The sequence below is a fragment of the Grammomys surdaster genome, unplaced genomic scaffold, assembly GCF_004785775.1.
Source record: "Grammomys surdaster isolate TR1022 unplaced genomic scaffold, NIH_TR_1.0 242, whole genome shotgun sequence".
NCBI lineage: Eukaryota > Metazoa > Chordata > Mammalia > Rodentia > Muridae > Grammomys > Grammomys surdaster.
Genome location: NW_021604687.1, coordinates 8,694,528 through 8,820,596, shown reverse-complemented (window position 1 = coordinate 8,820,596; position 126,069 = coordinate 8,694,528). Strand labels below are relative to the sequence as shown.

At 42.6% G+C, this 126,069-nt stretch overlaps 1 protein-coding gene across 5 annotated transcripts; it reads right to left on the bottom strand.

Annotated features, from left to right (window-relative positions):
- Positions 1-6,221: 6,221 nt before the first annotated feature.
- On the bottom strand, positions 6,222-108,192 carry Rbm33 (RNA binding motif protein 33). 5 transcript variants are annotated; one of them, XM_028774640.1, is made up of 19 exons: positions 108,091-108,192; positions 97,852-97,930; positions 92,840-92,888; positions 84,900-84,976; positions 82,646-82,958; positions 79,416-79,535; positions 72,714-72,885; positions 66,805-67,013; positions 63,322-63,607; positions 56,987-57,045; positions 44,258-44,390; positions 42,908-43,251; positions 40,988-41,302; positions 39,527-39,814; positions 36,270-36,959; positions 22,777-22,986; positions 20,584-20,772; positions 12,086-12,174; positions 6,222-11,849 (listed from the first exon to the last, which is right to left on the bottom strand). In XM_028774640.1, the coding sequence occupies exons 1-19, from the start codon at positions 108,131-108,133 to the stop codon at positions 11,801-11,803; spliced, it is 3,714 nt and encodes a 1,237-aa protein (XP_028630473.1). In that variant the 5' UTR covers positions 108,134-108,192; the 3' UTR covers positions 6,222-11,800. The 5 variants fall into 5 exon arrangements, with proteins under 5 accessions (XP_028630473.1, XP_028630474.1, XP_028630476.1 ...); XM_028774641.1 differs by having other exon boundaries at positions 22,777-22,983; XM_028774643.1 differs by lacking the exon at positions 22,777-22,986.
- Positions 108,193-126,069: the final 17,877 nt, after the last annotated feature.

The window sequence follows — 126,069 nt, the reverse complement described above, 5'->3', positions numbered from 1 at the left end:
GAAGAAGAAGAAGAAGAAGAAGAAGAAGAAGAAGAAGAAGAAGAAGAAGAAGAAGAAGAAGAAGAAGAGGAGGAGGAAGTTGTCTACTTTAAAGTGCACAGAGTTCAGCACCCATCCAAACCATGTCATTATGATAGTTCTGAGTCCTGCCCACAGCCTCACTTTGAAGCCTCAAGACTCCTTGAAAGTCCATGCACTATGAAGCGTGTCTTGGATACACCTTTGGGCTTGCTCAAAAGAATGCCAGTTCCTAAAGACCCAGCCCCATCTCCCTCTGCCCAGGCCTGAAGTATGATATGGAGCTCTATCCAGGACATGTGCCTACAGGGTGCATCAGGGTTGACATCTTACCATGTTCATACTGAGATTATATAGTCAGTCCTCCAAGACAAAGTATTCAAACAAAAAAAGACCCTTTTTAGGTGAGGGAATGAGTTTTTAAAACTTTAACCTTGTTCGTGAATGTGTTAGATGGAGTGGGGGAAATGGAAAGTTTCTGTCAGGAGACGCTCTGGAGGCTTCCTCTAGGGTAGGCTTGCCAGAGCCAGCCCCTGGCCCGAGCAGACAACCCTGGACTTTCCTCCCTACCACAGTGTATCCACTAGCTGGACACTGTTGTCACAAACACTACAGCTCCTGTAGGCCCTGGCAGAGTCCCCACAAATCTTTTGGTCCTGTGGCCTATGACCTGTATACTCAAGAGGGCCAGCAGGCCCTGGGAGATTCTCTAGTACTGAGCTCAACTCGGAAACTTTCTCCCTTTCACAGAGACACAGACCTACTGGGGATCACACGGACTCTGGGTGATGTGAGAAAGGAGGGCTCTGTGGACGTATGTACACAGCTATCACCTGTGCGTGACTCTGTGTGCCATTGAGTAGATGCTGTTTGTATATGTGTGTGTATCATGTGGTACTGTGAACCCATGTCCACATAGCAGACAGAGGTGGAGCAAGGGATGAGGGCGCCAGCAGAAGCCACCACTGATTATCACATCCTCGTTAGGGTGTAGGCATAGTGTTTTTATACACTGTAGAGTTTACCCTTGTGTTATCCAAATGTTGATTTTTCTGCTCTCATATCTTGTTTTAATCCAGACACAGTATTGTAATGCTTATACCAAGAATCTCCTGCCTCAAATTTATATGAACAGTTCTTACTTCTCTGCCTTGTCAATAAATGCTGATCACCCAATGGCTGGGCAGAATAGAGAATAGGGTGGGACATCCACCAACCAGAGGAAGGAGAGAATGACAGAGTAAGATTCAGATAGCAAGGTGGATGGAGGATTTGGAGCCATGAGGAGGTGGTAGGGAGAGAGATTACAGAAACACACCTGAAGTTCAAAGAGCCAGACTAATAGTCATAGGCAAGTATCGTGGGACAGGACTAAGAGGTAGCCAGATTAACACAGGCAGATCATGTAACTGCTTATCTTTTGAGGTGCAGCTTTAAATAAATAGTTTTTTTTTCTGTGTGATTATTGATTAATAGTGTAAAGCAAAGAAATGCAGCCCTAGGATTAATTTACTGCTACATTTATATTCATGACATCTCATTTACACTGGAGAATGAGTCTGACTGGTGTTGGCCATAGAGGGTCCCTGTCCCAAGTAGCACTGTGAGCACCAGCGTGCAGAGCTTCCCAAGTCAGCCTAGTGGGTCGATAACACCGCAGATCAGCTCCAGTGAGCATCCCTGCTCCACTCCCAGAAGGACCCCTTGGCAGTTCACGCTCTCCCCTCCAGCTTCTTAATGTTTCGCAGATGGTCACACAGTGAGCAAGAGAGAGGCCATTTCCCCTTTGGCTCTGTCCTCCCTAGCGCTACAACAGCTGCTCCACGAGCGAGCTCCAGAGCCTTTGGCCAGAGTGAGACCAGGAGTGGGCACGGGCAGAAAGGAGCCTGGATGTGAATGTTCTAGAGCAGCAGCTCTCCACCTGTGGGTCATGACCCTTTGGGAGGGTCAAAAACCCTTTCACAGGGGTTGTCTAAGAGCATTGGAAGACACCAATATTTATATTATGATTCATAACAGTTGCAAAATTACAGCTATGAAGTAGCAACAAAACTAATTTTATGGTTGGAAGGTCAATATGAGAAACTGTACTAAAAGGTTGAAACACTAAGAAGGCTGAGAACTGCTGGTCTAGAGCATCATGCTCTGAATATAACGTGTCTCCCCTCAGTGTTGAAGGCATGATGGTCAGTGGGTGTTGATGTTTAGAGGTGATTGGATGGGGAGCCACTATGCTCTGACTTTGAAAGCCCCCTCATCTGAGGTCCATATGTCAAGTGTACAGCTGCCACCTGATACCTCTGGAGGGAGCTGCCTTTCACAGTGGATTATTCATGGGAAGATTCACAATCTGATAGCAGGATTGGGGGAGTGGTAGAAACGAAGATATGGGGCCTAGATGAAGAGAAGAGGTTGTTGGGTGCTGTCCTTGGAGCTACATATTATCCAGAACTCCTCTCTGCCTCTCTGTTTCCTGGCTGCCAGCCATGAACCAAAACCCTGAAACCATGAGCCAAAATAAATCTTACTTCTTTTAAATGGCTTCTTTCAGAAACCCATCACAGCAGAAGGGACAGCTACTAGCCACAAACACTGAGTTTGTTAATGAGTTATGCCAGTAGTGAGTTGATACTCAACAGGAGGTGGGACCTGGTTTCAGAAAGGGTGTCATCAAGGAATTGCCCTGGAAGGGTATTTTCTGCAACTGCTATCTCTGTCTCTTCTTTCTCTCTCCCTCCCCAAATATCTGTAAGCAGTAAGGATGGCTGACTCAGACACTGTCCAACCTATTGAGCTGCCTGCAGGCTGTGCAGTAAACCCCATGTTCCTAGCTTCACCCAGGAAAGGGTGGCCTTTTGATGATGCAGCTGTGTTTGACACATTTCTGTCCCTGTATGTAACCCCTCACTCACTCGAAGTCCAGTAAGTAAACCCAGTAAAACTCACTAGTTTGTCAACTGGACTTTGTCAGTGTCTAGGTGGATTTTCATTGCTTTGACAAAGCACCATAACCAAAAGCAACTTGAAAAAGGAAGTGGTTATTTGATTTACAAGTTACAGTCCATTAGGGGAGGCCAGGTCTGGAACCTGGAGGCAGGGGTGGAAGCAGAGACCATGGAAGGGTAGCTTCCTCAGCTTGATTTCTTATATAATCCATGGCCCACAGGTAGCACCCTCCTCACTGGCTGGCCTTTCCTCCATCAATCATTAATCAAGAAAACGCCCCACAGACTTGCTACAGGCAATCTGATAAAGGCATTTTCTCAACTGAGGTTCCTCTTCCCAGATTAACTCTAGCTTGAGTCCGATTGACAACTAGGCTGGACAGATGGAATCTGTACTTTGATCTGTTTTCAGTAACCTGTCTGAGGTGAGTAGAGACACTTGTTCTTATCTCCCTGGGACAATGTCACACAACGCCCTCTCACAGACCTAAGAGCTAACCCCAATGACATCTTGATCTCAGATGTCCAGCCTTCAGGATTAGATGACAATTAGTTTCTCATTAAGGCCCAGGCTATAGTGGTTCATTCTAACAAGTCTAGGATGCTGTGGTGATTCATGTGTATTAGTAACTTGACTGGGTGGAGACACATCTAGTCTGTGAGAATATCTCACTGAGAAGACCCATCCTACAGGTGGGCAGCAATGTCCCCGGGGCACCAACCCTAGACAGGAAAGGCAGAAGCTTCTTTCTTCTTCCTGACTGCAGGCGACCAGTGGGCAATCCCATGCTTTACAGCTCACGTTACACCACCACCTGGTGTTCAACACAGCATTAGTGCTTGAATGTTTGGTTTATTCAGGTTTGCTCAGGTCTAATTGTCCCTTGCTGTGTCTCCTAATCTTGTATGTTGGGAGTATGGATTTCCCCCGGCCCCTTATTTTTTAAGGGTTCACAGATGATTTCTGCCTTGGGTCTCAGAAGAGACTTTGAATTTGGGCTATCAATAAACATGTTGGGGACTCAAATCGATGGACTGAATGAACACATTTGGTTCATCTCTCAAGGTGGAAGGTTATAGTTAGAATGTGTTTGAAAATCTAATTGGCAGGGCATAAGGCACACTGGGGGAGTGTGTCCGTGTTTCAGATCATTGCTTTGTTTGCACACTGACCCAATCTATAGATTCCTGCTGGATTTCTGACATGATGGCACAACTGTGAGGGGGTAACAAGCAGGAGGAACAAACTGACAGGAACCAGGCCACTGGAGGCATGCCCATGAAGCTGTCCATTCCTGGTGCCTCTCTGTAACCCTTTCTCTGCCTCTTGACTGCCACGAGATGAGCTAAGACACTTTGACTCCCTGCCATGATGACATCACAGGGCAAGAGAAACAGTTCCTGATTTTAAGTTGCTTCCGTTATGTATTGTGACCACATGTCTACAGGAGAGAATGCATCTGTCCGGCATCAAGCCCCATCTTTGGATAGTTATGACATGTTTAACTCATATGCTGGCTTGAAAACTATTTATTATTGCTATTTCTTAGGAACACTAACCAGGGACATGAAGCACCCACCTACTCATTTGCCCTCACCTCTTTCAGGTCTTGATAATTTCATATTAACTTTATTCTTTTGTTGTGGCAATTTTCTCTTTTGTGCTACCATTATCAGCCTGCAATTTATACAGGTGAGGGCTATAGACTTTTTTTTCCATATTAATTTGATCTGTAGCTACTTTGGATTTTTTTTCAAAACAAATTCAATTTCTCAATATACAGCCAAAATTGCTGAATCCAGGGTTTAAAGACATTTAAATCCTCATGTTCGTATCTTCAAAGTAACAAGGTATAAGCTACTCAGATGCTCAACACACAGACGGAGAAGCAAAGTGCAGCCCACCAGCAGACTAAAAAGGGATTTCTTAAACAAGCTGCATGAACGGACATTGAGGACAGAAAAGCCACAACATCCTGTATGATTCCTTACCCATGAAACCCATTCTGAGTAGAAGGGCAGCTGCGGGGAGAATGGTGTTTAGCGGGGACAGAGCCTAGATCTGTCTGTTGAGATTGCTGTCAACACACAGCCTCAGTCTGATGAACAGGATGAAAAGGGTTCCTGTGCCATGCAGGGGCTCAGAGAACAGGACAGGGACTCTTCACTGGTCCATCAGTAAACCTCCTCCTACGTGCTTCCTCAGCTTATGGTGTGAGAACCAGGACTTTAATTTTATTTTATTCAAACACTTTCTTCTTGACTAAGTCCACAGGTTTCCGTACTTGTTAGCAGAATAAACCATGGCGAGCTCTCGTTCCTTAGCCGTGACTCCAAGCTGAAGGACACGCAGGCCCTCACCAGAGCAGGGTGGGTGTCCACTCACAGCGGTCCACCCTGCAGGCAAAAGGACCCGTATTTTTACTACTGGCTAGTCAGAAGGACTGGAATGGCCACACTCCAGAACACATCTTAGGATCTGTGGCTGGACAAGGTCTTCTTCCTGTTCAAGCAATGGGAGCTTCCCCAAGTCTCTTCCTGTTGTCAACACACAGCCTTAGCCTGATGGACAAGGCACGGGACCAGCAGGGCAAGGCTGCATGTGCACCTGCCTTGGCCACACTGACAGCCGCTGGCTGCTGAAGGTCGGGACCAGGTGTGACAAGCACTCCCTTCTCAAGAAAGTCAAGGGGCAGGCAAGACCACTACTGTACAGAACAGTAGTTGGCCCAGGCAAGGGGAGAGATACACAGGGAGGGGGAAGGGAGAAGACGCAGCCTAGGATGAAACCTTCGGCCCAACAGGCACAACAGTCTGGTTTCTCTCTTTGAACAGTATCCAGAAGCAGGACAACTTTATGATGCCTCAATCTCCAGACAGCAAGATCTGCATGAAAGCGAGCTAGCAGCTCTGGGGGGTGTTACGGCCACTGCCTCCATGTCCATTCGGGCTCTGAGCAGTGGCATGACATTCATCTCTTGCCAGTTGTAACCATTCCCTGTAAATGGGCTAATAGCTCTAAGGAGAGACAAACTCCCCGACCACAGCAACACCCTGTCATCAGCCGGTCGCTTCCAGGTCTCTGGAACTCAAGAGTGTTGTCCAGTTTCCTGATTTCATGGTTCCATCAAGAGCCACTGTGCCACAGCTTTGGGCTGTGCTGAGTGCCGTTCTCCCCAGTTCCATTCATCCAGGGTCAATCACTGCCCAGAGCACTGTGTGGGGCGGAGAGACGCAAAAGGAAGTGAACTCTCCAGAGCCAGGAAAGCCTCTAATATTTTATTGACAGAATTTGTGGTTACAGTACAGCGGAAACACATGTTCTGCTCTGAAAGCACACAAATGATACACACAACAGTACATTTCTTTTCCTCTACATCACAACTACTCTTCACATACACAGCCTGCAAGAGCTCCCACGTGGGTAATGCAAAGGGTAACCGGAGTAAAGCACGGCAGTGTCACTCTCACGGGAAGAGCACGGGGCTGGCAGAAACAGGGAGGCCAGAGGAAAGCAAGGTGGTGTCTCGTGGTTGCTAAGCAGCCAGCGCACTCCCAGCAACACAGCCTGCACTCCAAGCTGCCTGCACAGCAGGGAGGCGCACATACATTACAGGTCGATGAGGGCCACATCAGCAAGGGCAGTATAACGGCCACACGGCCACCAATTCCAAGCGAATGAGAGCACGCTACCACTAACACTGACCCATGCCCCGGGTCCTGCAAAGGTAGAGGGGTAAAAACAGAGAGGGGTGGTTAATGACATGCAGACCACAGCTGAAAGGCACTGGCATCTTTAACCCAGAATCAAACTGCAAAATAACAAGCAAAAGGTCAAGCTCTCCAATTCAGGTTCTGGAGGAGCAAATCCCAAGGAAAGACCTGTCAAGGCAAAAGTGTTAGAGAAGCTGCACATGTGGCCCTGGGGCAGACGTCCACAATGTCCCTCCTGCCAGAGGGGGCCTGACTCAAGCCACCGAAGGGGTGGAAGCCATACAAGTAGAGGGAAAGAACATGCAAACAGGGACTCACTGGTGTGTGTGTGTGTGTGTGTGTGTGTGTGTGTGTGTGTGTGTGTGTGTGGTGGGGGAACAGTGACAACACCTCAGGTGTCAACAAGACAGAAGAGAAGCAGAAGGCAAGGAGGGAGTCAGAGTCCCAGCCAGGGCAGGGGAATGGGCCACATAGTGAGATAAGAGAACAGAACGTCAGACACTCTTAAAGGGAAAGGAAAGCATGGGGCTCTGCTGCTGCACCTGAAAATTAAACACCAGGATTAAAGTCTGGGAGGGAAGTCCTCACAGAGGACACAGCTCAGCATCCGGATTCCGCACCTGAAAGTAAAGAACAAGTGGTTATCTGCTCCTCAGCGGCCAGTCAGCGTGGGCTGGGTGCAACCCGCTGTGTACAATGTGTGTGCTCTAAGACATCAATGCAGAATGCGTTAGTCCCCAAACCAGCCTCTGCTGTGCATGTCCTTGAAATAAAAAGTAGTTTAGCAGAAAGTCATGTAAGAAAGGCAAGAGGCCTACTGCCTAGAGCATATTAAACTTTCCAACACAGAACACAGCAACATGCACCTGTCTGTCCATCCAACCTGTGACTCTTAAGAAAAACGACAGGAGGTTCTCTCTAAATCACCTACAATTTCCCACAAACCTTTCAAATATCATTAAATAGAAGCAAGGAGCACACTTAACAGCCTCGTCTACTGTCCGTCTAAGGGGAAAGGAGAGTCCTTTCAGTGCAAGGACCTGTCTTCTCAGTTGTCCTACCACGTCGTGTTCTAAACGACAGACAGAGGTCTCTGGTCAGCAGCTTCTAGGAAAATGAGGTAAGGTACCTCACAAGTGTCCCTTCTGACACCTGACACCAGCAGGAGGTATACCTGGGATCCAATATGAATCAGTGGGTTGCTCTGGTCCTAGTACACAAAGCCATGGGTTTGTGTACCTAAGAAGTGAGGCATTTTAAATGACAAAAACTAAATAGGTTACAAAAAAACCTTACAGGAAATCCTTAGGATTTAATAAATCAAGGCTAAATGCCTTTCCAAGTTTATATTTAAAAATATAAAAAGAAGACTTCATCATAAACTTTAAAATACCGCAGCCATCATTGCAGAATCATTAAACTTGGTGAAGTATCTAAGGCTCTCCCATAACTGAGCTAAGCTCCTAGCGGCTTCCTCTGTGTGTGTGTGTGGGGGGGGGGGGAGGTCTTGCTCTTGTCTACCCTGTGCCCCGTTATCTCCTCCGCACATCGAGGTATACAACCCCCTGACCTCTTCTCCCTCTCTGAGTAACGAAGCGACTGGGCATGAGAGTAAGGATGCAAAGCCAGAGCTGGGGCCAACAAGCAGGGGGTCAAAGTTAAAGCTAACTCTCAGGAAGGGGAACACCAAGCCACAGAGCTCCCCCAGTGTGGCCCACAGCTCTAGCACAAAGAAGTGCTTCCTGACTCGTGCATTTTGTCTCAGGTCAGAGGACACAGAGAAGACCCTCAGAGCACCTAATGATGACCAAAACCAATACTTAACTACTGCATGGGCCTCTCGGGCTACTGCTCTTAGGTCGTCACTAGGACCTATCTCTGACTGGTGTCAGTCAGTGGCCTGCATCGAGCTTACCTTCCTAATAATGCCACAGGGAAATAAAAGACGAACAAACGAAAAACAAAAGACAGAAGACAGGGATAGTCTTTAAGCTTAGTTCTCCTTCACCTAGCTTATGTCACCCCAAGAATTCCCTCACATGCCCATCTGTGGGCCTCTACACCTGAGTGAAGGATCATCCTCTGGGGGTCCCATCAGAGGTATGCATCACTGACATTCCATCCTGTAAGTCTCTCCTCATCCACTGGACCACTGCCCAGTCCTCCCTCCCATGCCTTCCCTACCAGCCTCCATGAGCAGCAAAGCCTTCTACCTGCTTCAGGCAGAATGCTGCTTGGTGGGGGAAAAAAAATGACCAATGGGTGCAGGACCTAAGCTCCATCCTGATTCAGACAACCATCTCAGATTGTTGCATATCACATGAGAACTACCCAGATGAAAATGGAAAGCCCACCTCCCACCCCCGATCCAGCCACACTCCTCCACAGCAAGCCATGGGCACAGGACCTGCACAAGAAGCTGCCTGTTTGGATTGGGTGGGGGTCATGGTGGGAGGGTTGCCTCAGAATCTTTTTTGAAAAAGAAAAGGTGAGATTTCCCCCTCAAGAAGAGTATCAATAAGGATTTAACAAATGTGGCCAAGCCAAGGGCAGCATAAGGTTACGTTCAGGTAAGCAGCCGAGTGACTCACATTCATTACAGCACAAAATAAACATGGCAGAGAAAGGGAAGTACCTTGTCCCTGCCCCTACTATCTACCTCAGGACAGATGTGAGAGTCAGTCCTTCAACCTTCTGGAACTTGTGAACAAATAATACACAGATGAGGGTTAATGCATTGACTTACTACCATCTTTATGAAAATCAAATGTACACACAACAACAATTATGAAAGTGTCTCCATTAAACTTTGATAAGACAACAAAAAAGAACTAACAAATAGCTAAGATGTTGCTGCTTGAGTTGAAAGCATTTCCATTAACGTTTTAATCTGAAAAGGTCCATATTTACACAGTATACTAATGCTTTTCCATCTCATTTTAAATGCATGATACACAAAGAACAGAGATAATGGTTGCAGCAGATCTTCCACGGTCTGACTTCACTGTGAGAAGGGCACTGCAAGTGGGGGCGCTCTTTCTAATAATTCTGCTTCTTTCACTTTCAGGGGTTTCCGTCACAGAAGCCACGCCTTTAGGACTGGCTTGCCTGGTCTGACAGCCCACTCCAAGTCAACGTGTAGCAAGGTGTTCTAAGCAGTGCTTGGAGCCGCTCTCACAGGACACTGCTCATGTGCGCACAGTTAAGAGACACACATGCTCTTGGGGATCTCATCACACTCTAAGTGGCCCTGAGACCCTCGGTGAACAGTGGTGCTGATGAGGATGTTTCCTTACCTGACTTCAATGCTTCAGTGCCTACTTTTCAGACAAAAATGCATAATTGGGTTTTAAAGGCCCAGCACTCAAAACTATTTGAAAAAGCAGTGAAATTGTTAAATTCATTTTACTGTGTCCTAACCCTCAACCTCCTACATAGCGTCTATCTTGTCCCATGAGAGCTAACATTACCAAGCTCACGAATCTGACAAAGTATCTATCAACATTTCCTGCATCCAAGTGAAATGAGTGGGACTGAGAGTGGGGCGACCAGTTGAAAGCACTTGGATGGATGGGCTAGGGCCGACTCAGCTGGGTACAACCCCTGCAGGGCTGGCCCTTAGTGCACCAAGCAGGGGTGAGGCAGAGGCTTTGTGGTCAGAGGTGGCACCATACCACAAGGTCTTCTAAGACACAGCTCAACTGCCTGGAACCCAGACAACAACTGTGTCCCCGGTGCTCCTCACCGGCACATCGTGTCAGCTCAGAATCACCCTATGCAAAGGTCCTTGGGGCCTGGAATACCATCCTTCAGCTGTCACAACACTGGCAACCTAATTGAAAACGTAATGTAAAACTTCAGCTGTGGAAGCCAGCTGCTTCCAGTCCTGCGCTTAACTCCTTCCTTATTACCCAGCGACAGTAGATGACAACAGACTTCTGTCTCCCTCCATCCTACTCAAATACGTGAGATAAAACCACAGGTATAAAATACAACTAAAAAGTCCTGAGTGTGTCCTAGTGTCAGTTCATTCTAAAGTCTGACCCAAACACTGAAGCTTTCTTTCATGGGAGAAACATAATAAGGCACTGTGTTCAATGTCTGCCCCGCATGGACTCCAAGGGATGCTTTGTAGAAAGCAAGTCTCACCTGTTGGGATCAACCAAAATGACTAATGTGGACAGATACACTTATCTTGGGCAGCATCAACCCTGCTGAGAAATCCATCCCTCACACATGTGATAGAAGGGCAACCCAAAAGAAACTCAAGAGCCCTGAAGGACAGTGAGGCAATCAAAGCAGTGACAGACAGCACACGCCACAGAGCTAGGGCATTTAAAGCAGAGAAGCTCAAGCAGGTCTGACCACCCTTCAAGCTGTGCCTCAATCTATGCCAGGAAACTAGGCCAAGAGGGCTGCCTGTAGGGTGGCAGAGCCACTGGCTCTGGAGTGCCCTGTGCTTGCCTAGCTAGCACTGTGCCCATCTGAGAGTTTCTACTGAAACAGGTGGCACTTTGGAGGTATTTACAAGAAGCAGAATTGCCACTTCCATGGCACCATTCCCAGACACCCATCTCACACCCTGGCTTTCCAGGGCAGGTGAGTGTCAATCATAATCACCCATTTTTACCTATGTTTTACCAGAGCCTGTGAGGGCTTTCTGAAACCACTCCAGTTAAGCCTGGTTGAGAACTCTTTCCTAGCCTGTACTGAAGATAAGTGCAACCATTATCAAATATTCTTTGCTGTGGAAAAAGATCCTTGGAATTTGAGCTGGTAACGTTCTTTTCTGAATCTAAAACTCTGTGACCAATCACACAGCAGGATCACGAAGAACAAGGTCTACATGCATTATAAGCACTTGGAAACAAAAGAACACGAGAACAGAGTTCTTGTGGACAACAGAATTCAAAACAATCTAACACCAGACTCCAATCCCATGTCCACCAGTTTAAACAGCTCTCTTCTGGAATCACCCTGTGGCTGGCTGGTGCGTGCGCAGACAAGTTGGCAAACTGCAGACCCGAGAGACCTGCACTGCTGGGGATCCTGCACCGACCTACAGCTTCCTTCAAGAAATTCCACAGTGTGTGCAGCATGAGGTCAGATGTTTCCATTCAAGATCACTCCACAATCAGGGCCACATTTATGTGGGACAGATCAATCATATGCCTGTGGGGATTGGAAGAGACAAGTTACCACACACTCTAGGACAGCAATCCACTAAGGTGCATGGAAGGGAGGGCCTGATGAGCAAGACCTAAGGGGTATGGAAGTAGAAGGGGCCTCTCCAAACAAGGAAACAGTTTACAGAAAGGCTATGGAACCTGATCTTGTTCTGCACCTTTGTACAGCACTGCACTGCACCCTCCTCTTCCCCAGTCACCATTAAAGAACACGGAGGATACCTGTGGAATTTCTGCTGAAATGCTAGTGCGTGGGCCGGCTCCTTGAACTTCGCTATGGCTTTCCGTTGCTGAGGAAGCATCTGTAAACTCTAGAGGAAGAAAACAAAGACAATTAACTAATGCCAACTGTGACATAAAATAAAACACGTCATAAGTTTCTATATAGAATAGGAGTCCAGGCTGTTGGCTCAAACATGAAAATAAGTCACCAGTCCTCCTTGGTCTCCCTGGGCACCTGTACAAAGCAGTGTTCCTCAATCAGCTGGGGAGCAACATGTCCACCCTCTAGTACGATACAGGTAACTACAGGTGCAAACATTTCTTTCCCTGTGCCTTTTTGGAAGGCAACTTTTGATGGTGCTCTCACCCATCTAAAGAATGGCACTCTGCCCTATTTTACCACAGAGGATATGGGTTCTGGGCATGCACTGGGGTGAGCTGGGGGCCCTGTAAAAGAATGGCATATTGAGCTCCAGAGCCTCGGCTCACTCTCTGTTCTACAGACATAGCAGAACTGTCTCCCAAGTCAAAAGCTGCACACTGAGGAATGGTGAAGCAGGGATCTTAACTCAAGACAGGCTCCACAGACTGCTATCTCACAGCTCTGGCCAGCTGCCTTTCTGACGGTTAGTGTGCACTGAGAAACAAACTCACAATTGCTAGGCATTTCAATCTAGTCTACAGAACTACTAGAACAAACAACTAAGCTAATACAGAAAATGAAAAAGAGCAGTATCTGGCCAGAGGCAGCAATTAGATGCCAGGTATCACTACATGATGGCTCACACCCAGTGCTGGCTATAAGTCATGGTCACTAACCCACATGAGGAGTCACTTTTTGTTCTTGGATACTGGAGGCTCATGGGGTAAAAATTTTCTTCTGAACATAATTTCAGGCAGAGCCTAGCAAACAGATTTGTTCTAACAGAGGGGCTTCAAAATTACAATGAACTTATCTCCTTGGCTCTAAGCTTTAACTTAGCTCTGCTCTCTCTCAGAACGAGGCCCACATGTGTCTCTTGCTCTATCTTTCACTAGTCTCCTTTGGTCTTCTGGAACTTATAGAGCATTAGCAAGTAGCACGCTAACTGAAACCAGTAGTGTCTGTGGGGTCACTGCCCCACCAAACACAATTTTCAGGTCTGTTGGGTACTAAAACATAGTTTACCATCACTCTCTCTTGAGTAAAAGGCTTGAACGACCAGGTGTCCCCTTGGCTCACACTCAGACTAAGTCAGTGAGCACTGGATACATTACTGTACATTAGCATATTAACTGCTCAGCCGTCTCTCCAGCCCTGAGTCACAGCTCTGCTCATCACATACTGCCAGACTTTGTTTTGTCTTGTTAGTACACACTCTGAATCCCAGCATTTGGGAGACAGAGGCAGCTGGATCTCTGAATTTGAGGCCAACGTAGTTTACAGAGCCAGTTCCAGGACAGCCAGGGCTACCCAGAGAAACTCTGTCTTGGGAAAAAACCCAATCAACCAATCAACCAAATAAATAAATATTCAAGTAATCCTACTCAAAGTCATTACCCTGACCTAAGACCAGTAGTAATATGCTTCCAGAATGAACAGGCCTTGGTTCAGCAGTCCCTAAGGGACTCCCAGGGTGGCACACAGCACTTAAACTTCTATTTCATCTAAAGGGCAGGCATGTGACTGGTATAACCTAGATACAAATAACATGCCATTTATCAATAACAGCATTCTTTCTGCTGGGGATTTTAGGTGAACACAATAAACTTTATTTAAAACACAATTACTATTTTCAGAACACACACACACCACACACTGCAAATAAAAGGGAGATGGGGAGATGGGGATGAGCCACTTAAGAGATCTATATTAACCCCAAAGTCCCACTCAACATGTCTGCTGGGGATCACCAAAGTCAAGAGAATACCCAGGATTGCTTATGCTGAAGTCAGAGCCCATGGCATCAGTACTAAAGCTGTCCTCGAATGCAGTGCAGAAAGCCCAGAAAGTGAGAATCTCACAAGACCCAATTATAAATGTCACTTCTTCAGCAAGCACCTGGGGCCACAGTGTACAACACTGTTAAAATCTGGATGGCAGGGCCATTGTGCAACCCAGAGTCTTCAACTAGTTCTTATTTTGACTCTCTGGTTACAATAACTACATGTTAACATATCTATAACCTCCTATAATTAACTTTGTTCCTACAAATAATCTATACTACAACCGACTACTCAGAAAGCATCTTTTTAGACAGTTTCAATATATACCCCTTTTCAGAGAGTCTCAATATATATCCCAGCTAGCCTCACCTTGTGTTCCTCTGTGTGAGAGCCTCTCAGTGTTGGGATTACAGGTGTGTACCATTACAGTAGCTAAAATCACTTACCCTTAAAGACAGAGTGTCCAAACAGCTAGCAAAAGTAGTAGTCAAAGTCTAAAGATTAACCTCTCAATAAAAAAGACGAAAATAAGTTCAGCAACCTGTCTTAAGAATCCCATAATAAAAGGTGGCTATAATTAAACTCAAACACCTAAACACCAGGCCCAGTTTTGGAAAGCTTTCTCTTCTCACTTTTAGACCTCTTAAAAATAAGCAGACATATGTCTGTTTGAGGAAGGGTCCTTCCTTCTGAACTATATAACCCTGGCTGGCCCATAACTAGGCCAGAATAGGCTGGCCTCATTCTCAGGGGTCCTCCTGTCTTGGCCTCCCAAATGCTAGGGTTAAAGGCGTGAGCCACCACACCCAGCTGTAAATGGGAATCTGAAACATCTTAGTGAAGCACTAACATTAAAAGAATTGCCTTTGTTCTGCTCAGAAACGTGACATTCCCTGTATAGCCTGCATTTTCCACTGGCCATGCACAACTCTGAAGACCACTTGCTCATAGCAGACATGAAATAGTGTCTGTCTCCATCCTTCATATGACTGGTAACAAGCTCAGATCTGCCATTTTCAAAGGATATGACCACAAAGTGTAAGTTACTGCTCCATCTGTATTCCAAATGCTAAGATAAGCACCAGAACTGTGAGTGTGTGATACGGCTTCAGAAAGTAACACAAAGAGGCTAATTACTTGAAAATTTGAGAAATTATCACAAGTAAAATCTGTTAATACAAAAACATATAGGTACGTGTACACGTGAATTTTAGGATAGACTTTGTAGGACCCCAAAGGGCTGCTATACCCTGACTGAGACTTTCCGTGTGCTGCTGTCCACTAACTAACATTCTGTGGTTCCTCTAAGATCAAAACATCCTAAGGCATGGTGCCCCAGGAAGGGAATTTACACTTGACATCCTATTGCCCCCCAGTTGAGTTCCTGTTTTTTCCCAAGTTTGTGTGTTTCCTTCCCTGGCTTGGTGTATATATTGAACCTGCCCAGTAAAGGCACTAGCATTGTCTCATAACGGATGACCCGAGTCTGAGTCTTTCTTTAATCCCCCAGACCTACACCCGAGTTCCGCACCCCGCAGGCAGTGCCAGAGCTGTCAAGTGGAGGTTCCACCGAGATCAGGAAATAGAGGAGAACCTGATGGGATCGTTCCTAGAAGCCGCCAGCCAACGGAATGAATTGGAGAAGCGGCAAGCAGCGCTACGTGAGTGTGAGCTTTGATGGCACCATGGGGATTTTAAGTTCCTTCCTAGGAGTAATGGCACAGGATGATGCAGGTAAGAAATCCTTGTATGAGGTGGAGAATAGCTCCAGCTCTGAGGATGAGGAAGAAACTTTAGAAAAGGAAATAGCTTATTTAAAAGAAAGATTAAAGAAACGCAAGGTCAGAAAGGGAGCAGATTGGAAAGGGGAGCGACCACCTAGTAACAACCCTTTTGTGGACTCTACGGAGGCCACTGCTCCATGATGGATGCTCTCTGAGGGATTGGTGGACAGCAGAGCCCAACCCTAAGAAAGGGGTGATTTTTTCTAAAACAGGTTCCAATCATGCTTATCCTGTAATGGAAGTCCCTCACCCTAATAACCCTGGGCAAATGCTTAGGCAGCATGTGCCTTTGTCTTTTAAGGAATTAAAGAGCCTTAAAGAAGCAGTTTCCTCCTATGGGGCTTTGGCACCCTTTACTTTGGCAATTTTTGAGACCTACAGCGCCTTTAATTTAACACCAGGAGATTGGCAGCAACTATGCCTTGCGACGTTGAGTGGGGGAGACTATTTACTGTGGAGGGGAGACTATCAGGAGCAATGTGTTAGCTTAGCAAGATTAAATGCACAGGCAGGGCAGCCCCAGAGAAATCTGGAAATATTAACTGGATCAGGACAATATGCTGCTCTCCGTCAGCAGATTCATTATGATCCTGCTGTTTACGCCCAAATTGCCGCTGCAGCCGTTAGAGCCTGGAAAGCCTTGCCTAAATTGATCTCCTAGCAGCTGGAGATCAACTATCTAGGGTGGTCCAAGGACTGTCTGAGCTCTTCCAAGATTTTTGTGAACAGACTACTCCAGCTAGCAGAAAAATTGTTTTGGGACACTGATACTGGCAGGCCCAGAGTAAAACAGTTAGCCTTCGAAAATGCTAATAAATGGTGCAAGGAAGCCATTAGACCACACAGATCAAAAACCTTAGATGATTACATTAGAGTTTGCAAGGAAATTGATGGAAATTTTGTTATGGGACAAGTACTTGCAGCTGCCATGCAAAAAGCAAGAATAAAACTTGCTTTGAATGTGGCCAAGCTGGGCATTTTAAGACGGACTGTCCAAGGAACAAGGGGATTACGGGTCCTGGCCTGTGCCCTCGATGTCAAAAAGGCCATCATTGGAGTAATGAATGCAGGTCAAAATCAGATGCTGATGGCTCCCCTCTCCCAGCTTTGGGAAATGGTCAGCGGGGCCGCTCCGGGGCCCACAAACCAAAGTGTACGGAGCCATGAACACCAGTGTTACCCCTACTCCAGTTCAGTTTGTGCCTCAAACCAACACCTTTGTGTCAAAGACCTTGTCAGAGGTACCCCAGGAAGCACAGGATTGGACCTCCATTCCTCCGCCAGAGCAGTACTGACACCTCAGATGGGCCCTCAGGCATTAGGTAGTGTATGGCCCCATCCCTTCAGGGAGCGTAGGCCTGCTCCTAGGACGCAGCAGTGCATTGTTGAAGGGAATTAGGATCCTTTCGGGAGTGACAGACTCAGATTTTACTGGGGAAATTAAAATTATGGTTACTGTGGATAGGGGAGTTGTAGTTATTCCCCAGGGAGATAGAATTGCTCAGCTAGTTCTCTTGCTGCAGTTACCCACTAAACATGCTGCAATCAAGGATGCTAGAGGTGACGAAGGATTTGGATTCACAGGGACTGCTGCCTTCTGGGTTTCTACCCTAGAGGACTGCCCTACCTTTACCCTTTGGGTGGATGGAAAGCCTATGAAAGAAATTCTGGATACTGGTGCAGATACTACTGTGATATCTAAAACATCTTGGCCTAGTAGCTGGTCCCTGGATAGGTCCTCTTCAACCCTACAAGGAGTGGGGACAGCTGCTGCACCCCTCAAGAGCAGTAAGATCTTAAAATGGCTAGATGAGGAAGGATATGAATTATTACAAAAGGGAATTCGTTCTCAGAAGTTACAGATTAGAACAGATACTCTGAGAACTTTAAATGATTATCAAACATTTTTAGGAGACATAAATTGGTTGAGACCTTCCTTACAAATAAGCACAGGACAGTTAAAACCTCTCTTTGATATTCTTAAGGAGATGCATCACCCACTTCCCCCAGACAATTAAATGAAGAGGCCAGAGAATGCCTGAAAATGGTACAGGAAGCTCTGGAACAAGCTCATTTAAATTATGTAGACTACTCAAGGAAGCTGTTATTTGTGTTTTTTGCATCAAAACATTCTCGAACAGGTGCCTTTTAGCAGGAGGACCCTATTTTATGGGTTCATTTGCAAGCTTCACCCTCAAGATTGTTCTATCTTACCCACAGGCAGTAGTTTCCTTGTTGTTTAAAGCCCATGAAGTAAGCCTACAAACATTTGGTAAAGAACCAGACATGCTTATTACTCCTTATAATAAGGATCAGATCCATATTTTATCTCAAAATTATGTTGATTGGGCCTTGTTTGTTTGTACCATTAACAGCCAATTCGAAAATCATTATCCTGATAATAAGTTGTGTCAGTTTTTTAAGCTCCACTGGGTGGTTCTTCCAAAAATTATTTCCAATCAGCCCTTGAATCAGGCTCGTCTAGTATTTACTGATGGATCCTCCAATGGTAGGGCTGCAGTTGTTTCCCAAGGTGGAGTTGAACCTTACAGATGACCAATTGCTCTGCACAATTAGCATAGCGAAAGGCTGTACAATTGGCACTATCTTTGTTCCCAAATGAAGCTTGCGATGTACATACTGATAGTGTATATGATTCTCAAATTATGGACCCCTTGGAGACTGCATCTTATGTGGCACCTGTGTCTTCGATTTGTTCTTGCCTATTGCAGGTGCAAGCTCTTTTATGGCAGTGAACTTTGCCTCTGTTTGTGGGTCATATTCGGGGACATTCATTGTTGCCAGGCCCCATGGCCCAAGGTAATAGTGAGGCTGATTTTCACACCAAACAAATTTTGCTTGCCTTAAATTTAGTCACTAATTATGATAAGGCTGTTGCTATGCATAATAAATTTCATCTTAATGCAAATTCCTTGAAATTTCATTGTGACATTACCAGAAAACAGGCTGTTCAAATCGTTACTCACTGCCCTCACTGTGCGCAGTTTATCTCCTCCCCTAATTTGGGAGTGAATCCCCGAGGTCTTGCACCCAATGATATTTAGCAAATGGATGTTACACATGTTCCCTTGTTTGGGAAATTACACTTCGTTCATGTTACCATTGACACCTTTTCTGGTATGATTTTTGCCTCGGCTCACAGTGGGGAAAAAATAAAAGATGTTAAGAACCACTGCCTACAGACATTTGCCTATTTGGGGGTTTCCTGTCAAATAAAGACTGATAATGGCCCAGCCTATGGTAGTGTGTCCTTTAATAAATTTTGTGATGAATATAATATTACCCATAAGACCGGGATTCCTTATAATCCACAAGGCCAGGCTATAAGTGGAAAGAGCACATTTAACTTTGAAAAATTATCTTGAAAAAACAAAACAAGGGGAGTTTACCACACCTCATGCAAGATTATCCTTTATTTTATGTATTTTAAATTTTTTATTAGTGGATAGTGATGCACTGTCTGCGGCAGACAGACACTGGAAATGAGCCCAAAAGGCACTGGGCTTAGTGAAATGGAAAGAATTGTCATCAGGTGTATGGAAAGGCCCTGACCCTGTGTTAGTCAGGGTGAGAGGTTCTGTTTGTGTTTCTCCTAAAGATGCTGAAGGTCCTGTTTGGATTCCTGAGTGTTGTGTGTGCCCTGACACTACGCAGCCTCGCCCAAGTGGAGACCTACTGGAGCCTTGTGAAGAACCCCCCAGCTCTGATGTCAATGGGGATAAGAAGCTTGACCTCGTCAGTCATAGTTCCCACCAGCCAGACCACTAGAAAAGCTGATGCTAATTTTGAGAAACCAACAATTTCTTCATGTTACTCATCAGTTATTAATGTTACTTGTGTACAGCCTCTCTATGGAGAGAAGTTTCAAGCAGGACTCAAACTGGCCAGAAGGCTCCTTAAAGGATGGGCTAGTTGTCCTTGTCTCTGGGAGTCCTAGTCTTTGGGGCAGCCACAGCAGGATTGATATTTCTTTGCTGCTTTCACAGACAGCAGATCCAGTCCCAGGCAGTTACTAAGCAGGTGCTCATGTTGCTGGCAGGAGAGAACCCTTCTGCCCAGGTTTGGCTCAGCCTTTACTGAGAATAGTAGATGAGTCCTTACCTACCTAAGACAGGGGCCCTGAGGCTGGCAGGGATTCCCAATGACGAGTAATTGGTATTGATGGAAGGTGACCTAAGACAGACACTATTCGCCTATAAAATAAAAACAGAGGACCCGTAGGACCCCAAAGGGATGCTATGCCCCGGCTGAGACTTTCCGTGTGCTGCTGTCCGCTAAGTAACATTCTGCGGTTCCTCAAAGATCAAAACATCCTGACTAAGGCACTGTGTCCCAGAAAGGGAATTTATACTTGACATCCCATTGCCCCCCAGTTGAGTTCCTGTTTTTTCCTGAGTTTGTGTTTTTCCTTCCCTGGGTTGGTGTGTGTGTGTATATATATATATATATATATATATATATATATATATATATATATATCGAACCTGTCCAATAAAGGCATTGGCATTGTCTCATAACGGATGACCCGAGTCTGAGTCTTTTTTTAATCCCCCAGGCCTACGCCCAGGCTCGGTACCGCAGGCAGCACCAGAACTGTCAGACTTCATAGGACAATTCGTTCTACTAAAGTATTTACTTCCTAAACTTTGTGAGGCAGGCACTAGCATCTTTCTTCTTGAGTACCATCTTACTACAAATGTAACCCACAATGGCCACTGTTCTGGAAAGATCAGCCACTGGCATTGTCACCACATGCAGGCAACCCACCTGGATGGGCCCCACGGACATCAGCAGGCTCTTCAGCTGGACATCAGTGGTGGATGAGGATAGGCCTTCCACGGACACCACACAGGGCTGTGGCTTGCATTCCACCACTCGAAGGTTCTGCTTATTTGGCATTAGTCGTCCCCGGCCCATGGGACCTGCCACTCCTCGGCCTCGTCCATGCATGATGGCCTGGCAATGACAAAGAAGATGCATTCTGACATCTGAGTGGATTCTTCCTGTAGTGACTAATAAAGTACAAAAGTAAGAATGTGTTCAGGGTCCCTCAGGGCATGCTGTGAGCCACAGGATCCTCTTAGAGGGTGGCCTAATAGGTAACCAGGGCAATACCAGCAAGTAGAATGAGGCTAAGGTGGAAGTCCCAGAGTTGTGCAGCTATATTTGGAAGGGATTCCGGCATTACTTACATTCATGATACAAGCACAGCAAGGCTAGGACACTGGCAGCATTAGCACAGGGAAGGGTCATATCCTATCCTACCTGTCCCAAACAAACACTTCTCCTACCATGGCACAGGCCAATGGACATATGGTATACACAGGGTTAAATCTGCAACTGTAACGAGTCATCTGGGATTCAACACAAAGTGGGAAGGTTTATATTTATCATCCTCAAACCTTGAAATAAGACCTCGTCTAGCCACATGTGACAATCACCTCCAGAGCTTTCACACAGTCATACACCCATCTGCCAGTAAAAGCACCGTCGTTCAAAGCTACTCAGGCCTCCGAAGCACAGTGAAGAGCCTTCACTGTAGAAAGGCTAGATGGCTGGCATTTCTAGCATTTTTAACTGGTGAGGCAATTAAAAAAAGAATAGCTAATTCTGAAGTTACATAGCTAGGCGTGCAGACAGTGGAACCAAAGTACACTGGACGCCACCCATGTCCTACCCTAATTCTGTCCTAGCACTTGGTTTAAAGGAGTAATCCACCATACCCCACTACCTCACAAGGAAAGGCACAAAGCCAGAGTTGATACTCAGAATATGTGAGGGCACCACAGGAATGTAAACCTAGAGGAACACAACTAGAGGTCCATCTACATAAGGTCACTACTGTTCTTGTAAGGCAGACTCTGGAGAAATGAGGGGACAGTTCAAGGACTCACAGGAGACATAGCAAAGGTGAATTAACCAGTTTGCTGCTTTTATCACAGAAAGTCACATTATGTACACGCTGGTATAGATTTCAGCCAGATACTAGGTTTTAATATAAAGTCTTATAAAAAGTCTCACAATAGTTCCAGCAAGTGAGAGACACCACTGGCCTCTTAATGGAGAGCTAAGGAGTCAGAGGTGAAACCTCTTCTAGCAAGCCCACATTTAATTCTCTAAAGCCACGTTCTTCATATAGCCAGAGGTTAGGTCTGAAAGGCAATGTGGTCTAGTGCAGTCTGTGAGATCCATCATTTTATTGCTGGACTTGACACTAATGTGTACATCTGCCTGCTGCAACAATTGAGTCATCTATGGGCTCCTATCTCATTAACAGTGTGAGAGACAGGACATACAAGGTAAAACAAACACTGTACCAGCAGACCCCACATCTAAAGAGGGGCACAACCTGAAACATTCTCCTTCTGCCTGGCCTCACCTGCACCTCAGACATGTGCCACTGCTGTAGAGGGGACTTTGTGTTCACCCACTTCTGACAGTTAGCTAGAAAGCTGCCTTTCTCCCAGAAGCTGAGGAACACACACTGGAACTTCTGTCTGCAACATGACTAGACTGGCTTCCTCAAGAAGGGACAGGGAGCCTCTGGGCTCCAGGCCTCCCACTTGGCAGGCTGGGCTCAGAGGAGATGCCCTTCACCTACACCTTTACCTCCACAGGGCCTTGTCTCTATTCCTTAAACTGAGGGGTGATTAGACAGGACGAGCCCGCCTCCAGTTCTCCATTGGGAACATTTCTGCTATCAAGAGGGTGAGAGGAACAGAGGTACCAGTGCTGTCTGTACTGGGCAGTGGCTGTTCAAAAGTGTAGGGCAGCCATACTCTCTAGTTGTACCACTGAGGAAATGAGCTGAGGGAAAGGCTTTCTAAACCAGGACTAAGAAAACAACAGCTCATTTATTAATGTGAATACTAGCAAGCACCAAAACAACCACCTAATGCCACATCCTCTCAAGCAGCAGGCCAGGCAAGCTAAAGGGGCAGGGCCTTTCCACTTCAGTACCTTCTTGGCTGGGTGAGTCCCTTGGATGCTTTTGATCCCTGGAGGAATGGCTGGGTACATGTGCGGCCCCACAGGAAGGAGCTGGGGCTGCTGAGGAACCCCCTTGGTCAGCGTCACCTTGCGAGTAGGCTGCTGTCTCATGTCTGGAGGCTGCGGAAGCCGCTGGGGCTGGCCTTCTGTGTGTGAAAAACCATCGCTCTCTCCTCCCTGCTGAAATCAACAAGGCAGCAGGCAGATCAGTGTCTGCCCACTGTTCTGGTCAGGCATTGGCATCCACTGCCAGTGCTGACCTCCAGGCAGAACCTTTCAGATAGAAATAATGCCAAATCTGCCTCTTCCCTGGAGCCAGTAGGGAAACTTCTCATTGGGCAGTGGTTAGGGTTTTAAATATAATATTTTTGAAATTTAAAGCACTACATTTTCTTTTAACAGATGTATCCATTTAATGAGGCTGCAATAAACACAAGTACTGTTTAATTCATACTGGTTATATTGTAAAACTACTTCATTTTTTTATTGCCAAGAATACTCCTGTTGAAAACTGACAACCAGTCATAACTTTGTAGTTGTTGTTCAAACCCACCACAAATGAAAAAGCTGCCTGGCTCCAGGGTCTGCTGCAGGAGTTCCTCCACCTGAGATCTATACCACTAGCAGGTTTCACAGTCAGCCAATGCCAGAAGAAGCACATGTGCTTGGCTAAGAGCTTTGGAAACATGTAACATGTGCTCTCAACTCCAATGGCTCTTGACCACAAGACCATGAGGAATGACCATAGGCATGCCCATGTCCACTGAACTATCAAGCAGCAGCAAAAAGACAGTCTGTGGGTGAGGCCTATGGGCAACCTGCAGTCTTCAGCAGTGTTTCAAAGAACGACTGGTGAGTGGGACAGAAAGAACAGATGACAAGACTTCTGGCCCGCTACATTATGCAATCTTAGTAGACATGGATGCTGGCCCTTGAGAAGTGGCTAGTGTACTAGTCCTCCTCTTGATGTGAAGAGGCACAGACCAGGTGATGGTTGGTAGCCTTCCCACACAGGGTATACAGCCATGAGGGTAATGGGTGGTGACTTAGCAAATGATTTCAAAAGAGGTACATGTCTATATCCATCTCATATTCCTATGCAGCTATAGAGGTGGATTATAGTTTATCCCCGCCAAAGCCTTTCTGAAGTTTAACTGCCCGTGCAGTAGTACGTGAGGTCATAAGGCCTTTAGAAGGTGTTTTGGTCACAGGGACTCTACCCTCCATGAAGTGATTAATACAGTTCTGTGAGAATGGGTTAGTTAAACCAAAAGCTGTCAAACAGCACCCGGTCTCTTACATCTCCCCCCACCCCCTACCTCTCTTCTGCAAGCATCTGTCTGACTTTCTCCTATGAAACCCTCACCACAATTGGGATCCCGGCTGCCATGCTCTAAAATTTCCCAGCCTAGAGAACTATGAACCAAAATTAACCTCTCTTCTACAACCAGCCTTTGGTATTTTGTTATAACCACAGGAAAAAAAGACTAAGAAATCTCCTAAGTTATCTTTTAGAGACCACTTACTGGAAGAAAGGAGCCTTCAAGGAAAAGCAACCAGTATAACTATTACCCAAGAAAAGATAAGCTGTTACAAGGGGGCAGAGCTTTGACCTTGGCAGCATGCAGAAACTGGCAAGTCTGGTCTCCCTAACACTGCACAGACTTGCAGAACAACCATTTTGGGGCAGTGGAATCAACACAGTGAAAGAAGAGGTGATGGAGCACCGTTTTCCAGGACCAAGTGTGTATGTACTGTCACCTTCCCCCAAAGGACTCAGCAATGATCTCAGGACAAAACTGGATGGACCAATGGGACCCACAAGCTTCTGGGGCTGTGGTCCTGTCTGAAGACTAAAAGAGCCCCAAGAGCCCAGGCATTTTCCTCATGGTGCCTTGGGGGGTAGGGGAGAAATATGACCTGAAAGGCTAAGCTATGCAGTACTGGTCCAGAACTAAGGAGGACATGGTAAGAAATAATGATTAAAAAAAAAAAAATCTAAAGTGAATCAAATTCAAATATTACAGTTATTCCAAAAAAGGAAGGAGAACAAGTTAAGATCTTAAGAGGAACCAACCCTACTTCCAGACAAAGGAGGAAGGGGACAATGAAGGTCACACTCAAGAACAGACACAGAGAAGTCACTTCTCTATCAGCCCCACAGGCTACTCTGAAAATAGCAAACACCATACTCCTTTAACGATCCTGACTAAGAAAAATAAATGGGCAGAGGACAAATGTTTCAAACTGGAAAACAGAGGGACCGAAAAAATGCAGCTCAAAGCAGTAAAGAGGATGTTATGAACATTATGCTAGCATATCAAGTCAACTCATATGAAATGGGCCAATCCTATACAAACACAGACCCAAACTGGCTCAAAAACCAAGGAGCAAAGACTAGAGGTCTAAGGAGCAAGGAATTAACAAAGAGACATTTCTCACAAAGAAAAAAAAACACAAAACTCCATTCTCCCAGGGGATTCTACCATAGTGCTAGGGTAAAAATGTTACCTAGTTCAGTCTTGTTCGGGGGTGGGGGGGGGGAGGAGAATGGGAGGCCATGTTATGCTGACCTCAAAGTCACCAACATCAAAAGGAAAAGGCACCTACTAAATAAAGAACTCCATCAGAAACACCCAAAAACCTTTATCAAGATGTCAGCTGGTTCACTCTAGGAAAACAAAAAAAAGCATCTCACACCAAGGTCATTCAACTCTTAACTAGTACACCATAACATGATACAACTAGACAGCCAGACCCAGCCTGAGAGGTGTTGGGCCCAGTGAGGGCAGGTAGGTCACTGGCTCCTACAATAGGTGGCTATGTACTGAAATTTAAAAACATTTTACCATGGAAATTCTCCAATATGTACAAAAAGAGATAACCAAATCACATTCATTCATTCATCATGTTTTGTTTTTCGGGACAGTCTCTTTGTGAAGCCCTGAGTGGCCTCAAACTCAAGGATCTGCCTGCCTTTGCCTCCTGAATGACGGGCTCAAAGGTGCATGCCACCACCACCTGGCTTCACTTTTTATTTCTGAATCAGTTATATTTTGAAAAAAGGAGGCACTTAGAATAGGCCTTGTCCACCTGGATGCATCTCCTGTCCCCCAAGGACAAAAACTTCTGAAAGCTCTTGACAGGCAAAGGGCAACAGCCTGACTTTCTGAGAACTATGGTTCTATGAGGAGTTTGCCTTTCCACATGCTTCCACTGAGTGGAAGGTCAATCCTGGACTTTTGCACAATGAAAAGCTAATTTCAGGCAAAGTTTCTGGCTCTCTGGATTAACACTAGTAGAAAACGGGCTTCTGACAGGAACACATTTTTATATCTAGAGTCATGCACATAAACAAACCTGAATGAGATTCAAGACAAACTAAATCTAACCTCTCTCTTGCTTGCTGTGTCCTAGTGAACTAGTACACCTAGTTACAGTACTGAAAAAGGACCTATAAGTGTTAGTCTCTACATCGCACACGTTTTAAATACTGCTGCTTCAAATGAGGCATCTTAGAAATCTATTGCTGAGATGTAAGCAAACCAGCATCCCTGAGTAGATGGCAGACGGTGGTCCCATAAACAAGCAAGTCTGCAGGAAGAACAGTCTTCGCAGGCAGCATGGTGCATACTGTAACTTCCGGCACAGCAGTTTATCCAAAGCAGATGAGGGGCAAGAAGTTGTAGCCATCATAACCACCAGGTAGACACATACTATTGAATTGCTCTAAAATGATTGTATTTTAATGAATAAAATAAAAATGTCCCTTTTAGACTAATGTTTGGTTTTTAAATTCTTATCTGAATTAAGTAAGCTCAGGGAATACTTTTTATCAGCTTAATCTTACAAAAAATGAGGTTTGTGGCCATCAACATTAGCAGGACAAATTTATTTATAACAAATGGTTTAAATGTACAGATAAAAATGCCCATTGACACTGTCAGGGCTTCTTGCAATTTGACAGATCAAATCTTATTTTCATTCTTTAAAGCCCATGAAGAAGTGATATCGCTGAGTTGCATTCACTAGCAGGCAAATTGATTAATCCCTTGCCATAGAACCTCAGCCCTTGATTATACCTATCAGGCGTTAAGCAGCATTATTCTGGAGTGACAACACTTGACAAATTCCCCAATCATTTTCCTCAGCCTTTGTGGCCCTGCTAGCTTGTATTAACCCTGATGAAAAATTAATTTTCCTTATCTTCTTCTAAACCCCAAAATCCAAATCCGCCAAACTGGCAACTCTTTCTGTAAAGGTATTATGAAAACCTCTAAAAGATTAATTGCATGTCTTCAGGTGACATTAAATTAATTTCTATACTCATGACAGACATTTGATACTCAGCACTGAAAGGACAGATAACATTGTCAGGACACACAGAAGGACAGTGGTGTGGTGTCCTAGGGCAGCCTCTTATGAATTCTCCTTCTGATAAGTTCACACTTCACTGTCACCAGCAGTGTAGACGATGGTGCAGCCACAGACCTTGCTGCACAGGTTTCTATTAAGGACAACAATACAGGCCTATCCCAGCAATCCCTAGGAGGCTCGTTTGGGATCAGCACAATAAGTGGTATGCAAGCTATGCAGAGATTCTAAGTCCACATATGTGTAGAACTCTACGTTCTCTCTGCAGACTGCTAGACTACATGAGAAACAGGACAGAAATGGGTCAGTCCTCCTCCTTGCCCGGGTGCAGCTGTGGAATGTAAGAACACCTTATATTGATCAGCCATGCCTACATACCAGCAAGCACACTGGGAACAGAAACCTGGAACATTATTTCAGACAATGGGTCTGGAGAGCAACTACAAACCAAATCCAAACGATGAAAGCAACTTGAATACCCAGACCTAACTACTGGGCTTCACTTATGGGGATTCACTTAGCACATGTGTTCTACTTCACCATACGGGAATGTGGCAGTTATTCAGGTGCTTACTTTGTAATAATCCTCCCTTCTGAGATTAGTTAGATACAATAGAAGAATTAGCTAGTCTTTAAATAAAAAATTTTTAAAAAAACCCACCAAAACCTTAAGCCTCTGAGGAGAAACAACAATGTCTAGGGCAGATGGCACTAATCTAGCAGGTGAACATGAAAGTGTATTTTACAAGTGAGGTTCTGAGAGCGTTGCAATATGGAAGCTTCCTAAGCAGTGGGGCTGGGAACTGGTTCTTCCAACTCAGAGCTGAGGCTTCCCGGGCAGTTCTGTTCCTGCAGGCTGCCCAGTGCCTACTGCCCCGCCCATGTTACCAACAGTCTCTCCAGAACTCTATCCATGGCCCTGTTCTATATACCTGCAAAAAACAGTCACAGTAAGTTCTATCTCCATCTGAGCCACCTAGGCTATGCCCATGTGCCATCAGATTGCCCTACAAAGCTAGCTTCTGCCAGAACTAACCAAGCAGGGAAGAGCTGTGTCCTCTAAGTAACAGCTTCAAACTAGCAAATGTGACAGATCTGCCAGTTCAAAGTTCAAAACAGCAGGCAGACAAGATGGTTCAGTGGGCAGGGGTGTTTGATGGTAAGCCTGATGACCTCAGTTCTATCCCCCGAGAACCACAGGATGGAGAGACAACTTCCATAAATTGTCTTATGGATCTCCACATCGTCTCACCAGAATAAATGTGAGCAGTTTTAAAGTTCAAAAGCAGCAAACACATCTTACAGAACAATCCTGTTCAGCAAACCAAATGAAAACGAGTTTGAAGGGGAAAGCAGGAAAAGGTGGCTGCAAAGATTAACAGTAAAGATCAATGTTATTCTGGGCTCTGCTCCTGTATTGCTCACTTCCTGGTGTCACTGACAAGGCTAGGGGACAACTATCCTGTTCACTCTCAGACATTCTGGAGAGACTCCGAGTCCTCTCCACCTCTGTTTTGACACAAGAAACCCAACTATGCAGACATCTTCAGCTTCACATTTATGTTTCTTAAGTATTTCTAATGCTCTTGAAACTGTCCTAGGCTGCAGTGACAAACATGGTAAGAAGGCAGAAAGCTCCTAAAAGAGCAGGGACCAGGAGCTGGAGCTCTCAAGCATGGGAAGCTCTAGTCAGCAGGCAGGACAGAGCATGTGCACCAGCAGGGATCCCAGAACAGTAGTAGCAGTCTTGAGCAATAGAAAACAGAGGCTCAAGAATGGGCACCTCCAGAGAACAAGAAGGGGATGTGGGACATTCTACATGAGCCTGGGACTAAAGACAGGTGTGCAACTCTCCATCAGGCTGGTCCTTCCCAAAGTAACAAAGATTGGAGGATAAAATATTACGTTTCTATTCATTACAACCTCAACACTGAGGTGATTCGTTATATCTTACGTCCTTTTTGTATTATGCTTATAGTAGAACTCCAAATCTGGAAAACAGACAAACAAAACCGCCAATTTTCTATTTTCCTACTATCCCCCCAACCCCTTAAGCCAGCAAAACAAAGTGAGACCATCAACTCATCAGAACTTTCAAGTGGCTCCCACTGCTCTAAGAATTAAAACCTAAAGAACCTATGCAAGGCCCATCTCCAGACTCTCCTGCTCTCTGTCCGTAAGCCAGCAGCTTTCCTTCAGTTAGGAACTGCTACAGTCACACATACCCACTCTCCCCCACCACACACCTGGAAGACCCACTCCTTTACTCCACTCAGAAGCCGTTTATTTCTCCAGGTCTCCCTGCTAGGTTACCCGTCCTACTTCACTTCAGCTTATACCTGCTATCACACACTCAGAGTCCACGGAGTGCTCAGTTCACTACAGAGCCCCACAAAGGCAGGCCTGCTTTTGTATGCAGCTCAATCACCATGAATGCCTAGTGCCTCAGTTCATGTTACATCTGTGTGACAACTGAGACCATGGCTGCTCTGCAGGCTCTGATTAGACCTCACTGCTGATATAATATCAGCATGTATAGTATACCATGTCCTCCCTCCCTGAACAACTGGGCAGCCAGAAGGCCTCATCACCAAAATGCATGAACACTAGAATCCAGAAAGGCAAGTCCACAGATAGCCTCCCTTCCATTAAGTGTCCTATGTCCTGGCTAGTAGTAACAGGAGCAGGTCTTAGCTAGACCCTAAGGTACAGAAGAGACTCACTTCAAAGATTCATACATATTCAATTGCTCTTTTGACTATAATATAACTCTAATAGGGTGTAGTTTTAAAAAAAGATATATACATGCATATATTGCCTGTCAATAATCTTTCAAGAACTAGGAACCCTCAGTAAAACCCAGCAGGCTCAGTAATACCTTGATGATTGTTCTCTTTGCAACTCCCAGAAGAAGGCACAGAGCTGCACTATCTGCATGGAGGACAATGGTGTCCTGACCACTGACAGCCAGGATCTTACATGCCCTTCAAAGGCCATAGTGAAAGATGTGGTTGGTTTCCAATCTGTGGTGTTCCTGGAAGACTGAACAGGTGACTGGAAAGTGCCCCAGTTATATGGTACTTTTCTTTCCAAGCATAACATGAGACCATCTTGGGATAGAGAATACTGTTGCTCAGTAGCCAGAGCCACTAACAGCAAAACACTGGTAGCTAGGTCACCGTGACTGTAATGGAAGAGATGAGAGCAGAGTCTCACCTAGGGTTCCTGTCACGGCTCCTTCCTGCCCTCCAGAGCTACAAACAATCTTAGAAAATGCTAATGTACATCAGACATGGAAGGTCCACTGAAAGTAGAATGTCATGATACATCTTTCATGAGGTCATTGTCTCTAATGGAGTGCTAGTGATACAACTTGCAGGTCACCCACATCCTTGTAAGTTACCCTTCCTCTATACTCTGTAAACTCATTGGTTTACCAAGTTGGACTTGGGTAGAATCCTATTTTGGTCTGCCATTGTGATCTATGGACAAATATTTTTTTCATGTCTCCCAGGAAAAGCTAATGATTGAAGAGATTTCTGAAACCTCGGCTCCTTTCTCTTCCTTTCTGCCCGGCTGCTAGGAGACAAGGAGGTCTTCTCTGTCGTGATAACACTGCTGACATAACACTGAAGAGGTGAGGCTTAGAAACTGTGGCTCAAAACCTGACTTGGTGAGACAAGGTAAACCTTTTCTTCTTTCAAACCAATTACTTGCTTTTTCACAGCAATGGGAAACTGATGAACACAGCAGCCCCTGGCATCTATGCTCCAAGGGGCTAACAACTTCTAAAGAGAAAACCCACCCCAGAGCCACACAGAAAAAGGTTAAGGCGTGTCAAACAAGAGTTTGAGTATAGGGAAATAAGCATACATTCAAACAACAATGGAGAGCTCTCAAGAAGCCAACAAGAAGAAGCTCTCTCTGGCCAATCGTGATGAGTTCTAGCATCAAAGTAAATAATGGCAGGGATAGTTCACTGAAAACCAAAACCTCACAGAGCTGACTAATGTTAAGTAAATGAACAAGTAAGAGCCAGCAGATACACAAGGCACACTAGAACTGGACACATCAGTGCTGGATGTCAAGCAGCTAGTAGTAAGTGGGGCACGCACACAGAACTCCTTCCCACCGCAACTTACAGACAGTGGGTAAGGCCAGCTGTAGGAGACTTGGCAAACACTGCTTCGCCTAAGTCACCAAAGCTAATCTCAGCAATACAGGGCAAGTCTGCACAGTTACACTAAGGACAGGCTCCTTTCTGTGGCCAGCCTGCGAAATACAAACAACCTCAAACTTATCCAAAGAAGCAAAAGATAAAATGTAAATTAGAGCACGGGCCACAAAATCACTGACTTTAGTCTTTTAAAATGTCAAGGGCAAGCAACATAAAGACAAAGAGACTGCTCCAGACTAAAAGGAGACCAGAAATCAAACATATGGCTCTGGGTGAGGCCCCAGGCTAGGCTGATTACTGCAGCACGCAGCTATAGTCTCTAGTACCCCTGACCTAAGGCAGCACTCTGTAACTCCAACCTTCTCACAAACCATCTGAGGAAGAAAAAGTACTCGATCATAAATGGACATTAAAAGACAGGGAGACAGGGGGTGGAGGTGGAAGAGCAGATGCAGCACAAGATATAAACACCTGGTGAATGTGGTAAAGGGGCAAGGCCTCTAATTTTCTCTTTCATTGAAGATGTAACAAAACCAAGTCCAGCCTGTGGTCCATGGCCCACAGAAAGAGGGACCCACACACTGCCTCTAAAGGAAGCCTGGTGAGGATTGAGATACCCTCACTGCCTAAGATACAAAAAGAGATGGACAAATTCACCCCACTTTCCAAAGCAAGCTCCTACAGATCTACTGAGGCCTTCCATAATAGTAGTCAGCCTTTAAAAGTAAATACAAAAGGAGCCACACCTCAATGGCCGGCTTTCTGGCTGGGTGGGGTCCTGACTCTGGATAAAGTATCTGCCTACTTTCCTGATCTGCCTAGTTTCCCTGAAAGGAACTAGGCCTTCATTTCACTGATAAGCAAAGAAGCTCCATCAATCCAAGTAACCAAGGCCACTCAGAGGTGAACTGGGTTTCATCTCTCCTGAGCCAGAAGAGGCTGCAGGGCTTTCCCACACACACTTGTTTTAACTGTTTGTTTCTGTGGTTAATCAAAGAACAACAGATGGCACCAGTAGCTCACAGTAAATAAACTTTTTACATTCCCTACCTTGGCTTTTATTATTAAATAGGGCCAAGACTCAGAATTGAGCCCAACCAGATGCCTGGCCCTACTGCTTTGTTATGTGGAGATTCAGTTTGCTCCACTGTGAAATGAGAATGTGACTCTACCTGCCACCCATGTGCTTCATGCTCAACTCTGGACAAACAGTAGTCGTTGCAAATGCCAGCAAGAAGCACAGACCTCTTTAGAGCCTCAGGAACACCTTCATCTGCCAGTGATTTTCTTCTAGAACTCCTCCCAGATTAAGCCCATTTACAGATAGGAAATTAAGATGATGACAAAGAGGAAAACAAGGCAGCAGCAGCACAGCATCCCAGAAGCAGCTAAGACAGACAACTACCCAAGCATGGCGGGAAGCTTCTATCCGTCAGATGATCACACACAAAGTTAGCTTGTGACCTTGGAGAGTGAAAGTTTCAAGTTCTATGTGCTATGGAAATGAGTTTCAGAGCAGCCAATGCCAGATATGATGACAACAACAGGCCCCATACAACACTCAATGTTTTCCTCCAGATATGATGACAACAACAGGCCCCATACAACACTCAGTGTCTTCCTCCAGGCATAACTGAACAGTGACCCAGTCACCACAAGCACACAGAAATAGTATCATTATTAGAATAAATAATATCATCATTAAGAAGTCATTTTTAAAAAAATAAATGAATAAATTATTTATTACATGCAAACGAGTACTCTATCTGTACAAACACCTACACACTAGAAGAGGGCATCATATCCTAGTATAGATGTTGTGAGCCACCATGTGGTTGCTAGGAATTGAACTCAAGACCTCTAGAAGAGCAGTCAGTATTCTTAACCACTGAGCCATCCTTCCAGCCCCCAAGAAGTCACTCTTATGAAAATCTTTAGGATTGTTTCCTACTACCACAATGAAATTGTTCTAATAAAGAGAACTACTGTACAACAACTAGAAGACAGATCGATGACAACATCCTTAAAGGTAACATGATTAAAGAAACGACAAACCTAAAACCTACTGTCTTAAACTCAGGCTCTCTCTCCATCTCTCACAAAATCCAGTTTAAAAAAAAAATTTCTAAGAAAGTCAGGTATGGTGGCAACCCACTTTAATTCTTGCATTTGGTAGTGTAGGCAGAACATCAGGAATTCAAACTACATAGCAAGTTCAGAACTACATGAGACCCTATCTCAAAAATCAAAACGAAATATGCAAAGATAAATGATTTAATTTTTAAATCAGTTTTGGAAGACAAGAAACACCCACTGTGAGTCACAGCAGGCTCACAGGTTGCAAGTCACACACACACAAGCCCAAACAAGTTGGGTCATTTTCCACCTGGTACGAGGTATTAGAACAACTGGCTAGAACCAAGCACCGAGACTCATGTTCTAAGTAGAAAGTCAGAAAGCCTGGCTAGAGAGTGACTGCCAGAAGGAAGAGACTACTGAACACTTTCAACTTAGTTATATAGATTTTGTGTTAGACAGACATAAAGGAGGCAGCTCTCTTAGGAAGCATAAGCTAACTTCTGCCCTATAATAAAAAGTTCTCCAATGGTCAGCCCTGAAAAATACAAGTAACATTATACAGAACAAATAGATTGCATTTATTTATTTAGGAATACACACACACACACACACACACACACACACACACAGTCCTTCCCTCTCTCCCTCCCTCCCTCCCTCCCTCTCTCTCTCCTTCCCTCCCTCCCTCTACAACTAAAGTAGCAATTCTAACCCGTGTGTTGTGATGGGGGTAGTGGGGGTGTCTAGCAACCCTTTCATAAGGTCACATAAGACCATTGAAAAACAGATCATACATACATACATACATACATACATACATACGCAAGCGCGTGCATGTGTACGTGTGTGTGACATGTTGTACATGCCTGCAATCCAAGCATGCAAGAGGCTAAGGGAGGAGGATGACAAGTTCGAGGCCACTCTGGCAAACAGTAAGAAACTACCTGTCTCCTAAAAAACAAGAATCAAAGAGAAAACACATGAGGTTTTCCTTCAGAAACTTTATAAGCTATATATTATACTTTCACTCTATTAGAAGTCAAGAGCCCCTAGCAAAATAGAATCCAGCCAACAACACAATGTTATAATTCAAACAGTGAACTGGAAAACTAAAACTTTTCATTCACATAGATGCCACTTACAGCTTGTCCTCCTCACATCCTCAGATAGCCCAACTGTGATGCCTGGCTCAGTGCAGACTCATAGCTAGACTCTTAGAGGCAGAGCACAGGCCTGAGCCCTAGCATGATGCCAGTGCTGGGAAGAGGACAGCTATGATTGTTACCTAGTAGCAACTAAAGGCAATGATAAAAGTCAAATAAATGTGACAGCAGTAGATGCTAGGACACATAGCTACTTACTTTCTGAACTGTCCTAATTAGGCAAACTTTGCAACTAACCTACAATTATATGTTCTCTTAATAACAGTTCCTATCCACTTGGGGGTGGAGGGTAGCATTAGGGAAATATTATTTACTCAAGATAAAAATGAACACCACCAGAGACTCATCAGAGTTGTCAACACAGCAGTGCTAGAAATGCACATCAGTACTAAGAGTCAAAAAAAGAAAGGTTAGATAGAACCTGTTCCAAACCATTTGACTGGTGGCTACTGAAGTGGAAAATTCCAAAGATTGTTTTCCCTATTTGTTGCAAAATTAGGCAGCAATGAAGTAAAATCACAAATAAATTTCATATTAAATGACTTAGTTTTGTTTTTACATTGGAGCAGAGAGATAATTTTAAGTAAATACAGTTTTTTTTGGAAAGGAAGTATGCTTTCTAGTGTAAATGCTGCTCCCTATGGGTAGATACTTAACTTCTATGGCAGAGCATCTACACAGTTCTTCCCACCAGTGGGGAAGTCTATTCCCACCAGCAGCCATCTTCTCTTGAGCTTTTAAGTCAGTGAGACAGACTAAAACCTCAAGTTTAAGATAAAGACTCAAAGCTGAAGAGCCATTGCACAAACTTGACTGTGCCACCGAGCAGCTTCGGATGTTAACTGTGACAGGAGGAAAACAGTCAGATAAAACACGCGTGTGGACGCTCACTGAGTATTCCACATAGGTCATTTACTTGACATTATTAAGGACATTATGTGATGTCCTTACACCACATGGGAAAAATTCCGTTTTCTGTCTCCACTCAGCTAACTGACAAGCAAACCACATACAGGGCACTTCATATACCAAGGGGCACTGCTGTCCTTCATGGGTGGAGTTACAGGTCCTTTTCCTTTTTGCTGTACAAATGTTGTGCCTTCAGTCAGTCATTTCCCCAGTTTACAAGGTGAAATGCATACAACAGGTATTACTGTTACAGAGCACAGAAAATACACGGACAATTATGTGGCTCAAAAGTGGGTCCACCCCCTATGACCATACATGCATAATGCCATAGACAATTACTATGTGTATAACAATGGTTTTTTTGAGATAGGGTTTCTTTGTGTAGTCTTGGAACTCACACTGTAGAATAGAACGACCTCAAACTCACAGAGATCTGCTTGCCTCTGCCTCCTGTGTACTAGAATTAAAGGTGTAAGCATACCTACAACAAACCTGATAGTTTGTTTGCTGGATTATGAGAAAACTGTTACTTAAAAAGAAGCTAAAACTGAGAAAGGTATAGTTGCAGGATGTCACAATGATTTTCACTAGACTCAAGACAGCTGAGACAATATGGGTTCAGACAGAAGTAGAACTTGAATCTTAAGGTTTGCTTAATCTACATGACTCTACCAGAGTTCACATTCAACTCTTTTTATGGATACTAATACCCTCTAAGGCAAACAAATTTACAGAGAAATGCATAAAATTTGTCAACTTACCCCTCCAGACAACTTAATCACCCTGACCTTGGAGCTGACATGTGGCCCATCTCCACCACCTCCACTGTTGGCCCTGTGCATGACAGTCCTCTTCACCCCTGGCTTGGTGTCCTGAGGCTGGCCCTGGAGGGAGGTCACTCTGGCTGCCTGTGGGGAGTGGGGCATCTCCTCCATGTCCATAGGTTTGACCTGGAGGACTTTGTGTGGCAGCTGTCGCAGATGCTTCAGTGGTCTCAAGTGTTGCCCTTGATGCTGCATGTTAGCACCAGGTGGGACAAAGTTTACCGCTTTGGGCTGAACATTAGCAGTGGTGACATCTTGGTTTTTAACAAGAAGTCTGGTTTTCACATTCTGCCTGCATTGTGCCCCAGGAAAGGGCAACAATGGGTTACCATTGGTGGGTGATGGTGTAGCTGCCAGTTCCTCTTGCTCCATGGAGGTCTGTGAACCATATATCTGCTGTTGCTGCTGCTGCTGCTGCTGCTGCTGCTGCTGCTGCTGCTGCTGTTGCTGCTGCTGCTGCTGTTGCTGCTGCTGCTGCTGCGCAAGTCTTTCCAATAACTCCTTCTTTCTGGCACCAGCCTGCTGCTGCCTTCGTAGCTCCTTCTGCTTCAGGATTTCTTCTCTCAGTCGCTTCTGCTCCTCTATCTTTAAGCGATATAACCTTGTCTCTTCATCTTCATCAGGAAACTAAAATGAAAAACAGTTCACTTTGCTTTACATGATAGGTTAGCCATTTCAAACAAATGAGTTTCCCCCAAAACCTTGCAATTTGTATTTGAAAGAAGGCATTCAAAAATCTGCTCAACAAGAAGTATAACTCTTTCCTCTAGGGAGGGGGAAAATTATACAGCTAAACCTAATTTGGAAAATCTTATCAGAATATTAAAAATGAAATAATTTAAATTTCCAGTCATTTACAAGTTTGAAACCAATTAAACTATTCATTTAAGATATCAAAATATGTTTCAAATGGAAACGGCAACAGCCATGATTCCCCGCTGTCACGGGGGTTTTATCTGGCTCTTCCCTGACAAACCAACAAAAGGTGGGGTGTAAATGACCTGAAAGGCCCTGATTACAACTATTGATTTTTCGTACAGAATTTTCAGCCTGATCTCAAACTCATTTGTCACAGAATAATTGGTTATAATGAATAGCACAAGTCAATCTTTCTGACCTTGAACTCACACACCCTCCTCAGAATCAAAATGCTGCCAATCGTAGTATTGGAATATTAATGTTAAGTGAGTGCCCTGAATAACCCAGACCCAAACTACACTCAAAGTCTATACAGAGAATTTCTTTCAAAAGTCTAATGATTTATTCTTTTTACTAAAGAATACAATAAAGCTTATAATTTAAAAATGTTTTATAAAACCACCTATTCATAAAATCTTTATTGAACATTCAATTTACCTACAATTCACCTAGTTACAAATCTTGCCTATATGCATAAACCTCAAGAATTAAAAACATAAGACAATCATACAAGTAGAGAGTTGAGTGGGCACCCTATGGACTTCTTGTTAAATGTCAAAGTCTTGGGTACATTTCAAACAGAACTGAAGGTAGGTAGATACGTGAGGGGTTGTTACTGTAGCAGGCAGGATGAGTAAGACGCCCACAGTGCAATAACAGCAAGGGACACAGCCATCAGCACCAGGATCCAGATGCAGCACTTCCTAACACAGGAGTGATTCCTCTGCATTTGTTTCCCAAGCAGTCAAGAAAGAGTTAAAGTAGGTTCAGAGATATAAAAATACTCTAGATTTTTTCTTTACTGTACCAATACCAACCAAATAAATCTAAGTCAAGTCAGTAAGTCACCTTCAGCTAAGCAAAAATAAATATAGTTCTTTAAAAAGAAGAAAATATAAGCCTGGTTCCATTTATGTGTGTGTGAACAAAAACAAATTAAGTTATTCGACCTATACCACTACAATCTGTCAACTTTGTATTTTACTTTCATAAATTATCTGCCTGCCTATAATAAATTTACAGGATTTCTGGTAAGTCTAAAACAAAATGAGTAAACATGGCTGACCGTTCCTCTCCTTGTAATGTTTAGTCACTGTTACTATGTAAGAAATATACATATGAACCAGACTAAATACATATATTTATATATATTTTTTCTAAGCTAGCTATATAACCCAAAGGCACTATGAATGATTGGCACACACATACACACACACACACACACACACACACACACACACACACACAATCATTTTTTTAACTAGGGTTTTTTGGCGGGGCAAGGGAGGCTGCTGAGATTGAACACAGGGCCTTGGGAATGTTAGCCAAATACTTTACTACTAGGAGAGACGGTAAAATATATACATACACACACACATATGTATATATACACATATATTTATTTATTATATATTATCTATATTTATGTTTATAATATAATATAATGTATCTATAATACATTTATATTATTTATATTATCTTAATATTTATATATAAAATCACTTTATTTTATTATTATTTTTTTAATTCTGAGAAGGAACTAAGTTGCCCAGAATGGCCTTGAACTATTGATTTTCCTGCCTCACTTAGCCTTCAGAGTAGCTAAAATTACAAGGGTGCATCCCAAGACCCAGATCAGAAAGGCTCTTTATAAACCACACCATTCCAGTCCAGTAGAGCCAGTTTATGAAACCCACAAATCAAACTTTTCATGACTATTAAATGATATCCAAAACATTCTGACTTCCTAATTTTGATGTGATACAATTAATACCATCATAATCACTTATCAGAAGAAAACCTGAATGATGAAAACCTAATTAAAAGGTTAAAACCATGTTAACTGTTTTTTTAAAATGATGAAGTCACTCAATTCTTGCGATTATTACACTGAACAACGTAATCAGTCCACTCAACATGGATTTTACAGGTGTGTTCACATACTCCATGTACTTGGACTATGTCCATGGACTGTCTAGAACATTTACAGAACTTTGTGAGTAAGGTGTTACTGGTATGCAACACATCTGTTCCTATAGGAACTACTTATGGACCACCTTGTACCACAATGGCAGAAGTAACTAACTAGGACTGTCTAGAACATTTACAGAACTTGGGGGTCCTTTACAGAAAACATCTGCTAAACCAGGATATATACTGATTCTATATAATACAATGACTGTACAAATACAACTCTCGCACGAACGAGCTAAGCAGAGTAGAGTGGCACTCAGGACCCTATTCCAGAACAAATGTGCCCCAGGAAGGCGTCCTACCTCTGCTTCTGCTTTTGCTTCTTCCTTAGGCTGAGCTCCAGGACTAAGAGGCTTGGCTTTTGCATCAGTCTTTCCCTGTGAGCTCCTCGAAGCCACCACAGCCCTACAAGGTGGGGACGTGTTGACAATGGACTTCACCTGAGCTGCAGGTGTGGAGGAGCAGCGATTACCACTCATTTCCAAAACATGGGAAGGTGCTATGGGGAGTTCACGCAGATTACTGTTTCTCGGAGCAGTGGGTTGCATCTGCTGCATGGGCCGTTTGCTTATGTTCTGAGATGCTGCACTCTGTCACAAAAAGAGACACAAGCTTATCAGTGAGTAAAAACACAAGGGTGTACCATTGTCATCAGTAACTGCCTTCCTTCCTTTCTGAGAGAGAAACCCCTTACTCTCTGGCAAACACTTTTTATGTGTAAGTGTTGCTGTGTGCCCTGATGCTTAGGATTCAATCCCACAAAGATTCAGCTTTCATTTATAAACGTCAAACCCAGTGATTTTTCAGTATATGGACTAACATTTTTAACACCATTCTGGGCCAAACAATAACTACAACAACAACACCCCACTCTGCCCGCCTTAAGGACCCAACACACTGTGTCTACTTTACCTAAGTTTAAAATGGAACAGGAAAACCCAGCACTATGTTTCAATCTTATAAAAATCTTCCTAGAAGAGAAAGGTGCCACAAAGTTCTATCACAAGAAGAGACATGGCTGAGAGAGAGAGCCCACACGTCAAGGGTCAGAGGTGGCTGACACAAGGAGGAGCTGAGCTTCTGATGCTACCTTAACAAGGAAACAGGACTACACATGCCTCTTCTCTATCCAGAAATCCCCTTAGAGCTTTTGTCTGAGTCATATGATGATACAGAGGCAGATTAGGAAAACAGGCTCAAAGCAACTCACTGACTTGCTCAAAGTATGAGGACAAAAGTACAGGACTAAGAGGCAGACTTAAAGAAAGGAATTGAGCTGGGATACTGTGATTTGTCCTGGAAGAGACAGGAATGGCAGTGACTAGTGGAGGACAAGACCATGGAAGGAAGCTACATTTTACTCTCATACCAACCTACTATTTCCCAGTTCCTTTCGATGAATGACAAGACCCACATTTGCTGACCATATGTAAAATATATCACCAAAATCAAATAGAAGTCACTTTCCTAGAACTGAATGCAAGCTCTTATTCAGGCCCCACAGAGGCCGATAATCTGTCACAAAAGCTATGCCCTTGCACTGGAAGAATGACTCAAAAGTACTGTCTAAGCACTACAGAAAACTCAAGGCTCAAAAAGGGTAAGTTAATATATATAGTTTAAAACTTTTTGCAAAGTACTCTAAAAAAATTTGTTTCTCTTTTGAAAACACACTGTCTATTAATTTTTAAAAACTGGAAAATTATCCATCTCAAAAATTATGTCCCATAAAGCCTGTAAGTTAACCCCCATCTGTTACTCACATGCCGGAGCCCCTGACGTGGGGTACACTGCATCCGACTGCTGCTGGGCTGAGGCTGGGCAGTCTGTACATGCGGCCTGAACTGCGGCTGAGACATGGGCATCAGAGGAGGGGGAGGAGCAGACAGGTGGTGGTGATGCTGGTGCTGCTGCGGCTGATGCTGTGGAGGAGGCTGATGCTGTGGGGGAGGCTGGTGTGGAGGCTGGAGTGGGGGCTGGAGGGGGGGCTGGTGCTGGTGATGCTGGGGCTGCTGCTGGGGCTGCTGGGGCTGGGGCTGTGGTTGATGAGGTGGTGGCAACGGAGGATGCAAGGGTCCCTTCCATTACAAAAGAAGGAGAAACACAGCTTATTAACAAATGTGCTAGGGCGACTTCAACGCAATGGTTTCCTTAAAAACCCAGCATGAGAAGCAGCTTATGTGGAGAACTAACACCATCGTAAATGTAGCAATTGCCTGATGACACTATCTTTTTTTTTTGCCTAAACATATGCATCTTCATAAAAGGCAACCTCCCACAGCATGTTCCAAGGGCCTACAAAGACCATAGTGACTATATTACCTGAGGAAAAAAGTACAGACACAAGGACACACTGCATTTCAACCAAAAAAGCCATGCCTACATGTTCAAGGCAACTGCTGCTTGGCAATGGAATTATTAATTTCTTTAGGTTCACCTATATTCTAATATTTCCATAACAAAGGAGAAAATATTTTTATTTTGAAAATCAAAATAACCCATTTTGAACACTGTGAATAGTTTTATTTTTAGCTTAAATATATATTCTTTTTAATTTTTCATGTCGTTTACTTACTGTTCAACTAGATGTGTGTACATGTGAGTATACAGGTACAAACATGAGCATGTGCCCAAGGAGATCAGAGGAGGGTAACGTGCTAGGATCAGGTCTTTCTACCACTTTCTTTCCAGCGGTCAAACTCAGGTGATCAGGCTGGATTGCAGGAGCTACGCTAGCTTCACCAGCTTAGATATGCTTTTAAATAATTGATTTATGTGTATGGATGTTCTAGGTGAATGTACGTCTACATAACTTGGGCACATCTGATGGCCATCAAGGCCAGAAGATAACTTTGGATCCCTTGGGACTGGAGTTACAAATTATTGTGAGCCACCACGTTTCTGCTAGGGATTGGATCTCATCCTCTGGAAAGGCAGCAAATGCTCGTAATGACTGAGCTATCTCTCTAGTCTCTAAATACACATTCTTCTATCCCCTGTGTATCCAAATAGTTGAGACAAGTGTACTATTATCAACTCTCCTCACCCTTTTTTTGGTACACAATACTTCCCAAGTATTTCAGATAGATAGATAGATAGATAGATAGATAGATAGATAGATAGATAGATAGATATGTACAACAGATAGATAGATAGATATAGATAGATAGATAGATAGATAGATAATTATGATTAAAATACAAAAATATACTTGATAGAAAAAATGTCACAAATACTTGTACAGGCCAGCCTACCAGCAGAGGGCGCACAAGCCTGTCACATAAAGCACACTTTTTTTCCTCCCCACCAAGAAAGGCCCTTTTTCTCACTAGCAGGAATAGGACGCTGAGAAAGCACTACACAAGATAAACAAATGCACTATCTGGGCAGACTTGAAATGTTAGTAGTCTTACATCCCTTTTTCCCTTTTAAAATTCCAAGAGTGACCAAGTTCAGTTCCTGGAAAACGAGAATCACTTTTTTCACATTCCCTAATATGAAGGAAGTAAATACTACTGTCAAGAAGAGCTGGCTGTAATGAACAGTACACTTACGACTACCACTCCTATCCTTTACATAACCAAAAGTTAGCAGAAACAAAACCTGAAATTTCCCTTTCATCAAACACAAAGGCTTAGCACGATACAAGCATGGTTTCCTTCAAGGCTGGTTCACATGCATACCTGAAGGTTAGGCTGTGCGTGTGCAGGCAGGAACGGCTGTCCCGGGCTGGGCAGGAACGGCTGTCTAGGAGGAATGAAAGGCCTGGCAGTGGCCGACCCGGGCTGGCTAAAGTGCAGGATCCCCACTGGGCCTGGGGGCTGCAGGGCTGGTCTTACAGGCCTCTCTCGAGGGAACACTGGCTGCTGTCCTTGCTGATTAAATGCTGGTCCAGGCTGAGTGAACGGCAAGGGACTCTGAGTGGGGACAGGATGGCTGCTGTTCAGGAGCGTGGGAGGAGGCGGCGGTGGAGGAGGACTTCGCTGTTCCAAAAAGAGATGACTGGGGAACCTTGGTTCACCTGAAACTGAATAGTAATTCATTACCTTCAAGTTAGAAAAACCACACACTTCCTGGATAAGCTGTAGAGGGATTTTAATACAGCAACATGGTTGCTTTGGCAAAGGATCACATCCTAATATCTCACCAGAATGCAGACACTCTTTGTACACACCTTTAATCCCTTACAATGAAAGTAAGGTTAGTTTGTAAGACGAAGCAGCCAAATTTGAAATCGACATCTAATTGAGGGGCAGACAGAGTGATGGATCAGAGAAAGATTTGACAGAATGAATGAGAGATAGGATACAGTCAACTCACAGAGAACAGACAGGAAAAATAGGCTACGTAAGAGGACTGAGAGGAAGAAAGTAGGTGTTGAGTGTGTGTGGCTGTTCTTTTGAAGAGACAGGTTGCAGAGAGAACAAGCTAGACATAGGTAAAGACAGAACAAGGCAGAGAATGAAAAGAAGCCAGAAGATTAGAACATATTAGCAAAGTTAGTATGAGGCGAAACAGAACAATTCAAGAGAAGCACAAAGAAGGCAGATCTACTCTGTCAGCTTGGAGATTAGACAGTACAGAAGCTACAAGCTTCCTGGCTCAGGCCTAGGGATAGTTAAGAGAAAGAAATGCTCTGGGCTCAGCCCGAGCCTTTTATTCATATAGCTTAGGCTAGGCTCTCATCTCATCCCTCCATCCAAGGAAATAAGTGACATTTACAATGAGTATTTTCAGGAACTGCCTCACTATTTTCAAGTGTTAGTAGCATCCTATTTTATAAAGAGTCCTAGATTTTAGCTATCCCAGCATGATTTTGTAGGCCATTATCTATAACCCCTTCCTTCTTTGTACAAGACTGCCATATTTCAGATCCAATTATTGTTTAATTTTAGCCACTGAGATGACTGGTAGAATCATTGTAACACATCTCCTGGTGGGAGGTAAATTCTGTTTTAGCAGTAACTGCACAGGTACACCATCAATGCAACTTCTGTTACTTTATCTTGTGCCCAATACATCCCTTCATGTACCTCCTAAGAAGAAAGGGTCTCTTTCTTGAGGTGGGGGTGGAGCTCTCCACTGGTCCTGGAGAGGAAGTCGAGGTGGCTGGTTAAAACTGTTGGGAACAGGTCCAGGTGTGTGCTGTGGAAATTCTGGAGGGCCCTAAAGAACAATGGAAAACAAGATGAAAAACACCATGTAGGCTTCAGAATATACACATAATCCCAAGCTTAACAATATGTCACTCATTTCCTATGGTCAGCCTATTTCTTTCTGTTGCTTCTCAAAAGTATGCACATGTATGAAGAAAAATATTTATATGTAAATATATTCAATAAAAAGCAATTTGCCATGAAACAATCAAGATTCAAAATGCAGCATCAAAAAAATTAATTCAGGATTTTAACATAGCATTGCTCTAAGACTTATTCAAATCTAACACAATTGTTGACTTTCACTTCCAGAAATCCAAACATCTATTTTGGACATCCATGGCATTTGTTCTGTCAAAGATGCTATTCTTTGTTATTTACTTCACACAACCCTAAGCTACAGCTATGAAGCAATTTACTTCAAAAGAAGAAAAAAATTTCAATTTGTACCTTAACAAAAATTATCAACCTCAGGTAACAGAAAAACATTAATTTTAAGAAACCAAATTATTAAAAGAAAAATAATATAGTTGTTCTTGTATAAAAACAACTTATATTCAGGATGGGTTATACCTACATTCTATACCAAGCACCTAAAGAAAACCAAACTAACCAACAAACTCAATCCTTCTCAGTAACTGTAAAGGAAAGCAGCCTCGTCTCACTATTCTTTAGTGTAGTCACTGAGAGAGTTCAAATTTCTGCTAGTATCAAAAGAACTGCTATTCAAAGAAAAGACTACAAAGTGCTCTAAAACAAAACAATAAATATCAAATTCTTTTCATGTAGTATTACCTCATCCATGGAAAAGGACTCAGTATTTCTCAACTCTTAAGCTCTAAGAATGCTTGCGGTTTTGCGGGTGACATGGGTTTGGTTTCCAGCACAGCTGTAAGCAGCTCACGATCACGTGTAACTCCAGCTCTAGGAGACCCAATGCCCTCTTCTGACCTGTTAGCACTGTATCCCACATACATGTACATGTACGTTCCCGTGTCCATACATAATGAAAAATAAAATTGAGAAAAACAATCTTCCTCATAAACTCAAAACTCTTAATGCCTTTATTGTTTTATTACTAATTTTAGCTATTCTCCCTAAATGTGACCCCATTTTATAGCACCAAAAATACTTTTTTCTGTTGCCTTTAAATGTCCGCTCTAAGCCAGCAAGATGGCAGTGAGTGCAAAGTGTCTCACATCAAATCTGACGACCTGAGTTTGACTCCCAGAACCTACATGGTGGAGGAAAAAAAAAACCTGACTCCTGCAAATTGTCCTCTGACCTCCTCACATGATCTTACACACAAGCACACAGAAACAACAAACAAACGTAAACGTCTACTTTAGAACTGGGGAGATGTCTCAATGGAGCTCGCTTCATAAGCATGGAGACCTGAGCCCCAGTCCTTGGTGTGCACATAATAAACACAGGCTGTGGTAGCGCAGACCCAGAAACTCAGTGCTGGGGAAATGAGGCAGGAGGATGCCTGGAGGTTCACTGGTCAGTCGGACCAGCTAAAATGGCTCCAGATTTAGTTACAAACTCTCAAAAAATAAGAGAGAAACGTGACTGTGGAAGACATCCAGCATCAACCTCTGGTCCATCCATGTGCACTCACACACAAGACACACACAGCGGTTGGGGGCAAGGAAGACAGGGAGGGAGAGAACAAGCCTGAACCTGGGGGCACAGTAAGAATAATGCAAAACAAACACTCCTATTTACCACAAACCTGTAAGCCTATTAGCTAAAAATGGCAATAAAATGAGGTTTGAAATGTAAATAATACATCTTTCTCAAAATAAAGCATTAGGATTTATTGAAAGATATAGAACAGAAAGCCCTACAGATCATAATTTTTAGTTGTTAATTTTAGCTATGTCAAGTGAGACTGAGGCAACCCTCACTACATAAAAGTCTAAAGACGTTTCTTGCTACCAAAAAAGATATCAAGATACCTTCCCCTCAAAGCACAGCCATTAAATGAGGAACCTGTGAATATGTAAAACATACTTGCCCATCTTCAGAACACACACACAATAATGGTACTAGCTAGACACATCACTACTCTGATGCTGAGAGGATTCTTTAACATCTTCACTTTGATAAACGGCGGAAAGCTTTTTCTAGCAACACAAGTTACGTTGCTGATACTTAAGAAGCCTGAATAAGGAGTTCTAACACATGGCCATTCTGTCATGAAGTCAATGAAACACATCACGTGCATTGCATGTAACATTCTTTGTGTGTAAGAGCACAGTATGAGGACTCTAGTTTCAGTTCCATCCATCATCATATTCTGGCCCATATAACTTGAACATTCTTTTTTTTTTTTTAAATATTTTCACAGTCATCTTTTTTTATTAATTTATTTATTTATTATATGTAAGTATACTGTAGCTGTCTCCAGACACCCATATGAGGGCATCAGATCATTGCAGATGGTTGTGAACCACCATGTGGTTGCTGGGTTTGAACTCATGACCTCTAGAAGAGCAGTCAGTGCTCTTAACCGCTGAGACATCTCACCAGCCCCAACCTGAACATTCTTAGTCTGAAAAATCAGTAACTTTCTAAGTCACATTCAAAGTTTCATATTGCAAATTTCAAATTTTGGCTTAAGGTTACTCAATGGGTAAAATCTAGGTTATGCATTCCCCAAACTAGAAAACTCTGGAACTTGAAATACTCTAGTCCAGCCGGGCAGTGGTGGCGCACGCCTTTAATCCCAGCACTTGGGAGGCAGAGGCAGGCGGATTTCTGAGTTCGAGGCCAGCCTGGTCTACAGAGTGAGTTCCAGGACAGCCAGGGCTACACAGAGAAACCCTGTCTCGAGAGAAAAAAAAAAAAAAAGAAAAAAGAAATACTCTAGCCTTAATCATTTCACGTAAAGATGATGCAACACCTATAAGTATATCCAAACATGTTTTAAGTGATCTTCAAATTTTCCTGGATTATAAACTAGAAATCATGTTTATGTAACATCTGATGGGGTAGGGGAAGGAAAGGGAGAGGGGAGGGGAGGGCAGGGGAGGGGAGGGCAGGGGAGGGGAGGGCAGGGGAGGGAGGTTTGGGGTCTTAGCCTAAAGTTTCCTGAACTAATTGTATCTGAAACTCACAAAGTGCACAGAGGCCAAGGTTGAAGTGAGCACAGGTTTTAGCACTCTCAGATTCTCTGGCTTTGTAGCATTACTGGAGAAGAAAGGAGAGATAAACATCGATTCTGTCTCCCTATTCTTAGACGCAACCACTTTGATTTTTTTTTTAAAGAGTCAACATTATTTGGACAGTCCGCTTTCTAAGACTGTCAACTTCCATTGCTGCTACAGACTGAAGTGAGAACTCAAACACCTGTAAGATACATAAAGTCCAGCTCTAATCATTCACCCCATACAAATCAACAAGTACTTTCTGGGGTTAAATCCAAGTATGAAATGATGTCAACACACAAGAAATATCCTCATTACGGCAGAATTTTTTCAAAGAATAAGAAGATAGCAAGAGGAAGTCTGCTCCATGCCGCAATAACCCATCTATGTAACAACATCTACGTAAGTAATTTCCTGAATTGGTCCAAGTGCTAGCCACTGCGGATGGCAGTTAATGGAGAAAGAAGTAGGAAGAAGAATCCTATTGTTATCAAAAGAACATGAGTGCTAATAAAATATTAATACATGCCAGTGCCATTTGTTTTACACCAACCTGAGCCCCACTCCCCCAAAGACAGCTAGTTGCTGGAGGTCCTCAAGTGTCTGCCATATTCTGAGAACTAGCAAGGCTCTGGCATGGAGCCTTCCCTGAAGGTCTTGCAGCTAGGAAAGCATATGTAGTGGGTGGAATCTCTAACCTAGAAAGCTAAAACCTCCCATAAATTACCTTCATTCTTTTCCCAGATGCCTACAGATGTAGAGAGCACATCAGGGCCAGAGGCAAGGAGTCAATATACATGAAACTTGAGGAACAAACCATGTAGATAAAGACATTTGTACAGCTCTACCTGTGAGGTCACCAACTCTGGGCACTCATATAAAGTGGGCACTCTGATGCCATCTAGCTATCAAAATCACATCTGCAGATGTTTCAATGCCACCCAGACCCACATTCACTGCTTTTCTGAGGTCCACTTAAGACAAGGAAGGAGAAACCCTACCTACAAATGCTGACTTATACTCAGGGCTCTGCCTTAAGTAGGGTAAGGGTCTGGGGCTCAGGACTCTTCGCTGGAACCACATCTCAGCCAGACTTCATATCCTTTCTTTCCAGATTCCTTCTACCTAGCCAGGTTATGCTTCTGCTACCCTCAGATTCAGCTCCAGTCACCATCACTCCAGCCCAGGAGTGGCCACAGCTACAATGCTATCTAATTCCTTTAATCCTCGGGTGCTTCAGCTGGCAAGCACCATCTAGCAAGCCTTACTCTGGAATGCAGGTACTCAGGTAGCAACTGAGCAGGTAAGTAATATAGGTCCCCAAAACATAGAACTACCATCAACCCAACATGTTCTCCCTTTCTCAATCCTCCCCTCTTACGATCATCGAGATCTGCTGCATGACCCTTGAACACACCCTGGCCCACACAAGTCATACAGACAATACTGTACTTAGAAAGGTACAACAATCCATTGTTCCTTAATAGGAAGAAACTCAGGGTTAAGAGTTCCACCATGGATGAATGGCAGCCACACCTGAGATTCTTCCATCTACTTCAGTTCAATGCTTAAGCCACAGAAGACTACCATATCATTCCTCCAGTGACTCCTATCACTGCATGGGTATAAAGCTGAAAGAATGACTAATTCTCTCACCAAATGCAGAATTCTTTTACAACTGTGTTGTCATGGAAAGAAAAGACTAGTTTAATCCATTCAAACTGTTTTGCTTCTTTAATATCTCTTTAAAAATCCAAGATAAGAGATTATCATCCCCTCATAATTCCTGTACAGGTTGTGCTTTTACGTTTTTGCATCTCTTCTTAATTACATGACATTATCTGTATTAACCCTATTCAGAAAGAACTGATAACTTCAGTTACAAAAAACATAGATGGAAATTTTGCATAAATTGCTTGGCAAAAACTTAATCGTATAAAGATGAGAATAAAAAGGCTTCAACTGTTATTATGCCACTTATCAGCTTCTCTAAAAGGGTCAGTTGGTATGTTTTAATAAGACTAATTAAATACCTTAACAATGTCATTGAAATTTCCTGAATCTTTCAATAAATTACAACCTTCCTGTTTAACATGTTTTCATTTATTAATCTCACTTAAAATGCAAAGAACTTAAGAAATGAATTAACACTTAAGAATACCTCTCAGTTAATTCTGATTAAATGGGTTAAAAGCAAAGAATAAAGACCACCAGTGACCCCTGACATAATTAAAATTACAGCCTTCTATCACAATGTGTTAATCCTCTTATCTGAGCATTCTCTATAGATTTTTTTTTTCCTTTCAGGTTCTGCCTTGTTTAAATACACTGATTTTCCTAGAAAGTATTTTTATATTTATAGACACAAGTTATAAACTCCAAAGAAGTTTTAGTTTCATGCTCAAGAACACTGAGTAAATTTACTCAAGGCACTGTTGTTGGTTCAAGCAATAAACTAGAATGATGACTGTTAGCTAAAAACCACTCTGTTGTATAAAATACTGCTCTTGTAACCTTCCAAGAGATCTTACATTCTGTCACGAAATGGAGCAGTGCACTTGTGTATGCAAACCTGCCACCACTGTGCCTATTAATAGGCCTTACTAGCAAATCCTCCCAACAACTGTTAAGAGTCTTATAGAATTAGTTCTAAGACATACACTTTTTTTTTAAAAAAAAGAAAACAGAAGCAATTAATAAGCAAAGCTATAGCCAGGCGATGGTGGTACAAGACTTTAATCCCAGCAATCAGAAGGCACAGTCAGGTCTACAGAGCAAGTTCCAAGACAGCCAGAGCTATACAGAGAGATCCTGTCTCAAAACAACAAAAGCCATGGTCTAGTTATATGGAGAAAAAGTATATAGCCTGTAAATTCCCAACTGTGAACACATGACCCACTGACAGACAACCTAGGGATGAGCACTTGTTTCCAGCAACACTGTAGTGAACAAACAAACGGCAGTACTGGAACACTACATAGCAAAAAGCAAGGACAAATTACCAGCAGGTACAACAAGGCCAGTGAATCTCTGGCTCCTTATGCCCCAGGAGAGGAGCCAGACCCCAGACACATGCAAGAGTCCATTTAGAACACATGATGCTCAGTGAATGGCAAGGCCGACAAAGACCCTGTCCGCGTGATTGGTCCTGCCTCAAAATAAGTAAAGTGCACAGATCCTGAGGAATAATCCCTAAGACCTAGGCATGTGTGCATGCACTCTCTCTTTCAAATATAATAAAACAAATAACTGGTGTGTTCTTTGTAGGATACACCCCCGTCCAAGGGATTTTCTTAGTACAGAGAGCAATTCTTATCATTGGTGGCTCCATTATTAAACTGTTAACACTGGTTAACAATGTTTAACAGTTTGGATAATTAAATTGCAACATTAGTGGTGACTACATTATTATATCATCTAGGGACAGCAAAGGAGCTCAGTGGGTAAAGGCTCTTGTTGCCAAGCCTGAGTACCTGAGAACCCAGATGGTAGAAGAAGAGAACCAAGTCTCAAAAGTTGTCCTCTGAACTCCGTATGAATGCCCAGGCATGAATGGGTGTGCACATACAATTTGTACGTGCCACCATTCTGATTGTTGTATAAGAAATCTATATGAAACAATTTCAGTGGCCAATTCGTGGCCTCTGGGTTGTCAGTGTGGCCTTTAACCCAGCCCCACCCCCAGCGCTGTGCATACGAAATGCTGACATAACAGAGCCAAGTTACTGAATCTGATAAGTCACCTCTACCTTTAATGGCACTTTCCACTGTGTTTAGCTGCTTGTGTTACTGCTGCAGATGGCCATTCATTGATATGATTAAATTTGATGGTATGATAATGTATGGTAATCATGATTAATCAGAAACCCAGAAGCAAGTGGAGGATGCTGGGTATTATGTCACCTGCATTTTAAACTGCATTCTCTGCATGCAAGCCTGACAATATCTGACAGCTAGAAGGATCTCCTACCACATTCTCCTGCTACTCCTCAAAGATCTGATAAGAGAAAATGTCCATCATCCCTTCCCTATCTTAAGAGCTAATAATTATAAGGCATTGCAGCCATGTTGTAAAAACTGTAAGCACTCAAAAGCAAGGCTTTCCTTCCTAGAGAGCATAGACTTGATTCTCATCAGTGAGGCTGTAATCAGAAAAGAAATGGGATTTGCTGCAGCAGTCTCTCAGACATGATTTGCATGAAATAGCACTCAGGACCTATCCAGCAAGCCCCACTCACCAGCACCTGATACCACATCCCATCGCCTCGCCCAGAGCTCCGCCACACCAGCTTCATTTGTCAGGTTAGGACAAACAATAAAGACACTGCTAAAGGTTGATTCCAACTTAAAACTATAAACATTATCATCCTTGATCTAAATAAAGAGCAACAAAAACTTATTCAACACCAGTATGGAGAAAAGGAAAAGTGGACACATAGTCCCACTCTTAAGCAAGGGACTATTCTCAATTAATACCTTCTGGGAAAGGGAAAATCAACTGTCTCTAATGGGAGTATAACTGGGTATATCAACCACACTCCAGGGTAGGTCCCGTGCGTACATGCTGCTATTTTGGGAGGGGGTGTATTAGCCGGGTTTTATTGTTTTGTGTGCGTGTGTGTGTTCGTGTGTGTGGTGTGTTACTGGGCTTTTGTTTGACATTTGGTTTATTGTTTTGTGTGGAGGGAGGGAGGGAGGGAAGGAGGGAGGGAGGGAGGGAGGGAGGGAGGGAGGGAGGGAGGGAGGGAAGAATGCACGTGGGAGTATGAAATTGTGTGAGTAGGGAGGTGGGGAGGATCTGAGGAAGGAGAAAATATGATCAAAATATATGCAGAAAATTTCAACTAAAAAAAAGAAAAAGAAAAAAAGAGAGAGAGAAAATTTCTACAGCCTATCTATATGTTGCTGGGCATCAGAAACGTCACGAGTCTAATACAACATTACAAAGTCAAAGAACTGAAACAGCTTCAATAACCTATGTCAGGAAGCTTTATTCAGTGGTTCTTAACCTTCCGTATGCTATGACCCTTTAACAGCTTTTGATGACCTTCAAGCCAGAAATTTTATTATTACTCTATAACTATAAATTTGCTACTGTTATGAATTGTAAGTATGTTTTCTAACGATCTTAGCTGACCCCCTTGAAGGGGTCAATCGATATCCCCAAAGAAGTGGAGACCCACAGTCTGAGAATAACTGTTTTAAATGGAAATTTGTATATAAAACAGCAATGGAACTGAAAATGGAAAATATCTTCACAAAACTCCAAAGTCACATTTATTACAATAGTTGACATTTTAGCAATGCTGTGAGCAAACAATGTCTTTTCTAGGACAAATGACTAAATACATGAAGAGAAGAACTCACAACTTCTCATGGTAATGATATACAAAAGAGGAATTGTCTCTATGCAGTGAAACCAGCAGGATTTTTAACACGAAAACAGAAACACTTGAACCGAAAGTAGAACTCAGAAAAAAAGACAGGACCTGGCTATAAGGTAAACTAGTCCCTCCTAGTATAAAAACAAGACATCCATGTGCTCTGAACTGATACTGGCAAGCTCTAGCTGTACAGTGAGTGCAGTGATTGGTGCTAACAGGCAAGGAGCCAGAAAGAATTACCCTATGACCTCTGCCTTAGATGCTACTAGCTCCTGTGGGCATCTATAATTTAAATAACAGGTGCACTTTACATTCAGAAGATTTTAACACTGACTCAAGACAAATGTGAAACATAGCCATTCTCTGATTAATATCAATTGAGATATATTTGCAAGAAATCTCTAAGTCTGGTCTGAAAGTATAAAATAACCATTTAATTAAATTAAAAAAAGAAATCCACTGCATAGATCTAATTTTTAGCCTGAAGATTAAATCACAAAGTACTGAGGCTTCCCAAACATGGATGGAAAGGGTTAGAAGCTACATCCATGCATGAAGACTAACATGACACCAAAGACCGTGACCAAGGAGCCTCCAGAGCAGTTCCTTCCAAAAGTGAGAACTTACAACAGGATTTTCTTAGAGCATTTCTCACCTTGACATTTAAATCTTTGACCTAAAAGATGATATCCAATTATCAAATAGTCACTGTTTGTCTTACAACAACAGTCTGTATTTTGGTTTTAAGAGTGAAAATCTACAATAATGCTAAGTAATCACATGAAGGTGTTTGTTGTTAGGCTATCTCTATTAATTTAATGGTGGCAAGATGGAGGCAAATGTTGGAAATCATCTGGGCTCATTCCCCAGCTCCATTCAAACCACAAGCACAAAAACCTATCAAACCAACAAATCTAGAGGAAACTATCACTGGGAGGGGGTGAGGAGGAAGGAGGAGGAACCTGTACACATTCTACTTCTTTGTTATTTTTGAAGTTTTCATAAAATTGCCAAACAAAATGGACCTTTCAGCTAGTGCAGTTACCTCTAGTGAGGAAGAAAAAAAAACATATTCAGGTTGTGTGGCAAATGTACCATGGTCCTTTTCAGACCTACCCTACCTTTGTTTGCACTGTATGCTTCCCAGTCAGTAAGGCAAAGAAAGGAATAATTCCTACTTCAGTAAGTACTGACTAATCCTCCTATATAAATTCAATGTATCCTTGAAGACAAAGCAAAAAGAAAATTTTAAACATTCTCCCCTTTCTACACTACTCACTTTCACAAGTACCAGTAAACTGTGTAACAGTTTCCTCAGAAATTGTAACAATCCAACTGGCAGATACCTCCTTATGTCAAAGGTAAGCAATGAAACAGCATCAGGAAGTCCCTGAAACTGATCAGATTGAGTAGGCTCTTACCAGAATAAGCAATAAAAACTGAGAGTTCCCCTTACAAGGAAGCTGACCTGCAAAGAAAACTCTCAGACCAGAACAGCTGCCTGGAAGAGGTTTACAACCACCAAGACACCTGGAAAAGACTCTCTCCAACCTGTTAAGCTGCCTGTAAGCTGTGTAGGATGCTTTGGGTTCCCTGCTTTGTGAGCTGTTACCCATGGTGGGTTGGCCTATGAATCGTTTCTGCTCCTGTAAGTAAGCCCAATAAAAACTCATTGGTTCACTAAAGTGGGACTTCAGTGGTATTCATACCTTACTGTTGTGGGATTCCTATTTGGGGTGAGTAGGTATGTGTATTATACCTCCTAAAGAACCATTTTGTCATACAACTACTTCTAATAGGAAAACGAGCTGTGTACTAGTATGTGCAGCATTCTCCAGAATAATGTCTATTCTCAGAGCAATGAGAACACTCCACTTGAGAATGATGAGCAGAACAAACTTTACTCTGCTCAATTTCCAATTCTACTGAAACTGCTATAAAGACTTCCAAATTCAAATTTAATTTTATGCACCAAAGAAATACAATGAATCCAGTAGACTTAGAAAATCTAAAGTTGGATTTCTTAACTGAATGTTTATTATTTCTGTGTATAATCTCTGCATGAATGTGTGTGACTTGATGTTGGGGATGGAACTTAGAACTTTGAACATGCTTGTCAAGCAAGCATTCTGGTGCTGAGCCATAATCTCCAGCCTTTCATTTTCTTTGAGGCAAAGACTCACTATCTAGCCCAGGCTGGCTCTACCTCAGGATCCATCTGCCTCAGCCTCTCACATGCTAGGTTTACAGGCATGTGTTGGGACTGTGGGCCATTTTATAAAGCAAGAGTCAGTGTAAGTAATACTAATTGTCTCTTAATTTTTGAGAAGGGCTGGGTTAGTGGCCAGCAGTAATAAATGGCCAAAGGCTTAATTAGACCATAATATTGTTTCGGCTGTCTTCATAATTTTACTTAAGTTTTAAATAAAGACACAACTTGGGCTTCATTTAATACCGCCTACCACCACATTAGGAAATAAAACTCTGAGCTACTGCTCCAGTACGGATGTCTGTGTGCTTCTCACCATGATAATCAGGGACTAAGCCTCTAAAACTATAGGCAAGCCCCCAAATAAATGTTTTCCTTTTGAAGAGCTGCCTTGGTCACGGTGTCTCTTCACAGCAACAGAGCAGTAACTAAGACGGCAGCCACAAAGCCTTACAACCTGACAACCTGAGTCCCATCCCTGGTCGAAGGAGAGGATCACTCCCTTCCAAGCTGTCCTCTGACCTCCAAGTGCTTAGCTTTCATTTTCCTCTAGTAATATTCTTCATAAAACGGCATTAGGGTTTTTTTTCTTCTTCTATTATCAGATAAAATTCTGTTTGTACAAGTGAAAAATAAAAGTTAAATGAAAACTGCAAATTACTCTAATTTCATATTGACAATCAATTTGTTTCATAAAAATATTACATAAGTTTCTGAAAACCAGAATTGCTTTTTTACATCAAATTCTAGCACCATGATGTAAATTAAACATAAAAACAAGACCAATAGCAAATGTCACCCAGGCCTGAGAAAAGAGAAGCAGCGTTACAAATGAAACCAAGGAAACCAGTGCTTCCTCAACCGTGCATGGAACATCGCCATGGCAGCCGGGGGGTGTAGCCATTTACAAAGATGTTATGAATTGGGACTGGCAACTAAAAACAATGAATTAAAAGCTAAATTTATACAACTTGAACAGCAATCTAAGAAAAAAAAAAAAAAAACCTTTGCTAAATATGGGAACAAGGCAAGAAAGAAACAGCTTCAGATGGTACCACAAATAACAGCTACAAAGCAAGAGTGTCTCAAAATTACTCTAAACCCTGAATTTAACACTGGACTTTTCAGTACAACACTGCACTGTTCAGTGGACCTGGTTAGTTAGGCAGGCTCTCCATCTAATCTGTCTGGAGCTACCACACACATCCATCTCCTGTTCATCATCAAGAGGCAACATACTCAAAATCTTTTTTCCATACAAACAGCATTGGTATTTCATTGCCTGGACTAATTTCCCCAGGGCACTTAAGAAGAACATATATTCAGGGCAGTAATAAACCAAGAATTCAAAGAAAGTAAAATGCATATATTTAAGGAAATACTGAACTATTTTCTTCTAGTTACAGATAAATGACAAGAAGCATATGAGTATGTGCTTTGTTTTAGACTTAAAATTTTCACTTAAGAACAGGAAACCTGTGGCTCAGGAATACTCTCAGCTCTTTAATAACCAAGCACTTCATTCTTATTTCCTAGAATTTAACACAAAGACTCACATATGTCATATTTCCTGTAAGGAAATGGTGTGCCCTCAACACAGAACCATGGCAAAATCAGAATTCATATTCTTTAAGATGAAAGGCATTCCTCAGATAGTCCTGATTCAGCAATTTTACAGCTACAAAATTAATTCTGCTCTCAAACAGCCAGTGACCTTAACATTTTAAAAAATATTTTCACCAGAGACTGCAGTGAACATTTACCAATGCCCACATTATTTCTGGCCAGACACGCGAAACACCAGTACCTCTCAGTTACCACATACTTCCCCCTGCCAGAGAAAAGAACAGCTGCTACTCACTGGAAATCTTTGGGGTCCCACAGCAGGCCTTGGCTGGCTTGGAACTGGCAGCAAGGGCACTGTAAGTAAAAAAATACATTTCAATCACTTGGCATCAGACCAGGTGGCAGGAAGATAACACATAAGCTCTTGAACAAAGTATACATTACATACACTGTGCACACAATAACATTAATAATAATCAAAGGTGTGATACAGCACAACTTTAAGACGGCTCTGGGAAATGAGACAGAAAGACACAAAAATGTACCTGAAGAAATCAACCCAAATCACTTACACAGTGACAAATCAACCTGTTTCACTTTCTACAGTTACAAAATGAATTCCATACATTAAACTAGATTGTGGTTAGTACAGTTAACACCACGATTTTATAGGCTCAATGTAAACTGAGCCTGTAGGCCACCACCTTATTTGATCAAAAGCAAATCTAGCAGAAATCCAAACCTCCCTTAAAAGTCTATTTCAACTGAAAATTTCCTGTGAGAAGACTCAGAGCAAACAGGAATCTAAAGGAAAAGAGCAGGCTATGAAGCAGAGAAAGGAAAAAAAGAAGAGTATTCTCCTCTCAGATTATAATGAAGGTGTAGAAAAGTTGGTGCATTTAACAACAGATAGACAGTATTTTTAAATCAAATACCAAATATAAAACACCCAGCTTCTCTACCAAACCATTTATAGATACTAAACAATTCCAACACAGCACAGTATGAACTGGGAGATAAGAGCTAATTCTAATGAATGGGTTTGTTAATAGAACCTCAGGGGAGTTGGCAATACTGACAATGTCTCCACTCTCTTTGTTCCAGAAAAATAAACCATGTACAGAGTTCACAGGAGCAGAACAGAACGTGGGAACAGGTGTGATCTGGCCCAATCCAGAGAGCAGTAGGATCAAGACCCAACTCCTCCCATGCACCTCATGGAGCAGAAGGGAACTTAAAATTTTTGATGTTTCCACCAGTCTAGTTAAGCAATGAACCTGAAACTTTGGTATTTACTACTTACTTAGACAATTAGCAGCCTGTGTATCTAACAGAAGACATTTTCAATTTATTATGGTTGTAAGGATAAATATCTGGAGAATAATTTAAGCATCTATCAAACAGGTTTAATTATATTACAATGAAGTAGTCTTTCACCCTCAAAAAAAAAAAAAAACCAGACATAATTTTAAAAAGACATTCAAGGCTTGGGGACTCTATCTCAGTGGAAAAGCATTTACCTAGCACTTAGCGTAAAGGAGATTTAGTTTCAGCACCAACACCACATATATACACACATGCAAACATACTCATACACTTACTCAGTAAATGAATTTTCAGAGGGATGTAGAGATAATTCAGTGGTTACGAGTGCATACTCTCTCTTGAAGGGACTCAAGTTCATAGCTCCATGCTGGACAACTAACAACTACCTACAATTCCAACTCAAGGGATCCAACACCATTCGGCCTCCATGGACATCTACATGCACATGCACCTACATCAACACATATTCACCTAAGTAAAAAGAAGTCTATCTAGGCATAGAGATGCATGCCTTTTATTCTAGCACCCAAGCAGCAGAAACTGGCAGATCTCTGTGAATTTCAGGTTAGCCTAGTCTACAGAGTTAATTCCAGGCCAACCAAGACTACATACTAAGACCCGGGATGGACGGGCGGGCGGGCGGGCGGGCGGATGGATGGATGGATGGATGGATGATGAATAGAATGTACAGAACACATCTTGGCACTCAGCCTCTCCCAAGAGTTGGAGCTTCAAATTAAGCTTTATTAACAAAGTACTAAATGAACAAACACTGCTAGGACTTCACATGAAACCAGTAAGAATAAGGTTTTCCTCTTTCTGACATCAGGTACACGAAAGGCAAGAAACAAGTAGTATCAAAGATTCTGGTTTCATGGTGACATTGAAGAGCTTCAAACAGACTCTGCATTTACTGAGTCACTCAAGTTCCAGGATGCAAGACCTGAATTTAGTACTTTCCCAATCTGGTGACATCTAGCAAATAACACCACTTGGCCTACAGAACATTCCGGGGCCTATTTTACAGCTTCACTATTTTGTGCTTCCAACACTATTATTTCTGTTAAGCTGAAAAAAAAAATCTATACATCTTACCAGCCACCAGTTTCCCACTGAAATTTACAAGGAAATACCTAATTAACTGATGCTGGTGTAGGACAACCTTGGTGAAGTTCAATCTGGGGAAACAAAAAGAGACTTATGTTGGGGGCTCAGAGATGATTAGATCCCTAGGACCTGCAGCAATGTCACATGGCTATATAACCCAGCTGCAATCCTAGCACTGGGAAGACAAAGATGGAGAATGCCTAGAATAAGCAAGCATCTTGACTAGCACAGGCAAGGGACCCTATGTTTCCTCTCTCAACCAGTGAAATCTCTCTACCTCTGAAGTTCACCATCAAAATTCCCTCTCCCTCCCTCCCTCCCTCCCTCCCTCCCTCCCTCTCTCTCTCTCTCCCTTTCTCAGGAGTCCCAAAGTATCAAGGATTCCTCCCACTCTTCCCGAAGGTGAGTTCCTTACCAATCCCACTGCTATTCCAAACTCAGACCCAAGCCTCATACTACCTAGAGCTTCAAGTATCTCATGCTACCTCCCCTACTTTGCAGAATCAGTTCCTGAGTCATCGCCACCATCTTCGGAACACTCCATTCCAGTCCCACTGCCACCTCTGGAAGAAGGTGCCTGCCTTCCTGTCCATGTAGCTGTCAACACTCCATCATCTCTCTCCCTCCAGGAGCAATTTCAATAATTTTCTCCCTGTCTGATATCTTCACAGGACTCATCAATTTCAGGCCCTGCTTATCCACTGCTCTGTAAACATAGCTGTCTATGCTAAATCCACAATAGGAGGTAAGCATAGCCCGTGACACAGCATCATGCCGGCTCTCAGCTCCAGTTGTTTCCTCCAAATGTGGGAATCACTCCTGATCTGCCCCCAGAACATGGCTTCAAGGCTTCTCCTCACACTCTTCCACATATTCTATTCCCACACTTGCTCACTAGGAAAACTGAGGCCATCACAAGAACTTATCCAAGATTCTGCCTCCTACCACCACACATGGATGGCGGCCACCTCCTGTACTTACACTACTGCCCCAGATCCCATGTCTGTAAGTTCCCCATTCCTACTCCTAGTTCTCAGGGTCCTGCCAAGATAAGCTTTGCTTCTTACCTAGAACAGTGGTTTTTCACTCGTGTGCATCCCTGTGAGTATGGGACATGACTCAACCTGTTTTAATCTTTCTCAAGCCATCTCACCCCCTCTCCACCCCTCCAACAACCTATTGACAACAACTTTGTTTTAGAGAACACTATGGAAAGAAAGCCTGTCAGTACACAACAGGACCTTCCCATTCTAGGCCCAATTTAGTCAGGCTCCTTCCTATCACTTTTACTTTACAATCCACCAGTAGAAATGCCGCCTTCCTTCAGCCCAGGGCAATCAACAGCCTATCCAGCAGTCACTTGCTTCCTCAGTTTCCCAGCCCACCCCCAGAGGCTCTGCCAGATTCTCTTAGTCTTCCACACACAACCCCAGCACCCCAGGTCTCTATACACCTACACCTCTGCTAATGCTCTAGGACCAGTAGCTCTCAACCTCCTTACTGCTGTGATCCTTTAATACAGCTCCTCATGTTTTGGGTGACCCCAGCCAGAAAATTACTTTTATTGGTTCTTCATAACTTCATTTTGCTACTTTAGGAATTGTAATATAAATATCCATGTTTTCTGATGGTCTTAGGTGACCCCTGTGAATGGGTCTTTGACAACCCCCAAGAGGGTCGCGACCTACAAGCTGAGAACCACTGCTGTAGACCAGCAATGTCCAACTTGAACTGTTAGCCCAGATCATTCCGACTTGCTCACTTGTTAACTAGTCACCTACATCTTCCAAGATACTCACCCAGCCTCCCATTGCCTCTGCTGCACAATCCTCTGACTCCTGGCTTTTGCAGTCATCTACTAGCTAGACAGACACTTCTCCCCAGGTACACTTCCTGGTCCATCCACTAAGCTAGTCTTCACAAGCTATTACCTTTTACTACATCACAGACTACTCAAGAAATAGCTTGTTGTTACTGAGCAGAATTGAGGCAAAAATGACACTTTTGATTTTCAGTTAGCTCATGAGACACCTATCAAGACCTTTCACCTTTCCAATTTACCCCAAATGCTAAAGGACTATTAAGCAGCTGCAATGAGCTCTAATGGCACCCTACTTCAACAACTGATCTGTTGTCACTGTGACTTCTGGTCTTGCTCTTTCCTTCTTGCACTACAACGTGCATTAACTAGTGACTCCTGGGCCAAACATGCTGCTGATGTTTCCAGTTGTCTCCACAGTAGCCCATTTTTAACTCAGGTAAGAGAATCACTACAAGTTGTTTGGTCTAACATCATTTACACAGTATAAGGATCAAATAGTAGGATGTCATTAGCAAAAAAATAGTAATAGAGCATTAAAATGATACATAAACAGAAGCACAATGACTAGAAATGCATTCTATTACCAAATGACCAGTTTCAGCTATGTGAGAACAAAAATTCCTTTTTGCCCCAGATTAATATACCATAACCCAGGCAACTCCTCCCAGGAAAAACTAAGTCCTTATATTGGCCCACACAGAGGGGACTCTGTATCACTTCTCTCCTTTTGCTAAACACAAGGTGTTTGTCACTCTTAATTACTTCAAACCCAAGACCTGTGCTCAGTATCAACATCCCCTTTTACTGTGTACCTCTCCAAGAGTTGTGACCATCTTCAATGACTCATTCTGAATGTCCCTAGAACTAACAACCAACTCAATGAACCCCTAGATAACTGTATGCGTTCCTGTAACTTTAATTTTTTCCAACGCTTGTTTTTAATGATGGGTCTTAAATACTTTAACCTCCCTTTTAGCCCACTATCCACCAGAGGTAGCAGAAACTAAAGGATACGGGGGACGTGGACCTGTTTAGAAATGGTTCTTGGGAGCAAGTCCCATCTGTGTTGTCTGGAAATGGGTAATTCAGTTCACAGGTCAGCAGTGGCAACTCAATCCACTCACAATACCTCACGAAAATATCAGCAGTCCAGTTTAGTAGTCAGGTTAGCAGCAGGGGTGGTATGACCAAGCAGGAAGAGCCAGGCCTCAGTCTCAGCACAAGTCAGCAGGAAAGAGCCAGAGAGACATCACGGAAAGTTCTCGCCTGTGCCTCTCTCTCAGCACAGTGAAGATCAGCAAAGAAGAAAGACCAACAAGCACTGTACAGCTAGCTCTATCAGCAAGCCTAGCTCAGCCTCCATCACTTTCTGTAGAGTCCTATTTATACCCTCCAAACATCACGTGTCGGCATGGTCTTGCCTCAGCACGTACATCTGTCTCAGCTATATCACGCTGCCAATCAGTCCGAGTCCGTGGAAGCACATCACCAGAGTGTTTTGGCGTGCTTCTCTCTATGTAGTCCCAACCAATGCAATGTAAGGCAGACCAATACATGTGTAACATTACCAAAGAGTCCTTCATCACGTGTCCTCTCAACATGCTTGCTTTAGCAGAACATCCTCTCTCCTGGGTCTGCTTCAGCAAAATGTTCCTTCACGAGTCTGCCTTAGTCTTTACCTGTATCCACTTCAGGAAAACACTCCTTCACCTGTGTGCCCCAACAAAACACCATCCAACACAACTGACTCTCCAAAGAACTTTCAAGTTTCCACTTCACACTCCCAACACTGTTCTACTTTCCCTCTTCATCTGCATTTCATATGCCACACAAGGCCTATTCCCAACCTTGGGTACTGACAGTCTGCCTCTGCCCATGAAGAAGCAAGAACATGAACAGAACTCTGGTCTGCTCTGCTCTCCAACAAAGCCAAGTTGCCTAGAACAGGTGGAATAGAGAGAGAGAAGCAAGTGTTTCAAGAAGCTACATATAACAGCTTCCAGCTCCAACACCTCTTCTGTTATAGCAATAAAGAAAAGATAACCTGGTTCTTCCGTGCCAGGTAACACAAACTAAAGAGGCACACCATGTATGACCTAAGGAGAACAGCTGTCACTTCCAACATCCTTGCCATGAGACATATGAAAAAAGCATTCAGAGACTTCAACAACTATCTTCAGGTTGTGCCTCACATTGAGACTGGCACAGTATATTCCATTCAGTCACAAAGACAGACAGACATTTTGAAGAAAGGAGTTTCTTCAAAGTTACAGTACAAGCTACACTGTGTCTGTGACTCCTCACAGACCTGAACATGAATCTAGCTGCTACTGGGGTGGCTTTGTGAATGAACCATACCAGAAAAGAACACGCACCTTGAACAGGGGTTACCACGGTCCCCTTGAAGTGTGGGTTGATGTGGATGTTCTTGGGCTGCTGAGGGGTCACTGGGGGAGGGGTCAGCATCATCCTTGGAGTCTCAATCTGGGGGGACATGTGCACTCCCTGAGGAGGAGAGGGGTGATGCGGGTGTTGTAAGGGGAGTAGAGGCTGCAGCTGCTGCTGCTGGAACAGACTTCTGATTGGCTGTTGCTGAGGTGGTGGTGGTGGTGGAGGAGGAGGCTGCGGCTGTGGAGGAGGGATTAATCTTGGAGAGTGAGCCTGAAAACCACCAAAAGAAAAAAATTTACAGAAATCAACATTTAGAATACAAAAGCAATGCTGATGTGCTAAAAGCTTACACCAGTTAACTTCTTAGATATAAGCTTACAGTAAAAACTTGTACATAAACTTTGTACACAGGATGAGCAATAAACTTACAAAATGTCACGCAACTCAGCCAGTCCACGGCAAAGAGAGAAGAAATGATAGCCCACACAGCATGCATTGTGAAGAAGTAAATTCTGCCCAGGAAACAAACTGCTCATAAAGAGCAAAGATACCCATAGCCTCTAAGCATAGTTAGTTCTGCCTCTCCTCAAGGGGATAGAAGGCAGACAGAAGCAATCACTAGAAACTTGCCATTAAGAAAGCATCAGGGCTACGTAGAGCTGTTCCGAGAAGATACTTTGAGAAAGTGGTATCTGGGCCAAGCCTCCATTGGAGAAAAGAGAAGCATCGTAGAGAGAGTGATAGACTATGAATGGAGAAAAATAGGCAAAAGGACTTCCTGTTTAGTTTGGGGGGGGGCATAGACCATGTATAGAGAGGGTCAATAAACAAACAAATAGAAGTACAACTTGAAGTAGCCAAGAAACCTAAAGTAGCCCTGCAATTCCCTACAGACCCATGTCTCAAGTCCCCATTGAAAGGTTGTACTGGAAGCAGCAAGCCCATGCCTGACAGGACCAGAAAGTGAGTTGGAGTCAGACAATCTGATTCCCAGAGTTTTGCTTTTAATCACTAATCAAATCAACTCTACTGCTAATTAGCAGTCAAAACACTTGTAATTCAGCTGTCTAATTAGTCCTTTTCCATGGGATCATGCCCAATTATAGAGGGTCTCTGCATTCCAAGTGAAAGATACAACATGCATGGTGAGGAAGCCCCAATGATGTCCTTTCTAGAAAAGTGACTGACTGTTCATAGTGTGAAATGGACGAGATGAAAACAGGCCCAGGCCTGTGACAGGCCATGGCAAAAGGCAAATAGAAGAACAACCACAGTCTGACGAAAGACTTCAGAGAAACAGTAAGATTAAAGTTAAGATTAAAATTAAATTGTATATGGCCTCGGCTGGCTATCTTTCCCAAGAAAGGACTTCTCCAAAGATTCAGAAATCAATAAACCTAGAATCCAGGGCATGCTAATCATTACTTTTATGCATGCAAGTGTGAACTGGAAAAGGCTGCATGTTGTTTGAGCTTATTGAGAGAGGCTGGCACTGAAATTGGGGAGGGGGGCAGTGTCCTCCCCATTTCAGATACAAGTATGTTTGTCTGGGGGTGGAATGCCCCCCCCCAACTTTCTGACAAGAAGGGAAGAGAAGAACACACTGCCCAAGAATAAAAAAAATCAATCCATTGTTATTGAGAATAGCTAAGTCATGTCATCACGTAATGGCTAATACTGAGAATAACAAACTGTTTAATAGTAGGTCTTACTATTGTTTATCTCATGATAGAAAAATACCTAAAATACCTACAGTGTGAAAGAGAAAGCTGTTTCTTCAGCCATGGGAAGTTCATTAATGAAGAAAAAGCTAAACTAGAAATACCTCAACATCCCTGATTGGTTTCTGCTGGATGCTATAAGCCCCTGATTTAATAATGTTACCCTCCTACTGTCAATACTCATTAACCTGGAGGGCCTCAGCTGAGTAGAAAATTCTGCACTGGCCTGGACTCCACCAGATACTCTAGCTGGGTGCTTTAGAGAGGCTGGCTTCCCACAGCTGATTTCTCCTGAAAGGAGAGCACAAACCCTGAGAGAGATCAGGAGAAACACAACTACTGCAAATATTCCTACCAAAGACATGGTAACATGACATGGTGGAGATGTTACCGCATGGTACAATCTTCACACAGCATGTCAGTGTGAGAGGTAGGAGGGAAAGAAAGCAAAGCAGCCCAAAAGAGAAAGGAAGTCATGTGACACCTCAGATTCTGGGGTATGAGCCATAAGACAAGCACCCAAAATGAGAGTTCACTAAGAGTGAAGTCCTCTTCAAGAAGAACAGAACCCAGAGAGCCCAGATCAAGAAACAAGACTCAAGAACAAGATCAAGAAACAAGACCCAAGAACATTCCTCCGACGATATGGAGGTGAACAGGCAAGGGGACAGATCCATTCTTCATGAGAAGTAAACAGGATCAAGCACTTCTGTGGCTTGGGAAGGGACACCATGGGCAACCTCACTGACATGATAGCCCAGTTTGGAAAGACAAGGCTGCCAAGTGCATGGCTGGTCAGAGGGTTTGGTGGCTATACAACCCACCAGGTGGTCAATCACACCAGCATCTAAAGACACAGCTACCCTGTCAAGATACAGGTTACCTTTGCGTTTTGACTAGCTGTTAAAGGTTATCTCCCACCTGCTCTCTATTTTCCTTCTCACTGGTAAATAGGCACTCATGTTGATGAAAAACTAGTCTGGGGCATAACTTGTTAACCTTGATGGAGAACCAAACAATTGCAATGTATTAAACTTTCAAGTGCTATCACCCACCTTTCCCTCTTCCCTTGGGGCACATTAAACTAGATTCTCACGCAAGGCCACCAACCACCCTTTCTACTTCATCACTTCACCAATGGTTGGTATCTGAAACACTGTTAACAGAAGCCAAGTGCAGGCTGCAAGCCTTAGAGGGTATGTGGTATACACTAGGGGCATAGCTTACATCAAGTTTCTTCCTAACACTGTCTTCCAAACGAGAAAACCATGAAGTTTACCTTTAGCTTGCAAAAGGACAAAATACCAGGACTCCTATCTTCTGAGACCTCCCAGAAGAAATTTATCCAAGGTTAACTGCATAATTCAGTCTCAAGTTATGAATGTTTTAAAAAGATATCATAATTAAGAAAAAGTGCTATTGAGGAGAAAACCTATAGAAAAAGTTTATAAAACAATCACCTATGTTAACATCAGCATATCTCAGCAGCATACTTAAGAAGGCCTCACTGATATAGGGAAGAAAAGCAGGGAAGTGTTGAGATGGATTTTTAACTACCAAATAATGAAAGGACCCAATCCTCAGTCTACAAATAAAATCTTACCACAAACGAAAATTGAGAAGCCTCAGCCATATCTCCTACTGTTCAGTGTCACTTCAGAGAAGGCGAGTGTGAACTGTGTGAATTACAGGATACACTTCCACTGTTCTAAAACTGTCAGTACTGCATTATAACACCATAATTACCACAACAGGCGGCTGTGTAGGAAGCAGGGCAGGCCTGTGCTCCTTCATCCTTCCCCTCTCGTTGTTGTCTCGCCTCTGGTCTCCCATTCCACGGCACATCAGAGAGCCTCCTCGCCTTCCTCCCCGACGGGAGCCATAGCGCCCCTGCTTATGCTGTCGCTCTCTTTCTTCAAACTCAAGCAATGCAGCTTTGGCTTCTGCAGAAAGCTCTATGTAAAAAGATGTACGGGTGTTAAGTACAGCCCACACTACACACATCTGTGGAGAGAGTACCAACCTCTAATACAAGTATCATCTATCAATCTTAAGTGCTTTCATTTTCAGTGTAGATTTAGTAAAAAAAGGTAGCCAATGTTCACAGACCATTACACAGACCATTACAGTAGAGGAGAAAACTGCTCCAGTGAGGCCAGAAAGAGAATGCCACTAGCCGGGCACAGTGGTGCATGCCTTTAGTCCCAGCACTCAGGAGGCAGAGGCAGGTGAATCTACACGAATCTGAGGTCAGTTTGATCTACAGAGTGAGTTGCAGGACAGCCAGGGCTACACAGAGAAACCCTGTTTCAAAAACCAAAAACAAACAACAACAAAAACAAACAAACAAAAAAACTCAAGAAAATGCCACTAATGTGCAGTGACACAGAATCTGGAGGAAACAAACACACAAACAAACCCCAAAAAATCCCAAGTTTTCTGACATAAATCAAAGTCAGTACTGACCCTTCTGAAGTCAAATCATTAAGAATATCTCCTGAATGGGACAGTCATTAACTGCATTTTGCTTTAAACTGTTACATTCATTAGCATATATGTCATGCTGTAAAAAGACATCATGTGTCCATGCAGCCAGCTACAGAGACCTTGTCAAATGAGAAGAAAGCCATGCCAAAATAAATAAATAAATAAATAAATAAATAAATAAATAAAAGCTGGCAACTTGAAGCACTGCAGGAGCTTCCTGCAAAGTCTATTTATGTTCCTATGTTTCACAGTGCAATGAACATGGCACAGACCCTAAAAAATCTTCCAACCACACATTATCCTAAGGGTCTAAGGGAGCCCTTTCATCCATATAGGGCCCCTTCATTTTACAGTAGTGTCTAAAATAATACTATTTAGTAGTAATACTACCACATAGTAGTACAGCCTATATTAGTAAACATGCATTTTCTCAAACTATCACCAAACACTATCGTAAGCCTTCCTTCTCCACTGAGAGCAGTAAAGTATCACTGAAGTCTACTTTGACACATCAGACTAAAAAATCTCTAAGCTATGATTCATTTTCTTGGAAATATTGATATGGAATCCCCTCTCATTCAAATGAATATAAACCCTTGGAAAGAAAACATAATAATCTTTTAACCAGGATAGATTTTTATTCTAATCTTGACTACATTATTGCTTCACACACACATTTTATGCAGTGAATCAGCAATTATTTTTCTAGTGGTTCTGAGTGTCAAGATTAATTTTACTATCCTCAGTAATAAAATGGTTTCAAATGACATCTTTAATCAGCAAGAAAAAATGCTCTCCACCAATTGAGACAAGCTGTCACAAAAGGTCACCAAAATATGACAGGATAGAAATTACATTTGTAACTTCAACTGAAATGTTAATTTCCCCATCAGTGTTTCCTGAACTATGTCCAACTCCTAAAGGGATATATCATAAAGCAACTACAATCATACTACACTATTTCTAGCAACAACATATTTGCATCCAGATAATTAGAGAGCAATTAGAAATGAATATATACTTATGGTACACAGTTTGGCAAAATAAAAATGGCAAACATCAAAAAAAAAAAAAAAACTGAACCCCCAAAGTTTTAAAACAAGAGCCATAGTATAAAACAGTTAAGAATGTGGCTACTACTAGCATTACCACCCACCAACTGTCACCGGATCTAAGGGCTCTTCCCACAGGTCTTTAGTCTCCAATGAAACAGCCAGGGTACTAGTTCAATAGCCAAGATGTAAGGCTTGCCAAGCAGTTAAGACAAAGTAATAACAAGTAATTTAATGCGATGTATGTGCCAGTGAGGTTGAACACAAAATTCAGAGACTGACTAGGAAGCTTAGCTTTAAAAAACACTTTCCCTCACAGCCATGCTGCTTTCCAAAACCACTCCAAGTCCAACTCTGCTTCCTGGAGCAAGAGAAGCCATTGCTCTTCACTTGTAGGCCGAGTCTAGAGAAAAACAGGTCAAAGTATCCTTTATGTTGAGCATGCCCTGGCATTTTCATATACAATAAACCAATTCTTTACACACACAGTCTAGCTCAACTGGGCTCTACCAGAGAACTACCACCTATGTCTGTGGCTTCCTCTGCACAAAATGATTTTATGTTCTGAATTCACAGTTGGATGATATCCTTGGGAAAGTGGAGAAAAGCACCACTTAAATATATTTCTGTAAGGTTTAACTTGCGGAAAAAATCCTGACAGTGAAAAGGGCTAACCAACTAAATAAGAATGCCTTACCCCCAAATCCTACTTTTAACCCAGCCTGAAGTAAATATCCCAATCAACAAGTAAGATTTTGCTCTTTAACAGAGAGGGTCATGTGTATGATACAGCGCTCTTCATACCTGAGACAACATCATGTGTCTCAGTGATTAAACACCATCATTCTAGATCTCAAAAAGATCACTTCACACACAAGCTTTCAGACTCAGAAATGAGAAGTACCACAGCAACTGATTCTCAAGATTAACCAAAACTATCTATCACTAAAGGAGTAAGTTGTTATTTGTGGGTTGTGGAGTTGGCTCATGAATTAACACTGGTTGCTTTTCCAGGGGATCCAAGTTCAATGACCAACACCTACACAACCATTCATAAACACCCTTAATTCCAGTTTCAGAGGATCCGGGCCCCCTTTCTGAGCTCCACACTCATGATAAATGCACATTTATTTCGGGCAAACATTCAAAACACACAAAATAAAATAAATCTAATTTTTATAAGTTTTTATTTGTAAACAAAATGACAAAAAGAAAACAAAATAATCAAATATTCAAAAACTATGCATCACTAGAGAACATAGGAACTCTAAAAGAAACACATTCATCTCAGTATAAAAGCAGAAAACTGCTTTACAATCCAATAAACTTCATCTTGGGACTAGGGACACAAAACCAAGGCTACAGGTAACACTCGAGTAAACTTCCAGCTCTCAAAGGCTGTGGCACCGTCTTCCTCACTGAACCTTCTATATGTCCATTGTCTGGGAAGGTACAAGTCCTATTAGGAAGCTCCTTCTCTCAGGAAATCAGTCTTCTGAAGAGTGGTAACATCCTTTGTGTATATATATTAAGAATGACTCAACTTGGAAAGAAGTTACTAGTAAACTTTTAAAACATTATGGTTCCTTATATTAGAACTCTAGATAAAGAAAAAAGAACTTTTAACATTTTTCTTTTGTTCAATTACCTAGCCAAATTACCACATTCTACAAAAATGCACTTAGTCCTTTTTAGAGGAAAAATACATTATCCAATTGTTTTCCCTTGTAGGACTGCTCCTAAGGACTCTAAGGCCTCTCCTCCCCATTTCCAGGGATGTGACCTGTTCATAACAAAACACCCCTCCTAGCCTTTGTCTCTGGAGAAGACTGGTTATAGCTATTAGGTATCTTGAAAAGAAAACAGATTTGACAGCTTTCAAAAAAAATGAAAGTATACATGACTCTGAAAAGAAGGGAAGGAAGCAACAGTCCTTTAAAAAAAAAAAAAAAAAGAAGATGGACCAAACTGAAATATGAATACAGGCAAGTGGAACATTCCAGAACAGCCATGCTCACATCCTCAGAAAGAGCTATAATGAATTTGAGTAACTGTGGTGGGTTGCATCTGTGTTAGTGGATGAGGGCAGCTTCGTGTTCACCTGGAGAATCTGTATATGCCCCTGAAAGATGCATGCTGCTTGCTCATCTTTAGTAGTAAAAACAAGTGTGTTGTGGTTTGAATGAGAACAGCCCTTATAGCTTAGGGAGTGGGGGAACCCCAAGTAAGTGAAGACCTGAAGGAATGTGTTATTTCATCATTTTAAGAACTCCAAGGCCAACTGCCCCATGGGAAATTGGCATGAATCGTTACACCCTATAGACCAGGCTCAAGAGGAATGGAAAAGCTTTCTGTGGAGTTGGGAGTCCAATTATGAACAACTGGTCAGTGTGGGCAAAGACTAGCAGCTTCTTCTTCCTCCCAGATGTTTGTAACCCAAGACTGCTCTCCTATACAGACTAGCTAGGCTCCCAGTTTCACTATGTTTGTCTATCTTTTCTTCATTCCCTCGCTGTTCCTAGCCAAGGTGTAAAGCCCCAAGCTTTGAATGCCAAGGCACATAGGCTCATATATTTGAATGTTTGTCCCAGTTGGTGGAACTATTTGGGAAGGACTAGTAGGTGTGGCCTTTTTGGAAAAGATATGTCACTCTGGGCAGGATTTCTGAACACTCACACCATTCCCAGTGTCTGTGTTGTCCCCCCCACCCCCGACTTGTGGATCAAGTAACAATTCCTGCTACCATACCTTTGCTATGCCATAACAAACTCAAAGCCTCTGAAACTATAAGCGTAATAATACATTTTTTATAAGTTCCTTCTGGTCATGGCATTTGGTCATAGCAATAAAACAATAACTAATATAAACCACAAACAATGGTGTTTTAAAACAATAAAGTATGGCTAGAGAGATGGTTCAGCAGTTAAAAGCACTGACTGTTCTTCCAGAGGATCTGGGTTCAATTCCCAGCACCCACATGGAAGCTCATAACTGTCTGTAATTCCAATTCCAGAGGATCTGACACCCTCACAGACACACCAATATAAAATTTTTAAAAAATTAAAAAACAAAACACACATTCACACACAGGGAGATGAGAGAGGAGAGGACAGGGGAGGGGGAAGGGAAAGGGAAGGGGAGGGGGAGAGGGAGTGACAGACAGACAGACAGACCATCAAAGCAATGAGGCCTTGACCTTTATTTTTATCTAGACGAAAATAGAAAGGCAGGTAGACCCTGATGTCCTATGAGCTTTGTCTTCCTCTTTAGAAAGCCACACTCTGGTGGTTCCTGTTCTTCTAAAGTCCAGGCAGAACCTGGGAACACACTGAAAATACAATCTTCCTGGGCAATGCATGGGACTGAAGACTCAAAATGACAGGTAGTGGTCCCAACACTGCTCTCAAAAGCCCCAGGTCACTCTAGTCAGATACTTCTTCTACCACTAAGCAACACTCCCTGTCCCTGGGGTGACTGTGACACTCCAATATGAACCCAATTATCAGTGGGAAAGGACACAGACTGTACAGAGGGGTGGGGCTAATGCTCTCAGCCAGCCACAGTCTGAGAAAGGGCTGCAGTGGGAGGAGCTTAACATTCAGTTAATGATCTCTATTAACTAACTAGTCACTGAACAGCCAAGAACACCAGGCAGAGAAAACCCAAAAGGATGGCTAGAAGGACATTACAAGTGCAAAATAAAATAAATATAGGCAAGATTTAGTGCTGGCTACCTGAGGGGCACAGTCCAGCTGAGGAGAGCCAGCACCACTGCCAAGCATTCCTGCCACTACCTCAGTACAGTCAAGAACACACACGGGAGGAGCTTTAGGTCATACACTCCAAAATAAAACAACTAAAAAAATAAATACATACTTTTAAATATTTTACTCAAACACTTATAACCCAAAAGTGTTTGTTTGGCAAAATGTTGAACATAGGACAGCTGGGCACCAGCTTCCCATATACCATACACTCTCACCAACAATCAATCATAATAAAATATGGAGAGATCTGAAGTGGAAATGAAGATCAAGGAAACAGGCCAAAAAAAAGAAAAAAAAGAAAAGAAAAGAAAATTAATTAATTAACCCACAGGCCAAAACCAAAAATTACCCAAAGTTTCTGGAATGTTCCTTCTCTCTCTAGTTACATCTGAAAGCCTAATAATTGTTCCTTCTTTCCTTTCAGTTTTAAAACGTAATCGTCCAGATTCTTCATCATCATCGTCCTCTTCATCTGATTCTTCTTTTATGTCTTTCTGGAGTTCCAGGGCTTCCATTCCTCCCTACGTGCAGACAGAAGCAAAGAGGAAGAGTGAGTCCATAGTTACTTAAAATGTACGTACATTTCAAAGTTCTTGGTAAAAGGCTATGTGAAACCTGAAGCCAACTCCAATAGGGGAAAACTTCAAACTACTCCTGCTTGTAGTTAATACATGAGGACCTCCCCACTACGGCTACTCACACTTGCTTGAGCACAGACATCTGTTAAATATCCCTGCTGCCTTACATCTAATCCAGACCACAGCAAAGTCCCACACAACTTAAGTTGTCTATGACTACAAGGTAGGCTAACATCTGTAAATCCACCACTGAGATAACACTACAGTTAACAGCACAGGACTCACCTGGTAGCTGTAATAGCAACTTCAGCCACGTAAAGCTGAAGAGTTCACAGTCCCTAACCACATATTTGATCTGTCAGGAGAGCAGTCCCTGTCAGTTTGGGGTTTTGTGGTCACTACCCCTGTCCCTTCCCTACTTACTTCACTCTTCCTGTATAGTGTTAACTCACCACAGACTTAGTGCTGAAACCAGTAAGAGACAAAACCCATTCTGGTTTTATTTTAGCAGAGTCTCTTACAAAACTTTCCTCTAGTGCTAACCCAACGTAAAGCAATGTTTTCATACAATTCTTCTTTCTGAGCTTCTATGGCCCTATCATCAGTCTCAGTAGCCCACTGGCAGATGAACACAGGCACATAAGGCTCATTTAAACATTTTCCACCACTGAGTAAAAAATGCAGCTTGCCTCTTCATTATCATTAGAGTTTTCTTTACTCTTAAAAGAAACAAAGATATATTGTCAGAAAATATGTAAGAAGCAAGAACCATGGAAAATTACTGTTAATTTCCTGTCCTAAATATTCTCAAAGCAGAAAGCTAACTACAAGTCAGACTCTATAACAGGTAGTGCAAATGGGAAAACAGATCCAGGAATTCAGTGCTGAACATGGAGACTGACACCTGACTTTCAGTCTAATGCCTATGGCTTTTCAGTGCTCTGAGGTTCAGCATGCTGGAGAATTCTGCAGCACCAGAATTCCACATTCTTGCTAGTGTCATACTACGATTTCTGAATCATTGGGTACATACAGGCAATCAGAATGAGTAGCATCTATGATGAGGCCTCAAAATGCCATTGTCAAAAAGTCCCTGCTGTGCCTCCACATGCTCGGGCAAGACTACTCTGTGTCACACCAATGATATATACCATTGTATATCACTACATATACACCAATGGCTGGAAATCTTTTTCAGAAGCAGATTCTGACCTGGGAGGCCCAGGGTGGGGCCTGAGAGTCCACATTCCTAATAAGCTCCCAAGGAAGTCAATTCCTGGATCTACAGACCATGTCAGTAATATGGCCACAGAAAAGAAATTATATCTACCAAAGCAAAAACTTTATTGCAGCAGTTATAATAACCATATTATTATTACTTCAACAGATGCAAAAAGATTACTAAAGTTTGGTGTACATTAAAAAATCACCACCAGCAAACTAGACCCAAAAAGAACATCTTCAATCTGAGAGCAAAAGTTAATGATGAACAATAAGGTGCCTTCTTCCTAGCACTAAGAAAATATGGCAAGAAAATCAGCTTTGAAGCAAGTTTTCTGCTGTATATAGTACCTGCACTGGACGTCAGTAAGGCAAAATAAATAAAAAGGATTCTGATTACAGAGAAAAAAATTAAGATGTTTTCATTAACAGATAATTTATTGAGATGTTAACTAGGGGAAGAGAAGGTCGGAGAGATAGTAGCTAAGTGGTTAAGACTACAGACTATTCACACAAAGGACCCGAACTGAATTTTCAGCACCCACAGAAGGTAACTTACAACCACCAGTAACTCCAGCACTAACAGGTCCAATACATTCTATTGGTATGCACAGATACCTGCAGTCATGTACACAGCCAAATACACACGCGCGCGCTGTCGCGCTCTCTCTCTCTCTCTCTCTCTCTCTCTCTCTCTCTCTCTCTCCCTCTCCCTCTCCCTCTCCCTCTCCCTCTCTCTCTCTCTCTCCACAAAGAGTATAAAAGTAAAACCTTTAAAAATTAAATCTTAAAGTAATAAACATCCACTTTTCTATTTATTTTTGGTTTTTCGAGACAGGGTTTCTCTGTGGAGCCCTGGCTGTCCTGGAACTCACTCTGTAGACCAGGCTGGCCTCGAACTCAGAAATCTGCCTGCCTCTGCCTCCCAAGTGCTGGGATTAAAGGCGTGCGCCACCACCGCCCAGCTAAACATACACTTTAAACCTAGAGATATATGGCCATCTCCATCAAACCCCTAGCCAGACTTCTAGTTGATACTAACAAATCCATGACAGAAAAAAACCTTAGAAAAAATTTAAGTTGGTGGATTTACACTACCTGGTTTCATTTTCCATTACTGCAACCTGCTGTGGTGCTGGCATACAGACTTTACAAAAACAAACTGGTGCAGAAGAGCCTGACAGTAAATAAAACCAGCAAACAACACAAAAACTACAGTGATTTGCTAGGAAAACTAAGCAGCAAACCAGTGAAATAGTCGGAAAAGCATTTTTACTTAAAAACCATGATAACTCTCATACCTCAAATGCTATTAGATAAGGGAGCCTCTACCTCTGAACTAACACTAGCCAGTAATACAAAGCTTCCAGAAGAAGAGCAGGGATTAATTTCACAGTCATGGGATAGTCTGAATTTTTTTAAGACACAAAATTACTTGGACATCATCCAAATTATTTTCTACTTACAAAATTTAAATGTGAGGGCTGGATAGCTCAACAGAGGATCCCAGGAGGTCTGATGAGCCTCTTCTGGCCCTCAAAGGCACTGCACACATGGCACAGCAGCATGGATGCAAGCAAAACTTCCATATACTTCCATTAAAAAATTTAAACTTAAATTTGTTTATACCCATACCACCCTGAACACGACTAATGTCATGTAAAACAAAGCAAAAACAAACAAATCTTAGAAAATAACACTGTAATCAGAGGTTTAGAAAACAATTCATAAACCATGTATCCTCCTATGGATTTGATATCTAGAATATACAGACACTTATCTAGCAACCTCTCTCTAGATTACAGACACTAAGAACATACAATATAAACTATATACAAACAAAACATACTATCTATGTGGAATATAAATATATAAATAATAATCCCAATGAAGACCTTATAAATTCTGTAGCTTATATAAACATAAGTCAACCCACTTTAAAGAAAAGGCTACTAAACCCAAACCCATGAACTACATAAAGGCCAAAAGATTATATGAACAATGCTCAGAATCATTAGCTATCAGAGAAGCAAACAAAACCCACAATGAAGCAGCCACTGAAGGGCTGAAGAAAGAAACTGGTACCAAATGAGGAGCAACAGTAAGGATTCTCAACCAGAGGAAGGGTATAAAATGACAATCACTTTGGAAAACCATTTGTTAATACCTAAACAAACAAAACACTAACACATGCTAATCTACTTCAACTATTCTATCAATGCCTATGTGATTATATGGGTTGTAGCTCAGTGGTACAGCCCTTGTTCAACCTGCCTCAGATTCTAGGTTTATACCACAGCAAACAGATCAGGGAGCAGGGAGATATCAAGATGAACTTCTAGTTTAGTCAAATTGAGGAAGGTAGGAGAAACAGTAGTGCTAGCCTCTGCAAAGCCAGGACTTGAAGGGGAGGGGAAGGGGAAGAGGAAAGGCCAGGGAGACACTGTCTATTTGCACTGTCTGTTAATATCAGGGTTTTAAGAGACTATTCCAATCTTTTCTCTGACTGCTGGGTGTAAAACAGGAACCTTTCCCTTAAACTAAATTTTACTTTTCTTTTTGCACCTTACTCTCACTCTTTGAAATAAATTAAAGAAGAAAAAAACAAGTGAAAAAGACTCTTCGCCCGGTTGTACAGGTGTAGAAGGTGTCTAATTGCGCAGGACTTGAAATGACTACTCAGATCTTTGCTCTGTGGGTGCTGGGTATAAACAGGAGCCTTTCCTTTAAGCTAAATTGGATTTTTTTGGGGGGGGGGGCGCTAAAGAAATGGCTCAGCAGTTAAGGGGGACTGGAGAGATGACTGCTTTTCCCAAGGTCCTGAGTTCAACTCCCAGCAACTTCACAGTGGCTCACAACAATCTGCAATAGGATCTGATGTCCTCTTCTGGCATGCAGGTGTGCATACAGACAGAATATTCATATTCATAAAATAAATAAATTTTTTTAAAAAGTTGAGCTTTCCTGAAGGGTAATAGGATTGTCCCCTCATCAATGAGAATAAGGTAAGACAGAAAGACGGGAAATTACGGGACAGAAAATTGTGAAACAGAAAAGGAACCCCTCTCTGATGTTTGGGGTGAGATCTCTTGCCAGTGGAAAACCAAGATTACCAAGATTCATTGTGAGGGCTGCCAACAGAAAGAACACAATATTCCTTTTATGCAGATGTTTTAAAAAACTATTATTGTTAAAATAACAATGAATTGCTTTAAGGCCCTGAGTCTGGCTTTACTCCTTTCCGAGATATTTTATGAGGATATCTTATTTTATTAACTTTAGCTTACATGAAAACATTCTAACCCCACCAGCAACTCCTATGACCTCATCAGTTGAAATCCTATGGGGGCCACTATGTGACTTATCGAAATTTTGACATTGTCAACATACACATGTTCTAGGGCTTTGAATCCATCTTAGATTATATTATCCCTTTAAATAAACTCATTAAAGTAGAAGTGTTGAATTAAAGGACAACACGCTTCAGGGCTGATGAGCCTTCAAGGACAGTGAGGTTGTGGATTATACTCCTGAAAGCTGGCAAAGTAGCCTGCCACATAATCATGGAAGATGTGAAAAGATCAAGACTTGGTAGAACTGGGCTGAGTCACGAGTCATCTCCCCAGCAGTGGCACTTCCCTGAGGCCCTGCTTGCCGAGGGCTCTGTGATCAGAGGGAACAGTACTTAAGGATGGATCCTCGCATGTGGGACCTCTATTCATACAACATAGACCTGCCCTGGAAGACTGTCCTGGAAGCCCCTTTCTTTCAAGGTCATCAGGTGCACAAGCACACCTGACTAGAGATACAACAACAAAGGACAAGCAGTGACAGGCTCACCACTACGCAGAAAACAGACACAGGAGAAATGTGTCATTTCTACTGCAGGTCCCCCATCTAAAAAGACGACATCTTCCAGTAGTCTTGGTTTTGTCAGTATTAAAATAGGTTTTAATGCTTACCTTATTGAATATATTTTCATGAGCTTATAGCTCATTTGCTTATCCCATGCGGACATATGATATATGCACAGAAATTGTTTCCCTGACAACCTTTGACCATCTCCTTGGCAGCCTTACAAGTGCTATACTTCCTGCTTTCAGGTCGTCTTGATTTCTTTCTCAAGTGTCCTTGCAGGCCTGACTAAGCTGGGTCCCCATGTGCTGGGTAGAATGATACTGAACATTTTAGGCAACCAGGCTGCCTGTGCTGGGTCTACTTTGCTATGGTTCCCTGATTAGATACCTTCTTCTACAACCATACAATTGGGGTGAAGAGTCTCTTTACACTAGCCTTAGTTTTTCTCAGTATTTTTAATTTATTTCAAAGAGAGAGACACAAAGTTCAAAAAGAAAACTCAAATTCAGCTTAGAGAAAGGCTTCTGTTTTACACCTACCCTTACAGAGTGCTAGGTGGCTTCAGTGGATATATTCTCTGGCAAGCAGGAAAGAATATTAAGAAAAGTACTAGAGGAAGGAAAAATGTTAAGTTTTAACATTTTATCCCAGGGATAAGAAAGTTTTATGGCCTGTTTCAGACCTAGACACAGTAGCTACCAGTTCTCAGTGAGACAGGAGCTCAGAATTACCAGAGGCCACTCTTCTTTCAAGAGTACTTAAAAGGTCATTCTTCTACAAGAGTCTGAGACACGGACACTCCCTGACAGGACCCTTCAGTACTCGTGTCTGATCCTCTCCCCTGGGAGCTATCATTTTCTGCTGTGCACAACAGTGATTTTCAGTACCTTCCTTCCTACATTAGCCTACAAAAGTCCCTTGGGGGCAGAAACTCACATCATCCCTGTTTCAGCACTTAAGACAGAACCTAAAACAGGTAACTTTGCATTGTTTCTGGAATAATGATGCAAATTAGCTAATATTAACTAATTAAAATAATTAGCACTGATTTCAAAGCAGTGACATAACACTTTTAAAAATCAGCCCTGTGCCAGCATGATAAACTAAACACACACACACACACACACACACCCCATACACATGCAATAATAATTTAAAAAAAAAACAGATAAACAAACAAACAAGCAAGCAAGCACGACCACTCCAGAGCACACACTTTTCACAAGTGCCAGGCACCAAAACTCACTTCTCTGGGCCCAGGTTTGGGCTTCTACTATAACGTACACAGTTCAGAGAGGCATCAACTTTTCACTAATACTTTTTATTTTTTGACTAGGTACTCATTTTAACTGGAAGGAAAGAATCTCAAAACACTGTAGAAGTTGAACAAGTACCTCGTGGGTCTCAGAAGCAACCCGGGACTCGGTAATCTCGTCTAAGTCATCTTCAGCCTCACAGTCTTCCCGCACTTGGAGCCCTTGCTGCCCACCATAAGCCTGCAAGTACTCTTCATCCTAATGGCCATTAAAGAGAAGAAACAGTTTTCTCACAAAGCTTTTGGTTGTTTTCAACCACTTTTTATGTACGATTCATGCAGAGTTATTTTAAGACATTCTACTGTGGGGATACCCTGACTGAGCACATAGCAAAGGAGCTTCCTCTACAGTCATGCAAACCAAGCATACATGCTGCTCCAGTGGTGAGAGCCACAATGCCTCGGCTTCATAGCCAAGCTCCACATGAGCAGTTCTCACATCTGCCCAAAGGAAAAAAGCCTTACAAGACCCAGGCTTGTGTGCTCACTGAGGAGTTGGTGGCAGCAGAAGCTGGTTTCTATGTCCCTCATCAACAACCTGAGGCCAACAGCAAAAGCAGGAATGGGATGGTTTGACAAAGTGTTTTTCACACATCACACTACAGTGGATTCTTCATCAAGCCTTTCTTTCTCTTGGGTGAGCTTTTGGATGAAATGGAAAGGACTTATCAGTAGGCACACTTAAACTTGTCCCTTCTGAGTTCAGGCAAGGTAGAAGACAAGGTGACCAGAGAATACCACACTGCCAAAGAAAACAGACTGATACTGGCATTGCCTACAAGTAGTAAGGTGGGAAGAACTGACCCTTCTGCTTCTCAAGATGATCCTGAGAGTGTATTCCACTTTGCACAAAAACTGTTAACATCTCATCAAACCAATATTTCAGCCAAATCCACAATGGAACAGTCTGCTATTCTTTACACAAATGGTAAATGTGAACATGATTTTAAAACAACGTTTTATAAAATCTCATTCAATACTAATTTGACAGTGAATATACTTTAATGTCACCAACAAATACTATTCTGTTAGCTACTGAGCAACAGTTCCAGAGTACAGATGGTAAAATGCAATCACACTCATCAACAACGGTGCCTGCAAAACTCACTGAACACTGCTAAGCAGTCTCCCAACATCCCGGGATCTCCCACTCTTCCCATGTGGCAGTATTCCTTCCAGTTACAAAGTGTGGTCTTATGGACGCTGTAGCCAGTTCTGCACCAAAGGCATGGTTTTGGTTTTGGTTTTGAGGGTAGGCTCTCACAGAAAGCCCATGCTTATGGGATCACATTTCAGAGTTAATTCTGGATTTGAAGAACAGGTCAACAAATCCTGACTAGGACAAGAAACCAGTTTAAACCACTCAAACTGCATACCTGTAAGGTACACGGGGACACAATCTATTCCTGTGTTTACTGGTCTAGTGGCACTATGCACATCAGGGATAGTCTGAGACAAGATCGTAACTGCTGGACAGGAGCAAAGCACTCCACAGCTTAACTCTGATTTCTTCCTACCCAGAGCAGTCAGTCACTTCTGACACAGTAACTGTGGTATCCATGAAGAGAGAAGATGATAGCTTTGGCTCCAACACCAGACACAGTAAGGTAGGCCACTACTGGTCACAGAACATTCAGGTATGAAATACTAGCATATTCAGAATTTCTAAATGACACTAAATTTCTGAGGGATTTTTTTTTTTAATTCTGAAAAAAAGCCATTGATTTTCATGTAAGAGTTCTATAAGCGTTTCAATTTAAGTATTTTATTCTTTTCAGTACCTAAATCTTAGACCACAGTATGCTAAATTATTTAAACAGATTTTGTATTATTCCTGGGACTTTATGTGGTCCTAAGTCAGACAAAGACATACATAAGAGGAAATTTTCTCACTGACTACAAGTTCTCTCTTACAAGTCCCCAAGAACTGAGTAAGTGGCTGAGCAAGCTCACTCTATCCACACTTTCTGCTCTGTGTGAGTACTTCCTCTATTCCATGCTTTTTATGGTTCAACAATATTTATATGAATTACAATTAGTAAAGATGTGCTGACTATTTAAAGAGTAGAGGACTAAAGAAATGAACAGCTAATGTTACAAATGAGTAGTAGTAGTCAAACACTAGAAGAAAACAGCACATTTTTGAAAGACCTTGGGTTAAACAAGCTGTTTAAATTACAGTGTCCCACATAAGCAAGCAGTATCAGAAGACACTATCTACTCAAGGGCTGATTACTAAAACACATCAATCATACAGGACCATAGACAGCAGGCTCCATGATGCTGTTTCATGACTCTACTGATCACAAACTAACTACACATGCTTTCGGAAGAACAAGCCTTGACTTCCTCAGACACCAAAGCCCAGTCATGACTAAGTATTTTCAGGCTCTGTAACATCAACCCCTAGTAAAGCAGGCTGTTACATTACATAAAAGACCAAGACTCGTTAGCTGTTGACTAATGTCCTCAAATGCAAGCACACACTAAATGATGGTACCACAATCAAGGGTGCTACTCCACCAACAAGGCTTCTAACACACCCCTTGTCCACTCTGCCTACATGAAACCCCAATGAAATGAAACCCTTAGGCACTGCACAATGCAGCAATAACATCTTTCCAGCATGAAAGTCACTGGTGCTTTTTTAAAACACAAACCTCTTCTGATAATATATCATTAGGACAGACGACTAATCTGCCACCAGTAACCAATTCTTTCCTGGTGTTTAATAAAAATAAACACTACCTACTAAAGGAATCTTTCTGAAATGAAGACCAGCTTGCTGATTACAGATAGATAACAAATTATATGTGACATTTTCTAAACTAACCCCAACCTCTTTATTCATGTTTAGACAGTTCTCAGTAAGAAAGGGATGAATGAAGACAGGACATCAATCACTGTGGAATATTAGCACCTTAAAGATGTCTTTAGCAGGTCAATAATCTTTTCACCTTAGAAGGACTTTATCAGATCTTGTCTTAAGCCTGGATAAAAGCTCTGCATTAAGTACTTCTAACATTGACAGTGTGCCTCCACCACACAAAGCTGTTTTCTTCCTCAGGGTGCAATCCTCAAGGTCACAATTCTTTGCAGCTTTCCCGAATGACAAAGGAGCATTACCAGTGGCCAAACAAGCTGTCAACACAAACTTTGTCATAGCTCAGATAAAGAAACTGGCAGACAGTGATAATAAGGTCTAATTTCTCTCCTTCCCATGGGAGGTAAATAGATTTCAAATCAGTCTAGAAACCTACGTGCAGGAAGCCATGTTATCTTTGGCCATTCAAAAGAGAAAAGACTCACTGTAAATTCATCTAAAGGTTCATTGATTTCGATGTCCAACACTTCATCACTGTACAGCTGCTCCTCCTCTGGCTCATCCCCATATTCTATTTGGTCTTCTGTCAATTCTGCGTCATGGCCTTCATACTGTCCTTCTTCTGGGTACTCCTGAGTATACAGTTCTTGTTCCTCTGGTTTGTGGTACGCTAGCTCATCGTCTCCTTGTTCATACTCAGACTCCTGTTCTCCAGATTGGTCATTGGTGTTGTCAGACAGCTCAAATGATGTAACTATGCCAGAGGTGGTATTCAGACTGATGGTGACACCCTGAGAACTAGATGACAAAACACAATGAAAGACACACTGAGGAGGCTCAAAGCTAAATCATTGCCTAAGTGAGTTATGAGAATCATGGGAAACAAAACAGCCCACTGGGTGAGTGCACTCTAACAATCTGTAAAACACAACTGCATTAGATTTCAAGTAGCCCAGGGCCACTGACCCACAATGCAGACAACATCTTCACGTGTTAGCTCTGTTATCTGACTAAAAAAATGAAGTCAGCCAGATGAAGAAGTTGGTCTGGTTTAGAAACATCCAAGGCTAAAACTAAACACTTTGCAATTCCATCTATATATTCCATCTTTTATAAAATGGAACAGTCGGACTCTGCCTGGTAGAACTGCTAACAGAAAACAAGAGTACTACTCTATACTCAGAAAAAGCATAGAATTATTTTTAAGATTCATTTACATTTATCTTTGGTTTGTGTGACTGCCTGTATGTACATGCATTGCATGTATGCCTGGTGCCCATAGGCCAGAAGATAGCACAGGATCCCCTAAAAGTGGAACTACAGATAATTAATTGTAAGTGCTGATACAGATGCTAGAAAACAAATGGAGAGTCCAAGTGCACTTAACTGCCGAGCCATTTCTCCAGTAACCAGAGATAGAATGGTGGGAACAATCTGGTCACCCCCTCCCCCTCAAAGCTGTAATGATGTAAATTATAAGCTCTTCTTTAGAAAATCAAAACATTAAATATCTGTGTAGAAGTACATCTTAACATTCAAATAAATGCTAATCACAAATATATTTTAAAAAAATAAAGATACACCACCAGCTGTGGTGGCTCATCTATAAACCCAGCACTCAGGATGCTGACACTGGAGGATTGACATGAGTCTGAATAGCCTACAATACAATACGATCCTTGTATCAAAAAACTAAACTCAACAAACTAGCAATTTCTTCATAAGAGAGCAAAGGGTCTTAAAGCCACAAAACCCATATTATACGTTAATTGTTATCACTACCTACTAAAGTGCAAACATTTCAAAGTAAGAGTTCAAATGCAGGGGCTGGAGACAGGGTTCAGCTGTTAAGAACACTGGCTTATTCTTCTGGGGGACCCAAGTTCAAGTCCCAGTACCCATATGGCTGCTCACAACCATCTGTATCTCCAGCTTTAGAGGTTCTGATACCCTCTTCTGGTCTCAGAAGACACACAAATGCTACACAGACATGCATTTAGACAAAATACTGTATACAATTTTTTAATTAAGCTAAATATGTACACACACACGCGCACACACATGAGATTTCAGATTCAAGACCACAAAGTAAATCTGTGCTCACAGTAAGTAGCCTATACAGCAAAACTGAGCATACCATAGACTTCAAACATGTGGCCAAACTCCAAAGATAAATTTCAAGGTCAACTTCACTCAAAAGATCTAAATACAATTCGTGATATCAAAGAAGAGAACTGGCAAATGCATCTTGCTAGTAGAATAAGTATACTTTTAGTCACAAACCATGTGAAAAAAACAGGTTTCAAATCTACGGCCTTCATATGATGTATCTGCAATCACATTTATAACCCAGAAGGATGTGTATATTTTTCCCATGTTTCCTCCTAAAACAGAAAAATGAGTATTTCTAAGTACTTCTCCAGAGTGGTAAAGGAAAACCAAAACAGCAACATCCAATTGTAGTTGCCTGCATCAACTCAGAGCCACTCCACTCCACTCCACTCCAAGCAGACAGCACTGAGCTTTCACGCCTGCTCTGAAAGGTATGCGTGACTTTAAGCCAGTGATCTATTTATGGGAACAATCTATATGGCTTCCACATCAGAATACAACAATACCTCATTCAGAATAAGTTCAATACCACATTATCCAACTACTCATTATAATTATAAAATATATAAACAATTCTCATCCATTTAGTTAAATATGCTCCAGTTTTAATGAGTTAATATTGAATACCTGAAATTTTCTTCATCTTCGTTATCACTCTGTAAAAGATCATCATTCAGCTCTTCATCTGACAAATCCGACTGATTCTAATTAAAAGAAGAAATCTAATTAATCTGTGTCAGTTCGGTAAGAAGACTTGTTACCAAGCACAAGCTTACCCTGAGAGGGTTGTTTCTAACCTCCTACTGCTCAACCTCTTGCCATCTAGGTTTGCTCAGTCTGGCACTGCCATAGAGAATCTGGAGAGCCCACATACAACCTACTGGCTAACTCCTGAGAAACTTTTAATGCCACTGACCAGTAGGTATCAAGCAAGCATAATGGTCACATTATAATTCTAACATAAAAGAAAAAGGTTACTAAGTAAGACATCCCTGGAAGGGAATTTAACAATTTCTCCTTAACCAAAATAAACAAGAATGGCTGTGTAGCCTGGCACAATGACACAATGTCTTTAATCCTAGCACGTGGAGGCACAGGCAGGCAGATCTCTGTAAACTGAAGGTCAGCTACAAAAAGAATGGTAGCCTTAAAATGACTAACAATGACAGAAACAAAAATCTGAAGTTTTAAACAAGATAAGAGATACAAATCTGATACAAACTATTTTTAAAGTCATTGGATCAGAAATTAAACCAACTAGAAACATAACTTCAGCTTTCCCAAACAGATGACATTAAAATACGAAAAACAGCTCAGGTCTTCCAATGTTGTCTGTCACCCATCTCATTAGTATGCAGAGGCATCAGAGTGATCTGCTAGAGTTCTAAATTCTAGGCTGGGTTAAACGTGTATCAATATTCTAGACAGAGGGGTGGTTCAACGTTCTTCCTCTACTAATAGTATTCCTAAGCCTAAAATGGGCATATCCTTCCAAAAGGCAGGCAAACACACACACACACACACACACACACACACACACACACACAACTTTAAGTGAAAAAAGAAAAAGTGATTTGATTTTTTACTTCTTAAATGAAACAATAAGCGTCTGACATCTACAGCTTGTAAAATTGGTTAAACGTAACTGTGTATTTTTTATTACACTACATGCAATAGTCAAAAATAATTCTAGGAAAATATATTAGCTCAAAACACCTTATCTATCTCAACAGTCAAATAAGCTACCCAAAGCTATGCTTCCAACACAGCAGGATAGATCTATAATAAACAGATCTATATAAAACAAATCTTCTTTAGTGATATAATCAGCCATCCAAACAGTAAAGAAAATAGTAAGACGCAATGGTCCCAAACAACAAGGCACACAGAGTGGCAGCTTACAAAAATCCTCTGCCCCATCTTCCCAAGAGAAAAGAAAAAACTCCCCTCCAAAACTCCTAAGAATGAGGACTTTCAATAGGACAGCAGTGTTTTTAAAATGAGGACAAAAGGATCCTCAAACACTGGCATTTATGACAGAGACCCTGTCTTATGGTTTTGCTGCTGTGAACAGACACTATGACCAAGGAAACTCTAATACAGGACAACATTTAATTGGGGCTGGCTTACAGGTTCAGAGCTTCAGTCCATTATCATCAAGGCAGGAGCATGGCAGCATCCAGGCAGGCATGGTGCATGAGGAGCTGAAAATTCTAAATCTTGTTCCAAAGGCAAACAAGAGAAGACTGGCTTCTAGGCAGCTAAAATTAGGGTCTTTTTTTTTTTTTTTAAGATTTATTTATTTTATGTGAGTACACTGTAGCTGTCTTCAGACACACCAGAAGAGGGCATGAGATCCCATTACAGATGGTTGTGAGCCACCATGTAGTTGCTGGGAACTGAACTCAGGATCTCTGGAAGAGTAGTCAGTGCTCTTAACCACTGAGCTGTCACTCAAACCCCAAGAAGTAGGGTCTTAAAGCCCACCCCCACAGTGAAACACTTCCTCTAACAAAGCCACACCTCCAACAGTGCCACTTCCTGGGCCAAGCATATTCAAATCACCATAGACCCCTTGGTGTACCAACCTGTCCAGATATGAGGTGTTGTCAAAGTAAAATGGATGGAAGAACTTAAAACAGCAGCCTGGCTCCCCCTCAACCATCCTCTTCCTTCCTCAGATTGCAGTCTTGCCTTTCAACATATTTAAACCTGGCCCCAGATGCTCTGCACTCTGTCACAAGGGCCTAAATGTCACTCAAATGCATACCTCTATATATTTCACTAGTTCTGGTGGAAAGCAGTGTTAAGACATCTAGTCCAGTCTCAGACATGAGCAATAAACTTCATAACAAAAACCTTAAGAAAGGTTCAATCATATCAGAAATCAAGTATGAACTAAACAACCAGTAATCATTAACATCAGTCACACTGACAAAGATTCTTTTTTAAAAGCAGGATCATATCTTTGGAATTTGAGATGAAGGATACCAAGATGAAGACTGCTACTAGGAACAAAAGCTAATCAAACATTTCTGGGGCTGGAGAGATGGCTTAGCAGTTAAAAGCACTGACTGCTCTACCATAGGTCCTGAGTTCAATTTCCAGAAACCACATGGTAACTCATTACCAGCTGTAATGGGATCTGATGCACTTTCTGGTGTGTCTGAAGACAACTACAGTATACACATATACACAAAATAATTATAAAAAAAAAAAAAACATTTCCAGGATGTGACTTGGCAACATAAAGAATCTTGAAATGCCCATATCCTGAAACCAGAACTGGCCCCTGACAAGACTTCCAAAGATCCCCAAAACAACTTATCTGAAGTGCCCGTCAAAATAACCTAGGCAGTCAGATTGAATAAGTAAAGTTGAAGCAAGATTACCTCTAACTAAGCACTGATGGTGCTAGGTAAAGCCCCACCAGAACAAATTATACCATTCTCTGTTCTCTCTTCTTCCTTACACATTTTTGTTTTCTCTGAAGAGTCTGAAGTAAATACATACCTTGGAGTAACCACAGAAACAGTCAATGTGATCATGGTGGAAGCAAAGTACTAGAAGGGAGTATAGGACACAGGAGCTACAAAGGGAAAAGTGAGAACAGAGGGGGAAGTGCCAGAGAGGAGGACTGGAAATGCCATAGGGAGATACATTATTTCATGATTACCTAAAAAGACACACAAATTGCTGGGCATAGTAGAAGCAGAGGCAGGCTCTTTTAGTTAAAGACCAATGTAATCTACATAGTGAATTCCAAGACAGTCAAGGCTATATAGAGAAACTGTCTCAAAAAGCAAAATAAAGCCAGGCGGTGGTGGCATACGCCTTTAATCCCAGCACTTGGGAGGCAGAGGCAGGAGGATTTCTGAGTTCGAGGCTAGCCTGGTCTACAGAGTGAGTTCCAGGACAGCCAGGACTATACAGAGAAACCCTGTCTCAGGGAAAAAAAAAAAAAAAAAAAAAAGCAAAATAAAACAAAAGCATGCATATATAGTAAGTATGCATATACATATATAAAGAATTTGAATGAAATTACTCCACTAGAATAATAATGCTCTCTCGAGAATCATGGACTATTTAACAGTGCCCAGCATGAGAAACCTCCCTTTGAGCTGTTGGTCAGGGGAATCCAAAGAGACTCCTCAAACAATAAATGCAGGTGCCATCACCTTTGGTTGCCTCCTAAAACTTAAACCTATTGCTAAAAACATCACACATTTCCAAGAGAGAACTCGAAGGAATCAAGCTAGGACTGACCATGAAGAATAGCTTTATAAAGATGCTTTATAAGCTGCCAAGAGGGGAAAGTAATTAAAAGTTCTATCCAGCTGTTAAGCCTACAAATTACAACAGTGACCAGCATGGCAAGATACAGCCAAGGATGCAATAGTGGCTTATATCTCAAGGGAAACCAACAACCACCTAATTAGACTTAAGGCCTATTCAACTGCAGAAAACTCATGCATGAAAACTGCCCAACTAGCCAATTGGTCTGTAGTTGGTGAGGTCATGGACCCTAGAGGAAGACCTATTTCTGCCACTTTTCCTAAACCAGTGTATCTTAGTTAGGCTTTCTAATGCTGTGATGAAATGGCATTACCAAAAAGCATAAGCTGGGGAGGACAGGGTTTATTTGGCTTACACGTCCACATCACAGTCCATCACTGAAGGGAGTTACAGGGACTCAAACAGGGCTAGAACCTGGAGGCAGGAGATGATGCAGAGGCCATAGAGGACTGCTGCTGCTGACTGGCTTGCTCCAAGGACTTGCTCAGCCTACTTTCTTTAGAACCAAGGATCACCACTCAAGGGATGGCACCATCCACAATAGATTAATCCATTCAATCACGAATTAAGAAAATGCCTTACAGCTGGATCTTATGTAGGTATTTTTCTTTTCTCTCTCTCTCTCTCTCTCTCTCTCTTTTTTTTTTTTTTTTTTTTTGGTGTTTTCGAGACAGGGTTTCTCTGTATAGCCCTGGCTGTCCTGGAACTCACTCTGTAGACCAGGCTGGCCTCGAACTCAGCAATCTGCCTGCCTCTGCCTCCCAAGTGCTGGGATTAAAGGCATGTGCCACCACTGCCAGGCAGAGGTATTTTTCTTAATTAAGGTTCCCTCCTTTCAGATAGCTCTAGCTTGTGTTGACAAGACCAACCAGCACATAGTGTAATCCCAGCTTCATTCAAAAAAAAAAAAAAAAAACCTATCCTTATATTCACAAGTGTAGCTCTTACCCCTCACCAAAAAAGGCTTCTTTTGGCAGCTGACCAAGATCATTACAGAAATCTACAACTGGCCTTCAACTGGTGAAAATGTAGTAAACAATTGACTGTGGGGTACCATTCCTAGCTGATACATTTACTACACAACCCCTACACCAAAGGCTTGGGGAACTTCTGGGATGTGAGCGTAATATTATTGTGCACTGTGTAAAGATTATCCTTGTATTATTCAAATGCTGGTATCTATGCCCCATATCTGGTTACAAAACATTGCTCCTCAATGATTCCCTGAATGATTCCCTCAATGATTCAGCTGAAGCTGATCAGCCAATGACTGGGCAGGGGAGAGAATAGGGCTGGACTACCTCCCTGCCAAGGAGGCGGGAAACAGAGGAAGGGGGAAATCCCCATGGGGACAGAGTCCAGGAGAAACCATGAGAAAACACCCAGAACCCAGAGAGCCAAATCAGAACTGAAATGCAAGGATAACTGGGATTTTGACTAGGAAGTAGCCAGATTAGTTTAGAGGATTTAAATATAGTTATACTGCTCATTTGTTGTACCCTTAAAGCTTACTAAGTAAATATAATAGTGTAGTCTCCAATATTTGGGAGCTAGCTGGGTTAAGAGAAATTTCAACAAACATTTATAAGTAGCGATTAACACTGGGAAGAGAGGGTAAGAAAACTGTAAGAGCCGGTGAACCAGGACATTAACAATGAGACACTGTCTCATACATACAACAGTGCCTCATACACACACACAGACACAAACACAGACACACACACACACATGTACCTACCTACCTATGTACGGACGGATGGACAGATGTATGTATGTATGTATGTATGTATGTATGTATGTATATGTATGTATGTAGCAGGGAGTTGCACCATGAATTCTTAACAATATGGCCATCTAAATAACACCTGTACAATGACAAAAGCTGACATCCCAATATGGACAGGGGAAATCTTACAAGGTCCCACACCAGGCTGCTAAGGATGAAAAAAAAAAAAATCAAGGAACAAGCTCTCCTGATAGGTTATCTAGTCCCAAGTGGTCAGCCTTAAACACATACATATAAGCTATATGGACTCAGTGGGTTGTGTAGGTGTGTGTGTGTGTGTGTATTTATAACAATAATTAAAGAAAGAACCTCAGAGTAAGGGAGGTATAGGAAAAGCTGGAAAAGAAAAGGGATGGGGTGGGGTTGGAATACAGTAGTCATATACAAAATTCTCAAAAAGACATTTTTCTTAAACTATGTTGGCATTTTTAAAGTTGCTATGATTTAGAACTGCTTAACTGTTCCCTGGATTCATGTGTTGAAATGGGAAGGGTTGCATCACCCCCAAACTAGGGAACATGTAGCTAATGATCAACAGAAGCAGAACTGGGACACACGGGGACACACGGGGACACACGGGGACACACACACACACACACACACACACACGTGCACGCCATGACAAACAGAGTAGACAGAAGGATGGACACATTCTAAGTCATATTCTAAGTCATATTCAATTCCTACAGAAAATGCTGATGAGGCCTAAGAGTTACAGACAGAGTGACAGCAGGATGGGGATGAATCCACAGCCCAAGACTGCAAAACTGTCTGAAAGTCTTCACTGAACATGTAAGGAACTTTAGTATGAACAATGTGAACCCTAACAATTTTAAGACTGAAAATAAAGTATGAAGAATTACACTGAGGACCTGGGGAAAGGACTCAATGAAGTGCTTGCCACACAAGCATAAGAACCTGAGTTCAATCCCCAGCACCATGAGCCTAGAACTCCACCATTGCAGAGGTCAAAAAAATATAAGGTGGCAAGCAATTGAACAAGACATGTAGCAGCAATCTTTGGCCTCCACATGCATACATGAACATACACAAGCACACACATGCATATACATAACATCCCTCTCATAAACACTTGTGCATACTTACAATCAGCAGTAATGCTTAATTAAGCATATGTTAATGCTAAGTGTGATAGTCTGTATATGCTTGGCCTAGGGAGTGGCACTGTTAGAAGGTATGGAGTAGGTATGTCACTATGAGTGTGAGCTTTAAGACCATCATCCTAACTGCCTGGAAGCCAGTATTCTGCTAGCAGCCTTCAGATGAAGATGTAGAACTCTCAGTTCCTCCTGCACTATGCCTGCCTGGATGCTGCCATGCTTCCTGCCTTAATGATTATGGACTAAACCTCTGAACCTGTAAGCCAGCCCCAATTAAATGTTGTCATTTAGAAGACTTGCCTTGGTCATGGTGTCTGTTCACAGGAGTAAAACCCTAAGACACTAATTGAAAACAGAAAATGTTTTTAAACTATTTAATAAACCAAAAAATGTTAATTCCCTTTAGGGGAACCAGGGAAGTGGCTCAGTGAATATACCACTCACCAATCAAGGGCTAGAATTCAGATTCCAGCACCTATTGAAAACCTCTGTGGGCATAATGGTCCAGTGTGAGCTCAGCATACGGAGGCAGAATCCCTGGGGCGAGATGACTATCTAGACTAGCTGAATCAGCTAGAGACCTGGCTTCAGTAGAATAGAGAGAAGATGCACAGTGTCAGCCTGACCTCCCTCCCCACAAATATATAGGAACCTGCAAGTACACATACCACCTGCCCACAAAAAAAAAAAAAGAAAGAAAATTCTCACTTTCATCTCTTGCTTCACAGTTCTAGTTTTTACATGATTTCATAAAACAGATTGGAAATATATTACTAGACAGACACACATATTAAAGATAATGCTTCAAAGGTACTTAATCAAAATGTCTAGAAAAGTTTCCATTGAGAACTTCTAACTATTTATATGCGAATCTGTTACATGATATAATTTGGTAAATTTACCTGTAGGCTGTCAGTGAATATTCCCAGAAGTGCCTTCTAGAACCAAGATGTAAAGTATCAAACCTATAATGTCTCATTCCTTTAAGGTAAATACGTGTTTTATGCTACTGTTATCCCGATTCTGATACTTGCTAGAGTGCATTGGACACAGTAAAAACTAAACTACTTGCTCTCCATGGTAATATCCAAAGCATTTACTAATAAGCAGCCATTTTGCTGGGCTGGAAGTGTAACCCTAGGGCAGAACACATGCTGAACATCTGTGAGGCTCTGGGTCAATCTACAGCAACAAAACAATCACTCCATTTACAAACTTCTGGTCCGTGCTCAGCTTTCTAAAAATCTACCCCATACACAAGTGACGGTAGTGTATCCCTGTTTTAGGTATAATCAAGGTATAAGTAATTCTTGTAAGCAATCTTATTTGTTGGTTTTGTTTTTTGTTTGTTTGTTTGTTTTTACCTTTTTGCCAGACAGTAAATCTTCTCCAAGCAAGTCATCTTCCAGTTCACTGGGGAAAGAAAAATGCAAAATGTCACTTCAATTAAACTAGAAAATGAACAGTAGTCACTCAGAAATCCAGTAAAGGCTCCAGGGTATGAGAACTTCCAGGTAGCTACACTTTCCTTCCTCTCCAAAAAAGAATAGATACTCTAGGATACATGAATAAGTCTGTCTGTCAGCTAAGGTCAGGCTCAACACAGAAGGTGGCTTACTAGATCTAAGCTCAGCACTGTATAGAGTATTTTATTCCCTTTGAGCCTTCTGAATAATCAGCAAAATGAGAAATATATACAAAGAAACACCTAAAGCTTTCCTGTCTTTAAAACTTATGGTGTAAAGAAAAAGGTGCTCAATATCATTCATCAGGAAGAAACGCGCCCGAAAAGGTGGCTCGGCGGTTACGAGCACCTCCTGCTCTTGCAGGTGATGAGTTCAGTTCCCTGCACCCATGTCAGGAACTTGAAGTATACCATAGAGGACTCAATATTCCTTTCTGGCCTCCAAGAGCAATGTACTCACATGACATGTACACACGCACGCACACATGCACGCACACACAAACACACACACAATTATTTTAAAGAAAAATTTTAAATTATGATGAGATTATAAAATTATATGCAGGAACTAAGGAGTGTGGTATTGAATCACAGTGGTCACTTGCCAGGTTTCCCAGCATGCTTTTGTGATAAAGTGACTAGGAACAGATTTTTCTGTAAGCTCCAGAGGGAACCTTTAACACATCAAGAAGGTTGAAATACTTTCCACTGCCTTAGAAACAGCCATTTCCATTCAGGTATATAGCATATCCTCTCTTCTCCCCATTCCCATTGTTCTCTTTGTTCCCAAAGCAGTTCTGTTTCTACATTCTTATCATTAGCATACATGCGATATTATGGATATAAATACAACATCTAGGCCCCCAAGGCAAAGAAAACATGTCAAAACAATATTTTTGTTAAGTTAAAATGGCTACTACTAGATTCCAGGGAATCAACTTTTTAGAAGCAAAGGTCTTTATAGACCAACGTAAATAAGAAAAATGCAATTAAAGTCGTGATGATCTAGATACAGAGAGGTCCAGGAAAATCTAACTGTACCAATATTCTAAGACTATTTAGGCTATGGTTTAAAATTTCTATAAGTTGAGATTAGCACCAGTACTAAACTATTTTAGTATGTTGTTGAACACGATACTAGAAGCTCTAAGAATGTAGAGATGAAGTTGTAAGAGAAATACACACTTCCATAAAAAGCCTTTCAGAACTAAAAACAACCTGAAAAAAATCACTCACTTTACATGCTAAAGGCTCTGAGTGACTCTAAGTTACCCTATAACTTACCTCATAACTTCACTTCATAAATAGAAATATTGACAAGAGCTTAAATAACCTGAGACAAAGAGAGATTCAAGACAAGGACTTTAAATACTACCTTTCTGACATCTGCATAGTTCCTTCCAACATTTTAAAACCAGTAATGTGGGATTTGACTATCTTCTATGTTACATTCCTACTGTGAGGGCAGAAAAATAAGCTGGCAGCCAACGTCCTATTTGAGAACCTGATTCTATATGACCAAAACCATGCAAGTACCTCCTTGAAAAATGAATTTCTCTCTATGCCACAGCTTTAAGAAATGACTGCATTCAAATTCCAGCAACCACATGGTAGCTCACAACAATCTGTAATGGGATGCCCTCTTCTGGTGTGTCTGAGGATAACTACAATGTACTCCTATACATAAAATAAATAAATCTTTAAAGAAAGAAAGAAAGAAATGGGAAATTGAAGGTGACGTCACTTTCTCAGGACACATTAATTGGGATGATAGTAAGAGAGGTCCTCATAATTATGCCAGAAAAACTACAAAGAATATGCAACTTTTGCTAACAAATAAAAGCATTTGAAAATAAGAAAACGATTTTGAATGACTGTGTTTATTTGTCAGTCACCTGGCTTGTATGACAGCATAGCCACTGCTTGAGAACTCAGTCTACTGTCCTCTGGTTCCTATCCATTCTAGACTCTTTCAACTTATTCTGGACTTGGACTATGTCCTCCAGGATTGGCTCACACAGATATTCCCACCTGCAGCTTCTGAATTCAATCCCAGACCTGGCCTCCCCTGGGGCCTAGACAGGAACCACTACGTTCTGGGTGGGTGCCCCTCATTCCTTAAGCCTGCTCCCTAAACACCCCTCCATTAAATGACTCTCAGTTAAGATCTCCTCAGTGTGTGCCTATCTTGCTTGAAAAAAAATTTTCAGATGCTGAGTCAGCATCACCATATTCTCTTGCAAATCTCCACTGATACAACATGACAAGAGGTTTTCATAATAACCACTCTTCCAAACTTCTCCATTATGCATCAGACAGAAGGTGTTTGATACTTAAACAGTATCAAAACATGCAAAACACAGAATCTAGAATGTGCAAACATCATCCTGCAGACCATGTGGGAAAGAAGCTGATTTACAAAGACAACTGCTACCCATACTGAGGAGAGTAATAAAACCATGCTTCCTCACACCATGACCAACAACATAGCAGGAAGGAAGGAAGCTGCCAAAAACTACAAGTTCCAACAACAGGCAGACTCAGGAGCCAACCGGTATAGATTCTGACGGACTATTAGAGCAGTCTGACCACCATAAGAGACTTAACTACCACAGATTAAACACAACTGACATAAGAGTCTATGCTTTAAAATTATTATAAACCAATGCAATTCAGAAGTGGAAGATGTTATAGGTAATGACTTTGGAAAAGAGCAAATGAAAATCTCCTGTTGTACTGGCTGGTCTTGTGTTTCAACTTGACACAAGCTGGAGTTATCAGAGAAAGGAGCCTCCCTTGAGGAAATGTCTCCATGAGATCCAGCAGTAAGGCATTTTCTCAATTAGTGATTAAGGGTGGGAGGGCCCAGTCCATTGTGGGTAGTACCATCCCTGGGCTGGTAGTCCTGGGTTCTATAAGAAACCAAGCTGAGCAAGGCAGAGGAAGCAAGCCAGTAAGTAACATCCCTCCATGGCCTCTACATCGGCTCCCGATTCCTGATTTGCTTGAGTTCCAGTTCTGACTTCCTTTGGTGATGAACAGCAATGGGAAGTGTAAGCTGAATAAACCCTTTCCTCCCCAGCTTATTTCTTGGTCATGTTTCTACAGGAATACAAACCCTTGACTAAGACACCTACCTAATCTGTGCCTCGGAAGAACTTCCTAATTAACAGACACACTACAGGAAACAAACCACTGTGACTATATTAAATCCTCCCGAAGTGTTTGGCTCCTAGTGGAGATATAAGACTGACACGAGAGGTTTCCACATACCAACTCGCTAAACTAAGACTTCAGTGTGAACAAACTTCATACCTATATTCATGTACATAAAACACAAGGGAGTTGGTTAGACTATATACAGATAAGCAGCCAAGCAGAAATCCTAGAAAACATATCATTTTGTTTCTTCAACAAGAACTAAAGGCTTCAGTTCTGATGAATGACCTCCAAAGGCTATGATTCAGTTAAAATCATGTGTCCAGGGCAGTGCTGTCGAAGGAAGTGGGACTGAGTAGATAGGGACTAGTGAGAGGTCCCAGGAAACAGTGGTACATGAGTATGCTGGCTCATAACATGAGTGGTTTTACTTGGCCATGTGCCTCTTCCATGATATGCTTCCTCACCAGAGGCCCAAAGTTAATGGGGCACTCAACTACAAAGTGGAGCCTCCAAAACTATGGGGCACCCAACTTCCTATGTTAACTGTCCAAGCACTTCACTGTAGCAACAGACAATGCAAATGGGAAGAACCAATACTTTAAAATGCAGACCTTTATCTGGAGTCATTTCAAATCGTAAGAAAGGAAACACATACCTGCACTGTGTGAAAATGCACGGATACAGGCAGACATTCAAACGTAACAGGTAATAGGGGAAATATGAACAACAGTCAGGCAATGCACAATTAGGAATTTTCCTTAGATGCAATATGGCTGTATGTGTAAATACTCTGTATTTTAAAAAATATTCTCAAGTGTTTCCAGGTAACCTACATCTGATTTGAGGGGTTTGCAGACTGTATTAGATAAAAACTGATAATCTCCCAAGTTGGCTGACAAAATTGGGTTGACAAACACTGGGTTGACAGTGCTCTATTATACTTCCACATATGCATGAAAGTCTGAATAAATTAAGTACTGCTCAGTGCAATCAAATTCGGGTAGACTGTACTCTGTTGAAGACAATTAACTTTGTCCGAACCATACAATAATATATACCTCCCCTACCTCCACCCAAATAAGATACATCTCTTTCACACCCTAACAGTCCTCTCTAAAATCCTGACTGAGCACTGAATAAGTAAGGAAAGGCTAACTAATCTACCTAGGTTGTTCATCCAAGCATCCATTGTACATCATCCTGTAAACTTCTAGGCACTTGTTCTTAAATGCGATCAGCCCATAGCCATAGTATATTTTTTGTTCATTTGCCTTAGCACGTAACGCACCCAGCCTGTGCACCTACAGCATGCCTCCTCTAAAAGCAGAGCTCCCCCTAGAGGCACCCACCACTCCACTGTGTGCGCAACTGTGGTTTATAAAGCAGGCACATTCACCTGCACTAATTAATAGTTAGGGAAACAAAATTAAAAGTTAACTGATATTAAAATGGCAAAATGTTTAAAGTCTTGCTAACTACTGGGTAGGATATACACCAAAAGGTACTGTGGCATCCAAATGTTTCTAGAAACAGAGATAAAGCAGGTATATGCTCCATACAGCCCTTACAACATAAACTTGGACCTGGCCCTGGTGCAGCCTGAAGAGACCTCTCATCAGTCTAGCAGGGAGGTTCAGGAGGACAGAGCACCAAAGCACTAGCACACTATCTTTGGTAAAGATCTCTGTATCCAGTACAGGATCACAGACATCACCCAGGGCACCATGGGGAGCCCAGGTGTACACATACCTGTCCCAGTCCTCATCAGCAGCTCTTCTTCTCCAGGACCGTTCTGCACCAGGCTTGTCAAACTGGTCAAAGTCATCATCTGTGAATTAGGGTGCACTCGAGTCAGCTTTGTTAGGTTAACACATATACACAGCGACTGCTAGGACACCAGCTTCCGCAGGAGCCCAGCCTAACCCACCAGATCATCCATATACAGCAACTATAAATCCTTAGCCATGCTGAAGCATTAGATTTTTTAATAAAAGAAATCCAAAATGTATTGACTACTAGGCATGAAAATACAGCAAGAACAGTAATAATATAATGCAATGTACATACACACACACACACAGACAGCAGCAGTGGGTGCTTGGCCGCCATGGGAAGTACTAAGTACACAGTTTACACACACGGCACAGTTCCTATCCCAACATGGTGACAAGAAGTCAGAGATAGCTGAGAAATACACAGAGCCCTTCTTTCTTTTGTAAAATCAAGCTATTACCTATCTTACAAATTTGCTGGAAGTTTAAGTGTGACAATATATATTTAAAATAGGAGAGGCTCCTGATAAATACTTATTTTTAATGTTAAGAAATACTGACAAATGTTTATTTTTATTGTTAGGAAACACTAAAAACTGAAATGAAAGTTTTCATGTGAAGTTGAGCAGTGGTGGCACACACCTTTTAATCCCAGCACTCAAGAGGCAGAGGCAGGCAGATCTGAATTCAAGGCCAGCCTGGTTTACAGAGCATGACAGCCAGGGCTACAGAGACACTGTCTCCAAAACAAACAAACAAAACAAACAAACAAACAAAAAAAGGCTGGAGGGGTTGTGCAGAGTCCACTCAGCCCCAGGCCCCGAACACTTGAGTGACACAAATACCTATTGCCTAGGGCATTTCTCTAGCTCAGACTATAAAATTAACCACTAAGGTTCTAAACCAATCCTTTAACCAGTTAAGACTCCTGAGAGAACATGATAAAAACTGTTTTTAGCAGGGAATACTAGTGCACATCTTTAATCCCAGCACTTGGGAGGCAGAGGCAGATGGATCTCTGTGAGTTCGAGGCCAGCATAGTCTACATAGTAAGTTCCAGGACAGCCAGGGCTACATAGTGAGGCAGGTGTGTGTAGGGGAGGGAGGTTGTGGGGGGGAGGAGGTCCACAGGCTGCTTTTTAAAAATGACTATATAAAGTCTCTGAGATGTACCAAGTGAAATTACAGATTACAGAAATTTACTACATGTTCAGAGCTGTGGCAGCAACAACAGACCCAGTGTTCCTCCAAAATCATAGGGCTCCTTGCCCCTGGTTCTCTAGCTGAGGGCTAGAATCTCTGGTATCTTTCACCACACCCCCCAGCCTACCTGCTACTGAGGCTCATCTGTATGAGATATCAGTGGGGAAGGAACCCTTCTCCCACTTCTCCTACACCAAGACCCACCTGTAGGTAGGACAGACGTTCAACCCAGATGTTCCCTTCAAGAGGGAAACAGAAGCTTCACACTCCAGTCAGCAAAAGAAGCAACAAGAACAGTAAGAAACCCAGGGAGAAGGAGTAGGAAAACCAGCCCTCACAGCCACGCCAAGGTACTACCTCAAACACCCATTCAGGAGGGGGGAAAAATCTCAGCGAAGACACTCAGACCAGCCAAGCTGAAAAGAAGAATCTTGAAATCGGACCAGAGCAGCTGCAGAGTAAAGGTTTAGATCAAGTCACATGAAAAGGACACTTCATACTGAGCTGCCTGCAGGCTGTGCAGTGTGATCTAGGTTCCAGGTTTTGAGCTATAACCCAGGCTAGGGTAGACTTTAGAGATGCGGCTGTCTTTGAAACATCTCTACTGCTGTAAGGAACCTCACCCATATTCCGGTGAGTAAGTAATCTCTATAAAACTGGTTCACCAAGTTCGACTTTGGCGGTATCCATACTTTGGTCTGCAGTCAATTTCTTATCTGGGCTGAGTAGGTATAGGTAGATACATATGCTCATGTGTATTTCCCCTCTCCACAGGGAAAGTCTTATGACACAGCACACTCCAAAGAGAAACAGAAAGGTATAACCCTTCATACATGGAAATAGGAGGGAAGAGACAGCAGAAACTGCTTGAAGAGGTTCATAAGAACATTTAAGTAGCCATCACTGATATGAGGCTTTATGGGGTTGCTGGAAGAATAATTTTCTTCAATGCTACAGCCACTGTTAGGTTGCCTAGTTACCTGTGTAAAAAAGAAAGAGTCCCTCACCCATGTTCATATAACTAACTCCAACTAAACTCGAGTCACCAAAAAAAGAAAAAGACACAAAAAACGGTGGACTAGCTGGGAAGATGATCAGTAGGAGTGAAAGGAGACTACACAGGGTAATGAGGGTTGAATACGATAAAATACATTACACACAGTATGAAAAAGGCCTTAATACTAAAATCTATTATTGTATTTAAAAGCATGCTACTAAAATGTAATAGTATTAATTTGAAAATATAAAAAAATACTAAAGAGACCAAAGTTGACATTTCAATTTGTAAAAAGCTTTAAAAGGTACAATGATAGAAGAAATAGAAAGAAGTAACTCTAAACCCATGTGTAGTTTCAGAGTCAAGCAATCTTCCAACACTTAATACTTTTCAAACTCCCCGAAACTTCCTCTAAGAGAGTAGCATAGAGTTAGCCCAGCCCATGTGTGCTCACATGTAAAGACAGTTCAAACAACCTCTGTAATCACAGATTACAACCTAAAATGAAGGAAACCTGATGCTTGGAGAAGGAAGGCTCCTCTCTTTAACAGGGCACATACATGTTTTCTCTCTTTAACAGGGCATACAGAGGAAGAAACTGTGGGCAAAACAGAGAACAAATTTATAAATGAAGGCGGTACTGAACCCAGGAATGCATGGTCTGTTCAACACAGAGAATCTATTAACACAACACTATGTTAAGAAACTGGAAAAGAGGCTGGAGAGATGGCTCAGCGGTTAAGTGCACTGACTGCTCTTCCAGAGATCCTGAATTCAATTCACAGCAACCACATGGTGGCTCACATCCATCTGTAATGGAGTCTGACTCCCTTTCTGGTTGATGTGTCTGAAGACAGCTACAGTGTACTCATATACATAAAATAAATAATTTTAAAAACAAACAAAAAGAAACTGGAAAAGGGAGATCCATGATTACCTCTGCAACCAGAGAGATATTTGATTCAAACACTATCAACAACCTATATAGTCACATTCAAGATAAGACATTTAAAAATCAGCCACTAAACTGTAAATCAAGACAAAGAGATCAGGCCATCTCTAACCAACCACTGTACTGGACTTGGTATTGGAGGGACAGCCAATACTTTCTATCCAAGTACCTGGCTTCCAAAATAGACATAGATGAAGATACAACAAGTACAACTATATAACTAGAAAAAAATTCCAAATTATTAAAATTATTAAAACCAGAGTTGTAACTGTCACAATTACCAAAGTGTCCTGGTTAGCATTCTGTCAACTTGACACAAGATAGGGTCATCTGGGAAGAAGGAACACATTTGAGAAATGTGTCATCAGACTGATCTGTAGAGCATATTCTTGATATTTGGTGTGGAAGGGTCCAGTCTACTAAGGCAGTAGTGGTCCAAGAAAGCAAGTCATGGGGAGTAAGCTGATAAGATAAGCAGCACTCTTCCATGGCCTCTGCATCAGTTCTTACTTTGACTGATGGACAGTGATGTCAAAGTATATGCTAGAATAAACCCTTTCCTCCCCACAATGCTTTCAGTCAGGATGTCTTTATCACAGCAACAGAAACCCACAAAGGCAACAGGGGAGCTTTTGTATTTTAAAGCACTAAGAAATTTGAGAATGTAAAGGCTGAAAAAAAACAAACTAGGGCTAGAGAGATGGCTCAACAGTTAAGAGTTCAATTCCCAGCAACCACATGGTGGCTCACAACCATCTATAATGGGATCTGATTCCCTATTCTGTCATGTAGGCATACATGTAACTAGAACACTCTTTTACATAAATAATCTTTTAAAAAAACAAACCATAGGGTTGGAGATATCTCAGTGGTTTGTTTAGCACACTGACTGCTCTTCCAGAGGTCCTGAGTTCAATTCCCAGCATGGTGGCTCACAACCATGTGTAATGGGATCCGATGTCCTCTTCTGGCGTGTCTGAAGACACACAGTGTACTCATATACATAAAGTAAACTTTAAAAAAAAAAAAAACATTGTTTCAGAAAAAAAAAAATCACACCATCTAAAATGACAATATGTCAACTACTGGAAAAAAAAACAAGGGGCCAAAGAGATGGCTACAAGAGGTCCTGAGTTCAATTCCCAGCACCCACATGACAGCTTACAACAATCTGTGATAGGATTTGATTCCCTCTTCTAGTGTGTGTAAAGACAGAGCATTCATATACATTAAATAAATATTAAAAAAAAAAAAGAAACAAGTGTAAAAAAAAAAAAAACTACATGATATAAAACTTATGTTATAAAGGCCTGGGCTATTCACTCAGGCATCCTATATCTAAGTACCTTGCATCCGATGCATACTTAATAAACATCTGATAATGATAAAAAAATAACTTGACAGTGGATCAAAAAATATACCAGATCAAAAAATCCATACTATAAACATACCACTCTGAAGCCAAGCATGGCAATGTATTTATAAGATCCCAGCATCATGAAGACTGAGGCAGGAAGAGGCATGTTCAATACAGAAACAGTGCCTCAAGACACTACCTTACAGAAATTATGTTAACCTATCAAAATCCAAGTCATAATACCAATAATACCAACAGAATTCTGTTGGATTCATTCTCCTGGATGGTGATTATAACATTCATTGTTTTTAATGCACCAGGTTAATCAAAAGGCATTCTGGAAAGGACATGCTGTATTACAAGAACATGTGCATACAACATGCTAATAAGCCATAATATTTAAAAGCTACTAACTGGAATCCCTACATAACAGAAGGATGGGGACGTCAGTACATGGAAGCACAGAAGGCTCAAGTTCACACCATACCCAGAACAAGGCCTTCTGTGTTATACAAAGGCCTGTGCAAAGGAAAGCGGAAGTGACATGGAGACGTCTGAGAGAGGAATATGTTCAAGAACAGATACATGTCACAGGTAAAGCGAAAACTGCCACAGTGAGTTTAAAACAGAGTCACAGGGCAGACCAAAGGCCCAATCATCCAAACAAGAACTTAGAAACAAGGAATACATTTGCAGCCCAATTTTTAAAAAGTGAATGAACACGTAATTACAAGGCACATAAAGATTCATTTGAGCACTATAAGGAATATAAAATACAGCATTGAAGCTACTTTTCCCATCTTCAGTAGCAAAAATTCAGGCTCATTTAAAAGAGAAAGGGAGTATTTGACTGACGGAATGACAGAATGGTACTGAGTGCTGAGGATGACTAGAAAGTAGCTATCCACACTCTCCAGAGATATGCCTCAGTGAGCCCAATCTTAAAGGTATCCATCTTCAGACATTAGCACAGGGCAAGACCCTGCAGTAGAAAAAGAAAAAGAAATGAAGATGTTCATGAAATACTAATGGTAGGTGGATGCATCTCTAACCTACAGACACAGAAATGGTTCTCAAGTGAACAAGCAAACCCAAATGATACACATTCTATTCACATTATTAAAAGTAAGTACACTGTTATCTGTGTATGTACAAACATGCACAGGATTACCTTCCAAAGTAGGTATGTATACAACAGATCTTTCCCTATCTGAAAAACTATACTCAAGGACTGGGAAGATGTCTGCCACACAAGCATAAAGACCTTGTCCAGATCCCCAGTACCCACATAAAAAACTGGACCAGAAGCTGTTGAATCCATTATCCCTATGCTAAAAGATGGGAGAAGGAAGAGTTGGGGAATCCCGCTGGCTTACTGGCCAGACATCCTAGCTCAATCAAATGGATAGATTCTATGCTCAGTGAGAGCCTGTCTCCAAAAGTTGAAGAGTAATACAAGGACCACTGTCCTACATACACACACACACACACACACACACACACAGACTCACACACACACACGGACACATACCTGCACACACTCATATGAACATATATATAATACATGTGCAGGGTGTCACAAACACATCTTATAGTCATTGTAAAATTCATTTTAACTTGCTAGACACAGTAGAACTGAACTTGTCTGGCCACTGTAGTAACATTAAACTGACAAAAACACAGTCTTAAAGAACCAAAAACCAGGCTGGAGAGATGGCTCAGTGGTTAAGAGCACCAACTGTTCTTCCAGATGTCCTGAGTTCAATTCCCAGCAACCACATGGTGGCTCACAACCATCTGTGATGGGATCCAATGCCCTCTTCTGGCTACAGTGTGTGTACTCATACAAATAAATAAATCTTTAAAACAAAAACCTAACCCATGAGTTAACAACATCAAAATGTTGATAAATGTTGAGAGTGGGCTCAATCTTTTTACTTTTAGGTATGTCTAAAATTTCTTAATCTTTTTCTTTGGTAAGATAGACCCAAGAAACAACATTTTACAAGTATGTTTTATTTTCCTCATCTTTACATCAATGTATTTAAGGTTCAAGATTACTTCTAAATTGTGAGACAAGGCACTCATCCTAACCCAGTTCATGAGCTGTTTTATGAACTGTTAGGTCTTAACATACAAATCAGCTTGGAGGGTTTTGGCTAAAATTTATGTTCTGACTTTTCATTTTATACTGCAAAGCAAGCACTAGACCTTGAAATGTATTATTTGTTCTATGATGTCTTTAAAGACTGACTTTTGCATTTATGCTACTCTCCAATGTCCAATGTTACAGGTGCAATATTCTCTTTACCAGCCAAGGCCCCATGCTTCTCCCACCCTCACTTGTCAACAGCTACTATCAAAAGTTATGGGCATGCTTTACCTAAGTCTTGCACCGACATAACTGTACCTCTGTGATTACCTATTTTGGCCACCTAGAGATTCCATTAGTTTCTGGTTACATTCTAGACATGGAAAATATTACTACTACTACCACCACCTCCAAACCCTGCCCCAAAATACCAACCCCTTACAATATTGAGATAATTTTAAACTGATAATTCTGGGACATCTAATGGATTTAGTTTAACAATGCAGTATTAGGCCACAACCAGGTTTTGTTGGGGAAGGGGTAAAGACAGACTCTCACTATGCAGCCCAGGCGGCCTCAACTCACAACCCTTCCAACTCAACTCCCCAAGTGCTGGGATTATAAACCCATGCCAGGTACACATCAGCCTTTTGATGCAATGAAACAGAAATCAGAGTCTGTCATAGTACACACTCTAATTACCCATGAATTTTGTGTAGTCCTACATCACAATGTCAGTGTGAGATCTAACTGTAAAACTCTGAAAGCCACTGTGCTAGGTGATATGCTACACTGAGGTGTCAAGTAAGCAATCTATAAAGAAGGTATTACCTACAATGTAAATATTTCCAGTGTAATGGTTTTGTTGGTTCTACAGCAAACATTACAGATCTAATGGACAAAGGGGCACTGTTTTATTTTAAATGAAATATTTCAATCTCAGAAATTATCATTTATCAAGTATTTGCTGAACACATGTACAAGGTCAGGAACTTGGGGTACATGGCATTGGAGGCAAACATGCTTGTCCTCACAGTCTTAAAAAAAATTACAGGGCTGGAGAGATGGCTCAGTGGTTAAGAGCACTGACAGCTCTTCCAGAGGTCCTGAGTTCAATTCCTAGCAACCACATGGTGGCTCACAACCATCTGTAATGGAATCAAACGCCCTCTTCTGGTGTGTCTGAAGATAGCTACAGTGTACTCATATACATAAAATAAATAAATATATCTAATAAAAAAAATTACAGATTACAATTGTTCAGGAGAAAAAAAAGTGTGATACTAGACGGAAACGGAGGACTGAGGTAGGAAACAGATAAATAGAAAGAAGCCACTGATTTCTCTAGTAAGGTCTCCTCCCTCAGGAACCAGAACGTGCTGAATTAGGAGATAGTTACAGGATATTTGATCACACTGTGAACTCCAAGATTGTGTTACTTACTGAAATAAACATGTTTCTAGTTGTGTTGTATCTCAGACTTAGCACACACCTTTAATCTCTCTGCTAAAATGCAGACATGCCCTTAGTACACACTTTTAATCCCTAACAAGGAAGGTAAAACTCTCCCAGTAAAACTGCCTCCTCCCTCCCTCCTTAATTTCTTTCTTTGTTTCTTTCTTTCTTTCCCCTGCTTCAAAATGTAGATTGCTTACTTGACACCTCAGTGTAGCATATCACCTAGCACAGTGGCTTTCAGAGTTTCACAGTTAGATCTCACGCCGACATTGTGATTTAGGACTACACAAAATTCATGGGTAATTAGAGTGTGTACTATTATGCCAGACTCTGATTTCTGTTTCTACAACTAAAGGTTAGTTTGTAGAAGAAAGTACCAATGTTTGAAAGGGATGTCTAATTGAGTGGCAGACAAAGTGACGAATGAGTGAAAGATTTGACAGAACGGGCTACTCTCGGAAGAGAGAGGAAAGGGAAGCTATTTAAGAATCAGGGGGGAAGAGGGGGGGTAAAGAAGGGAGGGAGGAGGCAGCTTTACAAAGACAGGTTGAAGAGAGAACAAGTCAGAGAATAAGAAGGAGCCGAAGATTACAAGAGATTGCTAGTTAGTCTGGGGCCAAACAGAGCAATTCAGGAGAAGCCAGATTGAATCAGGTAGCTTGGAGAAGAGTTTGAGTCAGAACAGCTAAGCTGAACCAGCCAGGGTTCAGAAAGAGCTAGGAAGGGTGAACTTCCTCAGCAGTTAGTCTCAGAGGAGGCAGTCCAGAGGCAAGGAGCTCAAGCAGCTCCAGGACTGCAGGGCTGCTGAGTACCAGGGTGAATAGTCAAAGGAACTTGCCTACTTTCTCAAGGAGTTTGGACTGAGTCTAAGCAATGGGACAGCTGGCAAGATAGTACAATGGAAGAAATATTCCAAATTTCAAAAACAACCTAGCCCTCTAAAATTATAACCCTCAAACTTTCTGGCTAAAAATTAATACACAGCCCTCAAATTTTATTTGTGTGGATATTTTTCAGTTTTTACTATTTTTTTCAAGTTTTAAATGAGAAACTTAAAAGATCATAAAAGCACACGGTCCTCAAACCATCACTGTCAAGTCTTCACAGGCCACATAGTCTCTGGAAAACCCCAATCCACACTAGTGAAAACAAATGGAAAATGAAAATATCATCTTCATCTTTTCACTAAGAACAGCTTTTATCCAAGGGTTCCCGTAACACTGAGACTCAAATATAAAACGTTAGTTTTTACCTTCTCTAATCAGATAAGTCAGATAAAATATATATTAAACATTTAACTAGAAAGCCTCGAATTTGTATGTTTTAAAAAAATCATGTATGTAGGCTGGCAGTGACATACACCATACCACATCCTGCCAGAAATGGCATTCTGGCATGTAGCCTCTGCCGTTTAGGCTTTTCGTTTTATCATACAAATATTCTGATATTGAGGTCTGAATTCCTAAGCAGGGTTGTTTAACACGGCCTCCCCCCCACCACCACCACCACCCCTATCTGTAAGCATCACAAAACACTTCTGGAGCATGTAGAATAGCTGAAGTGTCTATAGCCAGTACTAGCCGGCAAATGCTTTTGTTGTTCACATTTTACCATGTGTCTTCTTTTATCCAAGTCCTGAAACGTCATTTTTTTAAAGTATTGTTCCACATCTTTTTTTTAAAAAAAAAAAAAACATGATCCAACAAAACGTGGTTTTACTTATAACTGGCTAGTCTTTCCATATCGTCCACGATTGCAAAATGAAAATACCTAAGCAACTGGTTCAGTAACTAAACCTTTGTACACGGTCTTTATCCCTTTCAAGCACACTGCCAAACACTTACAGGTTTTCCTTAGATGACAATAGGTTTATTTAAAGCACTCTAATAAACCGCGAAATTCCTCTTACACTGAGTGAGCTGCTTGCCGCTGCCCAGGGCGAATCTTCCAGGAAGACTGGAAGTCGCCAGGGCCGCCCGAACCCCGACCCCGTCGCGGGCCCGTCGCCGATCTCGCGGCGGCACCTCGGGCCTAACGCTCCGCGCTCCCGGCCTGAACGGCGCCGGCAGGCCCGGGGCGGCTCCCGCTGTGGCGGGGCAGCACGAAGGCCCTACAAAAAGGTTGCCCGGTCTACGGCCCCCGCCGCGGCCCACATACCTCCAGCGCCTGCTCCTCCGCCCGCGCCCAGGGCGGCCGCCATGGTGGTCCCCGGGCCCGGCCTTCAGCCGTCCCCCGAGCCCCTGGCGGGCCGACAGCTCTGGTGCGGGCCGGGGAGGCGGGGGAGCGGCGAGGGCCGGCGCCCGCGAGCGAGCAGAGGCGAGGCCCGCGCGTCGCGGTCCGCAGCGGACCCTCGCCTCCGCAGGAAGAAAACAACACTACGGCAACATGGCCGCGCCGCGGTGCACGCCGGGAGGAAGACGGGCGGAAAAGCCAGCCGGCGGCGGGTGGACGCCCGAGGTCCCTGGAGCCTGACCGCCAGGGAGAGCCTGGCGGCGCGCGCTAGAAAGAGCAGCGCCCAGAGACGGCTTCGGCCGGGCGAGAAGGCCGAGGCCCCAGGCGAGTGGAGTGTGGACGGCCGCACGCCGTAAGTCGAACCGGAGGCTGTCATAAATCGCCTTGCAGCAGTCGGCGGGGCTGCGCTTTACGACGGCTGAGCCGCCGTCGCAAGTGGAGCTGAAACGCGGCCGGAGACGGTAACGGCCGGGTCTGGCTTCCGCGCGACTGGAGTGGAGAGGCGCGAACTCTGCGCCGACGCACGCGCACTCGCGTTCGCTCTAGCTGGCGGAAACCGTAGCGCGTAGGGTCTAGGGAAAGGAGAGGACGTGGGCGCGGGGATGGGGCTGGGTACCACAGCCTCCAAGACCGACTCCAGGGCATCCGAAAGCAAGCCCCCGAGCCTAACGCCTTAGAAGAGGAGGTTTCAGGTCAAAGTGAGCTGGGAAGGCCCGAGAGCAGAGGCATGGAGGCTGGTCACAGTGAGAATTCCATCCATATTTCAAAAAGAATAATTTCTATTTGAAACACTTCACCTGAGTTAATTAACATTTCAATTGTGAGTGAATTAAAATGTTGTGTACCCGTAGAATGAAGTAGAAGTTTTGTGGTGATCTCATCAAAGATGTCTGACACCCAATGTAGTCCCTGACCAGCTAATAAAGACTTTCTATTGATTTAAATAAATAAATAAATAAATAAATAAATAAAATGGAATCGTGAATGAAAGCACAAGAAGTAAAGAAAGAGCATTTGCTGTATACTATATGTCTCCGTAAGTCATGCATTCAACCAAAACATGGAATTCGAGAGCTGGCTCGGTGGTTAAAAGCATGTACTACATTTGCAAAGGACCAGTGTTCAGTTCCTAGTACCCATGCCAGGCAGCTCACAACCACCTATGACTCCAGCTCCAAGGAATCTGATGCCCTTTTCTGGACTCAGTGCACCCACACACGTGTACATACCCACACACATATACACATAAGAAAAAGAACATAAAACCTTTTTTTAAAAAAGAGGGGCAGGACATATGATTGATACCAGAAGAAAAACAGAATCGATGGAATTAACGAAAGAATTTCAGATGATTATGAATATCTTCAAAGAATAAGGGGGAAATAAAGTCCAAGTAAATGAAATAGATGATATGAAGTGAAGTTTCCAAAGCTAGGCTTGAAAAAAGTATTTAGTGGAAAGGTACAAAAGAATAGAAATTCCTAGTTCTATGTCAGAAATGTACAGAGTTCAGAAGAGTTCCCAAGCTTACGACTGAGAAAATGTGCAGTTCCCTTCATCCAAAAGATCAAGATTTCAAAGCAACAAAGTAACTGAAAATCTGGGGTAAGATCCCTCTAAAGGGTTAGGACTTTGTCACAGTCACATGATAGACATAGCCAGCTCCTTAGGAACTGGAAATACGAGTCAACCAAAATGGTCAATGAACTTGAAAGTGCCATGTGTGGAATATGGTGAGTTTGGAGCCCCTAGCCATAGAGTAGAAACACTGGCTCCGGTGTAGGCTTCTCCCTGAGCTGTACCGTGTACTCATGAAAGGTGGGGAGAGTACTGAAACTGCCCATCACTGTGATAGCTGATTTTTCACTTAAGAAATTTCACCCACACACATGTCCCTCTTCATCCTTCTTAGAAGATTCTGAATCTTCATGGGGGGAACAAAAGCTGAAGCCACGGGGCAATAAGGAAAACCAGGTCCGCTGAGGGAAGAGCACAGAGGAATACAGACAGAAGGAAGCACACGCTAGCATGGCACAATGGCTGAAGTAGGACTAGAAAACCCAACAACCACAAGATTCAGGGACTGCCTGCCAGGCATGGAGGCCTGACCCATCATCAGTGGACCCCAGCTTTCCTCTCCTGTCATGGAAGTAACATACCAAGTGGGGAAGGACTAGGGGTGGGGCTTGGGGATAAAGTACTGGTCTATCATGTATAAGGTTATGGCTTTATCCCCACCACCAAAAAGGAGACAATTTTTTTTAAATGTGTCAAAGATGGGGCATGTGGGCAGGCACACACCGGTAAATAATAGCATTTGCAAGGCAGAGGCAGAGGAATTGCTTCAAGTGCATGGCCAGCCAGGAATTCACAGCTAAACCCTGCCTCAAGAAAGAAAAAGAAAACGGGGGAAAGGAAAAGCTAAGTGCAAATAACATGGATTCATTTGGGAGTCACGCAGGGCCGATTCAAGAATGCAGCAGGAAGAGTGGACAAAGGAAATAACTACCAACAAACCAACCCACATTTCACATAGAGTGTACCACTAGAGGAATTGGGAGCTGTCTGGACACAGAGAAACTAGTATTGTGATTTGCATGTGAAATGTGCCCCATAGGTCTATGGGGTTTAAACACTTGATCCCGTCTGAAGGTACTCTTTCAAGGCAGTTGAACCTTTAAAGTTGAAACCTGGTTGGCTGAAGTAGGGCACTAGGGAAGCCCTTTGAAGGCTATACCCCATCCTTATCCAGACTCTTTAGTTTCTTCTATTTTTATTTTTATTTTGAGACAGGGTTTCTCTGTGTAACCCTGGCTGTCCTGGAATTCACTCTGTAGACCAGGCTGGCCTCGAACTCAGAAATCCACCTGCCTCTGTCTCCCAAGTGCTGGGATTAAAGGTGGGCGCCACCACTGCCCGGCTTGACTCTTTAGTTTCTAATCAGCCAAGTCATACAGTAAGCTTCCATTGAATCACTCCTGCCACGATGCTCTCCCCAACCAGGTTGGACTGTACCCCCTGAAACCTGAATCCAAAATAAACCACCCTAAGAATGTGCAAAATGTATGCAGGCACTTTGCCTGGCAGTTTCTGCAAAAAGTAAAAGTGCATGTATCTGGTCAGTGAGATGGCCCAGCAGGTAAATGCACTGAACCTGACAACCTCACTTTAATTCCCAGAGCCCGCAAAGTAGATAGTGAGGAAGGAAGGAGGGAAGGAAAGAAGGAAGGAAGGAAGGAAGGAAGGAAGGAAGGAAGGAAGGAAGAAAAGGAACAAAAAGAAAAATTGACTTACACAGTTTATTCTCTGACCTCCATGCACTGCCAGGGCATACACACATAACAATATTTTAAAGGACACTATATGACCCATCAGGTATTTACCCAAGTGAACTAAAGATGGGTGTTCACAGAAAACCCCGTGTGCTGATAACTTTCATGTCAGTGCTCAGAGCAGGCTTACCTGTGTCAGAAGTAACGACCATCCTTCCGTGGGTGACTGGATGAAATGGTAGGTTCATGTCATGGAGTACAACTCCCAAACAATGATTGAGCTGTTGATTCACACAGTAACGTAGATGCACGCCTTTAATCCCAGCACTCGGGAGGCAGAGGCAGGCGGATTTCTGAGTTCGAGGCCAGCCTGGTCTACAGAGTGAGTTCCAGGACAGCCAGGGCTACACAGAGAAACCCTGTCTTGAGAAACAAAAAAACAAAAAACAAAAATTCTAGAAAAGGTAAAACTGTAGAAATGGAAAACCCCGTCAGAGGTTGCCAGGTGGTGAGGTGTTAAGAAACAGACTTATAAAGGGCCGGCCCAAGAGAAGCGAGGGTGACTGTTCTGTACAGGTCTGTGGCGTCCCACACATGATTTCTCAAAGCCTGAACAATGCTTCAAGGGCTGGGGACATAGCTCAGCAGTGGACCCCTTAATTAGCATATATAAGACCTGGGGTTCAATCCTCAGTATCAGCACAAAAATGTAGTTTAATCTCATCTATTAATGGTCTGAAATGACTGCATATCCATGCTGAAAAACTCCACTGTGGTGTCTCTTCCTGGTTGTCAACTTGACTATATCTGGAATCCAGAATTGGAGGGCACACCTGTGATCCTGAGCTTGAGGCTAGAGATACAAGTTTCTGATCTAAATCTTAACATGGAAATCTTAAGGCACAGTGGCCATGAAAAGTATAGGCCCAGGCAAGGTAGCACACACCTTTAATCCCAGGAGACTGAGGCAAGGAGATCTCTGAGTTCAAGGTCAGCCTAGGATAAGTCCCAGATACATGCATAGTGGTACACACCTTTAATCTGGGCCATACCTTCTGCTGGAGACCTCCATAAGGACTTTGGAAGAAGGAAGGCTCACTCTTCTTCGACTGCTTGCTTGCTTACTTACTTACTTGCCAACACATCTGTTAGAACCTACTTCTACAGAAGACAAGCTCCAACAACTAGCCTCGTGGGACTGAGCAACGGCTACATTCTTGAACTTTCCATCCACGCTGCTCATTACAGACTGTAAGTCATCACAATAAATCCCCTTAACATGGAGAGACATTCCATAAGTTCTGTGACTCTAGAGAACCCTGACTACTCCACCCACTGTACTCAGACTTTTGGCTACCTTATAGGTTCCTTTTTCTACCACCCATCTACAGCCCTATTCCACCCAACCTCCCAACACTAGGTAGGAGAGAAAGAAGGCTAGAGAGGAAAGGGGCATTGATATTGTTAGACTACTCCCCGCTGATTAGGGACATCAAGTTCCTTGGGGCAAGTTTGATCCTCACTGTTAGAAAACCAAGTTTCTTCTCATCTCTTTGTGCATGACCACTTGACAAACCACAAGAGCAACAGCAGCAGCAGGGGGGAGGGAGAGGGGAGTGAGGGGTGAGAGAGAGAGAGAGAGAGAGAGAGAGAGAGAGAGAGGAGAAAAGGAGAGGGGAGGAGGAAGAAGAAGAGCAGTAGCAGCCCCTCTAGCATTTATATATTCTTTCAATTCCCCAGAATTCCAAACATCATACAATGGCAAAAACTACCTGCAGTTGGCAAAACCATGTGTCTGCTACAGCATGAGGTAAATCATAGTTAGCTGCTGTGGACAATCTAAAGCAGCCCCGTATCCCACACCTGCTATTAGAACAAAAACATATTCCTATAACATTTCTGAGTTTTTAAAGAAACCAAAACTCTCAATACACCTTGCCTCAAACCTGAGCACACCCCTACACAAGATTCAGCAACCTATGTATTATATACCAGTACATGAAAACCAATGCTGTAATGTTCTAGGACAGAGGTTCTCAACGTGTGAATCAAGACCCCTTTAGGGAGTCAAATGATCTTTTCATAGAGGTCTCCTAAGACCATCAGATATTTATGTTATGATTCATAACAGTAGCAAAATCACAGTTATAAAGTAGCAACAAAAATAATTTTATGCTGGAAGTCACCACAGCATGATTACTAAGGGGTGCAGCATTGGGAATGTTGATACCCACTGTTCTAGGAGAAAACAATTCTTTGTGGTATTTGGCTTGACAAAGTTCTTTTTAATGAAATAGAAAGTAAACTATAGACAAAAATTGAAAAGTAAGGTTAAACACCTTTTCTGAAAGGCCAAAGAACATGCGACAAAGCACACTTACTTAAATGTTAAGACAAACAATGAAGCCAACGGCTGGAAAGAAGGCCAAATGGTATGAGCACATTTCTTCCACGAGCCCAGTTTGGTCTGAAGCACCCATGCTGGTGGCTTACAACTGCCAGGCACTCCAGCTTCAGGATCTCTGACACCCTCTTCTGGCCTCTGCAGGCACCTGTACTCACATGCACACACCTACACAGATATACACACATACACATTTTTTTATCTTATTACAAAAGGAGAGGAGGAAGAGGAGGAAGAGGAAGAAGACGTGAAAGTAAATTATAAGAACACAACGTACTCTTTTCAAATGGACAAAGAATAAACAGAGCCAGGCCTGATGGCGCACGCCTTTCATCTCAGCACTCAGGAGGCGGAGGCAGGTTTTTCTCTGTGAGTTCAAGGCCAGCCTGGTCTACATAGAGACTACCAGGAGGGCCAGGGCTATGTAGAGAGACCTGCCTTAAAAAGAAAAAAAAAAAAAGATAAACCTTACACAAGAGGTGTCTATGGCCAATTAGGACATTAAAACACTTTAGTCATGGTAGCCAGTTAATTTCACATTTAAATTCTAGTATGAATCCATAAGGATGTATAAAACTAGAAAGACAAAACAAAGTTTTTGAGGGTGTAGCTAACTGTAACACATGCATTGTTAGTGGGGATTTTAAAGTAACGCAGCTACTTTGGCAAAGAGTTTAGCATTTTTTTAAAAACAGAACTAGACCTGCTAGAGATGTATGGCTCAGCTGTAGGACAGGTGCTTAGCACATGTGTGACACTATAGACCTGCTAGAGATGCATGGCTCGGCTGTAGGGCAGGTGCTTAGCACGTGTGTGACACTCCATCTCCAGAAAGGTGGAGAGAGGACTTATCTTGTGGCATAGCAATTCTTTTCTTTATCCAAGAGAAATGGAAATGTGCACATGAAATATTTTTGGCAGTTAACAACACTGTCATGCGCAATGGCTTCTATCTGATAATAATGCGTCATCAAACCGTGATATGTATACATAATGCAGTGTCACCTAGCGATCAGAGGATCAAGCCAATAAAGCATACAATATAGTCAGAGCTCACAGCTACAAACAAGGCAGCCGAATATCAAAAGAGTACACCCACACGAGTCCACTTATTTGTCATTCTAAGGGAAGTTATCCGTGGTGACAGGAAACAGATCTCTGGTTGCTGGAGTTGCAGGGAAAGAAGCCTAGTGCAAAACAGTAAAGGGAAACATCATCACGGAATGTATTGTTGTGTCGCAAGTATACACAAAACTCAAGTTCATCCAATCATGATTACAAAGTGTTCAGCCAGACAGGATCATGTGGGACTGTCATCTCAGCACTTAGGAGGTTAAGGTAGGAGCATTTCAAGTTCAAGGCTAGCCTGAGCTACATAGTGAAATCCTGATCACATATACATAAGCACAAATTTCATTCTATATGAATTGCTTTCAACAGAGTTTCCAATAGTTAGGGAGAACAATCTGGCCATCTACTAAGTAAATACACGCTAAGAAAAGACCTTTTTAGTAACAAAAATAGAAACTAGGACAGAAAGAGGCTCTTTAGAGAAATGGGAAACCCCAGTGCTGTCTTCAATTATGAGGGCACAGTAAAGACACACTGAGAAACAAAAACAGTGTTTGCAACCACAAGCCTGGAAATAAGAGACTCGGAGGGGAAAGTTAAGTAGAGGAAAAGCAGCCCCAGTACAAGAGCTGAGATTAGGAATGCCAGGGGAAGTCAGCATGAGCGTGGCATTCCTGCACAAAACCAAAGTGGGGTCTTGTTTTTGCCCCATACAAGAACCGTTCCATATAAAGCACGGAGTAAGCAGCAAACAGGCAGCTGTGAGCAGAGTGATTCTACTAAAAACCTTCTGTTGCTCTCAGGATGAATTGAGCATGATATCTTTCACTTTTTCTTTCATGTGCAAAATTAAATGCAATGAACAAGAGAGAATAAGAGCTATGCTGAACACATTTCAGATTTTTCTTACCAAAAGAGGGGAGGGAGGAAAATTGAACAACAAAAAAAAGTGAAGACAACCACAAAAAGAAGCAATCAATAAAAAGGAAAACACTATGAAGAGATTAGAGAGAGGATTAATATTATAGTGTTTGAGACTGTCTATTAACAGGTTATTAGCAGTTATAATATGAATGGCCTTCCAATAAAAAGACTGATAACAAGTTGAGTTATTAGGAATCCACCATCAAAGCCAGTTGTGGTGGCACAAGTTTATAATCCCAACATTAGAAAGTATGAGGCAGGAGAATGGCCATGAGTGTCAAGCTAGCTAGGGCTATACAACAAGACTCTGTTACTAACAAAAACAACAACAATAATAGTAAGTAGGGGCTGGAGATGTAGATCAGATGGTGCTTGCCAAAATATGCACAAACCAGGAGTGGCAAATAAATGGTGGGTGTTGTGTAGACTTGTAATCTCACACAACTGGATTAACAGGAAAAATGAGACAGAGGAGATGACAAAGACCACAGCAGGAATGAATGAAGAACAGACAACAAAACGGAAAGTGCTGACCCTGAGAGACACTCTTCCTCAGGGGACTTGTGTGCTTCAAGGAAAGACAGTCTTGAGCCATCTTGCTGTCACAACTTCACAGGATTTGGAATCACCTAGGAGGCATTCCTTGGGGCAGGTCAGAGAGTATTAACTGAGGGAGAGACCTGCTCTCAGAGTGAGTAACATTTTCCAGAGGACAGCACAGATATAACGAGGTGTGAGGACAAGCATTGTTTCAGGAGCCTGGCTTCTTCCTCACAAAGTCCGCCTGTCACTGCTGCTGACATGACGCCCCAGTTCTTGCAGCCTTCTGGGGACTTAGTGCCAGACAACCTCCTTCAGAGATGGATTGGACTTCTAAGGAATTCAGCTTTGTGCACTAAGAAGCTAATGGGTTCTCAGCTGGTCCAGAACGCAGACAGTTGGGGTTTTTTGTTTTTTTTTTTTTGTTTATTTTTGGTTTTTCCAGTCAGGGTTTCTCAGTATAGCCCAGGCTGTCCTGGAACTCACTCTGTAGACCAGGCTGGCCTTGAACTTAGAAATCCACCTGAATCCACCTGTCTCTGCCTCCCAAGTGCTGGGATTAAAGGTGTGTGTCACCACCACTCGGCCAGACAGTTGTTGTTAGAGTGCCCAGCCAGTTGTGTAAGGTGATCCAATAAAATCACCTTGAGCATGGTGTTACACGAGTGTAAGGAAATGGAGGATCACAGACACACACACACACACACACACACACACACACACACACTCATTGGTTCTGTAGAAACACACCACCAATCTTCCTTTTTACATCTCGGTTATTACTTTCCATCATAATAAATTCTCTTACTATGCAGCTTTTTTCTTACCTTGGTTTGTCCTCATTATTAAGAACATGTCATTATGAAGCCATTGAGACCACATCATCCTAATGTGTACTGATAAGACTAAAGGACTCCAGGTGAGTTGGATGATTTCTAAAATACATCAGTTAAATAATGCATTTGGAAGTGGAAACTGAGGTCCACACAGGAATGACGTCCTCTCTTCTGAACCACCTGGTAAGTTCAGTCTACTAGAGAAGCTGATAGAAGCCCAGGGTCGTGAGCTTCATAGCTCCTGAAGCAGAGTATGATAATGGGTAAATTAATTACAGAGAAATGGCAATTCTAGTTTGTTTGTGGTTTTTTTTTGTCTTTTTGTTTTGTTTTGTTTTTTTCAAGACAGGGTTTCTCTGTGTAGTCCTGGCTGTCCTGGAACTCACTCTGTAGACAAGGCTGGCCTCGAACTTAGAAATCCACCTGCCTCTGCCTCCCAAGTGCTGGGATTAAAGGCACTCACCACCACTGCCCAGCTTCTAGTTATTTTATAAAAAAGTGTTATCCATTTCTATTGTATGGGTATAGGCTTTTAAACCTGTATATCTATCTGTACACATATGTACAGCTGCCTAAATGGCCCGAAGATAGCACTGAATCCCCTGGAACTTGAGTCGGAGAGTTATGAGCCACTGTGTTGATGTTGGGAACTGAACTTGAGCCCTCTGCAAAAGCAGCAAGTAACCCTAACCACAGAACCATCTCTCCAGAGCCCTGCTCCAGTTCTTCTAGCACACAACCAGCACGCCTCACCAGAGTCCCATCCAGATGACAGGAGACGAAGCACAAACAAGTATGGTAATTAAACAGTGTTGATCGCGAAACAGGAAGGACTTCTTCTGTCAGTGATGACTTACTGTGACACGTTATTTGGAGCTACTCTGGTAAGATTTTGTTTTCTATCATGAGAGAGCAGAGCATTAATCAAGCGAAGGTGTTGTGAGCACCGTGGACAGCCTGGCCAGATCTCCTAAGCATTTACTATTTCCCTTTGCCATTTACATGGGAGATCCAAGAGAGAAAGTTCCACAGAAGTGCCAGGGACAATGACACTAGTTCACCCTTGTGGTCTTGGATCTGAAATTTTTTTTTATATTGTAGAAAGCAGTTTTAAATGACTGAATAGAATCAACACTAGCATTAGGGATTGTGTAAATGCAAATGAAATGTCTCTCCTGACCCTGAGGCAGCCCAGGCCTGCAGCTGTGCAGTGGACCCACACAGGAAGAAAAGAGGCGGGTGTCGGGGAAGAATGCCTCGCTCCACACAGGAATCTCAGCCTTGCATCTGTCTGAAGATCCGGGCTGATACCAAACAACTGGGTCCTTGGTGAACTGCAAGGTCATGTTCTGAAACATTGAAAGAAGCTAATGATTAGGGGAAAAAAAATCAATATGTTCCATTCAAAAACTGGCACCATCATTCCAATAGCCATAACATGAAGATCTCAGATACTGTTGGATATGTAAGCCTGGCCATTGAATACTCCAGCTGAAAAGTTAGATTGAGCCAGGCTTGTTGTAGTAAGACCCTGTCTCAAGACAGAAATGTAAGATGCAGTTTACCTTTTGTTAATAAAGTCACCTCCCATGACATCCCTGAGCTTGCCTTGAGTGCATTTTTATGGTGTTGGTGAGGCAAGAGCCAGTTGTCAGTAGGCAGTCAGAGAACAGAGCCCACAGTGGAAAAAATGCAAGTTGCTCACACATTGCAGTGAGAATAGACACCTGGATTTAAAAGGAACTTAGAATTAATGTGGTGGGGCTAGGGACACTAGAGAAAAAAGCAAAGAAGCTTGCAGATAGCTATAAGATAACCAAGCGGACCTTAGGAGAAACAGGCAGAAACTCTAAGGAGCAAGGCCAGTGTCCATGGGGTAGCTGGCTAGCTTCCACTGAGACAGTTCCTCAGCCTCGATGTTTTTGTTAGGCTTTTTATTGCTGTGAAGAGACACCATGGCCACGACAACTCTTGTAAAGAAAAGCATTTAACTGAAGCTGACTTACAGTTCAGAAGTTTAGTCCATTTTTTTTGTTTGTTTGTTTTTGTTTGTTTTGTTTTTTTCAAAAGAGGGTTTCTCGTATAGCCCTGGCTGTCCTAGAACTCATTCTGTAGATCAGGCTGGCCTCGAACTCAGAAATCTGCCTGCCTCTGCCTCCCAAGTGCTGGGATTAAAGGTGTGCGCCACCACCGCCCAGCTCAGAAGTTTAGTCCATTATTGTCATGGCAGGAAGAGCATACAGGCACACATGGTGCTAGAGAGGTAGCTAACAGTCGTACATCTGGATCCTCAGACGCAGGTAGACAGAGAGACACTGGGCATAGCTTAAGCATTTGAAACCACAAAGCCTACCCCTTGTGATGCGTCCTCCAACAAAGCCACACCCACTCAAACAAGGCCACACCTCCCAATTGTGCTACTCCCTATGAGCCTATGGGAGCCATTTTCATTGAAATCACAACACTCAGGGGACAGGTGTTAGGCACCATTGCTCTTTTATATACTCCTGCTTCTAACCCAGCTAATTGTAACAAATTAAATTCTAAGTAAAGATGGCTTCTAAAAAGAGAAGAGTCAGGTAAGAGGCCAGACTATCCTGCAGACAAGAAGCTGACACTGACAAAGAACAGTTACAGCTACTTCATGTGGCTGGAAGAACAAGGGACTTGAGACACCTGCCAGGTCAGAAGTAGCAAGGTCAACAGTTCCCAGAGCACAAATTAGAGATGAACAGAGACACACTTCGACCATCCCTAACTGGGTGGGCAGTGTATGCCTAGAGAAAGCATGGTCATCATTTCCTGTTAGTGGGGAGAGGCATGCATAGAGGATGTGGTCCTCCCAAAGGAGGGCCGTGAGAGCCCAGAAAACCTTCATCCTCTTCTTATGGATGGCTCTATAAAAGCCCCTAGACAGGGAAGCTCAGTGGCTCCCTCTTGGGAACTCTTCTTACTTTTCAGAGTTCCTCACACATTTCCTTAATATCTCTTAATGTAGTGAAGCTTGCATTTCTTTTGTTTAGTCTTGTAAGAGTGCAACTTTAGTATTTACCCGATAAGACAGTGAGCTGGAGACACAACCCAGTTACGTCTTTGATGACCATGAGCACTGGCATCCTAGATCCTGTGATAAAAAAAAAAAACCTGGGTGGAGAGAGGTCCCTTTATACCCAAGAATCTCTGAGTCACTAGATGAACTCACAGAGGTCATTTAATAAGTCTAGAGCAGGAGGAGTTCCTGAGCTCCTAATTACAGCTAGCTACACAGTGAGTATGTTGTGAGTTCTGGTAGCTTCTAAAATTTAGGAAGAACAAATGTACTGGCAAAGGTTTTAGGATGGAAGAAACACATGACCCCCATATGTTCTGAAATAATGGGATTTTTATCACCTTGCAGCTTATAAGTAAACTGACATCTTCGAGAGTAAAGGGATTGACCAAGACCCCATAATCTGAACCAGGACCCACATCCTGTGCAGTGGCTATGTATCATTCTATGTGGTGACTGTGCCATCATTCTCTCTGTGAAGGGAGATTAAACCCTTCTTTGAGGGACTAATTGCTAGCTCCTTAATTCTCCACCCAATTTGTGACTGTCAAGAACAGCTGGGAAGCTATGTTTTGAGCCAAAAGGCCCAACTGAAGAATAGGAAGGATTATGGCAGCCCTGGGTAGAATCCTATCTTCACCACCCCAGTGTTTGCAGAGCCTGTCTTCAGAGGTGTCATGGATCCAACGAGGCCCCTCCACTCCACAGCTGTGGACTCCATCTTCTCACAGAGGAGAGCTGGAAAGGCAATGCCTGAGCAGTGTCCCTGGCTGTGGCACAGTGCCCTTTCCCTCACCAGCAGAAATGGAAGGAAGGTGGACTTCTGGCTTCTGAGCTGTGGATAAATATTTACTCATGGTGTGAAGTCCAAACATCCGTGTGCAAAAAAGCATTTGCCAACTGCTGTTTGCGTTCTACTTGACAGCTGGCATTTATAACATTCTCATAACATGCCCAGCGTGTTAATAGCAGCTTGGGTTATCTCTGCCTAGAAGGAGTCTGAACATGGCAGAAGAGACGGTCAGCACAGATACACCAGCAAACAGCGTGAACAACGGGACTCTAGAGGAGGGGCCATGTGCATAGAATGAACCAGGCCAAAGTGCAATGCTGGAGTTGTTTAATTGGTTTTGTTGTTGTTGTTGTTTTGTTTTGTTTGAGGCAGGGTCTTATGTAGCTCATGGTGGGCCTCAAACTCTGTAATTGAGGATGAACTTGAACTCCTGATTCTCCTGCCTCCACCATGCAAGTTGTGAGATTATAGGAATGCACCACCACATCTGGCTGTTTTTTTTGCTTTGTCAATATTTAACTCGTAATTTGAAGATCTAGCCCTCATGATTTACAATAATATCTCCAGTAGTCCTCTCCTTTTCTGACACCAGTGGGTAAGAGAAAGGAAGAGTAATGACCCTTCTATGTCTTCCAGTCTTCTCTATAAATACCCATGACAAAGCTTAGTTATATAAGCTCAGCACAGTAAATTATGGCCACCAATAACTAATGACAAAATGAAACAATTATAAGGATATGCTGAATAAAAGTTTTCACCTCAGGCTATTCTTAAGATAAGGGTAAGCTGAACACGGGCTTCCCTGAGGCAGCCAACCTTTACCTGACATGGTGAAGTGATTGACAGGTTGTAGGTACAGTGCACGGATGTGTTAGACAAGGAATGATTCTTGTCCCAAGAGATCCTGTCACTTAAGAATGGCATGCAGTTTAAAACATAGGAATGCTGACATATGGAACTTTCCATTGAATCTTTTCAGACTGAAGTTGTCATGGTTAACAAATAGAAACTGCCTGGATAGGAACTGAAAAACAAATATGAAATTACCTTGCTGTTCAAAAGAGCCAGGGTGGCTTTTTAGGCAATTAGACAATTTAGGCAATTCTTTGGATTGTCAAAGTCAGCCTGCTGCTAATCTTGGGAGCTTAGGGAGGAAACATCAGTGTTTTGGCAAACAGCTGCCTATTGGTAGAATTATATCAATGCAGTGGACAGGGAAGGGTTAATTTAAATCAAGATGTCAGGATTGGAGAAACGGCTCAGTGTGCAAAGGCATTTGCCACTGAAACTGGCACCTACAAAGTGGAAGAAGATAACCACATCAGCAAGATGTCCGTGCCTGTGACCCCAACACAAGCAAAATAAATAAATAAATAAATAAATAAATAAAGGTAATATATATATATATATATATATTAAATAAAAAACAACATAACTTAATGCAATGACACAGCACTTGGGGGGGTAGGGGCTAAGACAAAAGGACTACTGCAAGCTTGGGGCCATCTTGATCTACATGGCAAATTCCCATCCAGCCAACGATACACAGTGAGACCCTATTTCATGGAAGGATGGAAGGAAGAAAGGAGGGAAGGAAGGAGGGAGAAAAGGAAGAAAAGAAGGATGGAGGAAATTTTAATTTAATTTATTTATGTTACTTTTTTTGCAATGGGCTCTCTCTGTATAGCCCTGGGTGTCCTGAAACTCAGTATGTAGATCAGACTGGCTTCAAAGTCACAGGGATTCACCAGCCTCTGCCTCCCAAGAGCTGGGATTAAGGGCAGGCACCACCATGCCCAAAAAGAGAAGAACATTTAAAACAACAACAACAAAAACTAACCAACCAACCAACCAAACAAACAAACAAACAAAAACAGCAGAGAGAATGAGGGATGAGGAAGGACTGAATTCATTTGAAGGTGAGGCCGGCCTGAGGATGCCCTACAGCTGTAGAGCACCTGAACCCTGCGTGAAGCCCTGGGTGCCACCCTCAGTGCTGTGTAAAATGGCATCCTAGTTTACAACTGCAATCCTAACACTCTACTCGAAGATGAAAAGGGCAGCCGCTCGAGGATATCCTCGGCTACACAGTGAGTTTGACGCCAGCATGAGATGCACGATATTCTTAAAACAACAAGAATAGCAGTCCAGTAGAATAAATTAGCAGCAGGTAGAGGTCTCAAAAGGCGGCTCACTCAGTCCAGCGCTCACCCTGCAAATGTGAGGGACCAACGTAAAAGGGCTGCATGCGGTGGCATGTGCGTGCGGTGGCATATGTGTACCGTGGCCTGTGCTTGTATTCCCAGCACTGAGGAGAAAGAAACAGACACTGGGTCTTGCTGCTCTAGCCTACTTAGTGAGTTCAAGCCTCAGTGAGAAACCCTATCTCAAAGATTAAAGTGAATAGCTCCTGAGGAATGATACCGGAGCACCTGGAGGTTGCCCTCTGCTTACATGTGCACACATACACATCCACACAAGCACACACAGAAACTGCTCTCTATCTGCAGATATTTATTTTATTTTTTTTTGAAATTAATTTTTATTGGATATTTTATTTACATTTCAGATGTTATCCCCTTTCCCCATTTCCCCCTCACCCAGGAACCCCCTATCTCATCTCTCCTCCTTCTGCTTCTATGAGGGTGTGCCCCACTCACCCACCCACTCTTGCCTCCCCACCCACAAACTCCCCCACACTGGGACATCCAGCCTTTATGGGACCAAGGATCTACTCTCCCCAATATGCCCGACAAGGCCATTCTACCCTACATATACAGCTGGAATCATGGGTCCCCCCCACCCATGTGCTTCCAGGCTGGTGGTTTAGGCCCTGGGATCTCTGGTTGGTTGGTATTGTTGCTCTCCCCATGGGGCCACAAACCCCTTCAGCTCCTTCAGTCTTCTCTCTAACTTCTCCATTGGGAACCCCTTGATCAGTTCAATGGTTAGCTGTGAGCATCTGTCTCTGTATATGTCAGGCTCTGACAGACCTCTAAGGAGACAGCTGTATCAGGCTCCTGTCAGCATGCACTTCCTGACTTTCACATCAGCGTCTGCCTTCGGTGACTGCACATGGGATGGATACCCAGGTAGAGCAGTCTGCAGACGGCGCCTCCTTCAGTTTGTGTCCCACACTTTGTCTCCATATTTGCTCCCTTGAGTATTTTGTTACTCCTTCTAAGAAGGACGGAAGCACCCACACTTTGGTCTTCTTTCTTCATGAGCTTCATGTGGTCTGTGAGTTGTATCTTGGGCATTGTGAGCTTTTGGGCTAATATCCACTTATCAGTGAGTATCTGCAGACGTTTAAAGTGGGAAAGCATGAAGCTGGAGAGATGGCTCATGGTCAAGAGCATGTACTGATCTCACAGAGGAACCAAGGTTTGGTTCCCAGCACCAATGCTGTGCGGCTCACAACTACCTGTAACTCCAGCCCCTCAGGGGTCTGACACCTCTGGCTTCTGTGGTCACCTGTACTTAAATTCACACAAAGACAAATACATATGGTTTTTTTTTAAATTTGTATTTATTCACCATTGCTCTCTTCAGACACACCAGAAGAGGGCATCAGACCCTATTGCAGATGGTTGTGAGCCACCATGTGGCTGCTGAGAATTGAACTCAGGACCTCTGGAAGAGCAATCAGTGCTCTTAACCCCTGAGCCATCTCTCCAGCCCATACATATGTTTTTTTTTTTATGTGAAAAGACAAGCCACGAACCAAGAAAAGATATTCGCAGAACACTCGATGAACATTCATGCCCTGCATATTAAAAATCTCTTATTAAAAAACACACAAATAGGCCTACGGGAAAATAGGCAAAAGAAACACCCAGATTACAGATGAGGAAACTCAGCGGACGGTGGTAACGTGAGAGGCTGCTGAGCCGCACACTGTAAAGAGGTCAAAGCAATCATGTCTCACGTGTCAGAAAGGAGGTGTTCAACTGGTGCTGGTGAGGACGTTATTGGTGCACTGCAGAGGGGCCGCCGTGGAGCGTGTCTTGGCTACACCAAATGAGTAGTGTCCATACAAGCTTATCACGTAGAGTGTCACACACATGTGGAAGACATGAAGCAGCGCTTTTGCAGCACTGGGAACAGGAACGACATCAACAAAATTTTCAAACAAAGACGTGTAGAAAACCAAATTAGAAGGAGAAGGAGGAGGAGGAGGAGGAGGAGGAGGAGGGAGAAGAGGAATGGGGAGGGAAAGGGGGATGAAGAAACAGACTGTGATGTAGTCACAAAATGAGAACACACCAACGAGGGAAAATTCGAGTGTTTTTCTGGCTTAAGGTCACAAGCTGCCTTTAGAAGTCAGGTCCACCCATCTTACTTAAGCTGAGACGGGTCCGTATCCAGCTCTGTCGTTCATGTCCTTGCCTCCTTCAAAGGACACTGGCCGAGGACTTGGCAGGATGTTTCTCTACGTATCTGGCTTGGTCTAGTTTTAGGCTGGTAATGCCACCACAGGGTTGGTATGAGTGTCCCCACGGATCACCGTTGGGGTGGACACAATCACAGGGATGACAGCTTGGATCCCGTGGTGAGATGACATCAGCCCAGTTCTCAACTGAAGTTCTCCCTGTGGAACACACATCGTGTGGATCTCTGAGGATCACCGTGGATCCCATGGTCACTGGGACCACGTGAATGCCCTGCTTCTGACAGAGTGCCTTGAAGGCAGTTCCTTTTCCTTAGAGATTCCTGGCTGAGTCGGTGGTTTTATAACACGCATCCGTGTTGTCCGAGGCCGTGATGCTGCTGTGAGGGTCCTCCCTTGCCCATTAATTCCTGTCTTCAGTTATTGCATTTTGTCAACATGGAACCATGACCTCCTTTTTCCATTCTGTGGGTTATAACCTTTATCTTCTCAGGGTTTATTATGTTCAGAGTGTCTTAGATTTGGCTAATGAATATCCCTGCCAGGCGATCCAGCATCCTTGGAGCTTGGTGTCATTTAATCACAGCGCTGTGTCCACGGTCGCTTGGGACAGTGTCTCCAACAA

What these genes read in the sequence shown, in the direction of transcription:
- Rbm33 (XM_028774640.1), bottom strand. Translation starts at nt 108,133, where the DNA reads ATGGCGGCCGCCCTGGGCGCGGGCGGAGGAGCAGGCGCTGGAG. An exon ending in AGACCCTTTCTTCTTAGGAG is followed by an intron (nt 43,252 to 44,257) that starts GTACATGAAGGG and finishes ATTACTATTCAG; the next exon opens with TTTCAGGTGAACCAAGGTTC. An exon ending in GGACTCACCCAGCCAAGAAG is followed by an intron (nt 20,773 to 22,776) that starts GTACTGAAGTGG and finishes TGTCATTGCCAG; the next exon opens with GCCATCATGCATGGACGAGG.